Source organism: Seriola dumerili, unplaced genomic scaffold (assembly GCF_002260705.1).
Source record: "Seriola dumerili isolate Sdu_G_001 unplaced genomic scaffold, Sdu_1.0 BDQW01000449.1, whole genome shotgun sequence".
In the NCBI taxonomy this organism is placed as follows: domain Eukaryota; kingdom Metazoa; phylum Chordata; class Actinopteri; order Carangiformes; family Carangidae; genus Seriola; species Seriola dumerili.
In genome coordinates this window covers 1,400-145,578 of record NW_019174704.1, presented here as the reverse complement: position 1 = coordinate 145,578, position 144,179 = coordinate 1,400, and the positions used below count along the sequence as shown (strand labels likewise).

Sequence of the window (144,179 nt, the reverse complement as noted above, 5' to 3'; positions counted from 1 at the left end):
AATGCTTAGAATGCGAGAGGTGGTGAGAGGAAGCGAGGGTCTCTGTAGCCACGCCCCTGACGGCAGGTCACGCTTCAGTGATTGGTGGGTCCCTGGAGGTCGGAGTGCAGTCGGGGTCCTGTCACTCCTCTGAGGAAAGGTCAAAGGTCGACTTCCACCGGAGCTCGCCTTTCCTCCCCTCGCCCGGCAGGGTTCTTCCAGCTCTTCCAGCTTAGACAAGAGCCGTGAAGTTAAACTAAACGTTTTCTTTTTTTTTCTTCTTCTTCAAGGGAATAGAAGACGGCCTTACTGATAAACTGTGAATTTGTCTCAACTTTTTTAAATTTTTTACATGCATGTAGCGTTTCCAGAAATAATACAGAATCTATGAGTCATCCGGTATAAATATCTCATTGTGGTTTGAGTTTAAAGCATCAGATATATGATCTTAATACTTTATCAAAAGAGTGGTTTAAACCCACTTTGTTCCAGAAAAATGGTTTTGACTCTGACTGTTATGATCAAATTATTCAGTTTCAGCACATCTGCTCAGTTGTAGGTGTTTTGTCACTTCCTCAAATGCCGCTGGGGAAAGGTGGAATATTAGTATGTGACAAAATAAACACCTCAGACTTAAACTCTGAAAGTGACGTAATCACAAGAATTCTTTTTCTCTTTTCTATAACCAACACAAGTAGCTTATCTGCAATTTTTGTCTCTTGCATTAAATACTCGAAAATTCCTTGTAGATCACTGATATATTTAGAGGCTTACTGCACCACATTTGTAGATGATGATCTTTCAAACTGCTGAACAGCTAATTTCAACATGTTATTGTGGTCCCATTGAAGAGAAAGGCCTCAGTTATCTAACATCTACTACTGTGAAAATTGGTGACACATACACTCCAGACGAGCACACAATAGACACACAGTTGTGCATCATTCAACTAAATATAGGTTTCTTACTTTTAACCTCCCCCATATTCAGCATCTCTTTTTGATTATTAATTATGCTATTACAGGTCGACATTTTAACCTTTTGGGTTTATTTAATGTATTAATAGGCAGAAACTATCAAGGTAAAAGAATACATCATGGTAGATTCAATGGCTGCAGCTGGCCAAATGTAGTAGTAGTATGTTAAAATGAGAAATAATGGGCTACATTTCAGCTTGGAAATCTTAATGCTTCTGTGTGTATTGACAGCTGTATGACAACATGTTAAAAAAATAGCTGAGCTGGAATCATCCTCCTGTTAATTTTTCTTCCTTAAACATAATGTAGAATACTGTATGCTCTAAATTACAGTGACCCTGTGAATTCACTTTACAAAAGCTAATATCAGTTGAAGTGTACGCCTTCGTACACTTGTGTGTAGGATGTGTGTAGTTCAACAGATGCAAAAATGTAGTTAAAAAGGCAACTGCTGTTTGACAGCAAGATAAAGTGGAAATATTCAAATGAAAGTGTACACCTCAACTGATATGGATTTTTTTTTTTTTTTCTGTGGGCATTTTTTCGCAGCTACAACAAGTTTTTTGGCAGATGGTTCCATCCACAGCAGCACATGGGAGCACAACCCCCACTACCTCACATAACCCCACGTCAAATAACCTGAACTATCCCTTTAAGTTGAACAGAAGAAAACAGAACTAAGTTATAACATTAAGTTTCCAGCGGACATTAAAAACTGATGAACATGCCGGGGCATGTGAGTTTTGAACATTTGTTCATGCCAATTAGAATGTGAAAACTGAAATAATATGTTAGCTCTAGCATCTAACACCATTGGATCGTTAGCTTTGTGATTTTTCGGTTTTCTTTTGTTTTCTATATTTTTTCGTGTTTATTATATCGTGTTTTGTGTCTCTGCAGCTTTTTTTTTTCTTCAAAATGCTGCACTTGTCTTTTCTAATTGGTGAAAAGTTTTTAACTCTTTTGATTGTTTGTCTAATTTCAAGTGTTTTCTTGAGCTAGAGTGAGCTGAGCTGCTGCCATACAATATGACCGTCACTGAAATAAAAACAGAAATATATTAGGTAAAGAGACACATTTAGCACCAATATTGTTTTTAAAGTTCAGAGGCCAGCCTGTCTCGGAGCCAGAAAACACATTGGTGAAATCCACACCAAATCCACAATATGCTTCCTACTTTTAGACTGCCTGTGAACCAGATGTATTTCAGCCAATTTTTTCTGTTTTTTTCATGTATTTATTTCAGCTCTCAATGGCTTAAAAAAGGTGAGAAATAATCATTTTGTCGCGTGAAACAGGCAAAAATAGAGACCAACTGTATTGCAGGCAAGTTATCGGCACCCCAGAAGTCATAATGGCTGCAGCATCATCGGCTCACAGATACTCTGCTGACAAGTTTAAATAAAACCTTCAGAGGAGGGACAGGGGGTCAAGAGGAGAGGAAAGGTAGAGGAGAGAGGAGGAAAGACAAGAGGATCAGGTGAGTGGAAAAAAAGGACGTAAATGAGAGGATGTGACAGGAGGACGGAAGAGGGAGAGGAAAAGGGGGTAGATGAGAGCGGTGAGAAGATCAAAGGAAAGGAGGAAGGAGGAGAGGAAGACGAGGAGGAGATGAGAGGAATATAAAATGATCATGGGGGAGAGGAGGGGAGGGGGACAAGAGGAGATGAGGAAGGAAACATGGAAGGACAGTTGGAGAGGAGACGGTGAGGGATGGACATGAGACAGCCACAGTAACTTCCTGTGAGCCATCAGTCTGGAGAGGAACACGAGGAGGATGAGGTGGGTGGCGGACAAAGGAAAATTAGTTTCATCTTGGGGATCTACCCACGATTTGATTTTCCAATTTGGCCAGATGTGAACTGGTCATATATAAAGAAGCAGGCTGATGAAAAGAGTTTTGGGAACAGGGTTAGACCGACATATTAGACCAATGCTGGACTTTTATCAAATATCTGATGTCAGCCGGTGGATGGAAGCTGACGTGAATTTAAAGAGTCTGAACAAGCTGCTAGCCCAGAAACAGCTCCATTAATATGGTTTTAAAGAGCAAGTGGCTCATGTTGTTTAAAAGGAATTGTTTGACATTTTGAGGAGTAAAATTTCTTGCCAATAATTAACTGAGAAGATCAATACCACTGTTATGTCTGTATGTAAAGTATGACGCTAGAATCTGGAGCTAATCCCTTGAAGCAGGGGGAACAGCTAGCCTGCTCACCAGTTCTTCTAAAGCCCACTCCAGGATGATAGTTACATTTCTGTGAGCAGATTAAGCGAATGGAAGATTAAATAGTGAACTTTAAAGGTGCTGATGGGTTTGGACAGAGCCAGGTTAGCCATTTCCGCCTGCTAGTGTTTATGCTAAGCTAAGATAATCATATCCTGGCTCAATGGTATTGATCTTCTCATCTGACTCTCAGCAAGAAAACAAATGAGCGTATTGCCCAAACCATCAAACTATACATTTTGTTCAGAGGATTTTCAACAATTCCAGATATAAAGCCCTGGGAAAAATACTAGATCTCATCAGTGACAGTGTCTAGCTGAGGAAATAAGGCCCCCTTTAAAAATCTCTTAATAAATATTCCTTTCATTTATCTTAATTCTAATCTTGTGAAGTTTGTTGTCTTTATTTAGTTTGAGTTTATTTTAATTCCCATGTATATAAACTGTAGGATTATCACATTTCAGTGTGTAGTGGTATATGTAAATCAGATTTCGCCCCTGGGAGTCGGTGTGTGTTTTGTGTGCATTTGTGTTCATTTGTGAGAGTAGTGATTGTGCTTCACACGCCTCTGATTAATATAACAAGACCTCCTCCTGAGCTGGGAGGATGTGGCTCAAGAGGGATGCTTTGACTCACTGGCTCTTTTGTTGTGATGGATGATGAGGTGGTCAGTTTCCAAATGCAGGACCAGTCAATACAGGATGTGAATCACGATCCGATTCAATATGAAAAGAAGATAAACAGCGATTTTTCTCTATTAGGTCAAATTTTTTTTTTTTTTTTACATTATACGATTCTGACTCAAAATGAATCATTTCGGCTTCACAAACTGAGTCGTTGGCAGCTACACTTACATCGTGGCAGCCAGCTTCAGTCTACAAAGAAGAAAACTTAACTGCATCAGAGGAGCTGTGTTACTGCGCATTTACCTAAATTAGTTACTTCCAGCTGTCTGCATTGATTTAACTATTACACAGGTAAATGAGACACATGGTAAAAGATTACTGCTGAAGACACCTGATTTCTTGGTTGTGTACTGTATGTGCCTAACTAGGTTCCTAATGAGACTTTAGATGGCGGGAGTATCACTGTAATAGCAGTGCAGAGAGATACATTTCAACCCCTGCTACATATAGCATTTACAAGTAGAATATATACACTGATAAAAGTTTCTCCCATTTGCCCAGTGATTTCTTCATGAAATAGTTTTTTTTTTTTTTTCATTTTAAATTTTTTTTCTGAGGCTACATGACACGAATACTCTCACCACTATGAAACAATTATTCCCCCCCTCTCTTATTTGTCTCTCTGTCTTTTTTTTGTCCACCAAAATGTCTGCATGTTTCTTTAACCGTCTGTTGTGTAAAAGAGGAAGAAGAGGAATCTGCATAATTGACCTGGAAATGTGACATTTCATTCCGGGCCTCACCTTTCCTTTTTCCTCCTTCTCCACCCTCCCTTCATCAACACACCTTCATTTCCTTAATTGAGCCCCACATCCTGCATCTCAGGCAGATTAACCTCGGATTAGCCAGGTAAACACAGCAGTGTGTGTGTGTGTGTGTGCGTGTGTGTGTGTGTGAGTGTTAAACTAGAGGGGGAAGTGGAGTCTTTGATCAGGCTAATGAGCTGCCAGTGCTCCCTCCAGGGCCTGCTGTTTGGCTGGGGGTGTATGGACACCTGAAACAACATGGAGACCACGCATAGCCTCCAGTGGCACACACACACACACACACACACACACACACTCGTCAATGCAGCACACCCGCATCCTGCCACCATTATCGTCTGCCTGCCACCTCCTACCACCCCCTGCTAGCCGTCTCTATCCATGTGTCAGTCACACCCTCACTTCACCTCCAATCTCCTCTGCAGCTCCCACCCGACTAACAGTAGCCTAACCTTTCACAGCGGTCACACCACCCACCTACTGCCTTGCCCCCTACCTATCCTCTATTCTGTCATTCACAGAGTCCTCCACGTCCACTCACCATCCCCCATTCACCTTCATCTACAGTTCTTCCTCTAACAAAGCTTAAAGCCAAGTGTCAAAATGCCTCTCGAGAGCATTTGTCTTTATCTTTCTTTCTTGTTTTTGCAATAAGGGCAGATACATATGTACAAACACATACAGCGACACACAGCTTCTAACACTAGCTTGCTTCCTTCCTGTACTCCAACCGTCACATCCAAATAAAATGAGGCCAAGTGTCCCTTCAAATGTCACCCTTTCATTATTTCCTGCCATTTCAGTCACAGGCCTGAATCTAAAAATCTTTGGCCACACAAAACATTTTTCCCACACTCAGTTGTGATCTCCAAAATTGCTAGTTTCAAAGATGAAAAAAAAAGATACAGTGATACAACAATTCAGCTATTTTTAGTTTTTAAAATAGTTTGTAAATTGATCCACTGTGAAGAGTATTTTTGAAGAACGACAATGTCACGTTGATATAAGGCTAAAACTCAGAGAAAAAAAATGCTTTATTCGCATTTCTGTGAAAATAGCCTACCTTCAGCAGCCTAGTGGCCCTTTTCTACCACTCAATCTTCTCACGAAATCAGGAACCTCTCCTGAGTTTCAACTACAGGAATGCACTGCAGTTCCAGTTTTGTTTCCTGGGCCATAGTTTCTGTTTCCTTCCACCCACACCCCCAAAAAGTCCCCTGACCCATGAAGTATGCATGCACTTTGCATTGCTAACAGCATTGAATAGTCAAACACCAAACTGACAACGGCTAGCAAGTAGCAAGCATTCACTCAGTACAAGCGAGCAGTGGTTGACACTACTATCAATATACTGATAAAGCAGTATTACTGATATCTAATCTATAATTACAACAGACTTCCAGACTAGTGTAGCGTCAGGAGAGATGAGACGTTTGTTCAAACTGGCTCAAAACCTGTTCTGCAATCACTGCTTTTATTGTTCCCCTACCAGGAAGTTTACAGCTCTGCACTCACACACCCACATACATCACACTTCCTCACCCCTGCTGACCCCTCAACCCTGATGTGTGTCACTCAAGGTGGTGACAGTCGGAGATGGCACTGCCGACACGAGGGCACTCAAGCGATAAGCATTTGTCTTTGCCCTCCTGCTTTTTCTCCCCAGTGCCTCTCTCTTCCTCTGAGGCCTTCGCGGCCTGTTGCTATGTGACCCATTGACCCATGACTTGATTGGTCCCTGACAGCCATCAAAGCACTTTTCTTATTCCACAGTGACAGCTACAGGACAATATATGACTTGGATTTAACATACTTAAAATTAAAAAAAAAAAAAAGGGAAGTAGGTTTGAAACAAAGAGCAGCTGGGTGTTCTGATCCCATGTGGGCTGTGCTGCTGTTTTAAAGGTATAACCTAGAATTTATTTGACCATCTAAAATTGGTTTGTACTCGCATTATGCTCTTTCCCATGCCTTTGTAATGTTATATGGCTAGGGAACTTTCTTAACCCATCATAACTCAAATTACAGGTCTATAATGATCAGGGGAGAAACTTAATATTAAGGTTGAAAACTCCTGAGCCTTCAGTCCAACGAGTCACGTGGCTTCTTCAAATAAAGCCACATCTCCTGAATGTACTTTACCTTACTCACCATCCTGTCTTAAGGCTACACTAACTGAGAAGTTCACATTTTCACAGCCCACATCTGTGCAAAAAATGCTTATCTGCATGATTTCAACCCTTCTTGCCACAGATGCGTCTGTGTTATATTTAGCCCTGTGGTGTAGCAACACTTTCAGCTGTCTGCCTGTGACAAAACTGAAAAACAAGTTTCCGAGGGAGATGGAAACATAACACTGATAAGCTGTGTTTGTAGCCAGATTTTCTGATGATACATGGTGTCAGTTCTTAAAAAAAGGTTTTGAGGTTGAAACTTAAAGGTTATCTGAAAATGATCGTGGTCATGTGGTTTGTTGATTTTGTTTTTGTCACACTGACATGACATGAAAAGTGCCATTTGACTCAGCCTTATCTCCAGGAATGACTCATAGATGTACATGTTGAAAACTTAATATTTTGTTCCAAGAGACAAAGAAAAAAACAGTTATGTTTATTTTAAAACCTTTCCTTCACTTCACTCCACCACCTGAATTATTACTCATCTCGCATGGACAGTTCTGGTGTTTTTGCTTGTGTGTGTACATGTGTGTATGAGTGTCTCACTGTGCACTCAGGATGTTTTCACAGCGCTCACTTTTGACGGGGTGATTTACATCCTCTCAGACCTTCTTATTGAAGAGACACACACTGAGACACACGCCAAAGCCACACAAACCCGCACTACACACACCAAAAGGGCGGAAGACATGCTCAGCAAGAAAACAGGTTGATGATCAAACTGGTTTAACAGAGGCCTTGTGATGTTTGTATAGAGATCTTGTCCTAGAAATCTGTTTCACATACTCAACCCTGACAGCACTTCCGCTGAACTCTGAATGTGAGGGTGATGGATATTTCAGAAGTTAGCGGGTCCAGTCAAACAAATGTTCTAGTTTCTTTAAAGGCTGCTTTCCTGGCACAGGATTAAGACTGATTTCTAAAACAATATTTCATCTTAATAGCAAAGTAATACATTAGAAACGCACACCTTGACATATCGTGAGCAGTAAACCTCTGAGCTTTGTTGTTCCAAGAGTGCATCACCAGCAGTGGTATTCACAGCTGCAAAGGTTAAAGCTGAATGTGCTAACCCACTGAGGAAGTTTGGTGTACATTCATTTCCTCCTCCATTTTCATAATTGCTGATACGAAACAATAGGCACAAATTATACAGATGGTAACTAGCTAGTGGGTGTTCCTGAAATTGTATTACAAATACATTCATTTGTTCATGTCACATGAATTTGAATAAGTCGAACTGCTGCATTCTGTTTTAAACCCTTTCAATTTAATTTCAAGCTTTATCAATATGATGATTTTGGAACTGGGAAATGTAATTGGAAAGGTGTCCAAAATCAAAGGACCAATATGAAGATTTTAATAGCAATTAGTGCCATTTTGATTATTACTTAAATTAAAATGCTGCATTTTGTGTTGCGTGCCACTGAATTGGATTTCATCTGCTAGGTAGTTTTACGGTGTCAGTATTCTTCAGACAAAATGCTTTCAGATGATCAAACAGTGACTGCGTGTCTGGAGATGAGAAAGTAAGCAGTTTTTAACTTTTTTCTAAAGCTCTCTGTAGTTGCACTTCCCTACGAATGCCTTCGAGCACACGCCGTCTGAAAATGTGTGTTATCCTCTTTTGAACGATTGTCACGTCTCACCCCTCTCTATGACAGCGGGTTCTTTGCCCTGCCTTCAAGTGCAGACGTCATCATACGACACGTCGAAAAACGAGTTCACTTGAAGCAATCAAGTCACCTTGATCGGTGCCACAAACTCTGGAGGCTGGAACACAATTCTCATATATAAACTAACAGGCCCTAGTCAGCCCAGGCCTTTTAGAATAGAATATAATATACTTGAAAATATTTCCTACTTTTGGGTAAAACTATTTAGTTTCATTCTATGGCAGAATTTGGGCCAAACAAGCAGCTCTATAGCTGTTCAGAGGTATTTGTAAGTTTTGCTATAGCTACATAGCCAATGTTAGCATCATCAGCTGAAAAAAAACATTTAGAGTTCAGCATCAACCTTCATTCCTTTACTTGCCAAGAGCTGTCTCCAGTGGTGGAAAAGCAACGCCAATGTTCCAATGCAAAATTCTTGTTTCTATCCTCTACTGAAGTTAGCTATTACTTTCTAATAGCCACTGGCTGTAGTATTATTTCTCCTCAAAGGCGGCAAATCCTCTACATGTATGGTTAGGATTAATGTTAGATTTACTGTTGATTTTACTCTAAAGAAACAAAAATGTGATGGGACACCAGAGAGGTTCACTTGAGGTGACCAGAGGATCGTATTTGGTGGCATTAGGTCAAACATTAAGGAATAGATGTCTCCTGTTGCATAGAAATGTCCAAAGGGCATGTTTTCAGTCAGAGCATGCCATGCCACTGGTACAGCCTGAAATATAATGCCTCTGCAATTGACCTGCATCGAAGTAAAGGAATATGACTTTCTCCAGCCTTTGTAGAAAACTGGTCTGTCATGACCTACAGTCGCACCAGATTCTACTGTGACATTGTCCACTACTGCTTTTTTAAAAGTGTGTGTCAGAGAAAGAGTTCTCTTTGCATGTACTGTATATCTGTACCGGTGTGTGTTTGCATTCACTTTAGTTCTGCTCTCCAACAGCCTCTCTCTGTGTTACCCCTTTCTCCCCCTGTTGTTCTCCGGCTCAGGTGAAAAGGATCCTGGGAACAGCCAGGTTCCAGCTTCCCAAAAGCCTCTCAGTGCTCACAGCTTACAATGGAACAAAGATTGTCTCAGTGTTGGGATGCTTATGGGAAACCCAACCCAGACTGTAATGGCCACTGTTTGACAACTGGGAACTAACAGGAGGATGGAAGACATGATACATCTACTGTATAAGCCTGCGAGATGATATTTTTTACACCCTAGTGTGTCATACAAACATAGAAAGTCTGGGAACCTACAGTCAAGAACAAATTTAGGACACAAAATATGATACAATGAATTATTACACAACACACTGCTACAAGAATCTGTTGAGCATCCAAAAGAAATTTAGGAGTCACGGTGTCAAACCATTATTTTCTTTTAACAGAAACCCTCCAATATCAAAGATCAAGTAAATCAAGAGAAAACAGATGGTAAAAGTGAACAGGAGCCATGGGTGAAAAAAAAAAAAAAAAAAAAACAGGTGACGAAAGACAGAATGTGCATTATTCACAGGGTGTGACACCACAACAGAGGCTCCAATGGTAAACATGTGTGGTGGTTTGGGGCCTAGTGCCTCCCCCAACTCCAAAACAGCCTGTCTGATTTTGGGTTAGAAGATATGCTTGTCCAGTGCATCTGTAACTGACATGCTCAAGGATTTAAATGTTTATTCAGTTAACTGCAAATGATGTAGTTTGCATTTTGCATTTGTACCAAATGCCAGATTTTGTACTTTTGGCAGCCAATGCTTGTGATTTGTGCTGGTATGCTGTGACGGTCTACTTGTGGAGACTAGAAACAGGCTTGAGATAAATGACAGTGAACATTTATCAAGCTTTAGTTTTAAGCCATGCTAGTAGCATGGCTAATGGAATGGATATGTTGATCTATTGATTAGGTCCCCCGCATTGGTCCGGACTGAAATGACTCAACAACTTTTGGATGGATCGCCATAAACTCTCATTCAGAACTAAGTGTAGTGAATTTGTGATCTGCTGACTTTTCCTCTAGCACCATTGTAACTTTAATGTATTCATTTATCCAGTGCTTTAGCAGACAGTATGTTAGCATGCTAACATACCAATCTATGATGGTTGGCATGGTAAACATTAGACTGTATCTGCTTAGTATCAGCATTTTAGCACTGACGTATGAATTTAGTTACTACTAAACCACTGTACCACGGTACAGTTACCACTGTACCTTAGTAAAGTCTCACAGTGGATTTTTCAGCTGTTTTTATACATTTTCAGTTTGCAAGTACATAAAGCTGAGTGGAAACACTGGAAATTAAAAAAACAAACAACAAAAACAACAAAATATTGCAAAAAAGTTTTTAAGCCTGGTCAAGGTAGAAAAGCTGGTGTGTCAACATAAGCAAAATGCAACAAAGTGCATTGGAAACAGACATGAAGCCTGTACCCTAAACATTCAGAAGAAAACATCAGATCCATGTGGAGCGATAATGATACTGTTAATACGTGAATTCTACAATATTTTTCACTGTTTGAGGAGAGTCCAGGGATATTTTAATTGTGTCTTCCTCCACCCTCTTTTTCTGCAATGGTTTTAATGGCACCTGACTGGAGAGTTAACACCATCAGCTCTTTACCTTGACAAGCCAACTCCTTGGTTAAATTTGCATTACATCTAGATGGAAACCCACCTATAGAGCTGCTAGCATAACTGCAGACTATTTTAACAGTCCAAGGCGCATGGTTTAAAGCGCCACATGTTCACCAAATTTATTGCAATAGTTATTGACACTACACTGGAGAAAAATCTGTATCCAGAGGAATTTATGTCCCGTAATGTTATGTGTCCACAGTTATGACTGAATGTATTTAGTTACCACAAACCCAATGCAAGGGCATTAAATCTGACAGCCTTCCTGGCATGCATGAGGTCTGTCTGTCTGTCTTTCTGTCTGTCCGTCTGCGTGGGTGTGGTCATGCCTGTCTGAAGTTTCTGAGGCTCAGAGTGGAGCATTGTACAAAGTGACAACCCCATCAAAGAGACCGGGCCCTGCATAAAAGGACGTTTTATGACTCTGCCCTTCAAAAGAACAGTTTGAGGAGTTCAAAGCACACACACAGGGAGAGGCAGACTGTGGATGGAAAAGTTCAGTGCAAAACCAAGAGTGAGACAGAGGATGGAAGAGGGAGAGAGGAAAAGGGAGAGAGAGAGAGAGAGAGAGAGAGCGAGACATAAAAGGCAAAGAGAGGAAAACCCTCAAAAGCCATTTCATATCTCTCATCAAAGAGCCACACTAACCTGCCTCACTTTGCATTTCCAGCTCAGCGCTAAATCTTCAACATGAGGTTGTCATTCTCTCCACGGTCGATGCACATCAAGCCCCAGCCGTGGTGTTTGATCGATCTCACCAGTTTGCACGTGTGTTTTTAGGGCACACACCTTCCAGCCACATGCGGGAGATTTCTTCAGAAGACAGGAAATGTCATTTTGTGATTTACACTGAGGTACTGATGGATAGTTAAAATAGGAACAATGGTCAGTGCTGATGGACTGCCCTTTTGTAAACCTATCTGCCATAGTGCAAAGATTTAAAGCCTCAGCCGAACGGTCTGGCACGAAGGCAGACACCTACTGTGTTTCTAATTAATGGGTGTAAATAAAAGCTGTCAAGGTCCATATTCTTTCCAAAATGCTTTCAATCCACCAATAATACATTAATAAAGTCCTAGATATTCTCATATGATAAACGATGAATATATCCTTTAAAATGTGATTCTTTTGTAAGCATCTAGGAAGCTGATTATCTTCAGCGCTGAAGTTATTTTCATGCTAGTAGCAATTATGCAAAAGCAGTTGCTGCATAATCTCATTTTGGAGCAAAAGGCTTCATATTTGTAGGTTTTCTTGTACGTATCTGTGTTTCTATGTCTTTATATTTTTGTATGTTTTTGTTTCCTACAGGCTGTCTGTAGTGTTGTGTGTTTGGCAAGCCAAGTTTCGATAAAACAGGGGAAATTTGCAGCTATACCACACTCTTAATGTGCTGCAGACGAGTGGGTTTATACGTTGCCATTTTTGAAATACAATTGTACTGTACAGGATATATTTGGTATTTGACATTCAACACTTGCAGAAGTTAAATGTCGTTCAATGGTGTTCACCCGGTCTGGAGTTGACAATCTCACACATACTCTCTAAGATAATTTGAAGTATAAACTAATTATTTTATTCACCCAAACCCACATGGACTGACAAGACACTCACTGACATTATATAAGGAGGCAATTGTAAAAAAAAAAAGAAAAAAAAGAAATCGAAACACATGGTAATGTATCCCTATGTTATTGGATATCTCGTGTTAATGGTGAGCCTTTAAAATCTGAGCACACTGAAGCCGAAGTGTGTTTGTTCTCACGGTCAAACACATTTTATCAGCAGAGTGTGAAATACCCAACAAGTCATCCAAATTACATGACTGTAAAGTGTCACCTGACTTTTGGGGAATCCTGCTGAAATGACTGATTGAGGACACTCTCGACATATTTAGGAAAACAGGGCCTACATCACCATCCTCTATTGATCCAAGCAGATAGACAACAACGTCACGCAATGAAAAATCCCGTATGCTGTGAAAAAACATGTTTTTACTTAGTAAGTTGAGAGCTGTTTTTTTTATTGTTTGTTCCGCAGGAGAAATAAGGAATTATCTTTGCATATGGACTGGTTTACATTAGTTGGACTGCAGCTTTTCAAGCATGCCAAGGGGAGCAGGGCCACGGAGGTCTTGAGCACCTGATCCCCTCAGCACATAGCCAACATTTAGCGTCTCTGCACACAAAACATCCAAGCTATCCTCTGCTGACACCAAGCTGTTGTGCATCTTCCATTCATGCATTTGTTCATTTGTTTTTGAGACCACAGTCGCCATGTCTGCTTTCCTCATTAAAACCTTTTTGCGTCCGGCATTAAGTTTGTTTCTGCAAACTGTTGTTTTGCATCTCATGTGGTAGTAAAAGATATGAAATTGATCCAGAGGAAACTGTAGAAAGCGAAACTAATCTAAACAATGAAACAAAGACAGAGAGAGATTGGAGACAGACGGCAGGTAATGACTCATTAATTATGGAGACAAATGTTCCCTTCCTTATTGAACCACAATGTTAAACGCAGATGGCCATCTCTCCCAGACGACGGTAGCAACATTGACTTTACATTGCCATAATGTTTTTAAGACCTACTATCTTAAAGCTCACATCTATGCAGGCAGTTGGTATTTTTTTCATTTTGTGTGTGTGTGTGTGTGTGTTGCACTGGTGGCGGTGATTAGAGGTGGTGGTGTAGGGGGTATGGTGTAGGAGGTGGCAACCCTACCCTCGCCTCCCTCGCTAATCCCCCAATAACAAAGGCCTGCTTCTCTGCTCTGTTGGACTCTGAGCCCTGCCGGACTATGCCTCAGCCTCCAGGCCCAAAAACCTGCTGTTTACAATTTCCCTATTCCTGCTTTAAATGTTGCTTCACTCCAAGAGAGAAAAAAGGGTGGGATGGGAGGTTGAGGGGGTGGAGGGTTAGAGAAATGGAGAGAGAGAGGGGCAGAGAGGCCACAAAGGTGCTGTTTTGTCCGGCGGGAACAAGGGAGCTATTACACGAGAGATGGAGGGAGGAAGGAAGGAAGGAAGGAAGGGAGATCCAGGGATGGGGGGACGGGTGGAAGAGGAGGAGGAGGAGGAGAAGGCCCCGTCGGGGATTAGCTGGCCAGCTGCTCCCTCAGGGACCAGACATGAGAGACACTTTTATTCTGACAGGAAGAGTGACTCCAGGGAGCAGTGAAGAAGAGACAGGAAGAATAAGCGAAGAAGGACAAACATTGAAAAATAGCAGAGGAATAACAGAGGGACAAATGTTAAAAAAAAATGAGAGGCAGAATAAAGGAACTATAGTAAAAGGAAGGGATGAGACATCATTTAAAGAATCTGCTCTGTTAGAAGGCATGGCGAAGCACCACACCTGTACTAATTTTAAGTGACTTTCTGAATGTTTTTTTTTTTTTTCCAGTGACAACCTCATTGACCTTATATTCTACAGCAAATACAAGTCTTAAAGGCCCACTTCTCACATTTCCACAGTGTCACAGGCCCGGAAAAGATGGGTTAAGTAACTACGATTTAAGTTGAAGAAAACTCCAGAACTATGAAAACAAAACGCATTTCAGTATTTATGGGAAAAAAACACCTTTATTGTGTAACCACGTCTTTAAACTTGGGCACAAAAGGTGTGATGGTCAGGCAGAGACACTGTTGTTAAGTTTTTCCTCTATATTCATAGATGAAATGTGGCATTTCACCACTCTTCAAATTGGGCCGCTGTTTGGTTGCGAATGAAGAAATCTAGCTTCCAAAGATGATAACATTCTTAACTCCGGTTACTAGCAGCTAAAAGATGAACTGTATATGTGTTAGCTGACATTACAGGGCTGGGTCACTCCCATGTAATGTGAGTCAGATTGCTTTGAAAGTTTGCTTTGAGCGCAAATTAAATTGTATTTTCCAGATATGGCCCTGACCTCTTTTTTACTCTATTCTTTTGTGAGGAAGAAAATACTGCTTTGATGTGACAGTAAAGTTATATCACATTTTAAATGGCGATATATTGGACCACGTTGATACCATGAAATAATGATTTGGTCAGCCAGGCTGTGTCTGTGCCACTCTTCACTGGATTTTGGGTGTGTTTTTGCTGTTTGCCAGTTGAAGAGAAAGAGATCTAGCTATCTTCTGTTGTTCAGGAGTTTTTCTCTGTGGGCAGACGTCTCCACAAACGTCTTGGAAACAACTTGGAAACGCTAGCTATGACGTAAGTCGTTTTCATGTGGACACAGCCTTTTAAAAGTCAGGCAGCTCAGTGTGGATGTACTGTAGTCTGAGATGACTTTGCGGCTGACACTAAAATGCTGTCACCACTTGCTTGGAGACCAAATGATCAGCCAGACAAAATGATCAGCACCTAGTTACCATATGTTTGCGGGCTTTGCAGTGAGCTCATCCCCTTTGTTCTACTGTTCAGTTCTGTCTGGCAAAACCACCTGCGAGGTGGAGACTTGCAGGACTTCTAACATCTAATGCTGACATTTTAAAAGTGAGATGACTAAAGTATGGTTAGAGTTAGCCAACTAAAACACATGGTTAAAGATGGCAAGGGATTATAGTTAATTGTTCATTGCAGACACAGACTCTGGTCACTTGCACTTCAAATCGTGAATGTGTGGAATCGTCCAACATGGCCATTATTCCTGGGGTGTTGTTTAGCCTGAATCCTTATCGGTGCATCAATGCCACTGCTGATGATAATACCGCCTCGTCTCAAAAAATCTTAACTGTCCCTTTAAAGTATGTTTGCACAGTATGTTTAGTGCAAGGCTTCACCTTTATATGGCATGAGAAATGCATCCCTGTGGACCGCAGACACGGTTAGAGTGTGGTCATGGTTTACGGCCCATAGAGGCTGTACATCTCCTTACAATGAGCCGGGATTGATATCTCCATCAGCTGGATGAGACAGCGGGCAGCTCACATGAAGCCGCCATCCGACAGGAAATATTTTCTTTAAAAAAGCCTGCGTATAGCATTGTCAAAAACTGATCAAAATTTCAAAACCCCTGAAGAAAAACTCACAAGGCCAGAGAGAAGGAGGATGCAGAGAGATTTTTTTTTTCTCCTTCCTTCCTTCTCCTCTGCTTTTCTGTCTTTCTTTCTCCATATGGCAGCCATTTGTCTGGAGGAGGTCTGTCAGACATAAATAATAGGTTATGAAAAAACAGAAGGAGGGAGGGGGACGCTTGCTTTCTTCCTGAGGGACAGGATCTCCAGAGGCCTGGTGTCCTTCACGGCAAAAACGGGGATAGAGCGAGACGGAAGGAGAGAGAAAGAAAGAGATGGACTGAAGGAGAGATTGAAGGAGGGACAGCGAGGAAATACAAACTGCTAGAGAGTGAAGTGGTCAGTGTGTTGTGTGTGGAGAACTCGTGCGTATTGATGAAAATGCATGGCAGTGAGACAGCACCGCTTTTCACGGTCTATCTGAACTCTTCTAGTCTCTCTGGAGCTTTGACCTCCATGACACTTACAGTCACTGCACTAAAACAAGATGAAGTCTGATTAAGTGGCAGATCAGGTCGGCAGGAAGACGACAAGCAAGGAAGGAAGATAAAGTGAAATAAAGACAAAGGGGAGGAGGAGGTTGGTTTATGAAAGGGAGATGGAGTGCAAGGCCTTCTCAAGTTTTGTGCGCGCTGATTTACATCTGAAACCAATTAGTTCCAAACCACGAAGACAACACCAAGCCTAGTTTTTAAAAACATCCTCTCCCTCTGCCCATCTTTGACCCCCCCCACCCCCACCCCACCTCCCCCCTCCCATCCCATCCACTCATGTGTCAGGCTCTGCAGCTTTCTGCTCGGTCTAGACTCCTGTGTGTGCATGCATGCAAGCATGTGTGTGTGTGTGTGTGTGTGTGTGTGTGTGTGTATGTGTGTAAGCGCGTGCACTTAAAGGCATCGTGATTAACATTCGCCCCAATTCGCTGAGGGACACACATTCTAAGCCCTTCCTTCCTGCTCCGAGTGGAATTCTCATTAGCTGATAACTACTTTTCAAGAGACTGCTGCATTCCTCTGCTGGATACCAGGGGCCTTGCAGGACTCCAGAACACACACACACACACACACACACACACACACACACACACACACACACACACACATGCACGCACGCAGGCACACACACATACACACATGCACGCACACAAACACACACACATGCACACTCATGCATGCACAAGCAAAGCCACAGATACAAACAAGCACTGGCACACTGACAGGCAGAGACGCAAATGGATACACTTGTCCAGCTTGTAAATCTGATTTTGAACTTTTCATGGACGTTTTGTGCACTAACAACCCTCATAAACTCCCCAAAAGTTTCCACAAACACCGACAGGTTTAGAGAGGCAATAATAACGTCTGATACTTTCCTGCATAATTCCGCCTCCCTGAGCTATAGAGGAAGAGCGCACACTTCCCTTATTAGATTCTCAACAGAAGTTTATGCTATCTGTTAGCACTGAAACCAAATGCTCCCCCAACATCTCTCACTCACCTCCCAGGACTGTGAGGCTGCCAAGGAGGTGAGTGTGTCTGTTTTTAAGTGGGGGCAGACAGAGGAGAGACAGGGACACCTGGTGCTTAGTTTTCTCATCATCATCATCATCATCACACCCCATTTGGTTTCATCTGAGTTTGAAGTGTTCTAAAAGATATCGACCAAGTTCAAAGGAATCAGGGGCATGAAACCTGTTGATGGTATAAAGTAATGTGGTTATATGCTTTGACATGGAATAGACAAACATATTAGAAGAGATTTGGGGAACCACATTCATGTAAAAAAAAAAAAAAAAAAAGAGGAAGAAAAGTTAGTTAGCCATGTCTTGCCAAAGTGTAAATGTGCAAAATGTGCTCGTTGAGAGATTAGTCAACAAATTACCATCTGTCTCATATACTTCTTGCTCTGCATATGCAAACTCACCTCCTTTGCCTCGCCATCTGCCTTTCTGCTTACAGTAACCTCTGCATGGGTCGTTTTGTTTTACAACATTGGATTCTCCAACAAACCCTCAGATTTCTCTTGTGCTCAAACTGCACCGCACGCTCGATGTTTCACGTCAACACATGGGGCTATTCGTTTATAATGTGGAATGCAAAGTTGCTTGGTTGTTAGAGAGTGAATGGGGGGGGGGTATCTGTAATAATGGAGAAACAGAGACTTATGGGAAAGAGGGTGACAGTGGAGGAGGCGAGCAGGATCTTGTTCCTTCAGACAAATCCAATTCAGAAACGGCATAAATCAACATGGAGGATCATTGTAACACGCTCTTGTACTGTATTTTCGACAGGGTGTAGACTGATGTACTTTGCAGAAATACAGTGGGGGAAACTCAAATACAATACATTTGGTCAGACTGTCTTCCCGAGAAAACTGAAAGCATCAGCCGATAAAAACAACATTTCTCAACGTTCAAGTGAGACAGCCCTCCTGGGGCCGGAGTAATTATGACTCTTGTCCGTCAGCAGCAGAGGAAGGGAGTAGTGCGACGTTTTTATAGAGCCAAAAAGTCTGCATAAAGAGGAGGTCAGAGTGGATGGATGGATCAACAAAAAACAGGGTTTTAACATGGAAGACAGTGGTTTGTTTTCCGTTTCCAACCAACAGTCAGTGTTGGTTTGTTTAAACCGCAACCTTTCCCTAACCTTATGGTTAAGGAAAGGTCCCCTAACCTTAACTGAGTAGTTATTTCAAATCAAACCAAATTGTTTTTGTGCCTCAACCTAACCAAACCTCAACCAAAGCAGTGTAAGATCCGTTAATGGTTTTATTTTTTTTCAAATGTCAGTGTTGCCCTGTTGTGGCCTCAGATTAGAACACGTGTCCTTCAGGATGACACAGACCAGTGAGTGTTTATACTGTATGTCTGTTTGCCTGTGGTAAGAGTTTGCTAGCGTGATAGCATCACAAGTGTGCAAGATACAGTCACAAAACTTTACAGGTGGGTAGCTGAGTTAAAAGATGGGTGTGGTTTGACCCATGATTACTGATTTAACAATGTGGTACTGAGAACTCATGGACTAGTTTTGTCATCTGATTTGTTTCTCTATCATTTTGTCTCCGGTGAATTGAAGACAGGAATATGTATATTTTGCATCTAAAAAGATTATTATATTATATATTCTCTATATATACAGTTCACCTCTGTGACTCCTGTTGTCTACCTGTAGGACTGATGGAGGCCAGTAGCTTTGTAATAGGCCGGTGTTGCCACCCACTTAGCTCTCATTCAGTCATTTGTCTGGCTCCTTCCCCTCTCCAGGAACACTTCCCCTCAGCCTGTAAAATGATCACCGGATGGCTACTTGATTTCCCTCTCTTTTTCTCTGTCTACTCTCCTTTCCTCCCTTCCTCTCATCTCCTCTCCTCTCTTATTTTCACTTTCTCAACCCCCTCTGCTGCTCTCCCGCTCACACCACCCCTTCCCACCCTGACATAACCTCTCTCAGTCCTCCCTCTCCTGTTCTCCTCCTCCATCATATTGCCTTTCTTCCATTGCTCTTTTCCTCCCTAAAATGGATGCTGTTCCCCTGGGAGTGGTCAGCGGAGAGCAGAGGAAGGAGGAGGCACTTACTGTAGAGCCTCTGGTGCCTAAACACTGATGCTCCTGTTAAAGACTGCTGTTAATTCATGGAGGTATTAGGTGATGGCAGTTAAGGATGATGAGAGAGGCGCTGGAATGATTTCCTGTCTCTTATAGAAAAAAAAACTGATTAACAGTTTGTTGTATTCAGCTTCCTGTGAACTCTATATCATGACACAGCAAAACTATGAAAGCTGCATGTTTTGCTTTTTCATATTTAGCTATGCCCTTTCAAAACAAAAACCATTTTCGCATTATTTTCTTTTATTATTATTTTTTTTTATCACAACACTGTTCTTGGTTAAATATGGAGGAGCATCTACTGTTTGTATTACACATATTTGAGTATTTATAGTTAATATACTTGATATTATCTCTATCAGAACTCACTCACTATGTAACATTTACATCATCTCAGTATCTATTGGTGGGATACTTTTCAATGGAAAGGTCATAAAACTGACCATCCATCCATCCATCCATCCATCCATCCATCCATCCATCCATCCATCCATCCATCCATCCATACCAGGTCATCCTGTACATGGTCACGGAGGCCTTGGATGTAGCCCAATGTTCCCAAATAAAACCACCAAGTGATACCTGAAAAATCGCAGTGGTCTGTGACTGGCCCAACTGTAAAGAGTGCAAGAATTTTGGCAGTTCCTCTCATCGGGTAAATCTTGTATGGAAGCTGGATTGTGGTTTTTGCCAACACTCAGGTGGAGGTTTAAGGAAGGAAGTGTGCCTTCCCTAATTTATGCTCTAAACTAAATTACAAGTTTTTTTCCAGTATAAAATTGAGGATTGAGAATGAGATAAAATACTCATAATATATTAAAAGACTCATACATACAACTGCATTCATGTGCGCTCTCCTCTTTCTAATCGGTCCTTTACACTACATTGGTATCCACAGATGTCCATTCATAAATTTTAGGCTGCCCACGGACTCTCGCAGACGTGGGCGGATGACAAAATTTACATCACATGGATCCTTGCAGCTATGCTTAAAGTATCATTTGAGCTTCAGATGCATAAATCTGAAAGTGGAAAATTTTTTTCTTGCAAATTTTCCACATCCAAACACTGAGCTCTTCAAGAAAACTCTCCAGTGGGGATAAATAAATGAAAAAATATTGCAAACAAATCACTATTTTATACTCATTCACTCCACTCGTGTCATTTATCTGACGATAGAAACAGAAAAATACGTCAATGAGAAAAAGTAAAGTATGAGTTTGTCAACTTTTAAACCCTGTAGGTGATGAAGGAGAGAAGGAGGGAACAGAATGTGTTTTTAACCTGCAGAGATGAAAGCCTTGGTGAAAAATTTTACTGAAAAAGGAGAAAGGAGAGTTTTAGCCATTTTCCTACTGCTTAGCCCATCCAAGTTTTCAATCCAAGAAAACAGGCAGTTAATAGCTTTTCACTCAAAACACAACAGGCCTTCTGGCGGCATTATGTTTTAGGATATTCAGGCTACTGTCAGTGGAGAAATTAGTGCCTGTGTTTTCCAGTCAGAGTAACATGATCCAAGAACTGCCCTTTGATTTTGGATTTAATGTTGATTAAAGCTACAAGGCGACTTTCTGCCCCAAACTCCATGCTGACCCTCTGAACATCCAGCCAGCCAGCCAGCTGAGCCTGGTGCCCCTGTTGTTACGTGATCAGACAGGCTCAGGGGCCCCCGGTCGCAGTGGCTGACTCCACTTCTTTTCAATGGCGTCTTCCGCTGTCACAGTCACAGCCATGGCCCTGAATTCCCACGCACACGCGCGCTCGTGGTCCCTATGCATCCACCCGCACGTTCACACACTCACAGAAATCTGGCGGTGGTAGAGGCTGGAGCTGGGGGAATGGGGTGGGGTGGGTGGGGGCGCACATGGGGATAGCCCCGACCGGAGGCACGCTTCTAGACTTGTGGATGAGGCAGAAAAGCCATTATGGATTGTTATGGTTGGCTGATCGCCCCCCTTTCAGCTGTTGAGCTGCACACAAAAGCAGCAGGCAGAAGCTAAAATAATGGATCTCTTTTCCACCCCTCCACCCCCCTTCCCCCCTCCTCTCCGGAGCGTATCTGACTTTATGTGATCACAAATGGATATTGGGAGGTGAAGGTGGAGTATGTTTGCGTTTATGTATGTGCATGTGTGTATGTGTGTTTAAGTGTGTTAGCTGAGATGAGAAGATGAGCGTTCGCTGAATGAGTTCAGAAATATGACATATCCATTGACAAAAACATTGCATGGGAGCTGATGCACTGAAGGCATTAGTGTGATCCTCAGGTGTTACCAGGGAAACAAAGCTATATTTAGGAAAGCACACACACATACACACGCATAAATGCATGCATGAGTGTGGACACAAACTCCCGCGCAAACATGAAAAAAAAAGAAAAAAAAAAGAACCACATCCTATTGAATGAGATGCTGTACTGACCTGCTCGCTTAGGTTAAACTGTGATATGATCGGCAGTGAGAGAGCGCCCATGAAGACAAGCACGGACCAGATCAGCGGATCAGCGGATCAGCGATCAGGCTGAGCGTATGCAAAAAAAAAAACATTTTACTTGCCTGGGTCAGAGAAACATGCAGATTGTGTGATTTATGTGCAAATCCTCAAAATATGTCGTGATATGTTTACGATTTGCCCTTTTACAAGCAACCTGTCCTGCTATTTTGACGATGTTTTCCTTGGCCGCTAACATGGCACAAAGGCAGTAGCACATCGGCTCTTGTTATGTCATCGGGCTTCAGTGACATTGAGGGGAGTTGCAGCCATCCATCCATTAGTCTATAAATAGACCTGGAGCTATTTATAGACCAGTGCCACAGTATGATGCCTGACTGCTGCTTTGATGACATGTCTCAGTCAGTATGAGAGCTGGACAATAGGATTATGTCTCAGTGATGGCCTCTCCTTACCGTGTCCAAGTGGAATAGTGGTTTCTGTTACTTTTTTTTTTTTTTTTTTAATTTACATAAAAATGTTACAGTATATAATTTTAATGTTCGCGTATTTTAATCTCACCCTTGGAAATGAACCTTCAGCAACATCAGAAAAGCCAGAGTAATAGCAGGGTTGAATCCTGAGTTTTCAGTTACTCTGTTTTCTATGTCTTTGATTGTGCATTCAGGTTTGTAAAGTTTTATGATGCTGCTTCTATATTGCAACAGTCAGGCTGACACATGCTGGGATTTCACTTTGTGCAAATTTCTTAAATGTGTTTAAAACACTGAATCACTTATTACCATAAGATACATGAGCTTTCACTTGACTTATTAATTCAAGGGAGACACTAGATGTATTAAAGTATTAAGGGGGCCCACTGAGATTTACATATGTGCAGGGTGCAGATTTTTGTGCTATGCCACTGACCACAGGGATCTGTGGGGTGTTTTTTTCAAAGAGGAGTACATTTTTTATTTCATGTTGTTGGTGAAGAAAAGCCAGTCTGTGGCCACTGTCAGTGCCAAACAAAGGCAACACATGCAGAGGAAAAATTGTTGTGGTTGTTCTTCTGTCTACATGATGTATCCGGTGTGTGTCAGCATCACTTGATGACCTTTAAATTACGTGTGTGTTATACTTTCACAAACATTTACATAACACAAACATCTGCTTACTCACTGAGCTTTGAACCAAAACATTAACCAACATCATTTACTTTTATCAATATAGATCAGATGTTTGCAGTTGGAAAACGCCAATCTGTAGGGGTTGTGATTCAAGTGGGCAATCGAGCGTTGACTAAGCTACCTCTTACAAAAGGAAAAACTCTATTACCCTAGTTTGTTTAATGCTGATATTCACCGACATAAAACTGGCTAGATAGGAGCTGTAAACGTTCCATCCAACATCAAATGTCTGACTCACCTCATTTTTTTTTCCAGGACAGTTTCCTAATAAGAAGAGTCATTTCCTCCTCCTCTTTGAAAAAAAAGTTGAACTTCCTGTAGGCCTAGCTCATGGGTTAAAAAAATACCACATATTGCAATTGAAATAATGACAAAGGCAATGTTATAAGTAAAGTCAAAGATATCTCATAAAATATTAGTAAATGAAAGAGAAAAAAGAGGGGATTCAGTTGCATAGTTATAAATATTTGTTTTTATTGTGAAGAGTTCATTTTTGTAAAGGGAAGGGGTGTTGGAGAATATGAGCTTTACTAGTCAGTCATTGGTCGAGGCAGGTGGATCACAGGGATGCGCAGGTAGAGAGAGTAAAGGAAGTGAGAGTGTGTTTGTTTTGGTCCCCTGACTGACCAAGCTGCAACCCGTTATGTGTGCGAAGTTGGTGCAAATAAGTATGTAGTCTGTGTCGTAGATTATCTACTCGACAGTCTTCCCCAGGACACTTTGTTCTAGATATTTACTTCCGTGAGCAACTTGAGATATGTCTACTCAAAGTTCGGCAGACAGTTGTTTACGCGTGTATAACAGCTTCACGGGTTAATGTTAGCTCGTTAGCCTACTGAGTGTATTCTGTTAGCATAACAAAGTGAATGGACTTTTAGCCACTGCATAGCCAACCCAGCTCGTACCGTAGGCTCTAGCCCAGTGATTCCGACGTGGAAACCTGGAAGATTTGTCGAGATATCAAGTTAACTTTTAACGTTAAGTGGAGTCCGCGGGAGAGACTACGCAATCATTGAATATCTGCCAGTCACCTGGATCTTCACTGGAGAGAAAAAAAAATGGCTGGAAAAAGCTGTAGAGACCACGCCATCTTTGCACACCTGCCGATCATCCGGACCTTCACCGGAGGAAGTGAGACTGGTAAAAGTTGCAGACTGGACTCAGAACTCCAAATTAAGGTGCCACACTTTTGTTTTATTGCTCTTTTGAGTGAAAGGGCCTCTCAGCTCCTGAGCGTCGTATCAGGCCTGCAACAGGGATTCTATTTTATTTTATTTTATTTTATTTTATATTAGAATGGTGAATGTGGGCCTAATGAGTTTTGGTGTTAAACTGATTTAGACAACTGTTAAGTTACTAAAGTGGTAATTTGAAACCGAAATAATTCTAATTTCCTGTTGTTCAAAAAAAGATGTTCAAAAGTAAATGTCATCCATTTCCCTACTGCTAAACTGATTCCAGTGTGATATCTGATTTTCTTTTGGTTAGAAGTATCTAAGCTTAAGAGAATATGAATAGGCCTACAAATTTGTTTAAGAGGTGATAAGTTTATTACAGTATGCCCAACTCAACAGTTTATTTCATTGTGTAGATTTGGTACAAGGGTTAAGTAAACAAACTTAATAATTAGTGTGTTACAGCTCATTAGAGGTGATTAAATGGACTCAAGACACTTTAAAGTGTATATGCAGAAGAAAACAATATAATCTTACCTCATGTATTCCATATTGTAAATTTGTCTAACCGGATTAAAGAACTCAGGGCCATTACCTGATATAGTCATAGGTGGGCCCTGCTTGGTTTTCATGATGATGCTCAACGTCTCTTTAAACGGAAACGTCAGATGTGCTACTGTTGACGACAAGGTTCTTGTGATTGATGTCACTCTATTTACTCTGTGGTTTCATGTACTGCTCTTGCCAAAATCACAGACCTGGGTGGCATCTGAAACTACAGTGTCTGTGTTATGTTGTACTTTCCATTCTGTTGAATTTCTCTTGCACCCACATGGGAGGCAGGCAGACTAAGAAGAAGATAGACTAAAATAAAGACAAATCACAACGGTGGTGGAGAAAAAACAATCGTGTCTGAAGAGAAGTGAACTACATTTAACAGGCAGATTTTCATGTAGGCTACAGTTGACAGAGAACATTTATTGTCTGGGACTGTGGGACTGCATTGGTATTATAGTGTGGACCAGTCTTTTTAGTGCTTTCCTTCCCAGTTTGATAAGAGAGCTGGACTGACTCAGTGTTCAAACAGTTATTTCCTTTCATTGTGTGTGATTCAAACACACTGGCTCTCACACAATTGCCTGTAGGTGATGAATTTTCCAATGAACTTGTGTTTTTATGTCTATTTCCACCCAAATGACGTTAATCAAAGATATTTTTATACTGTTAATGTGTTGTAAACTGAGAGTTAAAAATGGATTCATGCAACAGTTGTTGAGCCTTTTACATTCATAGCAGCACATCTGTAAGCAAGTAGCTTATTCATCGATGTGAAACTATGTTTACAATTTAAATAAAAATAAATGTTGTTCCATTTCCCCCATTTTCCCTTTTTATTTTTCCTCCTCCTATCTCAAAGAAAAACTTTTTTTAAAAGACATTTTACCTGGATGTTCACAGCAACAAAAAAATGCTCAAAGAAAGTTTTTTTCCACAATAAAATAAAATCTGACTTGTCTAAAAAAAAATTCATTATCAGGTTCAAGTGAAAGGGAAGTACTAGAAATCAGACTTTTAAGGACTTGAAAAAATATCTTGTAATCTCGATCTCATTGAGACTTCCTGATTAAATAAAGTATAAATCACAATCTGAGAGTCATGGCAGTTTGGAAATTTAATGCAGTGTTTGTTGATTGTTTGCCAAGCAATGTAATGACGTGCCATACCATCTGGAGGTATGAGATATTCTACATCAAGTGGAACAGTCATATTGTGCTTTATTCCAACGTCACTGAAAGCCCTCATGGATGCATCATCCTTCATTGCGTACTCAATTGTAAACAGATACTTTGAAATAGCTTGAAATAGCTGCAGTTAAGTATCAGCGGTTTGAGCCAGGAAGAGGAGCCAAGTGATGTCAATATTTATGGTTTACTGGTTTTCATAAAGGGTGTTTGTAAGTTTTCTCTGACGCCGAATGTGGTTTCTTGCCAGGAACGGCTGGTGATGATTGTCGCTCGACAGGAGCTTTGGCTATCAGTGTGTTTACAAGACAAGGTTATAATACTCACTCTGAGCAGCGCTACATCTTCAGGGCAGATTGGAGGCTACAGTGAGTCGCTATCAGAAAGAGATGAGATGGGCCAGGGCTAGCTAGTTAGCATGCTAACTTCAGTAGAAGAAAAGAAGTGATAGAGACGAGTTAACACTGATGTTTCTTTCTGCCCCTGGAGAAAACACTTGGCGTGTAAAGGAATGAAGTTTGATGCAGAACTTGACTGATAAGTATGGTCTATGTAGCAATAGCAAAACTTACAAATAGCTAATTTTATGGAATAAGAACAAAATCAATACTAAACAAATGTTGCGATACATGTGAGTGTTGAGAGCATGTGCAAGATTTCAGGTTCATTCTCGGTTTCCAGAAGTTGGTTCCTGTTTGCCTGTCATTAACACCAGTTGCGCTACAGCTCTGTTACGTCTCCATTGTGATACAAGTTTCACAGTCATCAAAGCAGACGGTTCAATACCATCTGCATTTCCAACAGCACTTTTCATCACCAGTGAGAGGAGCTCCAGTGCGAAAAGTAACTGATTCAGTCAGGGACAATGGTGATTCAGTCAGTTCACTTTGATGATATGTTAATATAGATTTGTTTGTACCTGCACGGAACAGTGCTAAGCGGCAGTGAATCGACTCCAGCAGCCACAACGGAGCCAGAATGTGACGCAGCTGTGTCCAGTGGACACTGAGGTTAAGACTGTATGCTGTGCAATAACGTAGTGGTAATTTTCACCTGCATTATACCCCTTATGATGTATGGGATATGGCTCCCAAAATTGTGAGAAAAGGTACACAATTACACAGGAGGGGGAAAAACTCGTCCAGTTCCCACCAGCAGTACCCTGGATTTGCTTTAGTCTAACCATGTTTATTGGATGAAGCAGATAGCTGTCTAAACCCATCTATACCCTCTACAAGGACTGCAGTACAGGACTGCACTTAACATTATGTAACATTATTACATTATGAATGCATTCACTCAAGATATGGGTATCTTCATCTCACTCTCTATAAGTGGAGGTCGGAAGAAAACAGTATCACTGGGGTCCATACTAATCGACTGATGGATGAACAACATCCCCATATGAGCAACATTTCTTCTCCAAGAGGCGAGTTCTGGATCCCAGCGCACTGTCAGTCCTGATAATGAGTGATTCTTGGTCATGTGTGAGTAATAAAACCCAGCACACTGTTTATTTCCTCAACCTGACCTCTTTTCAGAGCATGCATAACTAGGATTATTACACCGACCGCAGTGATTGTTTTTCGGGGTCTCTGTTTTTAATGCATACCATATAAAGCAAGTCTTGTGTTCTCATGTGTTTGTGTGTGATTGACAGTAACAGCTTTCATGTTGCAATTGCGAAAGCGAAAAACAGTCCACTCGTCACATTTTGCTGTGACGCAGAATCACTTGACACATCTGGAAACATCTCACCTCATTTTGCCTCCCTTCTACCGCTTTCTCGCTTTTCTTTTCTCTTGTCTCTCTTGCTGTGTCTTTCCTTCTTGGACTTCATTCTGTCGTTTCTTCTTCTCTTTCTCCCCCTCCCTCCCTCTCTCAGTCTCTTGCCCCTCCGGTCTTCCCATGGGCCCACAGGAGATAATAAGGTGATGTCATACCTCCGTTTCCTGGGGATGTGAGTAACTGTACACTGTGTGCCTTGGGCCATGGCAGGGAGAGAGAGAGACTGTGTGTGTGTGTGTGTGTGTGTGTGTGAGAGAGAGAGAGAGTGAGGAGCTTGTACTTTGTGTTGTGTTTTTGAAAAAGAGAAGAGGAGGAGGAGAGAGCCAGTGGAGGAATGATTGCAAAAGCTGCTTGGACAAGATGTTTTCAAATGATTGCTAAAAGCCTTCTGTGACACACACACACACACACACACACACACACACACACACACACACACAGTAACAACTACTAATATATTCACATAATCATGAATTTGATTGCGACTACATGCACTTTCAAATGTGTGTGTTCATCGCTGTGTAACCCCAGTCTCCTACAGTAAAAACTATGTTAATATACAATGCCTCCCACTTTCTAATTAACATGCTTCATTCAGTATAATCAGGAAACTTGCATTCAAAGTATCCACAAACTATTTCCACCAACAGCATGATAAACTTTTTTTACGGTAACGTAAAGTGCTTAATCACAGTGAACGTGTTTATTTTTTTTAAATCAAGGTTATGCGGCCTAGCTTGATGCACTCAAGTAGACGCTGGTATCTAACTTTTGATAGCCAACTACTGAGAAGCATTGACAAGAAGAAGAACAAACCTAGAGGACAGACATGTTGTGAACATGATCTTGTGAATTTGTTAGTTTTTTGTGTTGATGTGTAGTGGCTGACTAGGGACAGGGATGTTGGGATGAATTTTTTTTGACTGGCTTCTGGGTGGTATCAAATCTGTCTATAAATATACTGTATGCTTTGAAAAATGGTTAAACATGTTAAAGGAGCTATTTCTAAGTTTAACTATTGCTATATAGCCAGAGTTAGCATTAACAGCTGTTTACTTACCAGTCTAGAAGAAACATTGTGAGTTCAGCATCAAACTTCATTCCTTTACTCACCAAGAGCTGGCCAGTGGTGGAAAGCAACGCCTGTGTTAACTCTTGTCTCCATCACTTCATTTCTTCTACCGAGGTTAGCACGCTAACCAGCTTGCCCTGGCCTGTCTCGTCACGTACCGATTGCGACTCACTGTAGCCTCCAATCTGCCCTGAAGATGTAGCGCTGCTGAGAGGATGCATTATAACCTCTTGTCTTGTAAACACAACGATGGCCAAGGCTCTTGTCAAGCAACAATCCCCACCACCAGCTCCTGGCATGCAAACAACATTCAGCAGCAGAGAAAACTGCCCCTATAATTCACCATGTCATTGAATTAACATCAAGTTATCACTAAGCTACATGTATTATTGTTCTGCTTTCAGATGGCACACATGTAAGTGAAACTGAAACTTTGTTTTTCTTCTCTATTTTAAAACTACTATGGGTAACACTTAGCACTGGACCAGCAACATGCAGTTAGGAAACAAGGGACACAATGTACAGTCACTTTTGAAGAAAATAATATAAAGGCAGCTGTGTGTTCTTGACTGCTTCAAATAAAATGCAGCTCGGTCGTGTTCGCTGCTTGCTGTTGGATAGCTGACTAACCCTCCCACTGTTATGTTACAGTAACTGACGCACCATTTCAAGCGAGAAGTTCTTGGCATTCATTTTTAGTAAAATTATACAGACAAAATCTCTGGGAGGGAAGTGAAGAGACCAGGCCAGAACAGAGGGAGTCTGAAAATGACTGAAGGACTGGAAAAAGGAGATTCCACTCTCCTGTTGTCCCTGTAAGACTTGCCTGAGCCTGGGGCAGGTACGCTGGACGGCGACATGAAGCTGTAAAACAACAACAACGCTGAGAGTGTGCTTGAAGCAGTTCCCTTTATAAATCAAACATAAAACCATGCTGGCGCTGCAGCGCATCTGGGCCCTGGAGCAGCACTTTGGACCATGATCACGTGGTCTCGCCTCAAAGGAAAGCAGAGTTGCAGTCAGATTTGCACTTAAAAGGATAAGGTTTTTTTAAGCTCGTACCAGTCATCTTTATTTCTGCTATTGCCTCACATGTTCAGTGGAGATGAGGGATGTATTTGTGTCATTTATTACCAGCTTCCACTATTTGAAAAAAGCACAAAGAGAAAATTGATAGATTCTGAACGTGTGCTCATCAGATTTCCCTCGTTTCTTTGTGTCTTATAGTTGTTTTAATTGTGGTTATCTGTAGAACTACCCCTTTGTAATTGCAGAGATATGTACATATGATAGATAGATGCGCCACATTTAAAAAATGAGTTTCCAACAGGATTTTTTTTTTTTTTTTTTTTTTTTTACCAGCTCATTGAGGAAATATTTTATTTACCGTATCTGCAAAGCTGCAAAAAGTTCATACCAGATCTGCAAAAATATTCAGTGGCAACATATTTCATTTGTTTTGCCTACATTACCAATTGCCCAACTTAAGTTTTTACGGTCATGTTTAGGCGACTCGATGCACTTGGTTAAGGTTATTTGTTTAATTTGTTTTGTTTTTCAATACTTCTCACCACGATATTTCCCTGACCAAACTGAAATCTGAAAGTGCTGATGTACAAAGACAACACCTAAAATGTGATCTTCATTCACAAGGACACACGTAACCCCTCTAGTCTTAATGTGCAATAGCATCATTTGTTCATTTTTTGAACACAACTTTAACTGGTCTATCATCATTTCTCTCTCCGTCCCTCCCTCTTCTGTCCTATTTGCCACCTTTCCATTAGTCCCCACGTCTCCACCCCTCCCTCTCTTCCCCCTCCGTCACCTCCTCACCTACGGAGGTCAACAGACAATGGGCCACTTCAAAAGGCCAATATGCTTTAGACATTCCTTCTGGAGAACTAGAGAACAATTATAGCTACTCCTCTGGTTTGGGTACACACGAAAGAGGATGTTGCTTAAAAACAGAAAGGAAAGGAAGCGGGGACAAAATAAAATGGGGGAGTGAGTAAGATTGAAAAGAAAGAGAGAGGAAGCCACAGCATCCTGCAATGACATGGTCACAGCCACAACTAAACAGTACGAGATTTCTGAGGTGTGTGGAATGTGAGGTATTTGCCATAAATAGACCTCACCCGTTTGTTCAGAAATCTATTTTTCCCTCAGTTGGACAAGTTTTTTTTTTTATTTTCATGTTCTGAATGACAGGAAGGGAAGAGGGAAGAGGAAGAGATAAGAGGTTAAACTTGGACATTTCTTTCCCAGAAAGGCAACTGGGCAGCAGTGCAGAGAAGAGTGGGTGTAATGGCTTACGCATTCACTGCCAGAATAGCCAGAATAAGAATTATTCCATGACGACTTCCAGGGAAATGAAAAGAGGATACTGTAATGCCTTTTGCATCATGTCCTTGACACATTTGCAGTCATGCCTTCCTTTTTTCGTAGGAAGAGTGGTCTTTATGCTCCTGTTTGCACTTAAAAAAAAAAAAAAAAACACATTTAAATGTTGTCTGTGTCACACCACTTTCATTTATTCATAGAAGTAGGAGTGTGAGACTGAATGGAAATTCATTAAAATATTGAAATTATAGTTGCATTTTCAATCAGATTTTGAGCCATGAAGAGATATAAAGATATTAAAATACACAAATATCAAAGTGAACAAGAATGAGAGCCAACAAATAAAAAAACATCTCCATATTTGAATATATTTGTAATCAGACAGGTGCAGCAATTTGAATCTTCCCACGCAATTTCATTTTTCCATTCTCAGCTGAAATCCTGGCCCCATGCTGCTGAGATGATGTCCTTTTTTATTTTCTTATTTGTAACCACCACCATCATCATCATCATCATCATCATCATCATTATCATCATTTATTTCACAGCCAAGAAAAACGGTAGTCTTCTTCCAGTGGACCTCATGTAGTTGTGCCTTAAGTTCTGGTTTTTTATTTCGATTTTATAATGGGATACAAGTTAATAATACTTCAACAATTGAACAGTAGTCCCTTTCCTTCATTCTGAACGTCATCAGGAAGTTGGCGACGTCACAGATACTTTTAAAGACGAACTAATAAAAGGTGTTTTCAGCGGGAGGAACCAGAGGTCAGTTTCCCATAGGATGCTGAGTAATATGGGACTTGTAAAGACATCTGTTGCCAAAGTATCCACAAAGCATTGTAGAAACTGATATCTTGATTTGAATCAGATCAGAGTGTGTTTTAAATAATCTCTGGTGACAGGCTGTAGCATAAATGTCAGTTGTGTAAATTTTCCAGGATGTTAAAAGCATGAAAGGAGAAAAAAGAGGTATGACTTCATCACTAACTATTCCATTCAGGATATTTTTGACCATCACAGGCGTCATCGCTGCAGTTGGTCTGTGTGTGAGAGTGTATTTGTGTATGTGAGACATCACAGCTGAGAAGACATGCCAGTTTCCGGTCTCAACAAGGTGTGTGTGTGTGTGTGTGTGTATTCAACTAAAACAATGGATGACAGCTCTCCCATATTTGCGGAAGCACAAGCAGTGATTTAGAGAGTCACACTCAAAACGTGTGAGACTCTCGGGCGAAGTGTGTGTGTGTCAGAGAGTGTTGAGTGCAGGTGCGACATGGGGAACAATCACCCCATCTCTTATCCTCCATCTCACAGTTTTTAGAACAATTGTAGGATCCGTCAAAAATCTTTGAAAGGCCGAGTCTGACGATGAAGGTCCATCTGGGGACACTTTCCTGTCTCTCAGCAGCCCAACCATTTGCATTCTACTTCTCCAAATAAGAACATCAATTTTGTACAGTTCTATAAAATCCCAGATTACATTCAACAACAACATCTTTTTTTATTCTTTAATGTCTAATATCTGTATTTTTAAAATCCCCATGCAATATCTGCACATGGTAAGATTAGGGAAACCTAACAATCCTGGTTATGGCAAATAAAATATAATCAAGGTATGGTTAGAGCCAAAAACAACTGGTTAAGGTTAGGGAAAGGCCCTGGTTATGGTAAGAAAATGGCAACCATTAATTACAGGTCTGGGACATGAAGCAAACTCCTGTATGACCACATGCTCATCCATCACCTGGGACTTCAGCCCCTTACTTTATACCATAGCATTGGCTCTGGGGATAAATCCTGAGGTGCAAAATCATATGATATTGAAGTATTACTGAGCCACCTCCCACAAAAATGACCTAAAAGCTCACTATATGATTTCTTCATTGGGGTTACGGTTAGTTTGATTAATGTTCACAGAGGTTCATTCAAGTATCAAGGTCCAGCTACACTTGTAGTATTGCAAATAACGAGAACTGATTACGTTCGAGAATTAACATAAGACTCAAGCGGAAAAAAAACTGCTGGTTAAGAGGCTGTGAATGACCCTGCTCACTAGCTAATATATTTAGATGCCTTTGTGCCATTTTGACACATTTTACATTACTTTGCCGCTAATAATATAGTTGTAGTGACTGTTATCCAGAAACTTGTGTCATCGGCCATATAAATATATCTTAACATTTGACGCATTGAAGATTAAGATTCAGGTTAAATGTCGGACAGCTGGGGAGAAAGATGAGGAAAGTCAAATGTTTACTATGACCATTTGCAGCTATGGCAGAAAGCTAGTCAATAAACCTTGCATTGCGTTGGCTCCTTCTTATTCATTCCCTATGTTTTCTGGTTTCTGGCCTGCACATACTCACATACTTAAAAAAAAAAAAAAAAAAAAAAAAAAAGTAAGGCTTTGATCAAATCATTCAGGACAAGTACTAAAAAATTACCCTGACCACATCACTGGCATACCCACTACTTCAGTTACAAGTGCACCACTGCCTGTTAGTAAATGGATAAAAGATCTAATGTGGCTGCTTTGATGAATTCAACCTCAAAGCACATTGCAGACAAGCGTTCAGTCACTTTTGGCTCACTGTTTTTTTTTTGTTTTTTTGTTTTGTTTTGTTTTTTTTCTTCTTCTTTGCTTTGTTATGCCAAAACAGTGCAGCAACTCTCCTCTTACATACTTGCAAGCCGGTCATATGCCACCGTGAAATGGCAGAGAGATGATCTAAATGAGAGCCATATGAAGAAAGTCAAACGTAGAACACCAAAGAGACGCACACATTTCTCTCAGGATTTTTTTTAATTTTTTTTTTTATAGTTATACCTCCTCTTCATATTTTATCAGCAAGGGAACAACTGCGTCTGTACTCAGCTTCTCTTCTGCTCATTTCTGTGGCTCAGTCCTAAAGGGTCCATTGCATTGGTCGACAATTGCCGTTTGCTCTCACCCAGAGGGAAAGTTGCATGTTTGGAGCCCCCTGAGAATGTGTCTATCCAGCACAAATCATCTATTAGGAAAACAGTTGCTGCAGGGCCAACCACAAGCATCCGGGCAAATCTCTGGGTTGTCAAAATGCTCCCTCTTGCTGTCTCTGTCCCCCTATTTTCTCTCCCTCTCACTCTCCCTCTCCCTCTCTCTCTCTCTCTCTCTCTCTCTCTCTCTCCCCCTCCCTGCCTTCCTCCCCCTTGTCTCAGAGAGCAGTAGCAGATGGGGAGACCAGTGTCAGCATTTCCAGTTGGATCAGCTGACGGATATGCATCCCCTGTTTCCGTTCCTGTCTCTCTGTGTGTGTGTGTGTGTGTGTGTGTGCATGCGTGAGTGGTTGCTTGTGTAGGGGAGAAAGGTGAAGGGAATAGCATGCATACAGTAACGTTGACAAAGCATCTCTTGTTTTCATGATGAGGCCACCAGAACAGGATGAGAAGCGATGGAGGAGTGCTGAGGGGCAGAGTAGAGCAACCGCAGGATTTCAGTGACTTCTCTAATCCTAAGAAATGGATCATTATTTGGTAAGATTTAGCCCACTGGATCTCTTATTGGAGATTTTTTATGGCCTGGTATGCTTTAAACAAGCTTTGCACTGTTTGTTGGTACAAATAATGAAGACTGAGTTAAAAAATAAACTTTAAACTTGAACTTTTGTCCGTCTAATGGTGCATTTCCAAAACCTTTCGGAAGTTGTTAAAGTTTCACAACAATGGTTCAGGAGCCACAAATTTGGAAACTTCTCTGATGAAAGTATTGCAAGGAAGAAAGACTTGGAAACAGAAAGAAAATAGCTTAGGAAAATAAGTATTGAAAATATATCCAGGGAGATATGTGAGTGCATTTATAAAATAAAAAAAAAAGAAGTAAAATACTGGAGGATAAGGTGGTAAAAAAAAAAAAATATGGAAGGATACTGGCAGAGAGGAACAAAAAGAGAGGGGTGGAAGGGAGAAAATGATGAGGAGAAAGCAATAAGACAGAGACGGAGGTTAAAGGAGGCTGGAAATTGAGAGACGGGCAGGAAGGGGGAGTGAAGAAAGATGGAATTGAGGAAAGAGAGACGAGTAACAGATGAGAGAATGTGTCCCAGTTCCAGGGTGTGTACACGTTGCTCTCTCTCTCTCTCTCTCTCTCTCTCTCTCTCTCTCTCTCTCTCTCTCTCCCTCGCGCACACCCCCTCGTGTGTGTGTGTGTGTGTGTGTGTGTGTGTGTGTCTGCTAGAGTGGTTTGTGTTGCATGGATCTTGGCTGCTGTCAGGCTAGGGGACTCCCAGAGGAAGCCAGTCCTTGTTCAGTTTACAGTGAATGATTCCCTTCCTGCCCTGTACAGCCCTGCAGGCCAATGGCCAAGCAGGTTTGTGTGTGTGCAAATGTGTATATGTGTGTGTGTGTGTGTATGTGTGTGTGTGTGTGTGTGTATGTGTTGTGCTGGTTCATAGGGTGGCCTGGTGGAAAGAAGGAGAGAGAATGTCCTGTAAATGAGAGGTCACAGGTTGGGTAATAGCCAAATACTCAATGTTTTTCCACCAACAGCCGTGTGTCCAGTCAGTGTCCTCAAGAACTACCTGTTGTTTGTGTGTATGTGTTTGTTCATTTTTCCTATTTTTTCAGACTAAATGCTTTTGGGAAAGAAGACAGATGGTGGTAACAATTAATTGAACTAATTTTATTCAATTACTCTCAAACCTGAGTTTTATTGCTTTTCTGTTTCTTCCAGTGGGTCAAACGTGTTGGTTTGGTGGCCAATGGAGATAGAAGCACCCAGAGTAACCCTAAACCTTTACTTAAGTACATGTATCAATACTGCACTGTAAAAATACTTCATTGCAGGTCCTGCAGTCAAATCTGTACTTGACTACAATGAAAAAGAAATATCATAAAAACATACAGAAACTATCAAAAGCAAAACTCATCATGCAGAATGTCAGTAGTTTAATATCGTAGCCAGTTAAAGTGAAAGTAACGACTTTATATACTGTTTAATCTGTAACAATGCATAATAAAAAAATAAAAAAAGATTATATGTTTGTTTTGAATGCAATAGCAAGGCTTACTATAGCTCTCAAATAAATGCAGTGGAGTAAAAAGTACAACCGAGAATTTAAAATCTTGTTCCTCAGTTGAGAAGGCGAGGATATATTATCAGAAAAACAAACCAGGGGATGGAAAGTAGGATTAATAGTCGGATAATTAGGCTCTGATCTGACATTTACAAAGGGTCATCAGAAAGTAATTTTTAAATGGGAAAATGTAGAACTATTGCTCAATTTGAAATAGTAATTTGTCACACACTTGGTATTTGGAAAAGTAGTAATCCTACTGTTATGTTCCCTGCCAATTCTGTTTAAATCCCACAATAATATGGAACTTATTGGAGCCATGAATCAGCTCCACTCCTCCCAAACATCTTAAACCACGTTCCAGTGTTTTTTCCAGGATCTTTTTCCTGGCAAAGCAGCCTCTGAAACAACGTTTCAGGCGATGTTCTGTTTCAGCCGTTAGACATTAAGCGTGGATTAAACGAAGAATGCCATTGCTTCCAAAAATGTGGTGAAAATACTTCATCGGGGTCAATGGAGTTCTTTCACTGCATTGCGCTGGTATCATCTGTCACAACTTTACGGTCACAGTAAAAAGTCTTCACTCAAACTGGTGCACAAGGCTGGAGGACCAAACCACGCGAAGTGGGCATCTGCCCAGGGGCCCCAGACCACCAGGGGCCCAAACAATCCTGTGTGGCAGTAGCGTGTTGTGATTTGATACTTGTTTGATACTAGTTTTAATACTTTAACATTTAAGTACCTCAAAATACCTCAAAATTGTACTTAAGTAAAGTAGAGAGTAAATGGATTTAATTCAATTATTGTCAATTATTGTGTGTTAGAAATTTGCGCCACTGAAGTACAACATGACGTATGATGGGTCCTCTATTCCTCATCTCGTGGCCTGTGCCCGAAGAGGAACTCTGTGCCAAGATTAAGTTTTAAGACCTCAGTTGTTTGCAAGCAACACCAATGTTAACTCTTGTCTCCATCATGTCTCATGGCAATTTGTCTTAGTATGGGGACAATAACCCAGAGGAACACACTTCATGCATGAAGATCAAAGAAAGAAATGCTGAATATGAGATTACACTGATTTACTGAAAGGAGTGGAACAGAAGCTAGCCTGGACATGACATGACTTTGACTCTCTGTAGGGGCCCAACAACAAATTTATACCCCGGGGCCCACTAAGAGGTTAATCTGGTCATGCCACTGCAAACAGGGTTTTCTTAAAGGATATTAGATTCTTTCACTTGACTGACATCTTCACAGAAAGGATCCTTAAGGATGCATAATACTTTTCAAGTGGTGGACAAATTGTGTTTCAGTATTGAAATAGGATAAGTACAGGAAATTGTCACTGAATTGGTCACACATCTGGCATAGTTTACCTTTCTTTGTTCAGATATTTTCAGATTTTAATCAAAATTTCTTACTGTTACACCATATTTTAATTATGCAAAGATATTGTACTCTTTGACTGCCCAGGTTAAGACAAAATTAAACCATTGTATTTGTTCATTTAAAGATTTATTTTTCTTTAATTGAATGAAAAGCTGGTTGAAAAAAAAAAAAAAAATTACTAAGCAAAGTAAAGATTGAAGTTAACTGATATTTTAAAAATACTGAAAGAAAATTTGAGATTGTGATTTTCCTCTCCCTGAAATAATGTACGTCTTTGGCATTGTTTTTATTTATTTATTCTTTTAACATATTTTAATTTTCATGACATTTACTTCCCTATTCCATACTATAGGATAGCCATGTCTTGTATCACAGGCCATATACAGTACCTACAGCTGGCTAGACACATGCTATTGATGGCAGCTGTGTGGTTTCTTAGATTACCTACTTTACTCATGATTTATTTTTACTGGGATTTGGGGAGACCTAAACATGTAATGATAGTAAACCGGGGCCAAAACACTGAAGCTGTTGATGCCCTTAGTGCCAGCCTGAGTGAAAACACTACTCAACCTAAAGCAATGCTGCCATCTTGTGGCCAAACATTATAATTTGTCACGGTTGTGTCACATGGAGGAATGTGTCTCTGGTAAACACCTGTGAGAGAGTGTTGGTCTGTTATCAGAAACACAGATGTCTACATGCAATGCCAGACACACACACACACACACACACACACACAGAGCTGATTAGCAACAGCCATGTACACATATACAGTAATAAACTTTTATTTAAATGCACAGTTTTTTTGGAAAGAACAATGATTATACGGACAAATCAAACATACAATTTATTTGTTCATGGGTAATAATGCAGATTTTATTTCATACATTTAAATACACTGAATACAATATGTATTACTTTGTGAAAAGTTGATCACATGAACTTTTTGCTTCACCATTATATATTATATATATATATATATATATATATATATGTATAAATTATTTTGAAAATGTCCATTACAATGTCCAGTGAAGTTAATAGCAATAAAAGGTTATAAATAAATATTCACAATAGTAATTTAACCTAGTGAAATGTAACAGTAACATGTGTTCCAACAAAAAGAGAAAGGAAGAGGTTTGCAGAAATCTCTGTTGGACTGTGAGGCCTAGTGAAAGGAAGTTTGTGTAACCTCTGTGGACTAGGACAGGAAAGGTCAATGTTCGGTCCGTCTCTGACTCCTCATAACTAAAGTCAAATAATCCACACTGGAGCATTTGGTGTCACTGTGATGTTAAATCTGCTTTGGTTCCTCCTTTGCTTCAACATACAACTCAATAATAACTTCACTCATAACTCAAACAAAGTTTTCACATTTGACTTGAAAAAGACTGTCAGCTGACCCAGGCTCATAATAACAATATGATTACACATTAAACAGGCTTTAGCAAATTAAAAGTAGTCACTAGTAAAGTTGTCAAATCATCCACCCTACTGACATACTGTTAGGCAACTGGAATAATTATAGTATTCCTCTTATTCCATCTACTGTAGATGTTAAAAACCTTTGTTTGCTTGAATTTGTATTCAAATCCAGATGGTCGGCATTTTTATTTTCTCTTCTTCATTGGTTTTCTTTGTTCCAGACATGATCAATTATGAAACTATGTCTTTGTAAAAGCTGTCCATTGCTGTCTCCCAGCAGTGGTATTTCATACCAGGGTTTGAAGTGAACACTCATTTATGAAGACGGTTATGCACTGATACATTTTCTGTCTGCTGTGAGAGGCTGTACTTGTGCTTATATGCAGAAAGTATTCTGGATCTTACTTCATATCCATGTGATAATCATGTATAAGCTGGTTACATGAGCTGAAATAGCCTGATCACATATTCCCTGCATAAAAAGGGATAAACAAACACTTTGAAACAGAGCTTGAACTAACTGTAAAAAAACAGCATTATGTGTTCGCCTCAGGCTACTCTATTCATTTTAAGTGACCTTTAAATAGGATACTTTGCCCGGCGTAACATTTCACTATTAATGTGCATTTAAAGACTTCAGTGAGCATGTCCATGTTTCCTGGTGCTGTCTTGCTTTACATGTTGCCTGCAGGCCTTGGCAGGAAAAAGATGGCCTTCTGACCCTGGTGGGTGTCTGGTCCTGCTTTGGGTTGGCCGTTCCTCTTCAGGGCAACATACCACTTGTACTTCTGAGAGCAATATGTGTTGTAGTGGTTTTCTTCATACTTCTCCAGGAAGTAACACTCATCATTCAGTGCTTGCTGAGACAAGAAAACGAAAAGAAGGGTGGGGTGGGGGTGAGGGGGTTGTTTTATTGACATCTTCTGATCCTTCCTGTAGATTGATTTTAAAAGTTGTGTTTGTACACACACACACACAGCTACAGAACATTATAGTGCTGAATACTAGAATTAAGAATCTACATGACAAATTTGTGATTCCTTAAAGGTGCATCTGTTTTTTTATGTGTCCTAATGACAAATTATTACTCATAGTGATTTTTATTATACAAAAAAATCCGTCACTCTCTGGTACTGTGATTTTCCAGGGTTTTGCAGTCGTGGAAAATAACCCTAGGCTATTACAAATGTGTAGGAATTATTGAGTTTGAACTCACAGTGACAAAGTAATGCCGTAAGTATTATGTGATCAGATGAAAATAGCTTTGGATAAAAAAAACTTTAGGTAATTAGGTAATGGTTACAAAGAGACATAGGGATTTATTTCATCATGTCTGGCAACCTTAATGCCATGGTTTGATACTATAAGAGTTCAATCTTTTGATCCAAAAAGAGGTTTAACTTCATGGCGGCAGTCAATTCTTTCAAACTACAAAATTGAAACACTCACTGATCCGTAGAGGTGTCCATTTTTGTTCATAGCCAGGTACCTTCCTGTCATCTCACCTTTGATGACCACCACGCCCACACTCACAGCCTTCAGACTGAGGGTGTCTGCAGAACAAAACATATGTCACTGTGTATGGCACTTTGTCCAGTCACTTAAACACATTGTAACCGTCATTGTTCTCCCCAAAATAAATATTTGCCACACATTTTTCAGGGAATATTATCCCTGTTGTCTAAATGTGTACTCAGAATAAGTATTTATGAATACAAACCCCACTGCTTAGTTCAAATACTTTGCTCAAGAGGACTTAAACAGTTCTTAACATTCTTCCATTTTTGCAAGTTTTCTGTTTCCCAAGATACCTTCTAACCAAAACATCTTAAGTTTACTTATTCTCTTTTGTTTGTCATTATTTTAACAACCATGAAGACTTTTAACCATAAATAAAGTTCTTTCTTCTTTCAATTAAATTTTTGAGAGTCAAAATAATGAACAGCAGTTATGATTGAGGATAAATTATGTATACAGAATTTGCTCAGCTTCTTGTTAATCTCTTCTAAGACTCCCCTATAAAGCTTGTATCTTCCATCCTGCCTCTTGACTCTGAAACACAGCAGCCAATCACACATTAGAAAGACAGAAAAAATGATTCCTTCCTCACCGTAGGGGTCGTTGTCCTTCCTCCCACCACTCACGGTTCCATCAGGTAAAATCCTCAGGTGATATCCTCCGTTCCGGCTGTACAGCCTGGTCAGTTTCCGGTGCTCCTGCCTGGACAGATCCAGAGACGCAGGTCCGAATGGCAGCACTGTAATGTCTCCCTCAGACATCCTTCAGAGGCTTTGAGGCTTGGACAGAGCAGAATGATGCGCCTGTGCCTGCAATGACAGAAATCCACCGTGTTCGCTGTTCACATCACCTGGACTGCGTCTGAGACGCGAGAGAACACAGGAAGGGGAGGACAACGCCGCCTTCATGATATAATTACGGGAAAAGCTTCCCTCCCCAGCCTCCCTCAATTAGTTTCCTTTTCTGCCTGTCTCTGCTTTTCTCTGTCACCCTTTTAAGGCATTCTTTTTTCTTTTTCTTTTTTTAGTGGAGTGGTGAAACCATCTGGGGAATCAGATCGGGACAGATGCCAGGCAGAGCGTCCACATGACCAAACTTGTTTTCTGACTGAACATCTCTTAGATTCTTTCCTTGTGAAAATGATTTCCAGATGTCTGTGAATGATGTAACTCTCACCTGAAGTCAGTGCAAGGCCACACCACCAAATAAAACAACGTGTGGACACAGCGAAAGACAGAGAGGATCTGCTGTAATGGTTTTACTCCTTGGTGAAAATGTTGCAAGTGCCAGCGCAAGACCTGCAAAAGCCTAAGAAGTACAGTATATGCAGCAGTTTACCACATGATATCCACAAGAGCCACTTTCCTCATATTGTTTGAGGTGAAGCTGTTTTGTATTAACACCCTTCATTCTGTTGGCTTTAACCCGACTATATTTTGCTGACAGTCAAACAAATCTTCGGCAGGCGGCCCTGGCTTTCTTACCCGTGGACTTTGTGCTTCCTCAAAAGCTCTTCCAAAAAACAAACAAACCCAACGCTAAAGCCACAATGTCAATGTAATGTCTGTATCCTGGAGGGTAGAGATCCCAGAGCAGCAGCAGTAGCTGTCATGAAATTGAAAAGGAGCAGGGAAGCGGTGAAGGACCCCGCCAGAGGTGGTACTCTTACAACTCTGCTCTTTGTTTTTTCTTTTTTTTTTCTCTTTTCATCATATTTAGCCAGAGGTAGAGAATAGCTGCTGTATAGCCAAGCTGGCCCACATCTGGAATGTCTTGGAGAGGCATTAGAAACAGAGGGAGGAAGAGGGGAAAGCGAGAGGGAGAAGGAAAGTGAAAGACAGAGCAGTGCAAAGCCACAAGAGGAATGTTAGGCCTACCCACTCACAGCTTGTTTTCCCAAGAGCAGGACCTGGAGAAGAATGTTGTATTACGGGATATGAGCGGTTAGTTAAAGCCAGAGTGGTCCACGGGGACCTTTGGACAGAGGTGCCGGTGGGAATGACGTCAAAAGTCCGATGACTGAGTCAGAGTGCGGATGTGTGGGAAGAGAGATGAACCTATGTGTGTGTTTGGACATTGTTGATTAATGGGATGCGTCATTAGAGTTAATGGACACTAAACAGACACTTGACTGTCTTTGACCCTAAGATTCATAAACACACACACATGCAAAAGCCAAATTTCTTAAATTAATTCCTCATTAAAAAAAAAAGAAGAAAAAAAGTAAGATCAGTATCAATGTGCATTCCTGATTACTGGCCAACTGGATTCCCGCACAAACAGCAAGGCTCCTCTAATCTAGTCGGTCAGTCACCTACCTGTGAGAAAGTCCTTGGACAGTGCCCCTGTTGAGCCAGCATGTCCTCCTCTTTTCCACTTTTTTTAACTGAGGTTTGGGTGAAACCAGCTTATGGTGCCTTCTGCGCCGCACGTTCTTCCTCTTTTCTCCGCCAGAGAGGTGGTAGGACCTTAGGGACTTAAGTATGTGTGTCTTTATTTGTACTCCATCTACCTCTCTCCTCACCTCACCACCCCTCTAACAACGTCAGAGGACTCATTTTAACAGGCCAACGTCAGGACTAAAATTACCACACTGAAATAGAGAGAGAGAGAGAGAGAGAGAGAGAGAGAGGGACCGAGACAGGGACCGAGACAGGGTGACGCAAGTGTCCGCGCAATGGGACCCGGCCAGAACCTGGAAATGAGCAGGGCTGCCTGTCTGGCTGAGCACTGATACATTCTTATGCTGGTGTCCTCCTGGAGACACTGGTGAGCAACACGATATAAACATTTAAAACAGACACAAAGAGAATGACTTCAGCTCCCAGAATGAATCTTACATAAAGCCAGTGCTGCTGCAATCCAAGCCAGGTCTCTGCGTAGCTGAGAGGTACAGTGGGTCACATTGCAAGATTGCAGGTGTTGCTATTCTTCACATTCCTGCAAACTTGAAATGTTTACTCATCAAAAATAAATACGCATTTGAGTGCAGAAATCCAGGTACAGTCATAAGGAACATGAGGTCAGGGGGAAGATGGTGTTTGATTTCAGTTGAAATTCTTTATAACCAAAAGGCCGCGTCAGTTTTCTCGTTTTAAAATAGGAACTGGATTGCCAGTAAAGTGTCTCTCTGCCTCTCAGATTCCTGCTTTGTAACCAGAACACCGACAGGAGTGAGCAAACAGCAGTGGTGGCACTCTCTCTGGATGGTTGCCGTCTGTAAACATAGTTACCAGACAGGCTTCAGACTTTAGGAACGTGTCGGAATCTGAAGGGTGCGATGGTGGTTTATGAATTTGCAGGACACACCAAATAAGTGAAGGCACTGAGTCGAAATATATATATTTAGATATTTAGATAAGTACTGTTGACTTCTTTCTCAGAATGGCTTCTAAGAACACAGCAATCTCGGCATCTATTTTCACACACTTTCACTTTCTGTCTCACACTTGCATGACAATACACAGCAGTAGTGCGCAGGCCGGGTGAATTATTCACAGTGGTCGGCTCGTCTCTGCCTTGTTCTAATGGATCCTTCAAGCTCTTTTTCTGTATAATTTATCCTCTTGCAGGATATCTGTATTTTAAAATCACACTGCCTTTGTAGGTTTTAATATTCGTGAGACATAAGACTTTTAATGTAGAGAATGTGCAGCGGTGACAAGGCCTCCAAAAAGCGGTCTGACCTACTTTTCTCTCACCTGGTCAGCACTGGGCTACTTGGGTTGTTTGGAAATAGCTGTTTTACCTCAATATACCAGGAGATGGTAGAATAGATCAACTATCTGAATAAAAACTGTCGTGACTGCCTTTGTGATATTACGCTGTATCAAATCTCACCACAAACCCACACAAAAAAGGTGTAAAATACATGTGACACTGTAAGTTGGATAAAGTTCCCATTGCACAATATGTGAAAAAAAGATCTGTTGTTCTTTTGTTAAGGAGCTGTGAGACACCCACTCACTTATCAAACTGAGTTAGAATGTAACACACACACACACACACACACACACACACACACACACACACACACACACACATACACACACACACACAATAATTTGTCTTTCACTTCTTACCAAGATTAATAGATCTTTTTTAACAATAGTGACATAGTATTACCTTTAAAAAAAAAAAAATCATAAATTGAAAGTGTTAGCAAACAGTTGCCTATTGTATTTACATCCAGTGTGTGTGGAGTAACATTAGGATTCATTTTGGGATAGTGTTAGAGTCCACCTGATGAATTAATTTCACTCACCTTTAGGGGAAATATCCGTCTCTTCAACCTCTAAATGCTCCACTGATCTGAGGCTAACTGCAGAGTCTGGTGATAAGACTCTCTCTGGGTTCATCACTATGAATGTGACCCCTTTCACATACACATAGTCCTTTGGTCCATTGTTATTATTGAATTTTTGACTGTAGCAGCTTTAATGATTGTGGCCTATTAAAAAAAAATACAGTCTGGCAACTAATAATCATTTCTGTTTGGGGAGTGTTTGTGTTATCATTGAAGCCCCACATATAATGCTTTCCCAGCGCATTCAGTCATCTTAATTGGGCTGAACCAAGTCAAACTGAGGAGAGGGGTGGCTTAGTGTGTTGTAGTTAATTTATTTGATTGTTTTCTGGTATTTTAAGTTGTTTTGTCTTTGAGGTTTGTTGTATATCAATGATAGTTAACTACACTGTATATTCAAATATTGTAGAGTTGTAAATACTCTGTGGACTATGCATGTGCACCACCTCTGCGGTAAATGCGATGGGTGGACGGTAGGTGTACATATTTTCCACCAACTTTGCTGCTTCCTGCTTTGTAAGTATTTTGGTGATTGCCAACATACAATGACTGTATATTGTGCTCAGAAGTTTGCGTCAGCCACACAGTATCAGTGTCCTGTTTATATCACTGATGCTGATGCGTCAGCCGACTCTGCTTAGATGCTTTGGGCAGAAAGACAGCCTCTGACTCCCCATGGTGGAAAAAAAAGAAAGTAGGCCTATGTCTTCACTGTCCTTCTGTGGGAAGAGAAGGATAGAGAAAGTAATGAAATGTTGGATGGATGTGACAGAGCACTTGAGAAACAACAAGGCACGACAAGATGAGACGACAAGTGGAAGGGAGATTGGTGTGACTGGTTTGTTGTAGCAGTAAAATCTCTCGATCAGACCACCAGCAGTCGCTTTAAAGCTACTGATTTATATTTTAGATTCTTGTCAAGTTACCAAGCTTTTCTAAACACCACTCTGAATTCCAAGTAAATGTGCATAAAACACAGGAACATGCGGGCATATGTTTTTCGTTTTGATGTAATGATGGATACACAAATACTGTAGCTTTGATGGTGGACTGAAACAGGCATAGAAGAAAGCTTGCTCCGGTAAATGTAAGCTTGTTTGTCTAACTATAGGATGACTTAAAGTGAAACTTGAAGGGGATATTGGAGTTGTGAAGAAATGAAGAGCTCTTAGTCAAGCAGTAATCTGTTTCATGTAAACAGGAGATGGAAGTATGCATGCACATATTTTTAGCTGTCCAGTAGATAATTACATTACTGTTTTCTCTGGGAGAGGTTAATGCAATGGATGAAATTAGAGAGCAGCAAGAAAATGTAATTAACAACGTCTTGATGGCACATAAAGCATCCTAGTGCCGGTACTGATTAAAAACGCCATCTTTAAATACATACAGTGATACTGTATGAAAGTACATTGAGTTTACGCCTGCCGTATGAAATGTGCTATATAAATAAAACTGACTTGACTTGACTAATGTGAATGGAATTTTATTTTTCTTTAACCCCTTTGAGGTCATTCTAGAAAAGCAATTTTATTTTTGAAATTATCTGCTGATCAGTCGGCTCACTGCGCCGAAATACTAGCTTCACTATGGACTTGGAGGAGGCAGTCTTTTCAGCATACTGTAAATCAGCTACAGGACATGAGCTCATACAGGGAGTGGTTGTGTGTGATGGCTAAACATGAGTTTGACATGTATTTTGAAGTAAAACAGATTTTCCCTGCACTCACAACATGTTGTTCTGTTTCAGGTAGATGGTTACTCGATGAAACTTTGGGCTTAACCATTTAATTTAGGCTGCTAGTCTTCGATATATTGATATGTTGTAATATTTTAGTGTTATCAATGACTTTGTAAGACTAACAATCACATTTCAACACTGGATTTTGTCATTTAAAATGGAAGCCCATGTTAAAACTCACTGCGCCTAATCATGCAGCAGACTGTGTCGCCCCATATAAATTAATTTACTCTGGTTGCTCAACTAGCCTCCCACAATCTTTGACTTCACACACCAACAACATGCTATGACTTCCTGTACATCTTTGTACACCACGCTGTGGCAGATGGAGAAACGAGTGAGTGGCCAGACGCTGTGCTCCGCTTTGGCAGAGGAAGTAGCATGTCTATATCCGAGCTGTTTTCACACAATAACCACAAACACAAACTGTGCATGAGTCGGTGATATTTGTGCAGTGTTAAGAGAAAACGGAAGTGTCACCATCTTAACAGCATTGACCCCGGAATCACTAAAAACCAATAGAATATACAGTCAGTACTACTTAGGCCTACTGAATCTGTTCCTTTTGTGGTTAATGACTCTCTTGTCATTTTGGATAATTTCACATTTGATGGAAAATAAGATGAGTCTCTCCTATCTGATCAAATAAAAATCTGTGCAGTATCTTGCCAACAGAGGGCGCCAGAGAGTGGAGGAGCCTTTAATCCACGGCAGATAAAGCTCTGCAGAAATTCCCCGCTTTGGCTGAAATGACATCAGCGTCTCCTCCCACCAACCAGGCTGCAGGCGCGCTGCATAAGAAGATTGTCAATGCTAGGGAAGATGCAACACTCTGCACACGCTTGTAGTGTTATACCCATATATATTACAGCTGTGGGCCCTATAGTTACTTACACCTCTTTCATTCTCTTTCATTCACACAAACAGCTGCATACAAATTTGTGACCTAAATACACACATATGCATATATATATATATATATATATATATTATATATAATTAGTATATTACTGTTTAAGCACTCGCTGGTAACATAGCTGGTTCTAGCCCAATTTCCACTACGTTGTTACATTAATTTGCTGTTTCCTTTTTGAGGGGGCTACATCCTCAGCCCATAAAATGACTTAGTGGACTTAAATGTCAGGCTGAATGTAGACTTAAATGAAAATAGTCCAGCCTTTAGGTAACCCAGAAATCCAAAGCAAACTATAAGGTCAAATGTCCAGGATTATCCACAGTATGTTGCTCTCGATTATCCTACATAGTGACAAGCAAATGAAGCATCTGTGACTGACAACATATGCAGACAGTTCAGATCTGGCTAACTTATTAACACGGTGTAGTGGCTCTTTATTGGTCAAGGTCACGTGCATATAGCAGTGGCAGGCGATCGTCTGAATGCAAACACTCGGCCATATTGTTGGTGATATCTCATGAATTTATGCATTGATTAGGGTTGCCTGAAGGCCCCAGGCGTGTTCACAATAGAATCTTGGAGATACTGTGAGCTGCAAAGGACGGATTGTCCTATATATCCAATGGCAGCGTACCATATAAAGGCCTCCATTGTTACATGTCCTACCCGGTTTTTTTTTCCTTGCCACACTTGCGATGTGGCTATAGGGATGCCAATGTCATTCCGTTGGTCAGTTTATCCACGATTTTGGTCCAAAAAGAAAAAATGATATCAAATATGAGATTGATTGGTAACAAATGTTGCGCAGACATTTAATGCTCCCGGCAGGATGAATCCTACTGTCTTTGGTGATCCCCTGTCTTTCCCTGCAGTGCCACTGTGAGACTGGCATTTTTGGTTTTGAGTGAGATATCTTGACATCTATTGGAAGACTTGTTGTCAATCTGCAACAGACACTCAAGGACCCTAATGACTTTGTTGATTCCTCGTCTTTTTGTTGAGTGCCGTCATCATTTCTATCTAGAAAATTCTCAAAAACAATTATCAAAAAATGGGGCAAATGATGAGACAGGCCTTGTTGGGCCTCTTCGGTCCTGAAATGCAAACCTTAAAGGATGCAGGAATCAAGCCCAAACTCTTTGCTGCAACAGAGTGAACCCTCTTCGCTTTTTTTTCTTATCTTTGCTCTAGAGTAGCTCACCGCACACCCGCCCCCGGACGGTCAGCTCTCCAGTCCGCTCACTTCATTGGTCGAGAGAGACGTCCATCAGGGATTATCCGTGTCGGGGTAGGTTGATTACGGTCTGCAGCGCTGGGATGAGCGGGGCCGTGGAGAAAGCAGTGCATTTAAAACCGCCCAGGGAAGACACCGCATTTACGAGCCTATAGTTTTGTTTTTTTTTGCGGACTCCCTCCCTCCCTCCTCGCCCCTGGTTGACTCTGTCCGGTCCAGAATGACTTGGTCGAGAGGAATGCAGCACCGGTTTACCTGAGCAAGTGGACACTTTTTCTCTTAACCCCACCAAACATGCTCTGAGTTTTTTTTAAAATTTTTATTTAATTGGATGCCGTGTCGGACTGCTACTGCTGCTGCCTTTCTGGAAGAAACAGGAGGACTCTTGCTTGTGGCAACTTGAGTGTTTACCTTTAAAAAATATTGAAGAGCAAGGTTATGTAGATCGGCATTTCTCTTGCATACATCTCCGCTCTGTTGTTTACATGTTGTAATTGGATTTTCCATCATTTCCAGCAGCAGCAGCAGCAGTAGTAGTAGCTCAGGTTTTCTCCCTCCTCCTCCTCCTCCTCCTCTTTTTCCTCCTCCTCCTCCTCCTGTTCGGAGCTTTTTGCCGGGTCGTGCAGGTTGTGTCGAAGCCGGCGGTGGTGGAGAAGAAGATGGGACTACCTGCCCTGGAGTTCAGTGACTGCTACCTGGACAGCCCGCAGTTCAGGGAGAGACTCAAGTCTCACGAGCTGGAGCTGGACAAGACCAACAAGTTCATCAAAGAGCTGATTAAAGACGGCAAAGCTCTCATCCAGGCTTTGAAATGTAAGTGGAAGTGTGCGTGTGCGCGCGTGTATGTGAGAGAGAGAACGAAAGAGAAGGAGTAAGGTCTCTAGGTGCACTTACCTCATTGACATTCATCTATACTGTCCATACTGACACACAAAACCTGTTTTGGGGCATGTGCTTTTGACAGAAGGAGTCACAGGAGTCTCTGACCATGCTGAGATGCAGGTTGTGTGTGTGTGTGTGTGTGTGTGTGTGTGTGTGTGTGTGTGTGTGTGTGTGTGTGTGTTGTGTTAATTTCTGATAAGGCCAAAGGCGGGTGATTAGAGTGAGCAGTGTATAGTGTTGCCTGAAGCTGTCAGCACATTTGTTCCCATCAGCTTACAGTGTGTGTGTGTGTGTGTGTGTGTGTGTGTGGTTTGCTGACTTTTGATGAGCTCAAGTTGTTTAATGCTGATAAAGCGTCTGACTACCAGAAGGTCTATGCTGAAAAATAACTGTTGTAAATGACTTCAGGAGGTGACTTGAATGTGTGAAACTTTTCACTTGAATCTCAGAATCAGAATAAACTTTATTGGCTGTATGTATTTTACTTGATTGTTTTCTAGTAGCTCTTAACTTACCTCCACACAGTTCCAAGAATAACATTCAGAGAGAAGAAAACAAGCCTATAACTTGTGCACAACCAAACATAAGTGAAATATACATTCCACACCAGGGTTTGCAGCTTGCTCTCTTTAGGCTCATCATTTACAGACTATGCTCATGGAAATTTTGCGAAAACAAAAGGCCAGTATTAAAATGGTGATCTTGTCAACTGATATCCTACGAAGCTCTAGAGAATACGATGACACTTCCTCCAGTGTGCAGGGCTCCCGGTATCAGGAACTATATTGCGATTTAAATGTTCATTCCTGATCTCGGAAACAGCAGTTTACAAAATGGTTTCACCACAAGGTCCATTTAATAGCTGTGCGGTTCTTGGAGATTGTATCACGCAATCTTTCCCAGCAAAAAAAAAGATTTAGATTTATTAATACTTTTTTTTTTTGTCAGCAAATATCTCTTAGAAGTTGTCATTTCTATGAGATATGCTCAGAAGAAGATGGGATTTGGACCTCCATCTGCTGAGGACGGTTATATTATATGATAAGATTAAAAACAGCTACTGAGTCGACCTTGTGGTGAGATTGTTTGTCAGAAGAAATGACCTAATATTAAATATTATCATCAGCTCGATATTTGATATCAGCTGAATGTGGATATGTTTTTGTTATTATCAGTACCAGGTTAGGAATTATCAGTAGTGCATTTTATGCTGATATGGTCTAAATGCTAGTTCTAATAATTTTATCGTGTTAAGTGTAAAATCTCTTTATGGAATTTGTCTTGACAGATATTGAATTTGTGATAATAGCATTGAAATACACTAAATCTTTTCACTTTTGTGGAAACAAAACTGGCAGCTGTGTTAAATGTGTGTGTACTTTGCGTGGTGCAACGCTGTATATACACCACCCTGATACTGTAGATAGTATTGTGTTTTGGAAGCTAGTGTATTACATGAATATAGGACAAATCCTGCGAAGTCCACGGCAGACCAGCCTGCCAGTTAACCTGAACTTTCTAACCTCCCTTGCGTTATCGTCTGTACCTTTTAAAAACAAACGAGCTCAGTCCTCTGTCACCACAAAGCTCTGTCAGCTGATGTCTAGCTATAAAGACAAGTCTGCTTTTGTCTGTTGGTGAGATCTAGAAATCAAACGGCATGAGCATTTCAGCGAGGTCGGTAGGACAGAGAGACAGAGAGAGAGAGAGAGAGAGAGTCATTTGCTTGTTTTGTGCCATTGTAGCAGGGCGCGGCCTAACAAAGAGCAAATCAGCAAATTTTCCCGGTTAATCTTTTTATGCCTGTACTACACTGTGTCGTTGGCTTTTGCTGGCACACGCGGTGAATCAGTTGCAACAGGTTTTGAAAGGATGTGAGACTGTCCTGGGAAACCTCTGTAGCTCTGTAAGCTGCTAATTGCTGCTGGATGAGGTTCCCCAAAGTCTCCTGACAGCTTTCACATGTGTGTTTGTTGTAATGACTACATGCATGGCACCACAGAAGGAGAAAGTGGAAAATTTACATACACCGTGTGCCATGCTACTCAAAACTTACACTGCTATTGTGGACTTACTAAAGCCTTACATATCTCTGTCTTCTCTGGATTTTAAGTACGGTTCAAAGACGATCTTACGGTTCGCTGATGATATAGACTGCTGAGACACTATAAATATAGCTGTTGCCAGAGATTTTTGTTTTACCCTATACCGGGCATCTGTGCCTTTTAATGTCTCTGGTTGTAATAGGCCATCGCAATGTTGCAAATCAATAAGCAGAACTGCTCTATGTCAATCCGGGATTTACAGTATATTTACATCAGTGCGATAAAGTATGTGGATTTGTCAGGTATTTAACTTATAACTCCAGGTTCCTCTGGTGGTCCGGGGTTCCCCAGGGGCCCTTGAGGGGTTTCCTGGTGGTTCCCAGCAAAAAGGAGAATACTTTATTTGCACTATAATTCCATCCTTAAGTAACACAATGACAGAATGTACGACTATTTTGGTCATGGGTTTCAAACACTTTCTGTAATAAAACATTTAAAATCAAAACGCTCTATCAGTTAGAGGATCCTGGGACAAAATCTTATCTAATTCGGGTCCATGGTGTAATATGTGTCAGTTTAGGAATCTTTGATGTGAAAAAGTTTAAGATCCACTGATTTATACTATCATATCATATATTAATATGCAGTTACCCATATTGACAACCCCTAGACTGTACTGTATATTTCTCTTGGATTCACTCCTGCAGTGTGAAGCCAGCACCATTGTTGCTGATGTTGGTTCCTATAAATAATTGCTGCAGCAGACAACATGGAGTAACATGTAGTGAATTGCACTGCCATATATAGTAATTAGATGACACTAATGCGAGTCTAACAGTAATTTTTTACAAAAAGAATGATTTATCATGAATGAAATCCTATAAATAAATAAAGATACAGATACAACTTTTACTTTGCATAGATAAAAAATCTTTTGTGTATCTTTTGTGAGCCAACATCAGAGGTGAATATTAACTGTGTTACTTTTGCTTGAGTGGAAAAGCCTTGTCACATCTGAACTGGCAATCTGCAACAATCCTGCTTTATTTGATTTTGGTGACATTTGTATTTTTTGCACTAAACAAAAATGATTATCATCATCTCTTCTTCTTTACTTATAAGTATGAGTAAGAAGTTTGTCATTGCTCATTAGTGCAATTTTTCAAACAGAAGATTTCACACATACACCAGCCACTTACAGGCACTCCATTCTGTTTGTGGGTGTCAGACTAGTTTATGTAGCAATTAAACATGTAGACACAGTCAGACACGCACACCCCAACTGTTTCAGTATAGACTTTGAAAACCACAAAGTCACCATTGAATATGTAGCTGTGAGAGAGACACAAACTTAGGTGGCAAACGCATATGCATGCACAGATACACATATACGCATAGATGTGTGTGTCTGTGTGTGAGTGTGTGTGTGTGTGTCTGTGTATGTGTGTATGTATGTGTGTGTTTGCCAGATGTCATTTCAGGGCAGATCTAGCTTGTTATTACAGAGCCTGTAGAAATGTTTGGTTCTCTGCTCCACCTCTAACATGACACGGCACAATCAGCCAAACAAACCCTAATTACAAGCCGTGCATTTACTGCTGCTGTGAGGGAAACAAGACACCGTGTTTAGACAGTTTATATGACACTGACACATGACGGTGCCATATTTTCAGTGGAAAGTGTGGAGTTATTTATTTATTTATTTATTTTTTTAAAAGTTCAAGTCACTTAGCCCAGCGTGACTCCTAACGATGTGTCATCATTCTCGCTATGTAATGTTACAGAGATGTCACAAAGCAATGTTTAAAATTGTCATTCAGGTCTGTTTTGATGTGACTCAAACACCCTCATTGGTTTCCAAAAATGTAATTTAGTAACATAATTCGGTGGATAAGAGATAACTATATATATTAGATGTTTTTCTGACTTTGACAAAGGATATATTCTGGATATTCACTGAATATTTGTAATTTGCGGGAACTTTTTGGACTTGGAAATGTCCAAAAATGTCTAAAAATACCACAGTTAGCTTTCAAACACCCTAAGTAGTTCATCATAAGTCAAAAAGACAAACATAATGTCAGAAGATCTTTTATTCATTCGAATCAATTGAGTAACCCATGACTGCAGTAATGAAACAATGCTATAACCTGTAACTATATATACATTATACTGTATCTGATATCGACTGTATAGTTTGAAGTCCCAGGGCTCAGCTGTCATGGAGTAGTTTTTCACAATGAGGTCATCGTCCGCTGCGCTGACAGTGCTGCTTCCTGGAGTTAGGAATGTTTTAGTCTGACAGTCATCTACTTTACCATTAAGAAATCTAATAATCGCATTGTCATGCACAATTGCACACATATGTGTTACAGTGAAAGCACGACATATCATTCTTGCATACTGATCATTTCCTCTTTCTATTAAATTGTAGTTTTAGGGCTTGGAAACATGAGAAATGAGAGAGCACAGCAGCTGGTTAGTGAAGAGTAGTAGTACATTATATGTAATTTTTACACACTTGTGCATGTACGTTGTGAGTATGGATGTTGTACATTCTTTAACAAGTATTTATTTGGCCTGTGTGTGTGTGTGTCTGTGTGTATCCTGACCTTGAATGAGATGATGCTACCAGATGGAGCATTAACCTGTCAAGAGGACAGATACAAAGACACATGGAGAAAGAAAGAAAAGAAAAAGGGGAAAATACAGACAAAGAAGCAAATAGCGGATGACCCAAAAAAATAATGTCATATAATTAGTCAAAATCAGTAATCATCATCGATTCATGAGTCATTTTTGAAACACTCAAAGCCAAGGAACTGGGATTTATGTAAGATGGAAACGCTTAAGAGAACTTAAGGTTAACTTTTTTTTTTGGAGGATTTTGAATTTATTTGACAGCTGACAGTGTAGAGCGTGATAGAAAATAAGGTCAGAGAGAGAGAGAGAGATTGGGTATGACATGCAAGAGGAGTAACGGGAACTGAAGCATGGACGTTGTGGTTACGTGGTAAGCCTTAACCATTAGGCCACCGGATGAGCTGAAGTTGTTTAAAATAGTCTAGGTTTATTGATAGCTAGAGCCTGAAGAGGAAGTCTGTCTCTGGTTTAGTTTGGACAAAAATGGCTGAACAGTAAAATCTTCGCTGACTATTTTAGCTCTGTGTAATGGTCGTGATGGACGGACCAGATTTAGCCAATAAAACATTGCCTGTAGACATTGGCCCTTTTGGAGTAATAGTCAATGCCTGAACTTTTATAAACATAGCCCCGAAACTAAAATTACTCTGCAAGAACTACAGCTACGTTAAAATGACATGGTAAACCTGAAAATGCTGGCGGGCCTAAAAAGTACAGTGCATATATCAAAGGCTTTGACCCTCAAAACACACACATTGTTCAGGCATGTGTGCTTCCCTGTGCGCGGCCTGTTGCTGGTTAAAAACACCCCTCCGCCCATTAGCGCTGTCTTGATAATGGCTTCGTTTTTAGGCGTTTACCCTGACTTCAAATTGAACCTTTGACTGCCCCTAGCAACCTCACAAACACGCTGCTGGCAAACTGAGAGGCCTGTGTGTAAATGTCCCAGAGAAGAGGTGGGAATTCCCTGTGACGGACCACGCAGTGTTGCAATGCATCCTTCTCTCTCTCTCTCTCTCTCTCTCGCTCTCTTCCTTCCTTCCTTTCCTCTTTACCTTCTGTCTTTGTTTTTCTGCAGCCACCCTCTGTGCTGTTGGGGAGTAATAAGGGAGATAATGGCAGTCATTCAGCGGCTCAACTGTCAACTGTGCTGATAGATGAGGGTCACACACACACACAAATGCACACCACACCATAACTAATTCTCAATTATAGCTGATGGAGGGAGTGAACCGTCTTTTTAAAAGGTCCAGAGCAAAAGGAGAGTAGTTGCCGAGGGGCAAAGAGAAAGAGAAAGAGTGTGTGTGTGTGTGTGTGTGTGTGAAGATGTGGGGGTGGGGGTGGTGTTGTCTTTGACAATTGTGTTTTAAAAGCCGACATGGCCTTATTTTCGACCCGCCTATAGAGCGATCTAGGTTGTGGAGAGAAGAGGAGGGAAGAGGAGGAAATCGGTGGAAGTGGAGAGAGAAGCAAGGCGGGGTGTCACACTCTCTGAAGGCATTCCTCTACATGCATCAAATAGGAAGAAAGATGAGAGAAAGGTGTATGCATGTGTGTTTTAATGCATGCAGCACATTGTCAGCAGCGATGAATACTTTGGGTGTAAACAGGCATCATACATCATGCATGTTTCCCATTATAACAATATATTTCTGCTCATGAGAAGATGGGTGTGTGTGTGTGTGTGTGTGTGTGTGTGTGTGTGTGTGTGTGTGTGTGTGTGTGTGTGTGTGTGTGTGTGTGTGTGTGTGTGTGTGTGTGTGTGTGTGTGTTGCCACTGCAGTACAGCACAATGGGGGTCGGTGGTCTTCCTCTAGCTGTGACGTAGTGTGGAGGAGAAGGAAAATTAGGGCACGACTCAGCCCGGCTCTGGTGCTATTGTTGCTTCGCCTTCATCAGGGCAGGCTGTCTGTCACACACACACACGCACATGCACTGGCCGACTTAAAAAACACAGAAGGAGCACTCACACCCACGGTCAGAATTTTCGTAATATTTGAATATGTTTTTCTCTCTTGTGTAACTGATGATTTGTTGCAAAATACTGGAATTTTTGTAAGAATAAAAACTAGAAGTTTGAGAAGCTTCAACGCATCTTGACATTTTGACACGATATCCTTGAAAGTTTGTTAGATTAAAGTAGAGAAAAAGAAATATAAATACACACGGGTCATTGAAAGTGTTATAGTTAGTTATTTTAAAAATTCTTAGTTGTATCAGCAATTAACCTCGATCCATGGGTCCTTGAATTTCAGGGCATTGGGCCTGGAAAGCCTTTGAACAGTCCTTGAATTTAATATTTAAGAAGGTGTGGAAACCCTGTTTTAAGTGCCGCTACACACTTTTGCTCCTTATACATCAGAACAGTGCTTCAGATTAGAGCTGCAACTAATGATTATAGAAAACACAAATGAAGCAAATCCTTACATTTGCTATTTTGCTTGACTTATTGATAATCAGAATTTCTGTTGATTTTAATTTTGGATCAATCATTTAATTGAGTAATTAATTCTTTCAGTGCTTTCTGTTTGTACTGTATCATCCCATGTGGTCAAAACTGGGTTTTCAGTAGGAAAATGTCAGTAGGTTGTGATTATTATAAAATGTATTAATAGTGCACTTCTGAGCAAACAGATTTGTTGCAGAAATGGTATGTATGAAAACAGGCACATTTCATAACAATAACCACAGAGATGCTACTCCGGCCTTCTGCTTCACGTCATTAGTTGAATCTTTGATGTGGAGTATTGGACCTGGACTCTGGCTGGATTGAGGCTGGTAAATATTTTAGCTTGGGGACTTCAGTTACTCTTCCCGGCAATAAGGCAGTGACTCAGTCCCTGGATACACTGTGGTATTACTTACTTGCGTGTTTTCTCTTAAGACAATATGGGACTTATTTTGCTGGTATGCTACCTCCACTATAGGCCCCAAAGATGCACGCACACGTGGATCTTACAAGATGACGTACTTCCTTTTTTCAGCGCTTTTGCAGCCGTTCAAAAGTGTTAATGTTCACACATGCAACACCTTGGCAGCGAGTGCTTGCCTATAGGCTGCTATTCAGGCAGTCTTCAAATAGTGTGAACTTCATATTAAATGTACAGAGGCAAGAAGATGAATGTAGATATACTGTGAATGAAAAAAAAAAGATTAAGGAAGGCGACAATTTTTTCTTACAGATTTATAGATTTAGATAGAAAAATGTCACAAGAGGAACTGAAAGAGGAACCGCAGAAGAGACATGTTTGTGTTCTCATGGCATAGTTCTAAAAAAAACTAAAGACATAAATTAATTCTGACTCGGTGTCATGTCATTTAGCAGCGTATGAAACTGTAAAGAAGGAAGTGGGATCAGAGCTTATCAATCTCCAACAACCAACTGATGGAAATACTCCGCTGACACTTTTAGTAAGTTAATTGCAGAACCGTGAGTGGTGTCTGTGGTTGTACCTTTGCATGTCAATGCAAGCATATGTGCAAATGACTCATGCTGTATACCTGCATGGCCATGAACGTTGAGTTCTTCTTAAGGAGAACACTATGACAAATTGAATATATCTAGTGCTGTTCATTATTGAAACGCGAGAACCTAGAGTTTCTTGTTAAGTGAAGTTTCTATGGAACAGACCGGCTTAAACCAAAATCCATCTACAGTACAACAGAGGTTCAAGTTGCTGTGTCTCTGCCACGATAAAATTGATACTGATTAAGTTTAATTACCCGAAAATTACGTCTACTCCAATTTCACTTAAGTCCATTTTCACTGTATTTCTACTGGAGGTTTCAAGTTTCTACATCAAGTTAAGTTAAGTTGCATACTGGACCACGATTGGCTTCCTAACTTATGATGTCTCAAAATCATGTCATCTCTTAAACTTGAATACCAGCTTTGCTAAACAAATTGTTTCAATATGTTAATAAGAAGTAAATATTTATAATTGTTTTGTTTTGTTTTTTTGCTTTCTATGGTGCACTTAAATCTAAAGAGCAAGAAAGGAAATGTGTGTAACATAAGGTCACCTTCATCTTTATCCCGACAGCTTGTCTCACCTGATCGTGTGTGCTTTTTGGCCTTTTTAGGCCTGACGTTCTTAAAAGATATGAAGCTCTCTGACCTTAGGATCGGATAATGTCACCCGTTATCCAATGAAAACCAACTCGATTCAAGAATGTTCTTGAATCGAGCTTCGGTTTATTCTTACGATCACAAAACACCGGGAATGGGGCAGGAAAGAGAGGAAGGAGAGTGAACTCTGAGGAATGCTCTTAAACTCACTGCACACAGCTACCTGATCGCTGCCTTTCGGGGCATGAAAGAGACAGCTGCGCTTTTCACAGCTGTTTTTTAAAAAAAAAACCCTGCTTTCACTGCAGGTGGTTATGGGAGCAAATTGTTTAATTAGAATGGTTTTAACAGCAGATGGGAGGGTGGTGTATTACTGTACTTGACATAAACTTAGACACAAATAAGCAGGATTTTACAGCTTGGATTGGCTCAACTTGAGTGATGGCTTTTCCCTTCCACTTACCTCTCTTACCTCCCAGCTCTCCTTCAGCTCTTGAGTTGGTTTTTAATTTGACTGCCAGTAGGCCCCCAGGAAGGGTCAAAGGTTTCATACATACTATGTGCAGGTGTGTGCGTACACATATCCTTCAGTATATCCTTGTCTTTGTGTGTGTGTGTGTGTGTGTGTGTGTGTTTGTGTGTTTGTTTGTTTGCGTGTGTGTGTCTGTGTGTGTGTGTATCGTCTCTTTATATCCGACCTGACAACAAAGGCACTTCTTTTTCTTATTGATTTAGTGGTAATGAGCCTTATTGTCAGCGTCACGCCTGGCAGCTGGAAGTTGTTACCGTCCATAAAGTGTCACAAGATCTGAACGACTTTGTTTGCTGCGTTTTTATGATGGTTGAGGGGGGGAAATATGTTTCAATGCACTAATGCCCATGATTATCCAAACAGGAAGCTACAGGCTGATGTTAGTCATGGAATACGATGGGAATGAAATGCTGATTTTTGCTATCCTACAAAGAGAAGATTTATATAACCCCCCAGCTCCAGGTTATTTTTCACTCCTTATTCACTCGTCAGTCTCAAATTCAAGAAGTGTGTGATAATGAACTAGAAACTCTCAGCCCGCAGTAGAGAAGGCGTGGCTCATAGTTGCTACCCTCTAACACAAAACCGTAGGCCACTGTAGAACTCGCTGCCCAGACTTGCAACAGGTGTCATATGCAGCAGGAAGATTTTTACTCTCCGGTATCTTGAAATGTTACCAAAACACTTAAAGAAGTAGGTGGATTAGCCTGGCAGGTGTGGTTTAAATCAGGCAGAAGTACACATACATTCACACACACATACTCTCCCACACTAACACACACACACGCACACACACATGCTGACACATGCTGTTGATAAAATAGCTGCTTTCCTTTCACATCAAAGCTCTTGAAGTGAGTCAGAGCAAGAGGAGTGGAGCCAGTGTTGCAGTTTCAAAGCTGGCATGGTGTTGGAGTCTACCCTCCTTTCCGGGAACTGTGAGTCTGGAGGTTGTAAGGTGAAGGCAGGTTGTTGTGTCCAGGAGGGACGATACTGTGTTTGACACAGGAGAGAACAATCCCTCTTTGTTGTGTTCTAAAAGCAACTTGGACTTTATTTCCAGCTGGAGGGTTTCAGGGCTTTGGAAGCTCGCTTCTTTGCGGGCACAAGGGAGAAAACAAGTTGAAGTGTCCTGTGGCCACATTATGCTGAGATCAATAGTTGAATGAGTACATTTAGCAAGTATTACACTGAAGCACACATTTGAAGTACTTGCACTTTACTTTAGTATTTTGTTCCGTACATGACACTTTATGCCTCTAATTAAAATTTGCTCTTTTCATATAAAAGATGATGCATTCAACAGTTTTGTGTAATACTACTTCCACATGAATGCACTGGTAAAAATAATCAAATTGTATATAATAGTACAACAATCACAGGGGCCATTTTTTGGCATTGAGTACTTTTTACCTAAAGGTACTATAAGTAAGTTTTTGCTAACCAACGTTAGCATTAACAGCTGTTTACTTATCAGTCTAAGAGACAGCATCAAACTTCATTCCTTTACACTTACACTCTTTATATTCACCAGTAGCTTTTCTCCAGCTTTGGAAAGTAACCCAATGTTAACTCTTTTGTTTCTATTTCTTTCACTTTTTCTCTTCTACTAAAGTTAGCGTGTACTAACCAGCTAGCCCCAGCCCATCCTATCTCAGAATACTCACAATAGAGTTCAATGCCAGGCCCTGGAATCAAAGAGAAGGACCTTTCTCACATACTTACGTGTTACACCAGTGTTCAGCACTATTTTGAATTACAAATATTTGCAATTTTGAAATCCAATATTTTCCTCAAACCTGAATACAACTTACTGTAGCCATAGAAAATAATGTTTTCTCAACTAAAATAACTGTCGCTCCCTTGGGCTTTCTGTCTTAATTGCTGTTAACACTCCTGTTTAGCTGAATGGGTCCAGCTCAGGCATGTTCCTCTGAAGTTGCAGAAGAATTATGGGAAATGTAGGAACTCACTAAATGATGCAGAAGTATACAGAGAAGCTTGACGGCTACACCTAAAAGATAAGCTGCTAAGTAATTTAAGTAAACAAGCTTAAACTTTCCCTTCACCGCACTCAAAAAAAAAGGAGAGAATGTTTGGACAGAGGTCATGTGCTACATTTGATCTCAATGAGTTGTGAGATTGCGGTCAGTGCTTATAACATGCCAAGCTAAGGGGACACGCTAAAACACAGTTCTTCTTTGTTGGGTTCCTCCTTATCAGTATCTCGGTGTTTTTCATTTTGAACTATTTTCCATGAACAACAAGTCTGAGGTTTTCTTTTCTGTGCCTAGCATGAAAAAGGCAAGTTTTGTGTCCATAGAGGAAGACTGCCTAAAAAACTACCACCCATACAATAAACTGTCTGATTGTGTTTCAGACTCCATATCAAGATGGTAACTCTTTGTGGTGTCCCCATGGCAAGGTGAACCCGTGATCTTCCTTTCCATGACTGTCAAGGACAATCAAGAGTTTGTTTCAGGATGAGAAATGATGCGTGTGAAAATATTTCTCACATTTTATGTGGTTTTAGGAGCTTGATGTACGACTGTACCCATCAGGAAGCCTGATGTTCAGTTTTTTAGCATGTTTTTAGGCAACAGGTAATTTGAGAGGCCAGTCTTCTGATCACAATTTAAACCTTATCACTTCAACTTAATGTCCTCAGTATATTTTATGTCCTTTACTGGCACAGATATGACATCCTTCTACCCTTTTGTAACCCTTTTGTACCAGGATGAAATCATATTGCCTGACTAGTTTCCTTCACCGGCCCTCTTCTTTTCTTTTTTTCTTTTTTTACACATAAATGTTTTTGTTAAGGGAAATGACGCGTGGTGTTGAAGAAGGTAATCATCAAGTTGTAAAATGTTATGTCAACTTCCTGCTGTTGACCTTGAATTGATCTTTATCACAGCTTAATTTGCTATCAGGGTACTTTAAACAAGTCCTTAAGGTTCTCATTGTCAGGCTGGTATTGAAGGAGACAGCTGACCTTCCAAGACAATGATTCTGCTTTACCCTTTTCCTCCTCTTCCTCTTGCTTCCCCCTTACTCTTTCCTTTTAGCTGTGGTTGTGCATATTTTATTATAAACACATTAATCTCATCCTCTTTCACCTTCTTATCCCCATCCCCCTGTCCCTCTTCATTTCCTTTTGTCAATCTGACATGGAAATGCCTTCTTTCCTCCGGTCTTGTTCATCCCGCTTCCCCATCTGAAGTAACTCTGTTTCGTGTTAATAAAATAGGATAAGTGCTTGCAGAGAAACCTGACTTGGCCATTATTGGAAATGGCGTGGCGGATGAGTGAAGGAGTGCGTATTAAATGAAATGCAGGAGGCTCTAACTCTCTCCATCACTCCCCATTGTTTCATTTTGTACCACAGTAAGCATGAGCGCTGGCCTGGCCAGGCCTTATAATACCTCTTGCCAGTGGTTGTGTTATATTTATAACAACGAGACATGAGCAAACCCCCACTGTGGTGAAGTAATCATACTGGACATCAGTCTGAAGCAGTTGGTTAGTGTAATGCAGTCTTTCAGTCGGTAGATAGCTTTCTGCTCCTCAGACACACGCTCGAAAGTAAACGGTAGAAGCTGATGTGTGATCACACCCAGCTAGACATTTTCTATTTATGTTATAGTGATATACTGTATTGGACGCGGCGCTGGAGGTGAACATGAGACGGTCCCAAAAAAGGAACGGATGCACTGAATTATTGAACACAATTGCAGTGACCCGAGCTGAGGCGTGCTCGCTGTGTAACCATTGTTGTCCTGTCTAGTGGAGAGTCAGTGGCCTTAGAGATGGAGCTGCAAGCACAAAGGAGAGCAAGCAAAGAAAAGACCGTTTTCAAGGCTCATCACCCATTTCATGGTGACAGAGACACTACGGTTGTCCTGTCCTATCCTACTTCATGTTCATGACAGGGAACAAAGCTTGGAGGTGGTGCAATTTCATGCAAAGTCAGTGGAAGAAGGCAAAGTTTCATGTGTCAGGTTTCAAGTTTCAAGGCAGTAAAATGGGCCCAACTTAACTCATGGTAGTCACAGTGGCAGGTGATGTACATATGTGCTTATTCCAGTTTAAAAATTGAGCCTGTTTTTATTATTTAGCTGCAGGGAAATTAGCTTTTGGTACTATGGACCAAATAAAACATAATTATTGTTGCTGGATAGACAGTAATGTTTAAAAAATGTTTTCTTTTTGTTTTTAGCCTCTTTTGTATCACCTTTTTCTGTTTTGCAGCCTTCACATTTAGTGTTTTTAGGTTCAGTTGCACCGTCCTCACCAGCCCCATTTCCAGAAGCAGTAGCAGGCGGCTGTTACATAAGACGCACTCTGATAAACTTGATGAACATTACCTGCCCAGCACCAGATGGCAGACAGATAAACTGGAGAACACAGTGGAACATCTAGCAACTAAACAGAGATTTCTCACCGGACATGACGGACGCCAAACTAGGGTTTAAGTCCAATTGTCGTTTGTTAGGTAGACAGAACCGCAACTGCAAATGAATACCAGTGTTGCTCCATGTCTGCTTGATTTTGATAGGAACATAATAAGGTGATAAGAGGTTATGGCACTGCATCAGACAACCTTATTAAAACGGCTTTGAATAACTTTTAACAACAATATCCTGTTTTTACATGAGCTGTTTTTTTTTGTTGTTTTTTTAAAACACCAGAACTTTTATGGGACAGGACATACTCCTGCTCTTTCCATCTATAGCGCCGGAGCACTTCAGCAGTGTTTGCTGGGGGAAGGAAGCATGCTACTGTTCAGCTTCCACCACCTAGACTTTCCCAGCTGGTTGAGGGATTTGAACTGGCAGCCCTCCAGTCACAACCTATTATATATGTAACGCAACAGTTTAATACATTAGCTCATTGATATATTGATGCAGTGTGCAGTATGCTTTCACTGTCGGACAGAAACACGTAGTTAAAATTCAATCCGTGTCAGTGTGTTTGAGTGTAAGCGACGCTGCACGTGCAGGGGTGGGCTGAGGGGAAGACTCGTCTCCATCGCTGCCCAGAGCCAACCCAAACAAACCACAGTCCACTGGCATGGAGAGCGAGGGTGTGTGTATGTGTGTGTGTGTATTTAACAGGGTGCGTGTCTGCGTTCAGCTTCCATCCGTTTTGTCCCGCCTGCTCCAAAAATAACCCCCTGCTAAGAATATTTAATCCCCAGGTTACCGCTCTCTTTTCTCTCTGTCTTGTTCTTTATCACACACCCACACATTTCATGTGCATATTGTACATGCACACACACGTACAGGGGTAGCGGGGAGGGGTGAGGGGTTCTCCTGATGTCAAGCCAGCCAAAACTCAGGCTTAGTGGGGGTAGTCTGGTAGGTGTGCGTTTGCTTTATTATCTGTTTTCATGTGTCTGGTGTCATTGTCGGGGGTAAAGTGGTATTGGCTTGGCCTGGTGTCTGGCTCTGGCTTTGGCTCATGGACTGGAGATTACAGAAGGACGGAGGAATCTCAGTGTATTCATTTAGAGTTTTTTTTTTTTGTCCTCCACAGGATTTGAAAAGGAGATTTTTTTTTTATTTGTAGTAACATATTGAATCTTCCTACTCTGCTTTTTGGTCCTGAACACATCATGCAGGGTCAGACTGTGGCGCTGATGGGACTTGGGGTCAGGAGGGCAAGCCAGGATTAATGCTAGAACACCGGGGGGGGGGGGGGGGGGGGGGTTAGGGATTTACTGTATGTCTATCTCTGCTGGAAATTTTCGCAAACACAGACAGTTTGTGGGGAAGCTTGTGGTTGATACTGGTGGCAGAGGGTGGGGCCCTCCTCTGGAGGACCAACTGTGTTTTTGAAGTAGTTTTGTAGTTTAACCACTTCACTCATTTCAGGGTGTAATTTGCTTAATAAAGAAAACACATACTGTCAAATGAAGGGATGTGTACTGCAGTGTGCGTCCCACTGTCCCTCTCATATTAAACTTTGTGTGAACACTTGCAAAGACTTGCACACATTTTTCCATCTCTGTGAGATTTATGGAAGACATGTTCACAAGCCAGCAGGAGATCAGGGATTCTGCAAACTTAGTTGAGGTGGTGATTTGGTGAGGTGGGATAATGCTTAGCACAAGCTCCACTCAAGGCCAGGCCCTCAGCTGGGCGATGTGGACTGGTTGGTGTGGTGCAGTTTCTGCAGTGTTCAAGGTCATCTCTGACTTGTTAGTTGAAGCTGTGATCACAAAGCATCCATTTACTCCAGGCAGTTCTGTTAGACTCTGTACTGTTAACCTGAATCAGGAAGTCAGGAAGGCAGCCACATCAGGATGTCTGGAACAGACAAACGTAGGAGTGTATTTTGTAGTAAATAATTAAATTATTTTTAATCAGCAACTTTCTGTGAGTTTACATTTGTGCATCAGTTTTACAGCACCAGTTTCATGTTGGTGTTATTCAGTGACAGATGAAGCAACGAGTTATTTGGATTTTCACTCATTATGTAAAACAAAGTGACTGAATATCTATTTTCCCTTTCCACAATCTGTTAGGATTACAGAGAACTTACATTACTTTCCATCTTAAACTACTTTCCAGCTAATCTTTATTGTCTTTTAATCTTCAGCTATAAACTCTCCTGACTAGCAAGTTAAAATTGAGGTCAAAGCAGCCTCACTAGTCTAGATAGATAGCTGAGTTTAGTCTCTCTGCTGAGCTGGCTCAGTCTGTCCCCAGCTTTGTGTTTGCCTGAGCGATAATAGCTCATTGAGCTGAATAAGCAGCATCTCCCTTAGTCCCAATAAGCATAAATGATGCAGCAATTGTGCTTTTTTTTTCTGCCTGATCACTAACAGACATTGAATGCTGGAAAATATGCACATTTGTCTTGCTTTAATTTATTATTGTTGTCATTGTTGTTGATGTGTTCTGTGTTTTCTTCTTAGAGACAATAAGACATCAAAGTACACATTCTCTATATTCTTCTGGGACGCAGGGCAGCAGAGGCACAGGGACTTAGAGACTCGGGGACTTTTGGTAGCGTTTGAAACTGAACACTGAAAACGTTCTACTCTTACCCCAGTGGTAGAAGTGGCTGCGCGCACGCTGCTTCCCTGAATGAATTGATCGGGCTGTGTTCAAGAACAGCACTGGCTTTAAAAAGTAAACTTTCAGTGCTTTCCGGATCATTAAGTGAATTTTAGTGACAGTATTTCCATTTGGGGATGAAAAGTGGTCTTCCAGAATATGAAAATATGCAGTACATGCAGTATTTTGCAGCTGTATTTGACGATGAATGGTAATTTCTTTTTAGACTGACAAATTTTCCATTTTCTTTCTTTTTTTCTTTCAAGTCAATCATTTTTCAAAAGTTAGAATGTTTCAGTTCGTTTAAATGTTTTATGCTGGAATTTTCCTTCAATTTTCTCACTGTCAGAGATGTTGTAGTCTCACAGTCTCTTCTGCTGAAAACTGAATTTACTAGTCTGTTTCTCAATGTGATGACAGAGGACTCTCCTCATCCAGAAAGACACTAAAATCTAATTCTGTGTGCACAAAGAAACTTCTTTTCAGCTCTAAAGTTAGACCCTTACATAACCCGAACATAGAAGCTTTCCAATTTGTTTTGTTGCATGTGGCTTCTTTTCTGAGGAGGAAAATGAGGGCACATGCCAGGCAAGGCTGTGATAAAATGTAAATAAGTAGAGTTGGGTGAGTAAACAGCAAAAATTAAAATGAATGGAAGGTGTCATGGCACATTTCTTCAAAAGTTGCATTTAAAGTTGTTTTTATACTAACATTCACTTAAAAACTGCATAATTTAAACATTCTCTTTATGATTTTTAAGATGTTGCAGTCTGTCATATTATGACATGCTGATTTTCATTTGGAAACATCATTTGTGAATGAAATCTAATAATGCACTAAAACTCCTGGCAAAAAACTCCCAAAACAACTAAAAATTTCATCTTTCAAATTGAGGATGACGCATTGAGGAGACGTTCAGTGAAAAGCAAAATCCTGACCGCAGGATCGCCGTAGAGGATCATATGGTGATAAAAGCAAATTTTCTGGCCCAAAACTGAATTACAGAAAAACCACAATAATGTAAAGCTCATTTGTCTCACTGTACGCTGTAGGTCCCACAAAGTTAGTTTCCCATCCACTGTCAGCAGACCATCACACGTTGGACTCTTTATCTGATTTCCAGCTAACCGGAGTTATTCACGTCTCTTTAAGTGGCTATTGATTAGAATGTTCAAAACCAAAACGAATAGCATGTTCAAATGGTAAATTGAGTGGAATTCCCCCTCTCAGCTTTTCTGTAAACCAGCTCTCTGTCTTATTTGTAGGCTGTCCAGTGTCATTCCTGAGATTGACATTGAAGTCCTAAACTGAGATGTTTCCTCCTCTCAGCTTCTATTTAAAACACTGAATTCTCTTCCTGCTGAATGGATTTTGAGATAAATCTTTGTGGTTTCACTGTAATGGGTTACTGCCTCTCTATATGTATTTTATTCATGCAGTTTACAGGACTTTATGTAGGTAATTGAATAAATATGATGGGGGACAGATTGCCCACAACTTCAGAATTTGTGCTTTAGTCGATTTAAGTTTCAGTATTCAACTTTTGCACGTTAACAAATCTGTAAATACCTTGTTAGATTATTAGTATTATTTGTCTGTGATCCTAAATGACAAAGCCTGTCTGTTAGCCTGAAATACACCGTGTCAGCTCCACTATGTGAAATCGTAGTTTCTCATAGTGGTTTGTGGTCTGCAGCAGCATTTCAACATTCAACGACATTCAGAACCATTAAGCAATGAACATGTATTCATGGCTGCTGTGGGACAAATATATAATGTTCCTTAGGATTTGAGTTATTTGACAGAAGGTAAATCCTGGGGAATGTGTTTACGGTCTCTTGATTTGGTTTTTGGACTTTGGTGGACATCTATCGCTACGCTTGTGTTGATGCTAATTTTTCATTCATTGTGATCCACTAGCATTTTGCTATTAAGTGTAATGTGGCACCGCTATCACTGGAAGTTTCATCTCCCCGGCCAAACATTGTATTAGCTTTTTAGTGATGTTAAGTTGACAGTATTTTGGAATATAGCATGTTTTGTGGTAAACTTAATAAGTCAATTGTGGCTAAAATGCTAAATAGTTAGGGTAGCTGTTTCGCTGTCAGCTCATAAAGACAAGGCAGATATTTGCAGGGCATGAACCTGTCCAAACAACATAAAGGATGGGTGGAATTTGTAGTACAATACTTTACTGCCTCAAGGCTAAAAGCTGTACATCATGCCTTCAAATTGGACTTCCACTTTGTTCCTTCCAGCATCTGTGGTAGTGCATTAGGAGGGAGCTATTTCATTTGTTGTCGTTTTCTCTTTTGAACCTCAAACCACATCTTCTTTCTTTTTTTTTTTTGTATCTCTCTCATCTCGGTCTCTGTTTGTGTCACGCTGGTCTCAGAGGACGGACTTAAACTGACAAACCACCGAGCAGCAGCCACTCGGCCGCACGTCCCTCAGGCTGCTGTGGTGCATCCTGACGGAAAGAGAGACATGGAGAGAAAGAGGGAGAGAGCAAGAGAAATGGGGTGGAGGGGGGGAGGGGGGGAGATGGAGTAATGGCTACACTAACAAAAGACTGTGACAGACTCAGAGGACAGAATATGTACTCACTGTCTTATCTGTGCTGTCTGTGCACACTATAATAGCCAATGAACAGAAAACGAGACTGTGTGTGTGTGTGTGTCTGTGTGTGTGTGTGTGGTTGGATGCTAATAAAGCGTATAATGGTGCCTTCAGGCTGCTTTTAGTCTCTTACTGGGAGAAAAGAATGAAGTTTAGAGGAGGGAGAGCTAAGGGTTAGCTTCTGTACATGCTGTAATAAATCAGCTGTATATATGAGACAAGCTCATCAGTGATGCTTTTATTACCATAAATGCAAAGTGCTTTAATCTTTTCTTCTGTAGTTTCAGTGTTTTTTCTCTATTCAGTCCATCAGACTCAGCTTTGTACAACATTTTGTCCTGTGTTTCTTCCTGAATCTTTTCAGTTTTTCTCTTTGTTTTACTGATTATAAATATATTCTACTGTCTTAAAATTGGTCTGTGGATGCTGCCATTCCTCTTGATGAAAGTTTATTTCACCCCAAACCTACCCTAAACATGCCTGCAGATTTATGACTTAAATGTATGGACCATTGTGGTTTTTTGAAAGTGCACCGTTTTGCATTTCCTTGTAAAGTTCCTGTTAACCAGACCATGTGACCAAAAATGAAGCAGGATTACAGCTAATTACTGACTCCTATTAATACTTAACAGTTGCCTTAAGGACACAACAGCTTTAAGAAGTCAGAATATAATCCACTGCTTCATTAAAGGCGCCATTAGAGAACCTTTTGAAGAATGGCTAGGTGAACATGGTCTGAAATTTAAGATTTTGATTGAAGGTGGAGGGATTGTCACTGTGGTTACGGAATTAAAAGGTTACATACAATCATGATAAAGAAAACAGAAACTCTGCAACGTTGTTAAGTAATATTTTGCACCCACTTGCTACCTTTCCTTCTCAATTCAGTGGTCTGACTCTGTGGCCCAGTTAAAGAAACACAGAAAGTGTAAAAACGCGTTGATAGGTATTGAAGGGGTATTGAAGGGTAGCACCGGAGGGTATGAGTTGCGCGTGTTTCAGAGGTGTGAAACTGTGAAGAAAAGAAAGAAATACAGTCTGGTTTTCACTTGGAGAATGTGTATTTGAGTTGATCCTTCTGTGCTTTGACACAGTATCATCCAGCTTTCAGAGATCCACCCATATAAGAATGGGTGGAAATCCTCAAAATTGATGCAGCCGTGGAGCCACATGACAACAGTGACATGTTAAGTGCTATATATGTGTGTGTGTATGTGTGTGTGTGTGTGTGTGTAGAGGGGAAAGCCCAACTTTGCACACTATCTCTTCCCACTCTCCCCTAATCCCCCAAATCTTCTGTCCTCCTTTTGGCCAGATCACAAGTCTTCCCTAAACATTTAAATCCTGCAGGATCAGGTTAACTGTAGGTGTACAGTTGGTGACACTAAGCACTCCTGATACCTGGTCGTGAATTTTCTGTCTTTGGCTGTAAAAAAAAACAACCTATTTTTGTTAATACAGAAAAAGGCAGGTCAGTTTTCATGCATTTACAGCTGTTTTGAAAAGGTCATCCATATTCCTTCTGTAATACATGTCACACCAAATTACATATTTATCCTATTATAAGAACCCTGCCTTTGCTGTCCTTTTTTTTTTACCATAGAAATAACCTGTATACCCTCGCACGTTATAATGTTAATGGAACATTACCTGACCATTATGTTGAGACTTGGCTCTTGGCCTCTCTTTAACCCCACAGCAGCTTGCCCAAGGCTGCAGCAGGTGTCAGTGACAGCTTGCTCACACATGCATGCGTGTGCACAGCAGCATGAGCACATGCGTGCTGAGACACACACACACACACACACACGCTTTCCCCATTAGCTGTGCCTTGTAGCTATGGTCACGCAATATTCAGCACATTTCCCAAATTTGCAAATGGCAAATGACGCCCTGGGTTTTATTCTCGCTTATGTACGGATGCATGTTGGGAAGCGAGTGCGCAAGGGGATAGATTTTAAACGTAGGACTTGGTGAATTAATAGGATTGCCCTGAGAACCTGGTAGCATCCTGGCAGGAAAGGGAGAATGAAGGATTAATGAAGCAAGAAGCAGAGACGGAGACAGAAAGGAGATTACAGCTTGGAGGTGCTCGGCCTGCTCGGGGTTTGGCTCGCCGAAGGTTGAGGTTTCAGTGCTGGTGATGGCGGGGGGTCGGCTGGGGGTTGGGTGTTGATGGGGAATGACATTTGAGGCTCATTCATGGAGCCAAACGAATATTAATTCAAATGCATATTTCTCTGCCTCTGGGGAGAAGGAGAGAGAGGGAGGTAGAATAATCCAGCGCGTCAGAGAGAGAGAGAGAGAGAGAGAAAGAGAGAGAGAGGTTTAAAAAGAGATGTTCAGAGGCAGACTAGTAGGCTAGACTCCATGCCCAGAGACAGATCAAAGTAGAATTTCTTATTCCTTCTCCTGGATTCTGTTTGAAGCTGGATTTCTCAGAATTCCTCCAATACCTTCAGCAAAATTCTCTGCTGCCGCAGCACAAAAAGATAAAAAAAATAAAAGGCAGCGAGATGCGAGGAGGGAGGCAGGGTTGCTAGGCTGGCTGGCGAATGTCAGATGGGATTGAGTACACAAGAAGATGATTTCTCTGTATCTGCTCAGTGGATAACTGGTCCCTGGCTAAGTTAAAGGTTGCCATGTGGTGGCCATACAGACTGTGTGTGTGTTCACTGACTCAGATAAATAAAATGGGATCACACTGCGTTTTTTTTTTTTTTCTTTTTGGTTTTTCTTCGGGGGGGGGGGTTAAGCAAACTACTAAGGTTACATTTCCAGCCCATGTTCCCTTAGTGTGTTGAATCAGATCCAAGATTTTGTATTCTAAGCCTATTAATGTTACATAGAGAAAAAGCTAATAGTAGATATTCTCAGTTTTTATTCTTTTGTTGATCAGTTCATGTTCTATTTAAAATTAGACATTACTGCACTTGAATAAACTGTAAAAGGTCTCTTATGATACAACCCTTAATGGTGAGTATATATTATTTAGAAACAGGCAGTCATATTCTCAAATGTGTCTGTCTGTTGGATAAAGCGATATCATGACATAAACATTTGACATTTGCAGTTAAATTGTTAAAATGAGTTATAAATCTTGAGGAGTCCATGTGATAACTTCTAAGTAAATGTTTTGATGCCGCAGTACGTGACAGTATGTCCTGTGCTGTAATATAACAGAATGTTCCCATGGCAGCATTTTGGGTTCAGTTATTTTGGCTGGAAAACAGTGTGGATAGAGAACCTACTTCCTCTTCCTGTTCTTGTTTGGCACTTCCTGTTTCAAACGACAAAAAAGAAAGTAGGGAGGGTGGCCACTTAAAGCCTGGGAAGACTTTACACATACATTGTTCATACTGTGTCTATGGTGTGTATGAATATTTTGACAGAATATTCATGGCTGACAGAGAAAAAACAATAAATTGATTAATTTTCTGTCGATCGAGCAATCAGTTGACTTATTATTTCAGCTCTAAAAAAAATTTTAACTTCAGGTCCACTCGCTAGCTTTCTCTGGAGCTTTTGGCTGCATCTCATTGTCTTCCTCAGTAAATGGATTTTTCTCAGTTGTCCTGGAAATGGCCCAGTTGCCTAAGTATGAAACCTTTGCCATCACATCTGCTGCTGTAGTGATTGGTTAAAGGCTCAATTCAAAAAAAAAAAAAAGCTAGTAAGTGGACCTTGAGGTAAGTTGTGTCAAAGAGTTTGCAGATTAATTTTCTGTTGATCAAGTAATCGATGAAGTGTGTCCACTCTAAGAAATAATCGCAACTCCAGGTCCACTTACTGGGTTTTTTTTTGGCAGCTTTCAACTACATCTCACAATCTTCCTCAGTAAATGAAAAATTGCTCAGTTGTCATGGAAATGGCTTAGGTGTCAACAATCATGTGACCTACGTGTGGAACTTTGGTCACTCCATCCACTGATGAAGACTGTGAGATATAATTAAAAGCCCAGTTAAAAAACAACAACAGCAACAAAAAAAAGCTACTGTAGTAAAACCTTGCTTTAATATTATTGGTTCTTACACTGATACATTTTGTTCCAACTGCTGTTTCCCTTCTCAGCACATTGATGTAGCCTTACTTATTCACAGTAGCAAACTCAAGTTTTATGAGCACTGGCCACATTGTAAATTCAGTTCACTACCAATTTTCACAATTTTACAAGCCATTATATTTTGGAATATAAAAAAAAAGAACAACAGTAAAACAGGACAGAACTCGAAGTGATCTACCTGCCACGGTCCCAATTTAGCAATAGTCGAAATACAAAGTATTTTCATCCATGAGTCAAAGGTGGGTAATCTCAGTCTCTCATTTTTGCTCCATTTATGACTTTCACTCTTTTTTTTGGGCTTCTCCTATAATCCTTTTTTCCATCTGTCTCACAAGAGTTGATGGAATGAGGTCAGGGAGGATTTTGGCCAATCCTGTTAGAGACTGCTGATTTATTTCCTGGTTAATGTCTCACAGAGACCGTGCTTAAGAGCTGCTGTCCTGTGTCGTCTTAGATGGGGGAGACTGGCATTCGTACAAACATCTTTAGTACAGCCAGCACTGGCACTCGGACAGCTTGTTGGCAGCTAATTCGCTGGCTTTTTATCCAAGCATTCAGTTGGAATTGAAGTTGGCATCCGTAGAAGGCAAGTTGCCACGCTGTAGAACTGGCATCTAACGGATATGCCATTAGCCATGTAATGTGTTTCAGACTGGCATGGCAGACATAATAGTTGTCATAAATTCCACTCATGCAGGACTTGTCTGTATCAAATATATATGACAACAATGTCTCCTGGGTACTTGCTCTGATTTTAGTCACTTGAGGCCTTTATTAAAACTTCATTGACTGATACAGGCGCAAACTGGGAGGTCAGATGGTGTGGTTGTTGTTGTTAAGGTTAAACATAGAGGAACGCTTGTAACACATTCATGTACCCGAGCCACTTTAAGTTCTGAATGACCTGAAATTCCAGGTCAAATCCAGAGGAATAATAAATTGTTGATATACAGATATTTAAAGGCATCAGTAATACAAAGCTGGACTCTTCACCTACCATTAAACTGCTTTACCGTTTTGGTTTACCAACATGAAATGATAAATCATGCAAAATGACACAGGTCCCAGTCAAAAGTGTGAATTTGGAATATTACAGCGAAATAAAGAATATCAGTTTCTGTCCAGATCTCTTTCACTTTGTGATCCAGTGAGTAGCTTCTGATTACCACACTCAAAAAATCAAGCCATTTCAGCTTGCATGCTAGCTTTTTTGAAGTTCACTTTATTGTGTAATTGTGCCACTCAACTTTTGCAGCTTAAAAGGAAGCAGCAGTAAACAATGCCTTGAGTATAACTGATTTCTGGAGGTCACACTTTTGGCTTTCAGAGAGTTGCCGGCAGTGTCTTCGCTGTATGTTTGTGTTGTTGTCTGGAACAGAGGTCACAGGTTTGTGTCGAGCGTAGGGGAGGAAGTGGATGAAGGCTATTTGGAGACTGGCACTAATCTGGTTAGTGTGGTTTCCACCCGCTCTCTTTTTTGCTCCTAACAACACTCTCACCATACTGGTCTGATCTATCATGTGCCCAACAGGCCTTTTTATTCTGCCGACTGCAGCTTAGACGGTTGCATAGTTCAAGTGGAATTGGCTTTCAAAGGATATAAGTGTTTGCTCGTGTTTGTGTAGTAACACTGGTTCATTATTTGAGAGCGCTGCATTATGAAAGTTTTTGGGCAAAGCCGACGGAAAATGTGTGAACAAAGTTGCCTGAGCATTGTTGCTTTAATATGATTTATTAACAACCGTTTGACATAATGATAAAGACTAAATGGTCTTTTTCCATTGTTTGTGTTGGAATGGCATTTAGTTTGTCTTGTACCAGCAATGACCTCAAGTGGGACAACAGAGTCTCCCAGGCAGCTCAGAAAACACTACAACAAGCCACAACTACTCTGTCATCCTCTGGCTCTTGTTTCCTTCTCTGTGTCTCCCACCTTGTTTATGAGAGGCCTGTTTTTCCCCTCCTCCGTCTGCACGTCACTTTGTGTTTGTGTCTGCGTCCGTGGATATACCTCGGTGTGTTTCTATCATCCCGTGTAACTCACTGTCAGCTCTCTGTGAAGGCAAGGTCATATATTCTCTTACTGTTTCCTGTTTTGAAGAGGACGCCTGGGCTCAGAGTTTAGTCATGGTCGTCATATCAGGGAAGGCTATTAGATGGGTTGTTTTTTTTCTGTTTTTGGGGGAGTATTGGTCATCCTTGGGGCAAGTGCAGTTTATCTACCATTCCATTTCTAGGAGTATTTGATAGTAGGTTAGTATATAAAATGTCAGAATAAAGGGCAAAAATGCCCATGAAAATTTTTCATGGCCCAAAGTGACATATTCAGTTTGCTTGGTCCAAAACTCAAAGATATTTAGTTTTACTATCACAAAAGCAGCAAACACACATCTGGAATCAGCAACTGTCAGAAAATCAAGAGTTGCTGCAACTAATGACTATTTTTGTTTTATTTTGTCTATTTTTTTTTTCATTCCCCTGATTATTTTATCCTTATATATTGGTTGAAAATTGTGAAAAATTGCTATCACAAGTACTCGAAAGTACTCGAAGTACTCAAAGCTTGAACCAGTGAATGTTAGAGTCATTTATAGAACAGAAATGCTAACCATTGTGTGTCCACGGGTAATTTTCATGTTTACGGTTGAAACACAAGAGACGTAGTACTTAAAGTGGTGGCTGTGTGCGGCCTAAAATCACAACACAGTGGGTGATAATGTGGTTGCTCATCTTAGAATAAATGGATAATATATACAGTTAATAATCTGAATGTCTGCCTCTTTTTCTAATGGGGTCTATCTCAACATCATGAATAGAGCTGTAAAGTGAATGACACTGGGGACACATGTCTAATTATGGCATATGTGTTTTCCTCACTTCGCAAGAATGTTGTAAAACTGGCCGAAAACTTGGTGTTCTCCTTTTTAAATTACGAGGTCAGTTTTAGCCAGAGCAGGGCATTTCTGGCCTTGTGTCCTCCGCGCGGATTCCAAGTCAGATTGTCCCACATTCCTGCTGTGGATTTTTCCAGCGGCAGCCGGCGGTCCGCAGGATGATTTCACCCCACAGACGCTCTTTAAAAAAAAAAAAAAAAAAAAATGGAGGAAAACCTCCCCGGTTGTCTCTCTGTTCGCTGTGTCAGCAACAGGCGTGGCAGTGCCAAAATGAGAGCGGGAGAGAGAGCGAGAGAGAGGTTGAAAGAGGGTTATACCATAGAGTAAGTGAGGTAGTGAGGTGGGTGGGTGGGGGGGGTTTGAGAGAACATAAAAGTGAGGAACGCTTTCTGGCACTAAACAGAAACAAGAACAGAAAAAATAACTAATGAGGGAAAAGAGACACTGAAAGAGAGGAATAAAGATGAAAGACGAAAGAGGTGGAAATACTGGACCAAACAAACCAGAGACACAGAAACTGAACTTCCTGCTCCTTATGGTGACCTGGCTTCTTTGTGCCTGTTGCTAGGATACGATAGCTATGTGGCCTGGGACAAGAGGAGGGAGAACGTGAAGGCCTCAATGATGTACAGTGTTTCCCTCTTCCTCCTAAAGCTGCACAGATCATTTCCAACTATAAGAGTCAATTATACAGTGAGTGATAAAACTTCACCCGCGGGCGATGGTTTGATGTTTTTCATGTTTGTTAGATCATGACCTATTTAAAACCATGAATTGATCAGAGGCATTCAGTGCAAAAGGCAATCAATCGAAAATGTCAAACATTTACTGGTTCGCTTTCTGAAATATGAGAAGTGAGAACTTCTCTATTTTTATATCATTGTACATGATGTAGAACTTTATTATTTTTGGGTTTTGGACTGTTTGTGGACCAAACAACAAATATGAAGATGTGAAATTATGGAAGGCATTTTTCACCATATTTTTTTTTTTAGACTAAATGATTTATCAGTTAAAAGAAAAAAACAATCAGCCGATAATGTGAAAATAAACACAAGTTGCAGCCCAAATGTACTTGAGATTAGCGATCTATCATCTGATATATTCAACATAAACACATCACACAAACAAACATTTTTGATAAGGATTTGACTGTTGTCTGACACTCCATATAAATCAAACAATTGTTGTGATTATTGGCATTAAAACTAGCATCCAATAGCAAAGTATTTTAGTATATAACCATTAATATGTCAGAGTAAAGTTGAAATTTATTCAAAAGACATTAAACATGGTAAAAAAAAACAGTTATTAAATGAATGTTTGTGTTTGTATGCATGTCTAATTTTTTTAATTAAATCATTTTAAATGATTGATTTTCCCTTTTCTCTCCAGGTTTCTTTCCTTAATATGCCCTCACCCCTCTTTTAAATACCTCTTTTCCTCTTCCTCTACGACTCCTTAAATCTAGCCTGCAACAGCTCACGTTTCCTTCTCTTACAGCTGTTTCTCAGCTCAGTTCCCTCCTTCCTCTCCTCTAAAACTATATGACTTTCTTCCTCTTGCTTCTCCCTGTTTCCTCAGTCTCTTCCTGCCCCCTCTCCACCAGCTTACTCTTAACAGTTCATTCTAGTTGGGACTGTGTGTGTGTGTGTGTGTGTGTGTGTGTGTCATTGTTGGATTCTTTTTTGTTCCCAGGCTTTATTTAGCCATTGTTAATCACTTTGTTGGCCTCTGACCACCATTCACCCAGTTTCTGATGAGCAAAGTACTATTACAGGGCAAAGAAAAGCCACCATAAACCAACACAGTGCTTCATTGACTTTATAATCTCTGAGATTTGGAAGGATTTGAGGAGCTTGTTTCTCTATCATTTTCGCCTTCTTTCTCTTGCTCCTTCCTTAAATTCCTTCCCTGGGATTCCTCCCTGGGATGGGCAGTTTGACACTCATTAAACAGGAATGAAGATGCAAGAGGGGCGTGTGCACTGTCTTTGTGTGTGTGTGTGTGTGTGTGTGTGTGTGTGTGTGTGTGTGTGTGTGTGTGTGTGTGTGTGTTTTTAGATTGTTTAGCTTGATGAAAAATTGGCTGTTCTGTATGTGGGCAATGAATAGATTTTGACTGTTCCCAGCTAATTACGGTGAACTTTTACAATACACACACATATACACACACACACACACAATCTCTCTCACAAACAAACACTTGCCCCCTCAGTCGCTGCACTGACACAATCAGATCTGATGAAAGCCATCTGCTGAGATAGACACTGGGAGAGAGTGTTTCCATTGTGTGTGTGTGCGTGTGTGTGTGTGTGTGTGTGTGTGTGTGTGTGTGTGTGTGTGTGTGTGTGTGTTTGCTTTGTCAACTCCAGTGCTGTGTCATGTGTTGGCCCATGTTTGCTTTTATAAGTGGTTCCAAATGTGGGCAAGTGAGTGCCCCTGTAAGGTCCTCTCTGTGTGTGTGTGTGTGTGTGTGTGTGTGTTTACTGTCATGACTCCCATATGCGAGGGAGTTCCATCACAGCTTAGTGGTGTTTATGGTGCACGGAGCTGCTGCTGGCAAACACACAAAGGTTTTCACTAAATTATCCTCGTAAAATTTGAAAACAAATGTTCGTCATGTGTTCATGAACAGATCCCTGTCCTGGACTGATGCACAGACGTACAGTATTTGTCACCACATTACAGATGTGTTGGGATTTATAAGATTGCATGTTTTGAGTCTTTGAGTCTTATGCGAATTAAAGTTGTAAACTAAAGAATCATAAATCAGGCATCTTGTTTTAACCCTGTTTACAATGACACACACAGTATATTACCTATTATGCTGCACAGTCAGTTTCATTCACTGTTTTAAAATGTGGAATGTGTTTTTAAACCAGTCTCAAACTTTAGTACTATATTGTAGCTTTAATATTACCTCACTTCCTTTTTCATCGCTTTCTGTGGTTGAACGAGTATTGAATATGAAATTGACAGTGAATGGCTGGCATTGCTGGTCGGTGGGGGGTGTGACTGAAGTATTGGACCTCGGGTCTGTGTGTCAGCCTGTAGTAAAACCACCAGCAGGAGTATTTATACAAGTGGCAGCAGTTAGTGTGTGATTGAGAGGTATGTAGAAACTCTGTGTTTGTGTGTGTGTGTGTGTGTGTGTGTGTGTGTGTGTGTGTGTGTGTGTATGTGTTTTAAGTTTTTGTCTGTTGCAACAGCTGTAGTTGATGTGGTAAGTACATTTTGGATTGCCCTGGAGCGCACACACACTGTACATGGTCTCCATGCTAGTAATAGAAAGCGGAGCTATGTGGCCAATAAAATGTTCTGTATCTTAAATCACTTTGAACTTCTGATAGATTTCAGTATTGTGCAAAAAAGATGCCATAAAGTTAAAAGAAAATTTTGCAGAAAAAAAAAATCACATATGTTAGCATATTAGCAGTCCAAAGTTTTTTTTTTTTTTTTTTTTTTTTACAAAAGTCCATAACCTTTTCTTCTTTTGTGAATTGGAAACAGTTGGGCCATTTTTGTTTCATAAATAAGTTTATATAATGTATTCTATACCTGTAAAACATGTGTAGATCAGTCTGGAATAGAATTGAGAGAAGATGAAGTAGAGCCCGACCGATGTTGGACTTTTGGGGCTGATGCCTATACCGATATTAGGGAGTAAAAAAATCTCGATAACGATATATTGGCCGATATATATATATATATATATATATTGGTCGGCCTATAAATTGGTCGGGCTCTAAAATGAAGTAGACCCCTGCACATTATCAGCACAACATTTCAAAGTTATGGGCAAAGATCTCAAATGCTTTAAATTCCGAATGAAGGTCTATGACCAAAATATCTCTTCTATAACAGATATTGTGCTCACAGTGTGTGTGTGACCACCAGTTTATAATAATATATAATATTCAGTTTTCAGAAATGCAATAGATTATTTTCATTCCTTAGTAGACTGACCAGTCAGAGACTCCACTCCACTGTTTCAGCACTATTTCTAGCAGTGTTATTTGGCAAAAATGTTTTTTTTTAAAAAAAGAATCACATTTCAGTCAGTGATTTCAGTCAGCCATTTTGAATTGGATCTAGGAATTTTTTTATATTTGTAGCAATGCTAGTGTCACGGTTCTATGACAGTGTTGGTTGGTTGCTGGACAACTGTAATCCAGACTGGAATATCATAAACTATTAAATGGATGGTTGTGAAATTTTGCACAGACATTCATGGTCTCCATAGGATGTATTCCAGTGACTCTGGCGATCCATGTACGTAGCTTACTAATATAAAGTGACATACAGGATCAGTATTAAGAAGAAAATCAAATTTAGCCCTATATGCAGTATATTCATGTACAGTGCTCTATGTGCATGCATGTGTGTCATGCATGTGTGCAAGGATGTGTGAAGAGTTAGCCACGGCCTGGAGGTTGTCCAGGCAGCTTGGCAGCGGTTTGTCCTGATGACACATTTACTGTACAGGCAGCCAGGTTAGCCTTTAGTTGGTGATGAGATAAAATACAACTCTGAGCTGTTTTCTCTCTCTTTCTCCCCATTTCTCTGCCAGTCTCTCACTGTTTCCTTCTATCTCCAAAATGACGTTAGTGCCGTTTAGTCCAACAGAAACTTAAACAGCGCTGAAATGATCTTGGATACGAATTCCCTTGCGCTATAACAAAACACTTAAATTGACTTTTCTTGCTCTTGCTCAGCTGGAATACATACTGTCATACTATTTTTCAATTGGAACATAAAATTAACAACATCCATGGCACGATGTAGTCCATTGGCTGAAGGCGCTGAATGTGATTCCGCTGCGATTAGTAATCCACCTTTAACCTCCAAACGTTAACCCACTTTTGCACAGCCCTCGGGGACTGTATGACAAGGCAGTAGATAGTATTGACTTAATATTAGTGGACAGTTTTGAGCCTTTTTTCTACTGTTCTCCAGCTGTGTTGGTGGATCGTATTACAGGCGGATGATGGACCTGAAATGTAGGTCTGTAACGGGATCTACGTTCATGGCCAGATTTGACCTTAATCACCCATATCTGCTCCGCTGTGGTCAGAAGAAGAGTGATGAGACGGTTCATGTTGTCCATCAATGTGCTCCGAGCCCGTCTGCTTCCCATAAAGCTGACTAAGCAGAATGGACAGACGAAGGGTGACCTTTGACTCCTGCTTACCCCCAACCTGAACTCACCATGGCAACGCCTGAAAGAAGCCATCTCCACTTCCTCGTCTTCTTTCTCTCTCTCTCATACACACACTTTCCCTTGCTTCTGTGACTTATTGTTGCCATGGAAGAAGTGTTTCCTCCGCGCTAAATGTCAAGGTGACCTTGTGTTCTCTGCCCAACAGCAAAGCCCGGCCATGTACTGTAGGGTCATGCTCAATGTTTGACAATCTTCTCACACGTTGAGTAGTCTTTGTGTTTTTTATTGTTGAGGAAGGAAAGACACTGGACAGATATTATCTTACTTTCCAACTCACACAGCTTCATTGCCACAGCCATGATGTTTGACAATATTAACCTTTCCTGTTCACACATTCCCACTCACACATATACATACATACAGAGCTCGACATACAAGAAAGCAAGCACATTTCGCCAAGGGACAGCCGGGTAGGTGTCAGTTTTTGCAGGCTTGTGCTAAGAGAGGTGAGGGGATTTGGCAGCAGTATGATTTTAACATGGAGTAGCCCATAATTTAGCCCATAATTGAGGTAATCTAGAAACAATGTCGCACCCAGTACATTATGGTCACAATTCTTTAATGATTAGATTCTAATTGAAAATGTTGTATGTGAATTTGTAACTACACATTTACTAATATCAGGTTTTTAAAGGTTTTTAAAAATCTTTAATATGAATATCTGCCTCAAACATCCAGTATCAGTCACTGTCTCCACTGTAGACCTGAATATTAATGAGAGAACTGTATTTGTTTATACAGTGTAATTTCAATTCAAGAATATAGCTGTCAACGTTTCATTGTGACATATTTAAGAAACACGATGGACAGCATAACTTTTCGTAATACTGCTTCAAAAAGGCTGTTAAACAGTCAATATTCTGCCTGAAGGAAATAGTTTTTGTGCATGACATAATACGGTTTTTTTAAAAGTTAAATAACTTTATTATAGTTTCTTCTCACCAACAGGGCTGGCACTCAGCCAACATGAAATATTCTTTTTGCCGGAAGAGCTGTTGCCAGATGTTACATCTATGTAGAGAAAGAGGCCACATGTGGAAGTTTATTGAATTAAAATGCCACATTTTTCTGGTTGGTCAGTATCAACCAAAGCAATGCCATTATTAGAAAAAAAACTTTTTCTAGTATGTACTGTCATGTGATTTTATATTACTTTCACTTCATGATTGAGTCTGTTGAGTCCTCTCCTTGCTTGGCTGCTGGGTCATGTAAAGAATTAGATGGGGAGCCTGAAATCTGTCTTTGTCTCCACAGATGAATAGTATGTGGCGTGTGTGTATGAGTGTGTGTGTGTGTGTGTGTGTGTGTGTGTGTGTGTGTGTGTGTGTGTGTGTGTGTGTGTGTGTGTGTGTGTTTATCCCACTTCATGAATAGAGTTTCTATTCACATGCTTGTGGAACAAAGCTACTGCAGAGTTCAAGCTACTGCTGGATATCCTGTTGATATCACACAGACCCATTCTTTTTGCAGTGTGTGTGTGTGTGTGTTTGTGTGTGTGTGTGTGTGTGTGTGTGTGTGTGATTGTGAGTTTGTGAGTTAATACACATAGCAGGCGTTGTAGAGTGCTGCTGCATGGTTGTGGTTAATTACAGATTCCTTTTGTGTAGCTTACAGTGCTGTGTGTGTGTGTGTGTGTGTGTGTGTGTGTGTGTGTGTGTGTGTGTGTGTATGTGTGCGCTGCCTTTTGTGAGCAGGGTGCCTCATTCCAGCAGTATCCAAACCACTGTCCTTCAAATGTCATTGTTGAGCTCATGTGACTGGCATATTTAGTACTGACAGGGTTGCCACACCAGTATAATCACACATTGCAAGCGAACCCGTTATGTGGAATATCTGTGTGACAAGTCAGAAAGAAGAAGCGTGTTATTTTGCCTCACGCTGACAGCCTTTCACCCACACATGTCCACATGTCATGGCAGTAACCAAGCACCTGCGTTAACCCCATGTTACAGCTGATCATGCGCACATCACTGTTCAGTGGGTTCAATGGACTGTAGTGGACAGGTCATCATTCTTCTTAAATTATCCTCAGACCATCTCTGGACACTTCTTGCATTATGACTGGGAGCATTGTTTTGTTCAGAGTTAGTTACATGATGGTCCAACTAATGATTATTCTCATTATCAGTTTCTGGCAATTATTTTTCAATGCCGTTGTTCCATTGTAATTGAATAATTGTTTCACCTCTAAATAAGCAATTGACATTTTTCCCAAGGAGCACATGTGTTCTATAAAAAATTTAGGAGCGCATAAAGAATTTTAGGGTCGCAATGAGAATTTATCAAATAGTGTGTTTCTCCTTAAGGGGACATGAGGAGACATTTACAAGCAAAATGCCTCATTCCAGCTGTATCCAAAACCACTTGTCCTTCAAATGTCATTGTTGAACTGCAAACAGAGCATGGTACTGTTTAGTACTGACAGGATTGCCGCACCAGCACAATCACACATAACAACCAAACCGTCTGTATGAAATATCTATGTGACGAGCCAGAGAGATTAAACATCTGCTTTGCCTCATGCTGATTCTTTTGAATACAAAAAGTACAAAAAGTGAAATTGTTTCTGCTTCAAACTGCATTTATTCGATAATTATGTAATTATTACTACTGATTCAAACAGTATGAACAGTGTGAACACCTCTATAACAGAGTAGTTCTACTCGGGTCTAAGCGCCAAAAAGAGTGAGCTCAGTCCATTTACACACAAAGGACAGCAGTGGTCCAGCAGTTCTTGTAAGCAGGTGGCCTTGCGTGCTTTGAGCTCAGCCAGCGGTCCACAGCAGGACTGGGATCAAATTGCTCTACCGAAAGGCCCCGCCAAGCTGATCCGCATCAGGTCCTCAGTTGTGGACACTGAGGACTCAGCCTCCTGTTGAATTCTTGATACAGTTTTGGCCCTTTGCGTGATTTTTATTTTTTACATTTTTTTTTTCAATGGACAACATTGGTTTCCACGCTGTCACTGTGTCATCGATGTTGTTTTATAAACCTTTTTGTTGAACATTTTTATGAGTGAAACGCTCGTGACTGTTGAGTCCTGTAAATTGATATAGCTGGTCTACAGTGTGGAAGGATACAATGGATATCTTTTCCATATGTTATGATTTCACTTTAAATCTGCCTATGTGTTGTGCTGCTGAGTCTGAAACTGTGTATCGAATGTTTTTTTACCGCGCAGTGCTAAAAACAAATTGAAGTGAAGTTAAGTGAAATACTTGTGGGAACACATCAACACATTGACCGTGTACTTCAGTTATCTAAACCGGCTTATTCGCAGTGAGCACACCTGAAATGTTGGTATTAATCCCTCATTGAATGTTTACAATAGTGATAATATTTACTGGGCACCTTCATTTTCTCTTCTGACACCTTCAGCTAAACACGGGGGCTTACAACTCTTTTTAGCATGGGTGACGCATTCACACTCCTCCGTTTATTCTTAGGTCTACTGACACAAATTATAGCTGAAATAATACCCATCCAGTAGGAAATGGGAATTATCCGCTAAGTTATGGCATGAATTCATTCATCTCCGGGTTTCCATGGTAATTGAATTCGCCCAGAACAACTACTTGTTCTGTCGTGAATGTGTTTAAGTAGTGGATTTTAATGCAGATACTGTAGTCAAAGTCCCAAATTCATGTGTATTGTTTACGTGGCGCTGTTCGTCTGTGCATTCGCTTGTGTGTGCCTCCATCGGATGGTGTCGTGAGCTCAGGGGGAAGTGAAAGAGAGAAGAATGAGGGGAATTCTGTCAAACAAGTGCGAGAGAAGAGGGGAAGAGGACAGAGAGGCGAGTGTCAACAGGGTCACTTATTTTTAGCTGTCACTGTCCTCCGCTGTCCTTCCTGCCTGGACATGCACACACACACACACACACACACACACACACACACACACACACATACACACACACACACTAAACATCAGTGACAGTAGAGCATCAGCTACAATCATCTGGAAGTCACCAACAATGGGGCTTTTTCCCGCTTCCAGCTGCAAATCTGATATGGCATATTCAAAATATTTCAGAGTTTTTCCCAACCAATGCTTCATTTTTATCACATTGACTACAGACCCACGCAGAGGAACCAATGACATACCCTTGCTGCTGTTGTAGCAGGGTAAAAGTTGTAGCAGCAGGGGCAGCATAACGTGTAATTCAATCCTGTTTGGTGGTTTATTCACATGGATTTCACGCATTTATTGTGCATGTCTAAATGTTGCCAGTGTTCAATAGAAATGCCCATCGTCGTTGGCAGGCCAAGGTCAGATACTGTATTAGTGCTTCTCCTGTAATGCAGATAGTTTCACTTTTACTCACAGAGTGTTTGTGTTGTGTGACACTTGCTACGAAAACCAAGTGCAGTGAAGGTGAATTCAGTTTGCTTTGTTGTGTTGAGTGTCTAGGTTACTCTGAATAATTCACTGACCTCACTGTCAACAGTTTTCTGCTGATGGTAGACATTACTGACAACTTTACACATCAAAGTCTGCGCATGATGCCAAGTAACTTGGCAGTAAGAAGTCCAAACATCTGGAAACCCTCATTTCATAAATCCTAACTATCTGCTTGGCTAAATACCACTAAGTGTAATTTCATTTTTGTTCAGATTAATTGTTACTTCTATTCATCACACACATCGGTTCAATATCTCTTAACCAAGCACTTGAGCTCGTGAATCAGTGCAATGAAACAGCTACCATAAATGGTAAGGCATCACTGCTCCCTACATCTGTAAGCAGACATTTCTTACACAAAAGCCTCTCTGGACAATGTACTTGTTGTGGGATGTAATTTTTTCTATGTTTTGTAGTAATTCATTTGTGTTGGCAAGATTTTGCAGCCAAGCAATGTGGTTTTGATTTGAAAACATGGTTTGAGTGTGTGGCTTGTGTGTGTGTGTGTGTGTGTGTCTATGTGTGTGTACACAGACATATAAAGGTACGTGTGTGCTTGCGTGTGTCTGAGTGCGTCGCTGTTGCCAGCATCTCTCGAGAACATGGTGTTGGGAGTGATATGACATGGCGTGATTTATCTGACACGCATGATGTATTTACATATAGAAGCCAGAAAAAAAAAAACAATCTTATGTTACCTCATCATAGCGTTTGCCAAAATGTACACTGAGACATCCTCCAAGGGCAAGTAAGCTAAACACAATTGCACACTTATGAGCTTTACATCGCTGTTTCGGGGGTGATGCAACCTGAAGTCATTGTTTCCAAAGTAGAATACTGAAGTCATACTTCACAGTCATCAGGGAGCCAACACAAATAGAGAGAACATTGCTCGTGGTATGTAAATACAACATGGACCTTGTCAAATTCGAATTTTTTCGTTAGTAACGCTGTCAAATAACTGGCAGACAATAATACAGTAACAGTAATGGCATGATAATAGTTTCAGCACACACTGCAACAGATGACAATTACTGTATCAAATTATTGCAAGGAACTGAACACATCTGGATGGCCTTTCATATAATATTAGCCACTGTGTTGAATGTGCTGCCTTTATAATGTGACATAACGCCACAAATGAATATAAACCACATTCGGAATGAAGTGCCGTTATAAAATGATCATGAAAGAAAAAAGTCCAACAATGAAGAAGCAATTGACATCATTTACATAATCAGATTTTCACATCTGTCCACAGCTAAAGGTTTTAATGACCAATATATTTGTAACCTATTAGACAAACTAGAAAGTAAGTAGAGCGCTTGCTAGTGTGGAACAACATACACCAGACTTCAGAGGAAAAAATTCTAATTCATAGTAAATGATCCAGATCCATTTTAATGGGGGTTTTTTTCCCCTGGCCCACATCCCAGCCCTCCGCCAAGTTTGGTTAAAATCAGTTCTGTTCTTTTAGTGTAATCCTGCTAACAAACAAGGAACAAGGAAACCAACAAACAAACGGAGATAATTAAAGTGAACGGTCCATCTTGAAGGTAAAATTGTTTCAAGCTTTTGAGTTGGTTAACTTGTTGACATGACAATTTTTGATCACCACACCTGAGTATTTTATTTTTTTTTAGCCATATCAAGTCTTTGTGTTACGTACAGTACAGAGGACGACTCCCTTTCCCCAATCATACAGTAGCGATCCTTCATCTACATAGAAATCTATTGTATTGAGGGTTTTTAAGCATTTTCTTTTCTGAATCAGTGTTAACCTTTGGATGCTCATTTTACTGACGAATACGCTGTGTTGAGTGCTGTACTTTTTTTTTTTAAAAATGCCCCTATAAAATATAATGATCTAACCTAACGTGCCTCTGCCAGCCTTCATTATTGAGGGGTTAGGGAACACTCACACCAGGCGAAATCTATTAAAAATGTTTTTTGTATTGTTTTTACGCTCTGCCTGAGATGTACTTAAGTTTATGACAGTTTGAACGTCATGCTAAATTAAAAATATCTCTTTGATCAAGTTAAAACTTTGACTCTGCTCTTCGACTGTGAACTGAAAATACACACGTGTGCGTTTTTAAGGGGATTTCACATGTACTGCTTTTAGTGAGAACACTTTGTTGCTCTAAATTTTCAAAGTAGAAGTTTAAAAACCCAATGGAAATTCTGTCTCTCTAAGTATATCAAAGATTTATGAAAATGATTTCCTTGTCCTGTAACATGAATTTTCAAAAGGTGTTTTCCAGACATGTGTAATGAGTAACTCCGGTAACGTATTTGCAGAAGTGGGGGAAGTTTAAAAAATTGTAGTCAGTCTTATGTTCACCGCAACCAACTGTTCAACATTTAAGATACTTCCTAGGCTGATGATGAAACATTAAAAAACAGGAAGGAATAAAGTTTTCTGTTAATGGAGACAGTTTGAATTCAGGCCGTTGAAGGTCTATCTAAGACGAACTCACTATTTTGCATGAATGTTCAAAAGTCATACAGGAAGAAATTCATCGCCGACCAATCTCTGCATGCTCAGTCATGCAGCAGCTTTCATGTCTAAATGTTGAAGCTACTATGGAATTTCCTTTTAAAATGAAGATACTGAAACGGGCGCAAGATCCCGGTTCCCCTAAAACACAATACACAAACATTTTCTTTGTTTCTTTTCTATTACTATATCTAACTGTCTTGGATTTGTCTCTTGAAATCTTTTCATCAGGTTTTTAGGCTGATTGTAAAAGTAATAATTCCATTGGCTATTAATACCTGTCCCGAGATATGGGTGTTATCACCGGTGCTTTGTAAATCCATTATGCTGCTCACAGTAGTCTCAGAAATCAATGGCACACGTTTTATGCAAGTGACATATCTCTTCATGAAATGAAGATAGTCTCAGCATCTGCGTCTGATAGTTGTCACTGTTCCTGTATCATCAAAAGGCAAGCTGGAAAATGCACAAAGTGATAAGAGTGATTGATAAGAGGGAGTTAATGACGCGCAGTAACTATTAGAAAACATAAACATAAAAAGATGATATGCAAGAGCGTAAGTGTATCTGAGGCTCTATTCTTTTTTTTTTTGTCTTACGGCCTACAGTTTTCCTACCCCTCAGTCTGTGGGTTGGTTTTGATGTTTATGAAGGTGAGCACGTGGAGTGTGGCTTCATCCAGAGTGAAGAAATGATCTACGACAGGCACGTCTCACTCACAAGGTGCTGAGAGGAACTGTCTGAAGGAAGAGAGGTGGAGGCCAAAAATAAGAGAGGAGAAACTTTTGTGTAGCCCGGTGACGTCAGTGTTGCCATAGCTGGATTTGATTCCCACTGAGGCCACCCATGCTTTAAAAAAAAAAAAAAAAATTATAAATATACTTTATTTTGAAATACCGCGACAATTAAGGAGTGACATAGATGACACGGTGACTGAGAAACCATAAAACATACTAGACAGACAGCTATCATAACACAGGACAGTTACAGGGTGCGTATGAAATAAGATCGAGGGGTGGAGATTTTAGATTGTGTTAGGATAGGGTGGGTGGTTGTGGGTGGTGTGTGTTTGTGCAGCCACCCGTGCTGAAAATTACGCACTTGCGCTACCAGAGAGAACAAATGAAAAACTACAAAAAAAAAAAAAAAGGTCAGTGAACAATGTGTGATAGAGAACAGGAACATCAGCCGCGTCACATCTGAAAAAGTAGATCCTGTCAGTAATGCATTTTTAATATGGTTTACACCCAAGGACTGTTGTCAGTGTAGCCTCCCTTATTTGACAATATGTAATGTTGCTGATTTTGATCGTACAGATGCTGCAGATGTTTAATCTCAAATGTGACAACATTCAAAATTACAGTTCTGGTCTTTTTAAAAAATGTTTTTCCCTCTAACCAAACCATCAGTTTCAATTAATTATAATGTAAGATTTTGCTGTCTTACTGCACCCTGACGTGTCTGCAGAGCTTTCACGTGTTGAGGTTGTTGAGTCACTGTAGTCTCTCATAGATGACTTTGCCAGGTGCTGAGATTTCTGGGTTTTGAAGCTAGGGATGCACACGCAGCAGTTTCAAAGAGGAGGCTGTATTCTGCTTGTTGTAACGGAACCTCCGTGCTGTCTCAAACCTAAACACAACTTCTTTTGCTCAACAGTGAAAAATGGCACCACGAATAAATTGTGCCCATTTACTGTTCGGCTGTGTCACATTTTACATTTATGCAAATCTTTTTGTAACTGAGTTGCTTAGAAGTCGTGTTCTTTTTCGGTCCTTTTTCAATCTAGTGGAAAGAATGGAAGATCCACATTGATTGTATCCTGCTAGATTTTTTTTTTTTTTTTTTTTGCCCTCCAGCTTATTGCTGTAGTTTTCATTTTATTATAGTTTGTCACAACGTGAGAAATGGAGCTGAATTAGTTTTTTTTTTTTTCCTTTACTGGACACTGGCACTGTAAAACCGCAGTTTATCCTTCAAGGTTGGAGTGTGGTCTCATTTTGGTCATACTTTAGTTATTTTGAGGCTACGGAGCCACTGTGACTCACAGCTAACTGACATCCTGCTATGTTTTCATGAGTCAGTCACAAGAGAGAGAGGGGTGTGTGTGTGTGTGTGTCTGTGTGCTAGCGTGTGTGTGTGTGTGTGTGTGTGTCTTGGTGCCAGCGTGTGTGTGTGTGTGTGTGTGTCTCTGGCAGCACATGCAGGAGCTGCTAGGCCTGCGATTCATTTCTGCGACTGGCAAGCTACAGCAGATGACACACATGCACACACACACACACACGCACACACACAGATCTGCATGGAGGACTTGTGGTATTTACATGAACATGGCCAATTACGCTCTGTCTGTCTCCTCTCTCCACACTCACTGTCCTTTCCCTGACTCCCATCTGTCTTTCCATGAGACTCTTGATCTCTCCTCTCCTCTCCGTCTCTTTCTCTGCACCCTTGTCTGGATTTCATTTCATTTCACCCACATTTTTTTAAAAACTTCCACTGAAATACATCTTTGCTCGTGAACGCTTTGTGTAAATTTCTGTCCTCGTCTCTCTGGAATAGTGGGATGTCCCACATCACTCTTATTGTAAGGCATTCTCTGTCTTACTTGAAAAGTAAAATTCCTTTTAATTCATTGTTTCTCATGGCCTGCAAGGTCCTGTTTGCAGTGTGTTGTTCCTCAATTTCAGTAGTTTCTAAGAAAGTTATAAGTGGTTTCTCTCTCTGGGTGTCTTCCCCTGTTTCACGCCGATTCTGTGTATGTGGCTGACCTCGGTCGGCCCGCCCAGCAACAGGAAATTTTGTATCGGAGGTGACCCTGCGTTGAGTTTAAGTGGATGGGAAGCCAAACTCGCTGTGAGTGTCTGTCTCCTAGGAGCTCTTAGCGCCTCATGTATTATTTGAAAGTCATCCATCTGTCCGAGGCTTTTCGCTGCCTCACTTGGCTAATGTGAGTTAAGTTAAATGGAACTTTTTTGTACTTTTCAGCACGCACGTGCACACTCACACTCACACACACACACACACACACACACATGCACACACACAAATCTCCACATAAATGTCAACCTTCATCACTAACGCCACTGGGGATCCATGCACACTATCCGACTGTCTGTGTTTAGGTTTTTCCCACTCACTCTCACTTTCAGTAACTGCGTAAAGAAGAGTAACAAAGAATGGGTTTCTCCTACACCGTAGTAAGAGTATGTAGTAATAGTAAGAATGTGATGTGATGAAGCGCCCTTACAATGAGCTGTTGAATCATGATGATATTTCAGATTAATGCATTTACCATGAAATATGAAACTGCTACCCCTAACAGCTTCTCTTTTTTTTTTTCTCCCCCCCCCCCCCCCCTCCCCCCTCCTCCCTCTTATCTCAGGTCTGTCAACAGCCAAGAGGAAGTTTGCTGACTCTCTCAACGAGTTTAAATTCCAGTGCATCGGAGATGCCGAGACGGATGATGAGATATGCATAGGTGAGCTTGCTGATGTGAAATCCAATACATTCACTGTACCTTCAGAGGAAAGCTTGGAAATAGACGCTTAGACGATGCTTTGCCATTTTTAGTCCCTGAAATAAAACAGTCATATCAGCTCTGATGGAAAGACCAGCTTGTTGATCATACAGTCTCGAACTGTTCCTCTGCTCTAAATCTGTCCTGTGTTGTTTTTAGTGTTAAATCTTGGTCATTGACGAATCCCATCAATTAATTGACAAATTGTAAAAATTGAATGAAAGCGATGTCATTTTTACTGCCAGGCCATTCCCTGACTTTGTTGCCTAAAGAAGAGTAAAGAAAAGGAGAAAGACTCGCTTTACATTTAAATCCTCTTCAGCAGCTAACATACAGTTTAGTGGTAGTAGTGCAGTAGATTATTGTACACTGGCCACAAACTCAAATACCAAATTTGAACACTGTGATCATTCGTCCTGTGATCGAGATTTCGAATCACTATTAATCCGTCTTTTCTCTAAATCACATTATTTCATGCCAGAAGGAATCTTTAAAGCATAATATCATTTATGATGGTCTAAAGTATCTCATTGAACTGAAAATGAACTTTTTGTGGCATTCTGGCAGAACACAGAGAGTGAAGCCGGTCACATTGTGCAGAGGTCTAATCCTCTTCGCGTTCATTTGTCTGTTGTGATCAAAAGATGTGCTGAGAATCAATAAGTGTGTTTCTCCAGCGGCATCAGGAGCATTTGTTACACATATAACATGAGATCTACAGTCCAGTTTACAGTGTAGATTTTCTACTAATTCCCAATAAAAAAAGCGTCATTTACATAAGATCTAGAGTGATGATTGACTCTGCCCTCTCCAACCAGCGCTTGACCCCAACACATATTGACGTACATGAGAATATTGTGTAATGTTGGTGTACACGACAATATCCGTAACGCTTAATTCCGTGATCTCATCCAGGCTTTGTAGTGCTCTCTGTGTGTCCAAACAGACCTGCTGTGAAACACGCAGCGGCCACCACACCCTCTCATGCTGCCTGGCTCCGTCCGTGCAGGCCGCAGCTCCTCACTGGGCCTGACTCACCCTCCACTGTTGTTTAACTGTCTTTAACTATCTTTCCTGAACAGCTTGCTGCTCAGCTGGGCGGCACTGTTGTTTTAAAGGATATTCGCAGCCGTAGTCAGGCCAAAACTCTGTGATACAGTTGTTTCACACCGAGCCGATCGACAGTGATATCAGTTAAAAAAATTACACTTTAAAAAAAAAAAAAAAATAGTGGTTGCTCCCAACCCAATGTCGTAATACTGTAGCCTTAAAATAGCCTCTGTTACTCTCGCCAGTTCAGTATTCCATTGTAATTCGCTCAGTATCACATTTGGATCATTCAGTGGGATTGATTTGGAAACTGTTTGGCTGCATTTTATAGGCTTTATTAAAGGTTGTGTTGTTTTTTTTTTAATACATTCCTTGCATAGTCCTGTGGTCCCTCTCTTTTATAGTTGGTTCTAACTACCAAATCCTGTAGCTTGAAGTCTAATGTTGAGGAGCAGAGTGTGTGTGTGTGTGTGTGTGTGTGTGTGTGTGTGTGTGTGTGTGTGTGTGTGTGTGTGTGTGTGTGTGTGTGTGTGAGAGTGTGTGTTCTGTCATGTAATGATTAAGAAATAAACTTGGGCTGCACTGTATTTGCATGTACATGTGTAATGTTTTTTTTTGTTTGTTTGTTTTACATTCCAGTGCACATGCAGCACATGTTCAATATGTATGTGCACTCACTGAGTCTAAAGAATGAAGTGTGTGTTTGTGTGTGTGAAGTGTTGTACAGGGAGACAGAGGCAGTTGAAGTGGAAAGTCTGGCCCAAAACAATGTGGCTGTGCTTCACTTGCCAGCGAGCGAGGGAACAAGCACTGAGCTGTGCTCTAAACCTCTAAATTGCAGTTTCATTTCCAGTTAATTACTCTGCTGTGTCATGACTTTAGAAAAATTTGTAAGAGGCCCAAGAACAGACACAAAGCACCTTCATCATCGCCACCTTTCGCCAACTTTCTTTAAACACTATGTTTCTGTCTGCCTGTACTTGTGTGTGTCTCACCATCACTGTTTGAAATACTGACTTTTTCTCCCTCTCCCTCTCTCTTTCCAATTGTCTCTTGTCTTCTTATGTCTCTTTCTCTTTTTCCCCCTGTCTGCCAACATATCTGTCCTCAGCCAAGTCTCTTCAGGAGTTTGCAGCGGTCCTGCAGAACCTGGAGGATGAGAGGACACGGATGGTGAGTGATCTGGTTGATGGGAGGGAGTATTGTCGTTACTTTGCAGATACTCTGACACTGAGAGGAGTCACCCCTAAGTCAGTTAGTCAAAATGACTCAGAGGTCAAGTAATTTATTTTTAGCATATGGTAAATAATTTAGTCTTTTCATTATATAATATTAACAGATAGCCTTTAGCTTTGGTTTGCATCGTTATGTTTTTACAGAAAATGATGTAACCGTTTTAATTTCAAAAGATGTCAGTAATTCAGTAATAAACTGTGTCTGTGTCTGTGTGTGTGTGTGTGTGTGTGTGTGTGTGTGTGTGTGTGTGTGTGTGTGTGTGTGTGCGTGTGCGCATGCCCCCAGATCGAGAACGCCAATGACGTGCTGATTATGCCTCTGGAGCGGTTCAGGAAAGAACAGATCAGCGCAGCCAAGGTAAGGGAGAGTGACAGTGCACAGCCACAGGACTGGTGACGGAGCTGAGCCGACTCTCCCCACACGTGCACAGTGCACTGGTATTGATACACGTGTACTGGCAGTGAAAATCACTAAATCAATAAAATCCTTTTAGTGCTTCCGCAGCTGTTACAGGAGCACTGCCTTGCATAACATCCACCCAAAACATAGCGTTAATAACACTATACAGTATTTCTTCAAACTTTAATATTTATTTGTACATTGAACTATCAGGCAGTTTTCAGTTATCAGCAGTTTTACCAAAGCTTGAAATGTGATTCATCAGATTTTGGAACTTTGCTTTATGATGACGACTGTTAAACTTCAGGAACCACCTCAGCTCACTGGAGCTGTTGTAATTGATGTGCGACCTTTGGCACTTTAATGGAGGTGAAATGATTTGCAGTCGCAGCAACATTAGCACCTCCGCATCCCGACCACTCGGAAGACGTTGCCGCGGTTTATCTGATTTTCAAACACCGGAGAGTGTCTTTATTTCTATCTGCTCAGTACGTCTGGACAGGATTAACCACAGTATAATTTGTCGTCACTCTATTCTTATGTAATTTTCCTTGAAAAAGACTTGATCACAGCAGCTCCACAGAAAAATGTGCTCATATGACCTTTTTCAAACTATTGGCACATATAAAATTTCCACTGAGTCTGTCTATTGCAGGATAATTACAGTATTACAGTATCACAGTATTACAGTTATTCCCTGGAGTGTCTGTAGTGATGTTCAATATACAGTAGAGATTTAAATTACATCCTAGTCATTTTATAATACTTCTGAATTTGCAGCTTCGCTATGAGCCACGACTTTAGAATTTGATAGACGAACAAGCCAAATACCAAGTACAAGTATATCAAGTACAATATCTTGGAAACTGAAAGCAATGCCATGATATGGCATTTTGTCCTTTTAAGACCAGCTTGAAATAAAAGGCTATACTATAAACAACATATACATGTGTCGCACCCATACCGAGTGTCTATGTGTCAAGGTCTGTGCCGTCGCTACATGACCTGGATAGGAGATTAGAGGAATACATAATCCCGCCATAAATCACTGCTCACCACTGGGGGGTCTCAGAGGCCAACAGGACTCCCTCACAGCGCAGCCGGTGTTGTTTTAGTGTTTCAGTGAGTATAAATCTTTTGTACTTCCACTGAGTGTACAGGAAGGTATGGAAACGTTGAACATAAAAAAGTAAGCAACTAGGTAAACAGGGACGATGATTACCTTTTTTAATCGCTCTATCTTGGACCAACTCTGTTGAATCACTGTAAAAATATTCAATACTAAATGACTCCATTGGACAGGGCGTCACAGAGAGTCTCACATATGCAGTTTCATTCAGATTCAGTTTTTGTTTTCCGACAAAATAAGTGCTGCAACACTGTTAAATTAAAAGATAAGTACTATACTGTACATTTTCTGGGTAATCCCTTGCCCCGTTTTGTGAATATGCCATGTTTGAGTGTTTGTAATCTCCTTACAGTAGGTCATGGTACACTTACCCTGCGCAGTCATTAGCTATAGGACCTAGATGAGTAGCCACGGCGGGATTCCGCTGATACGTGCGGTATTAAACATGTTATCAGCGCATACCCGGCTAATCCATCCCTTTATAACAGGTCACCGTTTGATTGTGACATGGTGGCCAGATTAAGAAGTGAACGTATAATCTGTACAGTCAGGTCACCATGAGCGATGTACTAATCCCAGTTTAGCCCTAAAAGAACCAACAACATCTTCTTCGCCCAGCGCAGTTTCACCTTGTCCCAAAGGCTCCAGAGCTGGCAGACCTCTAACAACCAGAGGAGTTTTAGGAATTCACACTAATCAAAAGAAGCTTTGCAGATAGAAGGTCTCAAACAAGGGTTATCTTAAAATTCAACATTCACTGTAAGCACAATCGGCACACTTAGAATAAACTCTCTGAGATGATCTAATGCTGCAGTGATTTTTTTTTTTTTTTTGAGGAATTGGTGTTGTGATGTAACTTTCGCTCAGTCGTGAAACATTGTCACATAAATGAACACAGATGTACGAATGTGCAAAAGTAATGATTTTTATCAGTGAAATTCATCTGATCTCTGCTTTCAATTTTCAGGCTTAGAGCGTAGCGTGGTATTTTCATTTGACCATTTAGCTGGTAAAGTTTGTGTGTCTGTAATTTCCCCATGGATTTATGTTACAGTAACAAGTTGTTAAGGTTCAAACATTAAAGGTTGATGGCTGGGTGAGGTCATTCCTGCGTCAGTGTTTTAGTCAGTTTAAACCCCAGCAAGGCACAGTCGGTGCTGCCTCTGTTGAGGACATGGTTAATAATACAGTAGAGTATATTCCTTTGACGGTTAGTGAACCATGGTACTATATATAAAAACAAACACACACACAAAAAAAAAAATGCAATGAAGTGTTTCATGCCATCTGCTGTACGCAGAATCAGGCAGGGGGATGGTGATGTGTTGGTGGGCTTCATGTTTCAGTGGCACTTCCTGGTAATTGTTGACATGACAGTGAAGTGGAGTGTGGAGTCAAACTTGACTGTGGTTGACATGAGTAAGTCTAGGACATGGCGCTGTATCAGAACATTTCATTTACTTTAGCATCAGTCAGTTAACATACTGTGAAGACATTGCCACCTGCTGGCTGAGGATAGAAGTGACTTTAAAGTGACTTTCTTTTTTTTTTTTTAAATCATTGGTGATTGGAGATTTGGTGAAAAAGGGAGCAGTTATTGACATTTATACTGACTGTGTAATTTGTGTCATACATATATATATATATTAATATACGGACACACACACACACACACACAAATCAGACACACATACACCTTTCATAAAAGAGGTCAGACAATCAAGCTTCTTTCAGTTGATTTCTTTTCATGTGTTTTCAGTCAGAATTATGTCATGAAACCCACGACGTGGGAGACACACAGAGAGTTGCAGCAGTTGTCACTTCAGGCATGATTTCCATAGTGAATTGACAAAGTCAAAGAGGCAGCAGACTTTAAACAGAGGCCTTGTTGTTTAGAAGAATGTTCATCATCTCTGATGCGTTCTGCAGCTGCTGTCTGTTCCTCCTCTGGCCCTGAAGGACTCTACTTGTTGTTGAAACTGGCTTGGCAGTGCAACACCTGGGTCATGTGACGGCAAAAGGGGTTGACATCATGGATTTGTCTGAGCGCAGACTGATGAGACATTATTTCCGAATTTTCACTGATCTGGGAATTTTATTTCCTCGGCAAATATCTTCCCAATGAGAGTGGGAAATTACCAGACAGGAAGATTGGTGAAATTGAATTAAATACATGACAGACGAAGACAGATCATCGCCGTTGCAAAGCATTCTCTAAATTCAGTATTTCCTCAGTGCTGCTCACTGATTTGCAGCTTTGCCCACAATAGGGCTTTTTCACAGCAGACATTTTTTTTATTTTTTTTTGCTTATGATAGGAATTCAGCCATCAGTAATTTTATTGTTTCCACTTGCACTTTCATCACATTGCCCATTCCAGCATCAGTAAAATCCAGTAAAATCTAAATGAAAATAAAATGTAATTGATCAACAGATGTTTGGCTCACTGGTTTCAGGCGTTGCAAACTTAGAGCTCTTTGCTTCCCAAAAAACAGATTAAGGGGCTGGACCAGCAATTTATAGCAATGTGGATACTGGTTTAACTGGCAATTCAAACTGTTATTTTCATTATCATCATCATTAAGTGTCAGAAAATCCCATCTTGCACTACTTTTTAGCCATTTTTGAGCTTCTTTCTGAAGTTATGAGTTTTGGATATAGAAATGCAATAACATTAACAGGACGGGGCAGATGTACTGTTAATATTACCCCAGGGCCTCCCTGACACAGGGAGACCCACCCTGATCTGCCCCTCCTCTGTTTATGTGTTCACTTCTCTCCTCTTGTTTCCCCTCACTGTCTCTTTGTACTGGTATCTGTATCTTTTCCTTCCATCAGTTTGAATTAGGTTAGAGTTTAATGATCCTAACGTGACTGATAATTACTGTGCAACTAATAGAACATGTTCGGAGGAGGAACATCTGTTTCCTTTGTTCTTTCCTCTTGGACACTTTTCTGTTTTTCTCTGTATTTTTTTAAATGCAGCGATCTGAAGAAATACACACCCGGCTGTATCTGTCCCCGGTTTATCATCCATCCATCTGTCTGTCTGTCTCTAATGTTAGTGACCTCAGCTCTGATGAAGCAGTCTGTTGTTTTATAAGCAGCTGTGCTCCCCAGATGAACAGATTCAAACTGGACTCCCTGACAAATGGAAAATATCATGCAAAAGCTGAAAGAAAAATGAAGGTTACCTCGCTCTCTGCTCTGTTTTTTTCCAGCTACTACTAGAGGGTTATGGTTGATTGCACATGGCAGTCACTGATCAAATTAGTTCACATTAGATTAGATATTTGGTTTATTAATGTTCCTCAACAAGTCCCACAGGAGTTGAATTCACTGAGATGAAGCTTCTTTTTTTTTTTTTTTTTGATCTCTTACAGGAAGCCAAGAAGAAATATGACAAAGAGACAGAGAAGTATTGTGCAGTGCTGGAGAAGCATCTTAGCCTTTCAGCAAGGAAGAAAGAGTCGCATCTACATGAAGTAAGATGTTGTGTCTGAGTTTACATCTGTCTTCTTTCTCCCTCCCGGGTTGGTCATATGTTTCATATTTTGCCATGAATATCAGTCCCTCAAGTATTCTCACTTTCCTTCCACGTTGCAGGCAGACAACCAGGTCGACAACGTACGGCAGCATTTCTACGAGGTCTCTCTTGAGTACGTCTTCAAGGTGCAGGAGGTCCAAGAGAGGAAGATGTTTGACTTTGTGGAGCCTGTAAGATGACACTTTTTTTTTTTTTTTTTTCATTTCCTTTTTTTGTAAAATGCCTTTTTTTTTTTTTTTTTTTTTTGTGGTCTGTATTACATTCTCTCACTTTGACATATCCACACCCAGCAGCTGCTTTTTTAACATCAGCCTTCTGTTGCTGGCGAACAGCAGTTTGGAGGGTTTGGTGCCTCGCTTGAGGGCACCTCAGTGGTAGCTGCGGCGGAAATAAAGACAATTTGTTGCACACACACACACCACACAAACCTGACTTTTAGCTCTGCAGGAAAATACAAAGTAGGTCTAATTCACTTCTTCTGTTTGAGTTTTGTCTTTTTAAGATATTTAATTTTCTCATTGTCGCTTGGCAACATTGTATTTCATTGTTTTTCAACACATACATAGCTGCAAATTCCCCAACTTCTTGATCTATGAATCTGCTGAATGAAATGTATTGGTTCACTTCTTCTCCTCCTCCTTCTGTTTCTTTCCATCTTCCTCTTCTAAATTTCTCCACTCGACCTTTGACCTCTTGTTCTTCATCTTCCACATCCTTGTCTTTCTCCTCCACCCCACCAACCCACCTGTGTTTTCTCCACTGTGTCCTCCTCCTGCACTTTCTCTCTCCCAGTTCCTCCCAATTCTCAACCTCTTCGTCCTCCTACATGTTCTTATACTTTTCCCTTTTCTCACACATCTGCATTTATTCCCCATCTTCCCCATCTACCTTCTTCTCTTCCTCCTCTTCGTCCTGTTCCCTCACGGCCTTCACCTTCTTGCCATTTTGTTTCCCTCAGCTGTTGGCATTTCTCCAAGGCCTGTTCACCTACTATCACCACGGCTATGAGCTGGCAAAGGACTTCAATCACTTCAAGACTGATCTCACCATCAGCATACAGAATGTAAGGTCACGCACACAAAACACAAGGTCACACCATAACCTTAAGAACAGCACATAAATATACATTTATGCTATTCAAGCAACATGTTTTAGTCCCTACAGATAATGTATTTGTCCATCAATGCACGTTTTTATTAACTTCTAGCTTAGAGGAAGCAGTTTTTGTAGAGTAACAGTGATCTGTACACCTCAAAAGAAGGGTGCTTTGCCTGAAATGTGACCTCCATGTTGAAAGGTGAATGGCCACACAGATTTGAGGTCAGTTGGGTCAGCTTCATTAGTACAGCGGAAACTGTTTTTGAAAGAATGTAGAAAATAATATTGCAGATGTGAAGCAGCTGCAGGCTGACAGGAGTTCAAACCGTCAAAGAGTCATATGGGAATAGTATTTGAGACCAAAAGGGCATACAGGATGTCATTACACAAAAGGAGCTTGTATAGTTACACTGTATTTGTAGGAAAATTAGAAAATAGAAAAATATATATATATTTAGGGTTTATAGCGATGAGCTTTTTTTATATTCTGGTTAGAAACCGGTTAAGTGTCAAGTTCTGCTGTTGTTGGAAGTTGAGCTTTTCGCGGGACCAGAACGTTCGATGAAAGACCTGAGGGCGTGTTTTCCCCTGTGCTTGTGTCCGGACAGACGAGGAACCGTTTTGAGAGCACACGGTCGGAGGTGGAGAGTCTGATGAGGAAGATGAAGGAGAATCCACACGATCACAAGAGTGTCAGTCAGCACACCATGGAAGGATACCTGTTTGTACAGGAGAAGCGTATGTATCAGCCCACTTCTGTGTGTGTGTGTGTGTGTGCGCATGTTACAATGAGGACACAATTCGGCAACAATGTACAGTGTTGCAGAACCATGGAAACATGAATGACTGTGTGAGCGGGTCTGTGTGTATATTTAGGTACAGCACATTCATGTAAGTGGTGTGCTGTTTATCTTTCACACATCACACATTTACACACACACACACACACACACACACACACACACACACACACATACACACACACACACACACACACACACAAACACACACCCACACACGCGCTGCCAGAGCTGCAGAACAAACAAACCGTAATGAACCCACAGCTGATGAAGTCAATTCTGATCTGCTGGAGCCGTGACAGCAGCTCCGAGCAGGTACCATGGTAACATGTCTAGCACGAAAGCAGGCCTCTTTGTTTAACCCTGTTTCCTCCTACTGCCTCTGCTTTCTGACCATTTGACATAACTCTTTTCTCTTTATTCCTTTCTTCTGCTGTTTTTGGTTTAAACCATCTCTCACTGCATTTCTTTCTCTCCTCCCCTCAGGTTCATTTGTATCTACCTGGGTGAAGTACTACTGTACATACCATCGCGAGCCCAAGAGGGTGACCATGGTACTGTTTGACCCTAAATCAGGAGGGAAAATGGTGAGTAGCCCTTTAAAAATACACAGACAAGGTCACAGTGTCACTAAACACCCAGGCTGTCGATCTGCCTGACTTTCTATATCTATATGTTTGAGACTTGCACACAAGTTTGGCACATGTACCCACAGACACCCTCGTGCTCAGACAGAAACACTCACACCTATTTCGGCCTACCATCATGTTGTCTGATTTGCAGTTGGTTCTCACCCAGTTCATCCCACTGGGCCACTCTCCAACACTCATTTACACACTCTGCTCACTGCTGAGCCCTCGCTCTGTGGGTGTATTTTTATTATTCTTAACACATTAAATTCTGTCGTGAGAGATTTCCAGGGCAGCTGCGATTAGGTTTTTTTTTTTTTTTGACAGCAGGAAAGTGTTCCACTGCTATAAAGTGAAGTTTTACGTCAGTGCTTCAGTATGAAATCAAAGGGCATTTTTGAGACACGGTACCATTTTCACACCAGCGCACAGTCATACAGGGAGATACTGGTTTTAGCAGCCAGAGATAACAAATTTCTCCCACAGCAGCAGCCTTAATAGATGAGGGTGCAGTGTTGCCAAACGATATTTGAGTAAGCAGCATGACTTCATCTGCCATCTCTCTTTACTCCACCTACATACTGAACAACGCTGATGCAAGTTCAGGCCTGTTTTCTGACAGTTGTCACAGCATTCTGCGTCGATACAGTAACGAGGGGTTAAAGTAAAAGCAGAAAAACATGAACATCACCGAAAGCTTTCTAACTCCAACACGGTAAGAAAGGTATTAACACAACAAAATAGGTCAGAGGGAACGGAGCAAAAAATAATGGACCCAGAGCAGCTGCAGTGGATTAGACTAAAAGAAAAAGAAGTCAGGGATTATAAAGAGTAAAGATGATGAGGGGGGCTTTAGTGTTTTTATAGGAAGAGAATTGAAACTGCACGAAAATGCTTTGCGTGCATGTTAAATGTGTATGAGGTGGGAGTGTAAGTATGGTGCTTTATCACGTCACAAAATAAAAGTGCGTCCGAGAATTTCCACCCTTTTATGTGAAGGATGAAAATACTGTGTTATATACTGTGTGCTGAGTTGTCAAAAGTGAAGTTCAGAAGTTCAGATCAGCTGTTGCCAACATGCTTTCAGTCTATGGCTTCTTCATCTTACTACAATTGTTTTATACATTGGCTTCTTCTCTCTTCTTAGAATTTTATGAAGTATTTCCTGCTTCACATATAAAACTCAGTAAATACAAACCAGAGGCACTACCTGAATCGTCCATGTGGATGTGTTGAAGTTAACATAACATTACAACACAACTTGATTATACCCCTTTTATATTGCTGCTACAAACATTACTACAATTGACACATAAATAAAGAAAAGATTAAAGTACATCTCTCTTTTGTACCTGAACTTCTGACTGGTTCAGTCTGTTCTGAACCTTTTCTTAGTTCCTATTTATACATATTTTCTTGTTCTCTAGTCCCTGCAGAAATATGCGTCGTTGCCCATCTCGCACTGCAAGTGTTCATCCAAAATTATCTCAATGTGGTTCCAATTGGAAGTGAAGCAAGTTGGAAATACTGTCTGTAGCTTCAGTTGATCTTTTTGTCCTTATTATAACATTATTATTAGAAAAACACAGTTCACTCTAAAAACTTCTGAGTTCTTCGACTAGAAAAACCGTGATTGCCATTTCTAATGTCGTCCATGATGTTCGGGTTCAGGATTCTGTATGTATCAAACTGCTACTAATATACCCTCTTCCTTTTTTCCTCTCTAATTCTTTGTCAGGGAGAAGAAGACAGCTTCATGCTCAAGTCGTGCACCAGGAGGAAGACGGACTCGATAGAAAAGAGGTTCTGTTTCGATGTGGAGGCTGTGGACAGGTCAGTGAGTGTGCGGTTTGACTGCATACGTCTCTTGTTCATATGGACTTGCCACACAATCTTCCTTTGACCCACCTCCAACTGGTTCCTTCTCACGTTTTCTTACTTTATCTCTCATCAAGATGACACATCGTATTGTGTCTTCATCTGCCCAAAGGAGCCACGCTTTCCTGTAGTTTTAAGGATATATAGTAACTTCAAAAATAGGGTATTTAGCACGAATGAATATTTTCCTAGCTTTTGTCACACATATAGTACATTGGATAGTGGTTTTCAGGAGATTTTGTCCTAGCAACCAAACAACTATAATGGCAACAAAGACAAAAGTATGCCAGGAGTTTGTTATAGAAAATCATGGAAGCATCATGGAATTCCACACCAGTGTGAACGCTGTCTTCCTCATGTAACAAATGACAGCAATATTGACTGGCATGAGGTGTTTTACATTGTGTAATTACAGGTAAGATACACATGAGGGTGCTGCTCCGTTGACTTGAACCTGAAGACAGGAGATTGTGGCAGTTTGTCCTCTCAGGCTTGGCCACCTGCGGTGCTCTGCTTCCAACACTCCTCCTCCTCCTCCTCCTCCTCCTCCTCCTCCTCCTCCTCCTCCTCCATCTCCCCCCCCCATCTTTGCCTGCTCTCCCTCAACTTCAACCTCTCCCGATCAAATCAGCTCACCATGTCATCATCTCATCCTTTTGTTTCCTTTTATCCATATTAAGAGTGTGTGTGTGTGTGTGTGTGTGTGTGTGTGTGTGTGTGTGTGTGCGCGCGCGCGTGCATTTGTTGGTGTGTGTTTCTTTGTCCAAGACACTTCCTCTAAAGGCGGGTTAAACACATGTGATCGAGCCATTTATCTGTAAACATTTGTGTTGCTTTGCATGTGTGTGTGTGTACAGAGTGTGACTGTACACATGCATCTGAGTGTGTCCTCTACAAGTGTGGTTGCCTGCTGATGGTATTCCGTGATTGAAAGACACTGTGTAGTCAGGTGTGTGCGGAGGGGGTTGTGGTGCTGTGCCGGTGACGGCTGAAGGTGAGTGTTGTGCCGTCGACAAACCGTACAAGGACCGATTGAAAACCAATAGAAGGACATGACTAATGAGGCTGTGTGTGTATGTATGTGTGTGCGTGTGTGTCTGTGGTTACCTCTATGTGTGTGCACTTGGAAGACTGGATCTTAGTCTCAGTTGCTTACATGAACAAATCCTTATTAGATTCTTTGTGAATTTATAGTTAAAGTTCTTTGTCCTCTTTACATCCTTTTATGGAGAAAAAACTGTTGATCTTTTTTTTTTTTTTTACAGGAAAGTGATACTGTAGTCATACCTCAGGCACCCATAAATGAATATGCTTTGCTCTTGAATAAGTGTGAGATTTGCATGCTGAGTTCCTTTCACACAACTCTGTTCGTCTGAGGAAGGACAACGAGATTTTTAAATGACATCTTTTCTATCAAGTGTGTTTTTACTTTTGATACTGGGCAGATTAAACTCCAGAAGTAGTAGCTCTTTGTTTAAAGTGTGATGTTATGATTACAGCTGAATGTATTTGCATTTTAACGGACAGTGTTTGCCACTGGCCTTGATATTTGATAAGCCTATGTTGCTTTTGTGTGCGTGTGTGTGTGTGCGTGTGTGTGCGTGTGTGTGCGTGTGTGTGCGTGTGTGTGCGTGTGTGTGTGGGTGTGAAGGCCGGGAGTGATCACCATGCAGGCTCTGTCGGAAGAAGACCGCAGGTTGTGGATGGAAGCCATGGATGGGAGAGAACCGGTAGGTTACCACGGTTACCGGTTCGCTCTGATATGACAAAAACAACGAGAGTGAATGACAGAGAGGGAAAACCTGTCTGCTGAACAAAACATTAAAAAGTAATTTTGTAGCATTTGGTCATACCTCAGCAGCTTTCCCTCAGTACATACAGTTTGTCACCTGCTAACATAGAGCAACGGTTTCCAATCAGCGGCTCCTTAAAGGAGTCTCAAGATAAATCTGAGAAGACACAACATGATGAATGGGATTGGGAAAGGAGGATAAACACAACCGTTTTTCCCTAATGTCTTTCTTGTGAAACACTGGGTAATTTAGCTACTTTAAGCCTCTAACAATGAAGCAATCTTAGAGGGTTAGAAGGGAAAATCAATGTCAGGCGGAGCTGCTCACAACCTGTTGACACACACTACACAATCAGCAGTGAGGGGGGTCACAGATAGACATAGTGTCATGTAGAGGAGGAGGAGGAGGATGAGGGTCATAAGCCGAAAAGGTTTTGGAGGCACTCGTATAGAGCCTTTATCCCATAGATAATTTCAGTGTTTATGTTCCTAATTGGACAGTTGACTGACAGCCAGTCTCCCCAACACTGCTTAATCTACAGCTCTTTCACCCTGAGGCTGCAAGTGTATGTTAGAGCTGCTTTCCACCCTCTCATTTACCTGCGTTCATGTCCAGACACCTCCCTCATCCTCATGTCTACGTTCGAACATGCAAAGGTAATCGGTGTCCATAAACCCACCGCAGGCTCGGACAAGCAGCGGCTCCTCCGATGATCCGTAATAAAAGCAAGAGATGCTGATGCTCCTTTTTCAACTCTTCGGATCTTGCCCACCTCGCATTGTTTCTGTGTTCTGTGGGCTGGACTCTCCACCTTTGCACAGATAGTCAATGAAAACTCCCCACTCACCGCAGCCACACAATGCAGCCTTTCAGAAGAACAGGGCGGATCTGAGCGCTAACACACGCAATCGTACACCGTCCACTTCATATCGACTGTAATTTCTGCAGTATGTTATATTCAGTTTACTATTGCTTTCATGTGAAAAACGTGTGGAAGTGGAACAAGCAGCATTTAATAGCAAGCATTCAAAGCCTCATAGGCAGATGTAGAAAAATAGCACAAGCGGCATAAAATGCGTGTATTGTTTTAAGTGTAATGTAATGTATGAGTAATTCCTATCCTGTCTTGTCCTGCCATTAGGCTTAGTTGTAAACACGCTGAAGGAGTTTGTGTGTTTTCTATTTGCAGGTGTACAATCTGAACAAAGACAACCAGGCTGAAGGCAGTAAGTAGCTTTAAGTGAGATTCATTAACTGTTCAGATAAATGTGCAGTATTATTCATCATTTCTATCAGTCTGTCTGTGTTGGCAGCGTTAGGGTTAGATTTATATAAAGAGTATTCTGAATGCTCTGTATGTCTATTTCTTTGTGGCCCAGGGAATAATTCAGTATCTCTAAAAGATGTGTGTGCACATTATTTCAATTTTGTCGTGTTACCATTTTCAAATACATCGTCATCCTGTTATGCGTTCTGTTTTATGTAAATTGAAAATCATTTTTCTTCTGACCGTGACTCATTTCACTGTGATGGCTCACACTCATTCTGCTCGTCTCCCTCTCCCCTCAGTGGCCCAGCTGGATGTCATTGGGTTCAACGTGATGAAAAAATTCATCTATGCTGTGGAGACTCGAGGTACGATGTTAACTCAGACTCTGTGGATTTCTTGCTTCATTAGTTTGATACGCTGTAATGTAGACAGAATCTGTGAGCAGAGGAAGTCAAGAGCAAAGTTTTTCCACCAGAAGCCCAACCTTAAGAAAAGGTCTGATTTTGGAGCACTGTGTCGTAATAAGTACAATATATAAACAAACATAAAATTCAGTCATTCATGTCACGCAAATGTATGTCCCATTAAAGACTCGTGAAGAGGCCAAATTCCATAATTTACTATTTTGCGAGTCTCAAAATAAAATCCTAGGTGTCCCAAAACTCTCCATCTAAATGTGAAATAAAAAAAATCAGAGATGGTTCTTTTTGGTCCTTCAAAGTTCACACAGAATTTACAAAAACATCTTGGCTCCCCCATCTACAACCTGCAACCAGAAATCTGGATGTAATATTTGACAGTGACCTCAAGTGTGAAAAACAAGTTGTTCAGTCATATTTTCATTACAATGAGCAGCATCTCAAAAATCATCTTCTTGCCTCTCTCGACTTGATCTCGAGAAGGGTACATATGCTTTTGTGTCGTCTCGGTTAGATTATTGTACTTTGTTGTATTCACGGTTTAGCCGAAAAAACAAACCCGATGCCTTCAGCACGCACAAAACGCAGCTGCTCGGCTTTCAGCGAATACTAAAACACAAGATCGTCTCACTCCTGTTTGAGCCTCTCTGCACCAGTCAGTTTTTAAGAATTTTAAGACTTTACTGATTACCATTTAAGCAGTTTACGGTTTAGCTCCCACTTATATTAGTGAGTTATTGCTCCCCTACAAGCCAGAGCACTGCCTCGGATCCTCATGCTGGGCCCCTCTGGCTGTTCCTAAGTTCTGATTTAAGACTACAGAGGACTGGTCTTTTGCAGTCAAGGCTCCTCAGCTCTGGAACTTATAAAACATAACTAATCTAAATCCTTCATAACTGAAAAATGGAGTTTATATTAATACCAACCATGAGTTATGTCGACAGAAGTACAGTGCAATGACATGGATTCATTGTCAGATTAAATCATATTTCCATGACTGTAGTGATCTCATTAAGGGAGCATAGGGAGACATAAAGCATGATAGGCTAGCATAAAATCACATCAAATTATATACAGTACACAGTAAACTGAAAAAAAATGTTTATGTAATGCTACCATAGATACAGTATGTATACAGTATATGTTATGTGTGTAGGTACACAGCCACGCAGAGAGCTAAACACACTTCCAATAATGGCTAAAGGATTGCCTTTGAGGTTTCTACTGGAGGCAGATGTGAAATGTATTAGAACAGCAGTGGACAAAATCAGTAGTAGAGAACACTGAGATTCCATAAATAATTGTTTGACAAAAAGATAATTAAGTACGGTAACAAGGGAACTGGACTCACAATATTATCGACTTATTATCCGTCGCATTATTCACATTGAGTTTCGGGAGGATACGAAGCATCACCGGTGAAAGATCAACACAAAGTTCTCATCGGAAGTACGACAAAATAATTCATCAAGTAAATGTAAAAAGGCTAAAATACGCAGTAGTTCTCCCAGTAAGTAACATTATCTGCAGCTAGTCGTTTACAGTGGCTAGCTTGGTTAGCAGTGAGCTGATTATAGAAAAAATTAATTCTACTCAATCACAAAACTGCTGTAATGAAAAAAAAAGAACATAGAGATAATGCCCCAACAGGAGCATGTTGGGAGTGAATAAAAGATGCACATCAGACACAATGTTGACTGTAACAATGTCAGTTAAACAGCTATGGAGATTATAGTATGTACAGTTTGTATTTATTTCTGATAAAAGAGATAATGTATTAAATCACCAGAGTCTTTTAAAGGGTGAATAATTAAATACATAATGCGTGATACAAGCTCACTACCATGTTCCACACAAACAGCTGGTAGAGGGTGGTTTGAAATGACAGGCGTCAAAGGTCGTCTGCAGGATCTGAAGCCTCCGCCTTCTGAGCGTGTTGTCTTCTGATGCATCTAAAATGTCACAGTAATTGTCCACATGGGCGATAACATTACCTTTTCCCCTTCATCGGCTGCACCAAGAAGGGTTCATTACTACACACTCTTGTTTGGCATACACATTTACATTTAAATTGTATGTAATGATGGCCTCGTTTTCTCAGGTGCCCGGATTATTCTTTACATGAGGGGCGTGTATGAAAAGAAAAGTGGCTCCAAAACAATGAGTGTTAATAAATGTAATATTAAGGCAAATGTAAATGCTAAAATGACCCGAATTGTATTAAACTAATTTGGCATTACAGTAAACCTGCTGACCGGTTCTTGGCCCTCATAAAAAGCATCATTTAGATTCTATATAAGTGGATGAATTCACTCTCCTCTCCTCTCCTCTCCTCTCCTCTCCTCTCCTCTCCTGTCCCTCTTCCTTTTCCTCTTCCCCTTAATCTTCCAGGTATTAATGAACAGGGCTTGTACAGAATTGTTGGCGTCAACTCCAGAGTACAAAAACTACTGAGCCAGGCTATGGGTAAAGACGCATGGAACACACACATTTAGGCAAAACTGCAAATAAAATCCGTTTTCTCTTCTTTAATTTTATTATCTTCATTTTCCGTCCATCAGATCCTAAGACATGTGCTGACGTGGAGCTGGAAAACCCAGAGTGGGAAATAAAGACGATCACGAGCGCTATCAAGCATTATCTCAGGTTTGTGTGAAAAGGCTCAAACAAAAGAAAATCCTGTGAAACAGCTGTGCTCTACATAGTTCTGTAGTTCTAAAAACAGCCAAACTGTCATTAAATTGTTTCATTATTCAAATATTAAGTGTTTGAGTGTTAGAGTGTTTGTGCAGTATAAAGCACATCTCTGGTGTGGATTGTTAATTTTCCCATTTATTCCATACAGTATTTAATGTATTTGCTTGTTTTATTTATTTTTTGAAACTTTCATTTACCCATAGAGGAGTTGTTCTCAGCAGAGATGTATTGCTCCAGCAGTGTTGCACTTATGATCAATGTCACAATCACTTCTCTTACCTGCTTGGCCACTGTATAGCAGCTGACATTTAAATTACTTCCTCAAGAGCATCTCAACAGTTGGTAATGAGGGAAGGAGGATTGCGGCAGGCCGGGAACAGGCGGCTCAGTGGAATTGAGAAACGCATGAAGGGAGGAAAGAGGGGAGTGTGGGTGTTCAAGCTGTGCTCAGTCCGCTGTAACTGAATGAATCTACACTACTCACAGGTTCACAAACGTTCACATGTAGACACATTCACGTGCGTATGGTACACACACAGAGCCACTTCTTTGGCACATAAATGGACAGATTGACGTCCGCAAACAGCACACAAACACTCTCACGGCATTAGGACCTCAGGTCACCTGGAGGGAGAAAAAAGTGCTCCTTCAGAACCATTCAGATCGATTCATTTCTGCAAAGCAGCCAAATCCAAACTCTTGTTCCGTCTTCTAACCCGACTTTCTCCACCCTTATGTCTCCGTCTCCTGTGTTTGCAGAGTGCTGCCCGCCCCTCTCATGACATACCAGTACCAGAGGAGCTTCATCAAAGCTGCCAGTGAGTATTCTGCTTTCATGTGTCTTATTTGCCTCTTCAATGTGAGTCTAGTTGGCAGAACACAAGGCGAACTCTCTCCTGCAGTTTGAGGTTTGTTTGATTCCCACTGAGATTACCCACATAAAGACAGGGCAAACAGCTATTCTAATGCCACCTTGGACTGAATAAACAGTCTGTACTAAATAGAAGATCATATGGTTTAATGGTTTATGTATTCTTACAACAAACTGTTAAGCAGCAGAATCCTTGGGTACCTTGTGGTTTGCTGCTGATTTCAGATGAAACCTTCATGGGTCGTGTCATGTTGACATATACACTTTATAAATGGATTAAATATGATTTCTGTAATACTTAAACCAAAGATTCTGTCTCCTCTGTCAGTGAATCTGTTTCAAGACATCTCTTAAGCCTTCCTCCAGCTAAGTTTGGAAAATGAAAGCATCAAATGAATCATCATGTGAATGAGGTCATGACTTGCTGTTAAACCAACTGCCGCTTGCAAATAGACGGTTCACCTGCTGAGATACCAGCAGACCCACTGTACCACTGGGTCTGTTTGGTCTGGCAAACGAGCCCCCCGACTGTGCTTCTTTATGTTGTGCGAGGCGCACAGTTCGTTACCGACCTGCTGTGTCTGTACAGTTTTCATACGATATATAGATTCAAATTCCACATGAAGAGGAAAAGCCTGGGGAGCTGATCTAAAAGTGGCAGCCTAGTAAAAGCTTAGCTTTTTGTGGTTTGCTGGGTCAGAAAGCAGCTGCAGAAATGTTCCCCTTATGTTGCACCAGCACCTGATGGGTGGGGCGTATTGATTCGGGATAAATAATTTCATAATAATTCACATTCAGCTGACTTCAAGATGGATTGCCTAAACTGTCCAACTGCAATAATCTCAGTGTATTAGATTCCTCTCATGTGGCTCCTAGGCAACAAAATAAACTTTTGCAAGCACTAGCTGTTTTTTTTTGTTTTTTTTTGCAGTAAAGACTTTGCATGAATAGTTTTTCTACATCTTGGTGTTGTTGTCTGGCCTGGTTTGATCTACACAGGTTTAGTTGAGTTTTGTCCATGTCTGTGTTGCTACTGTATCTTCTTTTTTTACGAAATGTTTGAAGATTCGGTTTATTCTGACAAGTTCAGGTGCAGTTTAGTTCAATCCAGTCCAGTCTAGTCTGACAGGATGTGTCAGTGACCTGTTTTCTTTGTTTGCCAGTAGCTAAGCCTCTATGAAGGCTGAGCTGACAGGGGAAGGAACTGCAGGAAATGACCGCGTGTCTCTGGCAACACTACCAAGAAAAATGGCTCCATAGTGAGGCCAACTGGACAGAAAAAGGAGAAAATGTGTGTTAGTGTGTGTGTGTGTGTGTGTGTGTGTGTGTTTGTCAGTTAAGAGTGCCAAGGTAGCTGGTTTGATACCAACTTGGACAACCCATGCTATAATGGTTTTGTAATAATCATAAAATATAACACATGCTTGCCAGCCATTTGTGTAATTTTACAAATTTCTATGTCTCATCTCTCCTCAGCTCTGTCCCTCTGTTAAACTTATAATCTCTCTTTTTCCCCCTGCCATTCATCAGTGTCTGTTTATGCGGGTGTCTTTGCATGTCATGAACTTGTGCGAGAATGCATATGTGCAAGAATGCGTGTCTGCGTGTGAGACTGCGCTTTAGTATTTTTTTTAATTTTATTTTACAAGGCAGAATTTTACAGAGGCAGTGAGGTGTTTTGAGGACAGTGTCCTCACTTGAACTCCCTCTTTCAGCTCCTCCTCTCTCTCCTCCTCCTCTCTTTCACGTATCCTTTCCAGCTCCTCCCATCACTCCCCTTAAATATCTCATCTTCCTGCTCCTCCTCCAGTTTCATCTCGGCTTACTCTCTCCCGTCCCGTGCTGCTCTGGTTTTTTTTAAATAGCTGGTTTTAACAGAGAGCAGAGGCGGAGGAAGTAGAAAAAAGGAGGAAATGGAGTGGAAAAACGGGGAGGGTAAGAGAGGGAAAGATGAGAAAGGGTAGTAAGAGGAGGGAGGGAGGCAGGGAAAATGGTGCCACCTGGATTTGAGGCATGTGGCAACAAGAAAACAAACATACAGTAATTACTCTGTCTTAAGTCATTAGTTTTGCTTTCAATATCCCCTCATGAATTAATTTTTTACCTCATACGTCCCCATTGATTCTCTCTCTTTCTTACTCTTATCTCCTATCTAACATTTACACTTATTTTCACATGTAATTGCCTGTAGTCCTTCAACTCGACTTAATCTTGCACTCTGCAAGGTTTCTCGTAAAGACGCTGAACCAAACTTTACTTACCTTCACCCTTTTTTTTTCAGTTTTTGCTTTATCACCTAGCACATTAAAGAAAGAGTTAAAAAGATGAGAGAGGATATTGTGGTGAAAACAAATTGAGCTTAATCAAAAGTTAATATACAGTTTAACAGAGTCTAACCTGAGTGGCACATATTTCACCAGACTTTAAAGGATGCTGCCCTTCTTTTGAAGCAGACGAGTTGTCAAGGGTCGACCTATAATTCCCAATGGAGTGATTTTTTTTTTTGCTGCTTGCTCCATAGATGATACAGATATCACAATCGCAAGTTTAACAGCAGAACTAATTGCACAAGGTGGGACTCAGCACTTTAGTGTGTGAGGTCAAACTTTAAGATGGTGACATGGCCCTCCCGTGTCTCTCCTCTGAAGGAAAAGTGATCAGATGGAAGATTTCAGGATAAATATCCCGCTTGCTCTTCAAAGTGAAGATGGATCAGGAGAGCTCTTTTCAAAATTTTATCCTCTTGCTGTTTTCACTGACGCGAGGTTTATGAAACCGATAATCTGCCAAGAAATCCACTTCATTCAGTGACTGGGTTAGTAATGCGTAACTGAGAAAGTATGTAGGATTTTAAGGCTTTTTTTTTTTTTTTTTTTCTTTTTCTTTTTCATATTGTCTAATAGAGTGCAGACCGTCTGATAGTTTGCAGCGTTATCCCCATTTGTATGATTCACTTTGTTCTGCCTTTCTCTACGATGGCAGGTTTTCAACCTTCCTTTGAGTTTGAACATATGGAACAGGTATAAGGACGTTTGCCTTGACACCGGTTAGTTTCAAGTATACTCTGGCCTTACACAAAGTAGCACAGATGCCCTTCTCACTAATCGTCACCCAGGGTCTCCTACCGGTCGGATACGTGTGGAATATCTCCGCAGACAGGCCTGCAGGCAGCATCCTAATCAGGGGCCTGAACCACCTCAGCCAATGTCTCTGTAACACAAAGAAGCAGTGGTTCGACTGCCAGAGCTTTCAGACGTGTGAATTCTTCACCCTTTTCTTAATGTTACACCCTTTGTAAGGAAACTTTTTTTTTTTTTTGTGTATCTTGTAAACACAATCTCATTCTTTTGGTCGCTATCCAAAGCTGAGGACCTTGGATGAGGGTTGGTATGCAGACAAACCGGTAAATCGAAAGCATCGCCTTCATGCTTAGCTCTGTTTTGACCACAGTCGTCTGCTGCTACACCCACATCGTTGCTGATACTGCAGTGACCTGCCTGTTGGTCTCACGCTCCATCTCGCCTCTTGCTGTGTTTTCTTGTGACGATGACAATTGTTTTCCTTCGTGCATCGCCGCGTTGTCCTTCTTGTAACCTGCTCTGGATCTTCTCTGCTTCCGCTGTAACGACTGACACAACTTTCCAGACAAAGAGGAGAAGCGTTGTCAGCGTCAGTCAGGTGCAAAGGGTCAACGGACATCAACCTCTTAAAACGAAACGTTTACCAGTACATGTACCGTGGCACACAGAACACAGGAGATTGCAAGCAACAGAACATTAAGAGTTCGAAGCTTCGCCAAAAGTAACATCCCTCCACTTAACACCAAACCTGTTGGCGTCGCGCCTATCAATGGGAAACACTGTAGTCAATAATTTAGAGCGCTTTGTGTGCATGAGTGAACGCAGGCAGTGTCATATTGTTTGCGAGCCAGGTGGTGTAATTTCAGCCTGCGCCTAAAACAACGCTCATACAAGAGCTTTCTCATCTGAATAATAATTCTGATCATTTCGGCAAGTGTTGGTTCGGCAGCTCCCAGCGCGTCTTTCAGCTTCACGTGAACAAGAACGCACGAAACAGGGAAGTGGAGATTTTACTTGTCGTCCATGCTTTTGTTCTGGGAAAAAAAATAGAAACGAAGGCAAAGACGGATACATGTTGTTTGTTTATTTCTGACACTCAACCCATAAACTGCGAATGCCTGTGACTGAAATAAATGGCGTGGACAATAAACATTCACCGTGACACCCGTAAAACCAAAATGGAAGGGCCGAAAGATGCCAAAACGCCCTTCAGAGCAGAGGAGTACTGCAAAATTGGGTGATTCCGTCACTACCAGACAGCCCTTCAAGACCACACCAAAAAAAAAGTTGCCTTGTTAAAACTGTAGATGTTTCGTATTTGTACAGTTTGTTCTGTCTTGTGTATCCCGCCCCAATATGAATCCAGGCAGCGTTGAAATATAGGATACACTGCACGCACTGCACAGGCCAGGAGATGTCAAGTATAAATAATGAATGGCAAGAAAGTAGAACAGGTGGTGGTTGCTGGAGTTTGTTGAGGATCAGCTGATGGCCAGCAGATGTGGCGAGCATGCTTCATTTACTATATATGGGTGTGTACGTGTTTGCTTTCCCGACTTTGATTGTAAAAGTATGTACTCCATACATAATCAAAATCCCTTCTCACTTAAGAGATGCACAAATTAAATTTTTGATGAAGTCGGACACAGACTTGTTTTCTCGGTCTTAACTCTGTCAGCAGGAGCTGTAAGAAAGGTGGTATCTTACGCAAATCTACGCTTTTACATCTGAATTCAGGTCAACAGTCAGATGTTTTGTGAAAAAGTTTTGTGTTTTGTAAAACTGGTGACACTCTTAGCCCAATTAACTTCATAACAAGAGAGCTGGCAAAAGTCATTATGGAGCTTTAACCTGGGTTAGGTAGTGCTAAGTGAATATTAACCCAAAGAACAGCTCTGAAATCATCACCAAAAACATGCTTGTATGACAAGGAGGGAGGATGCGCATGAATTCTAATGCGATATTGTTGTGTGCAGTAGTGATGCGCGGATCGGCTCTGATGTCATCCGAATCCTCATGTATGCATGAATAATCCACTCGCCGCCCACCTGAACGAATAATTTTCCACGATTTAAGGCAGGACTGTATTCAGATGCATACACCCCAATAATGAAAGATAAAATAAAAAAAATAAAATAAAAAAAAGAATCTATAGTTCATTTATTTATTTATTTAGTCAAAAGGGCCAAAATTCAAGGTTAAAAAAAGGTTGTCGTCTGTGACGTGTTGGGTGAGGTGGAAGCTGTGATGATAAATGCCTTCTGCTTGTTGTAATCACTTTTGACTCAGCACCAAAGCTACTGACCACAGCGTTACACTGCCTCTCAGACTGTGATTTGTGCATGTTTGTTTTCTTTGGTTTGTGACACCACAGTGGCTGGTGTGTATTAACAGTATTTGCATGTGTGTGTGCCCGTAGTAAATTAAGTCTGGTAAAATAGAACAAATGTTCTTGTTTTTTTCATCACGAATGATTTAAAATGATTTCTTTTGATCATTAGATGAAATTAGATGTGATGTGCAGTTGAGGCATAGTCGTAAAGAAAGCCAAACAATAAAACAAAGACCAGGACCTTGCCAAAGTATGTGACTGGCTGAATTTCTCTCCGTCTGTAATTCTGGTTGTCTGTCAGTCATATCAACTCTTCTGCTTTAAAATTGCTCTTGGATCGAATTAATACATTTTCAATAGTAATAAATTTTGTCTTCTGGAAGCTTGATAATTTTTCATACATTGCACGCACAGCCTGTGGGTGTTTGCACCTCAGTTTTCAGTTGCAGTCTGAAGGAAGAGAAGAGCGTGTGCTTCAGCATAATGTGTGTGAAGCCGTGGACACCGGAGAATGCATTAGAGGGGATGATGCGGGGAAGAATGAATGGAGCTGTTTTCATGCGCTGGTCTGCTGGTCTGTATTTACTATATATATGTATATGTATGTTTTGGTATGTGTATGTTGGAGCTTGTCAGCCCTGTTACTTGGTAAGAACGTGTGTGTGTGTGTGTGTGCGCGTGTGCCTATGCCTGTGTTTAAGATGCTCTGCTAGTTGTGAGAGTATTGCCTGGCGCTGACAGCCAGGCCCCGAGGGTTGATCTAGTGTGAGTCTGCTGTCATCTCTCTATCGACTGGCTTTGCGATCGTGACTTATTATAGTCATTCATCAACAACAGGTCTCTCTGCTTGCCTGTCTGTCCACCCCCCCGCCTGTCTACCTGTTCGTCACCAGGACACAGAGCTTCTCCACTCTGCAGCAGATTTAAACACTCAGTGACTAAGCAAGCCACTTGTTTATTTGTCTCAGACTCCATCACTCTGCCTATCTTTTGTGCGCTATGCATCCCTCTCTGTATCAAAATAAAAACTCCTGAAGTCTATATTAGGAGTGTTTTAAAATGACTTTGTAGTGTTATTCACATCCAAGCACAAAGCTGATGTTATATTTTTCTGACCACAAGAAAGAATGCCTTATTCTGTCTCTGAACCTTCACACTTCCTGTCTATGTTAATCAGCCAAGAGGTCATTGGTTCCCGCTGAAGACTAAAACAGGTCACAAACAAATAGTTTCATTTAAAAAAAAAAAAAAACATTTTCGTTTTTAACAAATTCCATTTAAACAGGTGTGTAAATATTTGTTGGGGACTATTTTCAGTCGTGGATTAATACACATTTAGATCTCTAGTGAGTATTTTTGGGGAGCAGGATGGTCTTTGCGGAACTGACTAAAAATAAAATACAGTGTCCACAGGAATAAGCTCCATCGGGCTTTAGCTACGCTGACAATACACACGTTAGCAGCATCAGCACAGGAGATTTCATGGCAATGAGAAAAATGTAGAATAATACCAACCTTTATACTTTTAGTAATTACTCTAATACATGTACTACAGCTATGGAGATCTCTGCATAATAGATCCACTCAATATGAGAAAATCTGGACGAAGCTGTTTTTTTTTTTACTAGTAGTCCTTGTACACTATTCTTTGCTCATTCTTACAAAGTATGACATATAGTATCTCTCTGCACCAAGGTCTGACAAATGTCTGGCTGTACAATGATAACTTGCTGCAATATATAACATCTTTGTAACAACAAGAATAAAAGCAGAATAAATAGACATTTCAGTTTACCTGTCCATGTATATGTAAAAAAAAAAAATCAACTGTGATTTGCTCAAGTCTTTACTTCTTCAATGACGGTCTCACTTCCTGTCTTTTCTGTCTGTCTCTGACCAGAACTGGACAACCCAGAGGCCAGGGTGACAGAGATTCATGCTCTGGTGCATCGACTACCTGAGAAGAACAGACAGATGCTGGAGCTGCTGATGAAACATCTGGCCAAGTAGGTGGCGATATCACACACACTTGGACACAGATACCATTGTTATTTTTGCTCTATCAAACACTGTGCACTTAGGAGGGTGCATAGTATTCAATTTGAGTTTTTACTATGTAGTGTTTATAGCAGCAATGAATCTCTCCTCTCCTCTCCTCTCCTCTCCTCTCCTCTCACCCTGCTGTAAAATGCTCCTTAGCTTGATTTCTGTTGTTGTCCTTCTGCAGAAAGAATTAGTGCTCCGTGTAATCTCTTGACCACATGCATTAAGGCAGTGTGTACTGGAAATAGAAGCAGCCACTAGATCAAATCTATTTTCTCGACTTTTCCCTTGAAGAGAAAGAGAGGTTAGTGGTGGTCAGGTGCAGGTCTTTGTCTGGAGGCCAGGAAATGTAGGAGCTGCCATGATTACAGGCCTAGTGAGGGAGGACTAGCTTGGTGATTTGCAGGTGAAAAAAGATGTCTTGGGTAAAGCTAGCTGAAAGTCAGTGTTTTTCATTAAGTTAGTTAAGTTACGTGACTATACATCAATCCGATGCAATTTGACCTAGGTTTTTACATATGTTTCTAGATATTCACTGACCTGCAAATCACAAAATCACTGCTTCTCTAGGAGATAATAGGATGCTGCTTACCCTTTGAGCTGATTGGAATTCACTGTTTTGCTCAAGGACCTTTCAGCAGGGCTGATGCTGATGAGCACTCCAGACGATTAGGTTCCAGAAACCTGTTGTAAGGCCACAGGAGCAATCTCTTTTTTCTCACACAGTCCATTCCCTAACAACGGACTCCTCCTTTTCTTTCCCCCGGGGCTTCAAATCCCACCTCTGCCTCTGTTTTTTGGCATCAAAATATTGCACAGAATCAAACAGGTTGACTCTATGTATATTAGATAGCCACAAGCTGCAGCAACCCTTAAGTTTAAAAAAAAAAAAAAAGCAGAGCATGACACTGTTGGCTTATGTGTAATAATTCCTCTAATGCAGCCAACTGGCATTGTGCTTTCACTCTAAACCCACATCTAAGCCCTCTGGCTTTATCAGGCTTTTCTTCAACAGCAGCAGCATGATATAATGTGTGACGAATGGGCTGTCGGCCATGTTTATACAACATGTAGGCGAATACAAATGCAGGTACTTTGAGAACCTTTACCTGGGCTTAGTGGATTACACCTGCCTACGGTCATCATCATCATCATCACTGGATTATAGGTTTGATGACTTGGGGGGGTTGTCTCTCTCTCCAGGGAGACATTGGTAGCATTGCTCTTGGTTGTAAATATAAGGGGTGGCACAGATAGTTGAGTAGTAAATGAAAAAGGAGACCTAGCTGTAAACACACCGCTGATATATTATTAGCTCTGCTACATATGGCAGAGCAACATTAGCATTCTTTTAAAGGCTTGTTTGGGGCGACTCCATTGAGTGTCCAACTCCTCTGATAAATACTTTTGCTGATAAATGCTTGACTGTGTTCACCAGCTAGTTTATTAGCGCTTTTTCCTCCCTGTTGCTTGACAAGAGCAGTGAAACTAATTTCAAACATTAAAGATGCAGCGGGTTTTTGGATTTAATGTGCTGCCACCAACTCTCACTCTCTTTGTCTCTCTCTCTCTCTGTCTCTCTCTCTCTCCGTCTAACCCCCTCAACAGTGTGGCCAGTCACCACCAGCACAACCTTATGACCATCGCTAATCTGGGTGTGGTCTTCGGGCCGACTCTGCTGCGCCCCCAGGAGGAGACGGTGGCAGCCATCATGGACATCAAGTTCCAGAACATAGTCGTGGAGATCCTCATAGAGCACCATGAAAGGGTAAGAGTGTGTGAGTGGGCACGTATACAAATGAATAACACAAACTGTGGCATTTGGTGACGTGGTACCGACTTATATGAATCCCACAGCATTTTCAAGTGGATTAACTTTTGTGTAAATGCGCATTAAACCAACAATTAATGCACCTAATGCTTTATATCTGAACACCTGCTACACACACACATACACACTCTATGTACTGCACCGCATATATGCGCTTTAAAGCCACTTTCCCCCTTTAGATCCAAGCAGCTTATTGGCCAGTCAAGCTGCTTACATATGTCGCCATGGCAACAGATAGATCAGCGTTACTGTTGGAGACTTCAGCGATGCACACACACACACACACACACACACACACACACATAGGAGATGTGTTAGCCCCCTCCATCCTCCAGACTTCCCAGGCAACAGCTGTGTCTGTGCATGTGATAGAACGCTCCTGCATCCTTAAAGAGATCTTGCATGCTCATGTGCTGCAATGAAACATTTGTGTGTTTCATGTGATCCTGCTTTTGAATTTTTATTTTGCTTTCGCTGTAACCAAAACAACAAATCCAGTGTGTCTAAAATGGGATCTCAAGCACTCCAGTCTTTTATTGCTCCTCATTTCCTTCTTGAGTGGAGCCATGGGTGTGAGTCAGAAAAAAAAAAAAAATCAGATGACAGATGATGACGTTTGACGTGAGATGAAATAACGGACTAAATACCAGCAGATTAGCATTAGTTGAGGAAAAAATATCAATTTTGAAAAATGTTGAGATACATAATGAATGAGGGGGGAGAATACTTGGAACACAATACATGTGCATTTTCATCACAGCATGAGATTTTAAGCATTTTTGCCTGATCATGCATCAAAGAGTTGAAATAAATTTTGCCAATGTTGCAATCAGTGCCACCTTACCGCGGACTAAAGCCCCAAATGTCCCCTGTTGTTAAGGCTTTGCAAATGTGATTATTCCCAGTTAAAAGACGTTTTATGCACAGCAGTGAGCAGCTTGGTCTGCAAAGAGCCTGAGCTGCAGAGGTTGCAATTCTGTTGTATAAAACCAGGAATTAATATTAGTATGAATACTGTATCAGCTCACATATTATACCTTCTTGCTTTTCAGAGAGCAAGAAGGCAAGAATTTTTAACTAGGCATTAAGTGACTCATACTGTAGGACAACTGGTGGTTTAGCATGTCAGGTTGCTTTTTTTAGTACTGTTTCTGTATCAAATCACAATCTGGCATATTGTTGGATGGGTGTGCATGTTTTAACGTTTAAGCACAACACTGCGATCACTGTCTTTGCCCTGCATGTGTTAAGATAAGGGAAGCTACACTGCCCTGCAGTTACATATGAGAAAATAAATTGCTTGACATGCTGTACACATGTTGTTTATGTTGTTGTTTTTTTACACTTCATATATTGTTGCTTTATATATGTATATATATGTCTTTGCTACTGTCTGTGTTTGCTCAGATATTCAGGGATGTGCCGAGTTCTGCCGGAGGTTCGACCAACCTGCAGCTCAACCTGTCCAGGAGAAAAAGCACTGAGAACAAAGCCCCGTCCTGCAGCGAGAGGCCTCTCACACTCTTCCACACACCAACACATTCCCAGAAAGGTGAGCTGATCCGCCTATAATTTGTTTTTCTGATTGTTTTCTGCCACTTAGTTTTTCTTATTCCGTTAGAGTTGAGTTAAACCTGCTATGTATTGCCATATGGTCGGCTTAGAGAGAAAAGCAAGTGTCTAGAACCACTTCTTTATGTCGGAAAGAATAAACAACACACTGTCAGTGGTTAGACTGTTAGCTCATGATCAGAGAGAGTTCACTGTGACCAACAGATGGATGGTTTTAGAACAGGAAAAGGCATGTCTGTCCAAAAGTGGCTATTTGCAGAAAAATAGACAGGATTTTTCTCAATCTAAAAAACACCAGGTAGTAAATGTTTCTTTATTCTTGCAGGTGAAAAGAGGAACAGTGTTGTCAACACCACAGTCAGCGAGCTACAGCAGCCGGTTTCCTCCTCTGCCAACTGTAACAGCAGCAGCAGCAGCAGCAGCGGCAGCCAGGGTCGAACCCCGAGACACAGCCTGACCAGCAACGACGGAGAGCAGGACAACCGGCAGATCCGACCCAGCTCACTGTGAGTGGCACAGAGCAGTGATATAAAACTGAAGTTAACCCGTGTAGGTCCTCGCAGTTTTATTCAACAATAGCATCTAATTTTAATGGTTTTCCTTTTTTATCTCCCCAAAAACATCTTCTGAGCTTTCCTTATTTACTGGAAGCAGGAGTGAAAACTGTCTAGGAGGAAACGTAAAAACCTTTGGATGTTTATGGAAATGAAGTCAATGAGAAAAATCAGTTTAAATTGATCATCATCTAGTTAAGAAAAATAAAATAAGAAATCTGTGCGTTTTCAAAGGAAATTCTTAAATAGAAAACGGTGGCCGTCACTTATAGAATGCAGCACAGGGAACTTTGTGCAAAAATAATCAAGACAGAACAGAGACAGAAACAATATTAAGACGTCAAGAAAACAGAAAATGAGCAGAAGCTTTACAGCTTAACAGATGTTTGGGAGTAAGGGGTGAAGGGGGGTTTGGACCCATTTGGATATACAAAGAGACATACTGTATATGCTCACGTGCAAACATAAACTTCAAAGGCACTCGCAAATATGGGTTCAAGAATGTCTAGCACATTTTTTTTTTTTTTACCATGTACGCAGACACTCACAGGCACAGGAATGCTTGAGCACATAACGCACACATCAGCGCACACACGTGCATATGTGGCAGCTCAGAGCTTAAGCAGAAGTAGTCTTGTGACTGTCAGGTTGTCATAGTGAATCCCAAAAGTATCTGGGAAGTATTTTCAGCAAGGAACTGAACTCCCAACTGCCAACTGTAGAAAAGTTGTTTTTACTTCCCCTGGATGCGAATGAAAGCAAGTACACAAAATCCCATATACACACACACACACACACACACACACACACACACATAAATGTATCGGGTAGCAGTTACATAATTTGCATATCTTTGATTTATCTTACACAGTGCGCCCGGTCTTCAGGCTTTCTCAGTGTCTGATCAGCAGTTTACATAACTAACAGGTCTGAACAAGTCCCTCTCCCTGTGTGAAGTACCATGAACACGGGAAAGGCCTATCTTGGTTATTAGGTTATTAAAGGGTGGCAACACACACATCTGCACATTGTGTCATGAGGCAAAGCATGCACAACGTAATGTACACATGCATACGCACACAGTTTCTTAATTTCTCTGTCTGTCAGCATCAGATTTTCTGCTTCCATGTTGTTGTTTCTATGAGCCACTTTTGGCGTTGACACACACCTCGTCGGACCAAGAAAAGCCGGAGTATTCACCACCAATCATCTCATTTACTGAGACAAGCCGAACAGACAAGTACAACCTGTCGCCGGGAGGATGAATGCACGTTACCACTGATTACTTGCCTCCTTCCGGCTTCCCTCTGCCACCTCCACTTTCTTCTCCTTTTCTGTCGCAGATCGTCTTCATGTTCTTTCTTTGATCTCTCATTCGCAGCTTCTGATCATTTTCTCGCCTCTAGATGTGTGTTCTCTGTCACTGTTATTTATTCATTTCCTTTGGATACACCGCTCTGTGTGTCCGTCCACATCTCCTCTCCTCTCCTCTCCGCCACTGATGAGGACGTCAAGTCATTTGTATCAGTCAGATTACAACCTAATATCTCTCTTAACATGTGACTAACGTAGCGAGAACTACTGTCTGTGTTGTGTATTACTGTCCCCTCAGAACAGAATCACAATTAACATAAATACTGTATACAGAGCAATGGAATTATAGGTTCAATATTTTGGAGCCCCTTAAAACAAATGCAGATACTCTCTCTAAATGGAATCTACAATCCTTTATTAACCACAGAGATGAACAGTCTACTGCGTCTTGTCTTGAGTAAGTCCTGCAGTGATACCAGCTGAAATGAAATAAGCTGGTATTTGACTTCGGTCTTCTCCCATATTACTGCTACTGCTGCTGCTGCTGTGTCGTAACTCTGAAAAGTAGGGAAATGTTCATGTAAACCTCTTGACAAGCAGCTTCATCCTCTAAATGTTACAAAAAATGTTTGAAAAGTATGGTCCTTCAAAAATGAGACGCATGAACTGTGCTTCACAAAATGTAAAATCTGAATTTGATGTATAAAAAGGACATTTATTTTACCAGAAGGGCCCGTTCAGATAAAAAAAAAAGTAGTAATACAACTATAACTATCAAGTTGTTAATAATTAGACTCCAATATATTATTTTGTTAATAAATAAATAAATCGCAGCAGAGAGATCAAGGTCGTGAGAGAGATGTTCAAGAGCAGAGAGAGAAAAAAGGAGACAGAAAAGCTCATGGTCATGGCAGGACACCTAATGGTGCATGAAATGATACGTTCACAAGGTTCTGTCCTTAATTTCTGGTTCTCTCCTCTTAAGGTCATGCTTGTATGGAATAGAGTGCTGTCAAGTGGTCTATATACATATGGCTCTTTATGTATGTATTATATGTATGCATGTGTGATCAAAAATTAATATATTCCCCTTCATTAACTCAGCGTCAGCTAATCTAGATTGAAAGCCCTGCGCTCTTTGCACTCGGTTTACGGCTGTGTTTTATTTTTCATGTATGAGAAAAAGTGAGACGTTCGGCAGAGGATTTTATCTTCAAAGACAGATTTGATAACGACAATGAAAACACTACAGATTGGGAGCAGTGGGGAGAGAACGAGTGGTTCCAAAACTATCTGGCTGGAGTAGTCAGTGAAGTGTGAATCTCAGAGGAGCTGCCATGGCCAGGATCGATAGGGTGAGCTTTGCAAAATTGTGGCACGTTGTCCTTTTAGAGCAGCGGTCCTGCATCGAGGGGGTTTTGACTCTGTTTTGACTCTGAAATGAAATGAGAGGACACCAAATTTGTAATTGTCGATTTGATTTCTACGCACAAACATAAGCCAGACTTATCGTTGTACAGAACACAACAACAACAAGAGATGAAACCAAAGGGACTCAAGCTAATGCAACGGCAAAATAATGCACATCTGAGAGTTACCAATGCTGGATGATTTAATTAAGCAAATTTTCCTATGAATAAATAGGTGTTTTGCTCCTCATTTTTCAGTGATTAATAGGTGGTGATGACGCAATGAGAAAAGGCTTCGGATTTGCCATCAAAATACTGAATGATAGGTGTTTTTAAAGAAAAAAAAAGAAAAGAAAGAACTGATTCCATCTCATCAAAAATTTTCACACAGAAAAATCACAACCTGAGAAGTGCCTCTTTAGCTTAAATACATGCAGTCTTTTTGGTGCCAGTATGTTCAGTGAAATGTTCTTGAAAAGGTTGACAATCCTTCAGACAGCTTGAGATAATACATTTTTGCCTCTGTTAGGGCACCAAAACAGAAAATCAGATGAGGAATCATTCCAGCAGATATTTTGTTTGTGCACAATGGCCATGTTGTCCTTGAAACCTGTAACTAAGGGATGAATCTAGGGCAAAGGATGGGATCATGTTGCATTTCATTGATTTGGATGTGGCTCTTTGAATTGCTGCACATTATGTAACTCCCTCTATTTTAAACTTTAAATCTAGCAAAACTAAGAAGAAGACGGGTTAAGGGGGGTTAAAAGGAAAAAGATTTTTTGGGGCCTTCTGGAATCTGTATCTGATTTAAATCTACTCAGAGGTCGGGAGGTGATCTGGACCTGCTGGTCACAGATTACTGGAAACAGATTTAACCACATGTTTACAAGTGCTTTTAAAGACATGCAAACACTACCACGACTAAGGCAAGGTTTTGATTGACAAAAACCACAGCTCTTATTCGTAGCTATAGCTGTGAAAATGAGAGAAAAATGACCACATATCAAATACAGTCAGTATTAGTTATACAAACATATTCTGATAAGGAAATAGAGCCTAAACATTAGTTCTGATGGAGGTTTAAGTTTAAGCATGAATTTAATCGAGGTCAAAAGCCAAAAATTGCAGGTTTTTTTAAAACATTTATATCCTTAGATACTAAACATTTGTTCCCACTACAGTTGTTCTAAAGTGGAAGAAGTGAATCAGCGGCTTTAGTGAAATTATACAGTGGAAACTCATATCAGCTTAAGCAGTGACACTTGATTTGTAAAGTGATAGATTTTGAGTGTTGATGATTACCTGAAGTAATACTTAATCACGACAGCGTTAGTGATTGTGTGAGTGTTGACCAACACAGATGTTCAACAAAGAGTCCTTTGTCTACTTCAGGTTCACCCATGACTACAATGGAAATTCCCTTTTACAACGTTGTAGAGCCACATTAGTCTTGTTATAGTAAAAATGAATGCCAGTGTTTGCGTACTCATATTAACTGTGACCATTTTAAAGGTGCAATACATATGAAAAACAATTGGTGTTGTTAAAAGAAAACTTTGGATCCCAAACTGGGGATGTGAAATTTGAAAAGCATGGGTGTTACCAGCTAGGAAAGATTTAACAATAAGATGCTATTTAATAGCATTATGGGTAATGTGGTATCCAGTGTTTTTGGAGCTTCACTCATACTTCGCCTCTGCTGCTTCGATTTTTGACTATTCTCACAAGTCCCCAAGCGTAATGGAAGTGAATTCTAACTTGCTGATGTGCCCCTCCATAGATCCCAGAGGAAAAAAAAGATTTATTAAAGCCCATTTACAGCATAAAATGCTGCTTAGCCCATGTTTTCTCAGACTTGCAGACTCAGACATGAGCCAAACATAGTTTTCCAAGAAAGGCCAGCCTGCACCCTGATCACAGACAAGAGAGAGGAGCAAAGTCCAGAGGTTAACAGCTCTGTCTTTGAAAGCTCCACACTACCCTGAGGCACATGTTATTTTCAGCTCCGGCACCTTTACTACTGGTCAGGGCTTTTTTGTTTTTTTTTTCTTGTTGTGCATTCTTTTGTGGTTTGTTTTCAGGTGGAAAATTCCTGGAGGTCTTTTCACACTTTTTTAAATTCTTTCACACACAAATCTCATCCCCATGACTCTTTCTAGTAAAGCAGTGGGCTTGATCTCGGACCTGATGTACGTCAAGTGAAAATGGCAAAACTTTCTCTCTTCCTTTTTGTTCCTTTTTCGCATTCAATCCTGCTGTTTGTTTGGCTTTTGAACGAAGGGGGGGGGCAACAGAGAAGTGAAGAGCAAGTCTTGAATGCAGACAGAGTAGAGATAAAGAGATAGACAGAGGGCTGTTACTATCAACACAGAAAAAAATCTCTATTGTGACTATAACGTTTTCTAGGAAACCAAATATTTCCTCCCCTCAGTATAACCCCCATGTACACACACACACACACACACACACACACACACACACTCCCTGTCACACATGCACATGCAGTGCCAGTCACCAAATTACATCTGTGTACTTCTGCTGCCTTTACTGCTTCTTGAAAACTTTTGCTCATTCCCATTTTATTTTTTCCTTTTTTGTTTGCCTTCAGCAGAGTGCTCGCAAAGTACATCTCTCTCTTTCACGCTGGCAGTCGCTCATGAGGGAAGTTTTTAAATGGGTTTTAAAGCTGCAGCCATGACAACAATTGATTTTCTTTTTGTTGTTTTTATTTTTTGACAGACTTTAAATTCAGAGTTTTCTGTGTAGTCTTCCTCTCTTTGACATTTTCTGTCCTCGGCCGTCATCAGCTCTCTGCTGTAAATATCATCTCAATTATGAGTTCCTGTTACACTGACCTAAGATCTCTCGCTGCACCGTCACGAGTGTGGCGGCATGTTTCAACTTGATCTGTTTGGATGATAATGATGATGATAATGAAAACTCCACATAAGCGTTCAGAATAATAATAATAAGCTGATTATTGTTCCAAATGAATGAGTATAAAACAGCTGCTTTCTTACTCTCCCAGCTAATGTTTGCTGCAGTTTGCAAGTCTCGCATAAAAGCCAGTTTTCAAATAGTAGCATTGATAATAGCATAAATAAATAAAGGCCAGTTGTTAATAGAGGCCAGGTACAAAAAAGACCCAAAACAAAACACTGAAGCGGCTGAAATTACTACAATAGGACACACTCACTATTATGCTGCTCTCACTCTCTTTTCTTCAATAGCAAATACCAGTTTCATCCACATCACATTATCTACCCACCAATAACAGGAAGAGAGAAAGACTTTTAATGTGAAAAATCTGCTGGAGCTGTTGAGTTGCATTAACAGTAGGTCAACATCGATCAGGAAGAACGGAAAGGGGAAAAAGGACTGGAGTTCATTTGTGAATGAAAACACTGTGTGTGTGTGTGTGTGTGTGTGTGTGTGTGTGTGTGTGTGTGTGTGTGTGTGTGTGTGTGTGTTTGTGTGTGTGTGTGTCAGACNGGAGCTGTTGAGTTGCATTAACAGTAGGTCAACATCGATCAGGAAGAACGGAAAGGGGAAAAAGGTGTGTGTGTGTGTGTGTGTGTGTGTGTGTGTGTGTGTGTGTGTGTTTGTGTGTGTGTGTGTCAGACGAGAAAGTGAGAGCAGCAGAGTGGTGAGTATGAGATGACTCTGCTGTTGCACTGAAGAGATTAGAGCTGTCGCTGAAACGATCAAGACAACAAGTAAACACTGAGGAAGTTTTAAGGTTGCGCTAACTGAGAAGCAGGGTAGAATAGGAATAAAAGGCCAGATAAAGACCTGATTCTCTCTGCCATTGAGGTGAATTATTTTTTGAGAATGTATGGTAAAGCGTTCAGGTGTAAAGTAAAAAAAGATGACACGTGTCAGCGCTTCATATATACTGTATGTCCTCATTTGTATAGAGAAGTGCAGCGTGCAGGGAGGAAGTAGGACAGTTCATTAACCAACCTAACTAGTCTAATCTCTTCCCTGTCCTTTGTATGACTTCAATCAGCAGCTGCCATTGTGAAAACAAAGAAAATCTAGTGCGCAATGATACCTGCGTGATGTTAGGAGCAATTACAATTAATGAGATGCTCATTCCTGCACTATTCCTGAGAGCTTTTTACACCCTTGTGTTTCTTATGGTGCCTAAACTTGGTATGTGCAAGGTCATGCAGTTTTACTGCTGCAAAGAGCCCTCTAGGCAGTGGATGGTACATTCCGACTCAAAGAAGCTCCACAAGGTCGTAAACTGGCATTTGTCACTGTGAAAACAGATGTGATCAACAGGAGAACTGTCGCGCTGGCAAACATGAAGACAACAACTGTGCTGTGTTGTTGCTGTGCTGTGAACCTTTTTTTTTTTTTCTTTCCTTGGAATTTGTCTCAACTGGTACAGTAAATACAGACACACGCCATATTGGTTACAAACACAATGATTTGTTTCCCCTTCCTTTGAGATTGCTTTCAGTATTAAAGCTGATGTTGACTGTTGCCAATCTGTTAATTTTAGATACATGCTGCTGTTACTGGCAGCCTTCAAATGTGCCTTTGGATTCACTTTTAATGAGATGGACGGGTGTGTGCCTTTGCCTTCGTGTCTGTGCTGCGGTGAGTGTGTGGGTGTGTTATGACAAAGTGAATAAATGGCCTGTCAGGAGGAGAGGAGAGAGACAGGAGATCAGTTTAATTAAATCAGCTGTCAGATATGCTGCAAGTGTTATAGGAAGACTACATTGACCTGAAACCAGCTGATTTGTATCCGTATTTGCTCGTGTACAGCATGGCTGGCAAACAGGAAGGGTAATCTGAGAAAGAGTCAAGTTCACTCTCTTTAAAGCTGGAGAAAGAAAGCACTGATTTATACCGAGTCCCACTCAAGTGAACGGGGGAAGTGGTCTCAGACTTTTGGATTCCGCTGTAGTTAAAAATATATTCATTGTCAGCTGGAAATCGTCTTTTTCCAACGGCTCCACTGGAGAGAGGGAGAGAAGATGAATGGGTTAGAGGGAGGTAAATAGGATGAAAAGAAATTGGAACAGTGGAAGCAGATGAGAGAGAGCACATTGACAAGCAGTGAGTGACAAATGGAGAGAGATGGTGGATCGTTGAGGGCAGTCAGTCAAGCTGACAGTTTAATATATAAATAAGGCACATTACCGCAACCTTTTGCTGTATTTTCTTAAAGCACATTAATCCATTAAGGTGAAAGTCAGACAAGACCTATACAATGATAAAGCCACGTTAATAAAATGTCTTGAATGTGCTTGATTGGGCCTGTTTATGCTGTCATATTTACACTTCATAGTAAATAAGGTCCTGCTAGTTATTTGCACTGCAGCCCATGTAACAATATTGTGACCTCTCAAAAACAAAACAGTTCTTTTCAGTTAAGTTTCACAATGTGTCACTGTATTAAAAGTATTTCTGTTTCCAGTCTGTTTGGATGTCAGTCAGAGCTCCATCTGCGCAACACTCAGTTAAAAATATTAGAATTTGAAAGTCAAGTCAAAGTCAATTTATAAAGTTGATAGTCTTTCCAATATTCACAAAATGCTGTCAACTCAAACATCCATCATTCTACCCATGATTGATCGGGTCATACAATCAAAAGCAGCCATTGAATGGTCCACATGGAGAGACTGTTGTTTTCAAGGTCAAAAATTAAATTTCCACCTTGAATCTATTTCACATCCATTCCTTATGTCTATACGTGATTATGTGATTCCACTGCAGAGTTAAAGCCAATATTGTCTGCAGGAGTGCACTGTTGGAAACCGCGGTTGGACTCCTTATAGCAGGTGCAAAGAAAATAACATTTATTACTTCTTTCTCTTCTTTGTGTTTTTGAATGAGTGGCTTTATTAACTGTGGCTATTTAAGTGACCATCATTATCCCAAATCTCGTCCTAGGATGTAGCAGCGTCACCATGGCAACCATATTTCACGTCATCACAACTGCCTGATATTGGCTGAAAAATGTGGTTATTTTCTTCCTTTGATAATCATGTGTATGCAGAGTATCTATTTATTTATTCAAGTCACAAACCTTAAAACTGATCAAATCAACATTTTTATATTAACAAAGGATTAAATGACTATGTGTAATATGAAATAACTGTATTTTTAACCTGGCTCTGCAGTTCCCCTCAACTCACTGGAGCTTTTTTTAGCATCTTTAAGCTCATTATTTTGGTTTTATGGAGCAAAGCTTTACTCTTTGGTTCAGTCTCTCAGCTCTCATTGTGGTTGTTTCCAGCTGCAACAGATGTGAAAAGCTCTTATAAACTGACTTAATGCTGCCTTTCCAGCACAAACAGCTGCCAAATTTGGCAACTAGCTGGTGGACGCAGTGGAGCATTTAGCCACATATATTAGTCAGGAGTTGGTGGAGAACAAAACAGAGAATAAAAAGGGGTGAATGTTAGATTTGCATCAATGGGATGGTCAGAAACCCAACTGAATGCTAACATTGCTCAATATGTGTTTGTAAATTAGCAACTGATGCTTGAAGAAGAAAACATGTCAGTGTTGTGTTTACAGCTTGTTCTGTGGCAACCAAGTGGCTACTGGATACTTACATCAATTCAAACAAAGTGTTGGACCTTCTTCTGAGGCTTATACAGCATTTAAAGAAGTTTAAAAATATCTGAAATTTATACAAATTCAATTTTGTCATCGATTTGTGCTTTAGGGTACTTTGTGCTCATAGCTAGCATTGAGGTGTGGTTACATACATGCTGTTCTGGTGCTTGAATTGTATAAACCCCTCTGTGACTAGCTTTAGCTTTAGCTTTAATAGCACCTATTAGCTCACTTCTGGCAATAAATTGTCAATGATTATAGGGGCATTGTGGGTATTGTGTATAACTGAATAGGCTGACCAGTGACTTCTACTCAAAGGTCAGATCCCTGTTGATTTTACATCTTAAATCCCCTCAGTGATCAGAAGAAAAATGCTTGAGAAGCAATTTTGAAGCCTTTAGACATCGCAGAGAAATTGGAAGGACTGCAGACAAGATTTCTCATAGAGAATTGTGTGTGTAATTGTCCTCAATTAGAGGTATTTAATATCAGGCAAGTGGCTGCATGAAAAGACGTGCTGTATGTTGAATACTAAACGACGCCTCCCTTGTGTAATCCAGCCTTTTAAGACTTTCTCAGTATTATTTGAGTTCATGTCGGGCAGAACAATGACATAATAGAGAAGCAGAGGCAACAGAAAATATCTCTGAGCCTGAAACACATGTAGTCAGTCATGATGCACAACATCCTGGCTGAGTTTTATCAGTGCTGCAGCGTGAATGCAAAGTGGTGGGCGTTCTTCTTCCTCATGACTCTGTTGCTCTTGTTTATGTCACAATCTTCTGATTTTCTGTCATATTTCTGTATATTTTAATCACTAAAAATACTGTTGTTCATTGCAAAGCTTACAAGCACCATGTTGAATGACCATTTGGAAATTAGATGATATTACTATAGGTACACCCTCCCCCTAAATTGGAAAGAGTCTCACTACAACTATGTGTGATTGCAGTAGATGGATGAGCAAATTCTGAATATTCTTTTTGTCTATAAACATGTTAGTCCTGTTGCTTTGGCATTACATGTCTTTCCCTGTCTACAGACCCGTAAAATACAGCATGTAGTTCATATATTGACCAGGTATCAGAACCAGAGTGGGGCAAAGTGTATACCTGGTGGAGTCATTTGTTTTGACTCACCAAAATGACCATCATGGCTATTAGCCTTCAGCTAAGGAGCACATTAAGACACATCACCCTTTGAGAGCTATTAAGGAGTTAGTTTCTCCTTGCAGCTAAATGTTTTGGGTTCTGTTTTATTTAAACTTTTTTTTTCTACTCTGCAAGCTTAGAGGTCTGTGGGCCTTACATTTGTGCCTTGTGTGCTGGAAAGCTAATGCAAGTAGACATCAGTGAGAAGGGAAAACCGTTTAGTAACATAATCACTCTTGAGGTATAATGTCTAAATGAATATCAGTTTGGTTAAAATAGCTTTCCTTTGTTTTCACAAGTGCTGAACTGTTGAAGTACTTAACATCTTGGTTCATTGATTGGGACCAGTTATTTAATCTTGGTCTTTATTTCATTTTCTGTAGGCTCAACCCAAAGAGTCGTGGCAGCATCCCTATCAGGTAAAAAAAACGTGTTTTTAATTTAAGAGAGTCACATTATTCATAGCTGATAATGTCCAGAACTTTATAGTATGCATGTGTGTTTTTTTCTGTATAATACTGCCAGTGTGTCATTTTGTGTGTATTTGTCCATCAGTGCAACATCCCCCAGCCCCACCTCACCACGGTCACCTTCCTGGCCGATGTTCTCAGCCCCGTCAAGTCCTCAGCCGACATCCTCCGCCTCCAGTGACTCCTCTCCTATCAGGTTGGTCAACATTGTTTGTGTGATGATTAATAATAATAAGAAGAATAAGCTTTATTTGTAAAGTCACAAAGTGCTTCACAAAAGGATAAAACAACAATAACACAGTTAAATAAAATGAATTAAATTTAAATTCACACGGATGAAAGCCTTATTTTTTATTTTTAAAAAAAGTTTTAAGAGGGGATGCAAAAGCAGTGACAAATCTAGCAAATCTTATCTTGGCAGGTAAGTCATTCCAGAGTTTCGGGCTCTGGGAACAACCAGAAGGCCACTATCAGCTGATCTAAAATGGTGCCCAGGCTCATATGGAGTTAGTAAATCCTTGATATACATTTATACAGGGACCTGGTTGCGTTAAGCCTTAAAAGTCAACAATAACATTTTTAAATCAATACCAGAAGGCCAGAATTAGTGCTTTATGATAATATTTTCTTGAACTAGTGATAATCCTAGCAGCAGAAAGTTGGACCAATCGAAGGCAATGTGGGGAAGACTGCGTAATGCCTGTATAGAGGGCATTACCGAAATCTAGCCGTGAAAACATAAACACATGGACAGCACTGTGTAAATCCTAGGAGGATAGGAAAGATTATATTTTTGGAATGAACTTCAATTAGATGAAAAGTCGGAAGAGGTAGGACTGATTGACCCACACTGCTAAATATCTGACTGAAAGAATTTGGTGTGGCAAACGAGAGAATTTCATCGTTAAGTCTGAGGGAGATTTTGGAAAGTCAGGCAATTTAAATCAGAGAGACAGTCGGTAAGTTGGGTTAGGCTACTAGGATGAGTGTACTGTATCTGGACATATAAGTGGTCGTCATTAGCATAACAATGATACTGTACATTATGATTACTAATGATCTGACCTAAGGGCAGCATACAAATGGAAAACAATAACAGACCCAAGATTGACCCTTGAGGAACTCCATGAGTAAAATGGGAAAGATTGGAAGTTTCCAACAACAACAAATAAAGTTCTATTAAAGAGACAGAAGTGTTGTAAATTAAGAGCAGACCCATTTAGACCCTGGTGTGTTTGACTTTGCACAGATGACACAGTGAAATGAGAGGAGAAGAAAGGAAATAAGTGAAAGCACTATATTTGTTTATATCCTGTACAGAGCTGTTGTAGTGCCAGGAATTTGACTCAAGCGCTCATCAAGTACTATTCAGTAAATTACTGAATGCTGTTAGTGATATGCTAATGTGCTATTATTTACTTAAGTAGCTCTCATTAGGAATAGGAAGGTAATTCAAGAAAAGCTTTTTAACCAAGAAGCTGCAGTGTCCTTCAGCAAAGCACTTCCTCCCTACAAGATTCAAGGAGCTATCATGTAGTGGACCGTGACTTCTGACCTTCCCCATGAAAGGAGAGAATTTAAAAGCTGAATTGCTACTCGGGGGATCAATATACCATCTATTTTTACCCAGATTAGGCAGCAGTCATTCTTATATAAGCTTTTCTATTTAAATTGGAATAAAAATGTATCTTATTTGGGTGCAGTCATTTAACTCAGCCTTGGCAGACAAACTGTGTGTCTGTCACTACATTTCAGTGCTTCAAGTTTCAAGCTTCAAGTGTCCTGGTGCTGCCACAGAAGCTGTTAACAGCTGGTAATCCTTACCATTGCTTTGCACCCTCAAAGTCCCAGCCGTTCATCCAACCACTAAACTTTACACGGCAGTTAGCAGGTTCTGTGGCCCAATTCAGTATAAATTATAGGACTTGCAAGAGAAGAAAACTGTAGTTTAAATGTAAATTTTATAGTTATTATGTGTCCAATAAAAAAGAAAACAAAAGCTCGAACATGAAATCCATAACAGTCCAAGAGGATCACGTCATTTAAGTTTGACAAAATCCATTATCGTGTGTGAAGTAGAGCCACTTGGTACTTATAAAACAGTCCATATAAAGTAATGACCTGTCTTTGGCTTCTGTAACTTGAGGTGTTATTTTAGGTGTAGTTTGAGATGTCTAAATGAAGGATTGTTAAACATTTTTCTAACTTTCTTAATCTCTCCAGTATTGCGGGCAGGAAGGCTCGAGCGCTGTATGCCTGCAAGGCGGAGCATGACTCTGAGCTGTCCTTCATCGCTGGAACTGTCTTCGAGAACGGTGAGTCAGGCTCTAGACTTTGCCAGCAGAGAGGAGAAAGGAAAGAATGTGGGTTGGTGTTTGTATAAAAACAAACAATTACTGTCGAAACAAAAAAGAAGTACACCTTGGGAATTTGCTGGACTTAATTTATTTAGCCTCGGTGCCAGATTTCATCGCCAGGGTTGAGTATGTTTGAGTTGTCCAAACGGTCAATGGTTTTGCCCCAAAAAATTATAATTGAAAGGCTTTTAACACCATTTTCCCTTGGCTACCATTTCAATACAGACATTTAATGGTTCCCTGTCATTTCTCCGTAAAGTTTTTCCTTTAGTGTTCATACTAGAGGAACGAGGAAGATGCACTGGAGTTGTATAAAAAAGCTTTTTAATTGGTATCATGCATTTAATTACATGGAGCCTGAATCTGCAGCATGTGATATATTTTTCTGTTTGTTAAGTGTGTTTTTTATCCAGCACTTGTCCTCAAAATAAGCTTGGATATGCACTTGCTTTTATTGCATATTAGAGGTTGGCAAGCAGAATATCAGAGGTTGGCAAGCAGACCGGACTGTAACAGATGCAGTCAAGTGCAATGAATTGCTTTTTGCACGCAGGCAAGAACTTAATATCTTTCAGATGGAGGAGTCATTTGCTTTATACAGGAAAGTGTTGAAAATATTATTTCTATTTTTCAGTGGCTTCCTTTTTTCTTTAACTTTTATTTTCCTTTCCACCTCCCCTCAGTATATGAATCTCATCAGACTGTCTCTGTGGTCCTCTCTTGCCTAATTTCACTTTCTCTAACCGTGAGCTCCCAAAACTGTGAATCATGTTTATCTTTCCACAGTTTTCTTTTGCTCAACTCCTCCAGATGGGCACAAATGTCAGGATAGTAAAACTACTTAAGCAGTGCTTGTGCCGCTAACACTTGTAATCAGGCCAGAATAACAGTTGAACTGAATAACTGTCATGGTACATTGTAAATCCCTGCAGAAAAAATCAGTTTCCTTGAAGGGACACACACACTCACGCTGTCGGTTGGCACATGCCAGTGTCCCAGACTCCCAGACCCTAAATAGAGTTAGCACAGGGTAAAGCCTGTTGAGAGTTATGTAATGCAGAGCAGTGTCACCGGAGCCCTTTGGGTCAAAATGTGACCTTGGGGACACGTAATCCCTACAGTGGCATCTCAACACCCCTGTCTGCTCATGGCTAGCCAAGGACAGAGCATCCCAGCTGTCCCCACAGAGCTTACACTGCAGCCTCATAGTCATAAGAACCTGTTACAGTACAATTTTTTTTTACATTTAGGTCAGGCATATCAATGAAGTTCAGTTCAGTTCAGTTGTTCAGTTCACATTTGGTTTTGTTCTTTGATATGAGGTAGCATGGTTTGTGAATTAGATTCCCTGCGAGGGCAAAATGTGGTGAACACACTATTTACTCCTGCTGAGATGTTCATTTTAATTTCCTGCTGTTTTTGCCAGAGGACCTCTTGTTTAGTGAATCTCTACCACATAACAACATACTTTATGCCACAGCCTTTTTGTTGGATTTCCTTTCATAACCTCAACTTCAGTTCCTGCCACATATTTACATCAAATCTTTGACTCAGCCAACAGAAAACAAACTCGCTGTCACCTCAATTATTTATTGTGTTTAATAATTACTTGATTTTTCTTCTCAAATTAATAATTAGTGCTCACAAATTCACACAATATTGTTAATGTTTTAACATTAAAGCTGTACTAATCAATATTATTTCTTATGTTGGGTTTATAATGGGTCAAATGACAATGTGTGGTATATGTAAACTGAAAGAGGAGGCTCGTAGTGACAAACCCACAGAGGATTATCGCCTACCTCTGCAGGTCCCCTCAGCCGTACTTAACTTTATTATTTTTATTTATCTTTTAGCTCATTGTCTTGGTTTTAAGGCTGGTGCCTTAACTGCTTTGTTTTCTCTCTCACCACAGAAGTAGGCAGCTGTCATATGCTGTGATAAATCCTAATTTTCACTACCTGTTACACCAACAACAACACACAAAGTTGTTTGCTGGCTGGGGAACACAGTGGAGCATTTAGCCGCTAAACAGGCAGATATTTCCTTCAGGAGGAGACCAAAACAAAGCTAATAAGACTTACATTCCTCAGGTGGCCATTATCATGTAGGCGATTATTTCCCAACACGTTTTCCATATCAACTTTATGACGCCATTAATACCAGTTTAAGGAATGTCAAAGATAACATGGCATTGTTAAATTCGTGGCTAATTTAGATTTGATTGTCCACAGCCTGATGCATTTCAGTGTTAGGCTACACAGTTGTTTATGTACCTTTCTGAACAGCCAAAGCTGAGCAGTACAGCTGAAACAACATTCGAAAGCAGCTATTGTATAAACAGAGTGTTTAGGTTAAAAGGATAATAATGATCGTCTGACAATTTTAATATACACCCCTTAATACCAAACCAAGCCTGCTTTTAATATATGCCCATAATCATTATGCTGTTTTTTTTTGTTTTTTTTAAACCTGTTACAAAATATAATTTAGGTACTTAGGTTGTTCTCACCGTCATTTACATCTGGTGAAAACAGTAGGAAACACTCCTTTCTGGAGTTTCTGGAGTCCTTCATCCTTGCACATATTTCATGCTGACTTATTAGCAGCTATTAATGTTCGCAGTTATTATTTACCCCCACTCTTTCTCTCTCTCACTATCTGCACATGTCCTGTTCAAGTGCTTCATATTTATGGACATTGTTGCCTCTATCTTGAGCTTTTTAGACAAATTCAATGTTTCCACCTCTCTCTTTTCAGTTCATGCCTCCAGGGAGCCGGGCTGGCTGGAAGGGACTCTGGACGGTCGAACAGGACTGATACCAGAAAACTATGTGGAGTTTTTATAGTCCAGGGCTGAGAAAAAGACCTGAACTGGACGATACTGGACTAGCGATGACCAAACTGGACTGGAGGGGGACTAGATTTGTCTGCACAAGACTGAACAGAATCTGTTAGACCTTATACTATACTGGACTGGACTTGTCTAGGACTAGAACTGAAACTGGACCAAGCAGAATCATATCAAACGGATATGATGCAGAAATGAAGAGGAGCAGAGCGGACTTGGGGAGAGACCCATGAATTGCACTGGAAAAAAAGGAGAAAAAAAAAAAACTTATGAATCCTTGTGTGGTTCAGGCTGTTATTGGATTAGTGTGGATGGTTTCCCAAGTCCTGGTGAAGATGATGTGGTAATGAACCTGGAATGTGAGTGTGTGTGTAAGAGAAGAAAGAAAAGCTTGTGTGTGTGGGATCACTTGTATAAATGAGTTGATATTTCTGAGCTGTGAGGCTTGTGATTTTTCAGCCATTGCTTCATTATTTTGAACTGCACTGCCCCACTGCTTCAGCATCTCCTCAGCTAGAAATAGAAAGCTCTGTGGAGATGAAGGGGATGATGACAGTGAACATAATAAAAAAGCAAGTGGCCTCTAAGTTTGGACTTGCTAGTTCACCACCTCTGTGCAGCGTTTGCATGATTGCTTATCCCATTGGGGAGAGAGTGGAGCTTTTAAACCAGATTTAAATGATTGGGTTTGGCTGAATGGCTCCAAATGTGTTTATGAGCACTTTCTGTGTCAGTCCAGTAATTCCCCAGGACAAGACTCAACCTGGCTAATGTTCCACAGCTCCAGTTTAACAGGAGCCCCAAGGCAGATCAGCACAGGAGAAGGTCGCCTGGAAAGCTTTTTGCCAAAAGGTCAGCATCGGGTTTCTCCTTTTTTTATAACGCCTCTCCCTGCAGAGCCCTCAAAAAATATGTGAAAAATTTCAGCTCTACAAGCTGATGAGAGGTTTACAATGCATCATAGGAGTAACAACTGATTCCTGCTGGTTAAAACAAGCCCAGCGGTGAGGCGTCACTCTGCTTCCACAGCTCAGATGTCTTTTGATTGTTGGATAATAACTGGACCCTGTATTGTATATAGTGTCGAGTATTTTTTTGCACTATTTCAGTCCATTTGGGGAATTCTCATGAAACAGGATGTTGTGTTTTCCACATCACAGAGCGCTGGTGTTCCAAACCATCAATGTTCCTCTTCAACCTCACTTCAGAAGTACATATGATTGAGCATATATAGTTATTTTAAGTCAGGGTGTTGTTCTTCTTGTTGTAGCCATCATATGGATTCAATCAGCTCCTTTACAGTAGATGCTTTAATCTTCAAAAGCAGTGGAGTAAGCAAACAGCTGAAGTCATTTGGAAGTCAAGTTAACTTTTGTGTTGTTATTACGCACAACATAAGGATCTTTTTTTCTGTTATTATGTAGAATCACAATGTAACAGTGTGAAGTGGATAGACATTTACAGACAAGACATTAATTCATAAGAAAATGAAATGCAGATATGGTTTTTTTTCAGAGAAGCTCAGACATAATTTTTCAGAACTGTTCATATACATATGTGAAAGCTGGTCTGCTTTGGGGCTCCAATGAATGTCCTCACTTCATGAGTCAAAGCTCAACTTTTTCCTTGAACCACTTTGGTGAAAGTCTGTATTAACTCTTCTAGGGAAAAAAAAAAGGTTTTCGTTGAAATTTTTTCTTTTAGGACAGAATATTGAAAGAATATTATAGCATTTTAACAGGAAAATCAAATGGGAGAGAAAAAAATGTGAAACGAGACTACTTTGTTCATATCTAAACTTCTTATTTATGAGACTTTCTTAAAGGCGCAATCCTGAACTGTATTCTTTTTTGAAGTGTTTATTGACATTGTAAATAAATACACAACATTTGATAAGGTATAATTTTTTTAAGTATGAAATTTTATATTTTGTATTTTTAGCATACTAACTTAATTCCTTCTTTGTTGCCCAGATTTTTGTATCATTTAATTCTATCTACAGCCTTAAATATTCCTTCAGATGTTTTGGTGAATTGATAAGCATGTGCAGAATTAAAGATAAATGTTGACTGGCTGCAGCTTTGATTGTTTTTTCTGATTTATTGCCTGGCCTGAATATTTATACTGTGGCAGTATTCACACATGTTGCAGTACTTACTTGGTATTTGATGACATAACAGCAGTGTTTTAAGGTGTCGCACCAGCATCTACAAAAGTGAAATTTTGGACCAAAATCAAGTAATTTTTACAGAAACAATGAATGGATTAGCTCATGGCTGAATGCCATTGACCAATTTTAACCCATCTTAATAATAATATAATGATAATGATAATGGTGACCTAAACTTTCAAGCAATTGCACAACCTGAAAATAATCACACAGGCTATTGTGCCTGTGTCGGACGCGCCACAGTTGTGGTTCCACTGTGAGTAGAACTTTGTTAGTCTAAAATTGATTTTAAACCACAAGAAGCATGAAGACCACAGATGTGTCATTTTATTCCTTTGTTCACAAACTAAACAAATGATAATGATGATGATAACATGTCATTTACTCACTTAGACTTGGTGAATGTAATTTTGAGCTTTGAACAAAACCATGCTAGTTGTTTCCCCCCTGCCTTAATTCCTTCATTCTAACCTAAGCTAATTGCCCACCAATTAGCTTGGGCGCTCCAAGCTTAACACACAGGCTTAACACACAGGCACTCATATGTCCATGTGTTAAGCTTGGAACTGGGAGGCAATTACTTTGTCTGTGTGTTAATGATATAACATCCAGATAGCTGAAAACTCCGCATCTGCCCACAAACCAGCAAGTTACCAACAAGGACCGGACCCGTTCTTGTGTCCAAACTTCAGTAGCCAGGAAAAATCAGTCAGTTAAGTCAAAGCAGATGCAATCTGGAATTGACAGAGTCAGCGTGCGGATTTTCTCCTCTGGAAGAACAGGAGCAGATAAACTGCAGATCAATGCGAATATTTGGATCTTAAAAGCTCACAAAGATAAGTCACACAATGTGGTCAAACCAAGGGCGAAGGTTTGGTCTCAACATTGGAAGGTACACAATAACCCCGCCTCCCGTCCAAAAGAAAGGAATTGACTTTTTAATGCTGTCAACCAAACAGTGTGTTAATATATGAATTTACATTCAGAAATGACCTAACGTAAATGTAATATATGTACATGTGTTGAATGTCCATATATGAAATATATGTACATATGAAGTAAAATCATATATGTACGTACAGTATAGCATATGAAGATATATATATATATTAGATATGAAACCTGAAATTGGAACAATATTATGTTGACATATATGTCTAGCTGCATGTATTTTAGTATGTGTCTTTTTATTATAGGTTTATACTATAGATATTGTATATGTTACATGAATAAATATCAATCCCAAAGTATGTGTTCATTGTATAAGTAAATATAAAAGGGACAAGTATGTCATAGATTAATCATAAGTCATAGTATATTAAGGTATAAAAGTTCATAATGTAGTAATGCATAAAAATGTCTTGAACGTCAAAGTATATTAAGGCATAAAAACCTAAAAAAACGTCACGGCATAATCAGCCATAAGACGTCATAGTATTGTGAGGCATAAATCGTCATAGAATATTAAGGCATAAAAAGTTCAATAACAAGTCATTGTATAGTACAGCATAAAAAGTTCAAAAAACGTCATTGTATAGTGAGGCATGAAATGTTATAGTATGGCATAAGATGTCAGTATAGTAAGGCATAAAAAGTTCAAAAGAGGTGATAGTATAGTATGGCATAAAAAGTCATAGTACAGTAAGGCATAAAAAGTTCAAAAAACATCATAATATAATAAGTCATAAAACTTCATATTATGGTAAGGCATAAAAATTTCAAGAAATGTCATAGGATAATAAGGCATGAAACGGCATAGTATAGTAGGGCATAAAATGTCATGCTGTAGTAAGGCATGTAAAGTAAAAAAAAAACGTCATAGTATAATAAGGCATAAAACATCATAGTATAGTAAGGCATGAATAATTCAAAAAACGTCATGGTATGGTGAGGCATAAAACGTCATAGTATGGTATGGCATAAAAAGCTCAAAATAATGTGATTGTATAGTGAGGCATAAAACGTCACAGTATAGTAAAGGATAAAAATTTTAATAAACCTCATACAATAATGAGACTTAAAAAGTTAAAAAATCGTCACAGTATTGTAAGGCATAAAAAGTTCAAAAAACGTAATAGTATAATAAGTCCTAAAACGTCATAGTATAGTATGGCATAAAATATCATAGTATAGTAAGACATAAAACGTCATAGTATAGTAATGCATAAAACATCATAGTATAGTAATGCATAAAATGTCATAGTATAGTAAGGCATAAAAAGTTAAAAAACGTCATAGCATAGTAAAGCATAAAAGGTTCAAAGAACGTCATAGTATAATAAGACATAAAACATCATGGTATAATGAGGCATAAGACGTCATCGTATGTAAGGCATAAAAAGCTCAAAAACATCATAGTAATTGAAAGCATAAATAGTTCAAAAAACATCATAGTATAATTAGACATAAAAAGTTGAAAAATCGTCATAGTATATTAAGGCATAAAAAGTTCAAAAAACGTCTTAGTATAATAAGGCATGAAACTTCATAGTATAATAAGGCATAAAAAATTCAAAAAACATCATAGTATAATAAGGTATAAAAGGTGATAGTATAGTAAGTCATAAAATGTCATAATATAGTAAGGCATAAAAAGTTCCAAAAACATCATAGTATAATAAGGCATAAAACATCATAGTATAGTATGGCATAAAATGTCATGATAAAGTAAGGCATAAAAAGTTGATAAAACTTCATACTATAGTATGGTATAGAATGTCATACTATAGGGAGGCTTTAAAAGTTGATAAAACGTCAGAGTATAATGATGCATTAAAGGTCAAAGTATAGTAAGGCATAAAAAGTTCAAAAAACGTCATAGTATATTATTGCATAAAAGGTCATAGTATAGTAAGGCATAAAAAGTTCAAAAATCGTCATAGTATAATAAGGCATAAAAAATTCAAAAAACATCATAGTATAATAAGGTATAAAAGGTGATAGTATAGTAAGGCATAAAACGTCATACTATAGTAAGGCATAAAAATTTCAAAAATCGTCATAGTATAGTAAGGCATAAAACGTCATACTATAGTAAGGCATAAAAATTTCAAAAAACGTCATAGTATAGTATGGCATAAAACTTTGATAAAACGTCATAGTATAGTATGGCATAAAATTTCATACTATAGTAAGGCAATAAAAGTAAAAAGAAACGTCATAGTATAGTAAGGAATAAAAAGTTCAAAAATGGTCATAGTATAGTAAGGCATAAAACTTCATAGTATAGCAAGGCATAAAAAATTCAAAAACATCATAGTATAGTAAGGCATGAAAAGTTGAAAAAACATCATAGTATAGTATGGCATAAAATGTCATAGTATAGTAAGGCAAAAAAAGTCTATAAATGGACACAGTATAATAAGGCATAAAAAGTTAAAAAAAAACGTCATAGTAAAATAAGGCTAAAAACATCGTATTATTGTCAGGTATAAAGCGTTCCAAAAAGGTCATTGTATAATAAGGCATAAAACGTCATAGTATAGTATGGCATAAAATGTCATAATATAGTGAGGCATAAAGCGTTGATAAAACGTCATAGTATAGTATGGCATAAAATGTCATAATATAGTGAGGCATAAAACGTTGATAAAACGTCATAATATAGTATGGCATAAAAAGTCATACTATAGTAAGGCAGTAAAAGTTAAAAAAAACGTCATAGTATAGTAAGGCATAAAAAGTTCAAAAATCGTCATAGTATAGTGAGGCATAAAGGGTTGAAAAAACATCATAGTATAGTAAGGCATGAAAAGTTCAAAAATCGTCATAGTATAGTGAGGCATAAAGGGTTGAAAAAACATCATAGTATAGTAAGGCATAAAAAGTTCAAAAATCGTCATAGTATAGTGAGGCATAAAACGTTGAAAAAATATCACGGTATAGTAAGGCATAAAAAATTCAAAAATGTCATAGTATAATATGGCATAAAAAGTTCAAAAAAATTTCAGTGTATCATGAGGCATAAAACGTCATAGTATAGTATGGCATAAACGTCATAGTATAGTAAGGCATAAAAAGTTCAAAAATCGTCATAGTATAGTGAGGCATAAAACGTTGAAAAAATATCACGGTATAGTAAGGCATAAAAAATTCAAAAATGTCATAGTATAATATGGCATAAAAAGTTCAAAAAAATTTCAGTGTATCA

General features: G+C 40.4%; 2 protein-coding genes across 6 annotated transcripts; one reads left to right on the top strand and one right to left on the bottom strand.

The window, feature by feature from the left end:
* Positions 1–38,911: 38,911 nt before the first annotated feature.
* On the bottom strand, positions 38,912–42,770 carry LOC111234449 (putative fibroblast growth factor 1). 5 transcript variants are annotated; one of them, XM_022762550.1, is made up of 4 exons: positions 42,720–42,770; positions 41,435–41,651; positions 40,774–40,877; positions 38,912–40,184 (listed from the first exon to the last, which is right to left on the bottom strand). In XM_022762550.1, the coding sequence occupies exons 2-4, from the start codon at positions 41,601–41,603 to the stop codon at positions 39,999–40,001; spliced, it is 459 nt and encodes a 152-aa protein (XP_022618271.1). In that variant the 5' UTR covers positions 41,604–41,651; positions 42,720–42,770; the 3' UTR covers positions 38,912–39,998. The 5 variants fall into 5 exon arrangements, with proteins under 5 accessions (XP_022618271.1, XP_022618270.1, XP_022618273.1 ...); XM_022762549.1 differs by having other exon boundaries at positions 42,728–42,764; XM_022762552.1 differs by having other exon boundaries at positions 42,724–42,740.
* A 6,928-nt stretch (positions 42,771–49,698) lies between these two features.
* Positions 49,699–139,927, top strand: arhgap26 (Rho GTPase activating protein 26). The gene is made up of 24 exons (XM_022762367.1): positions 49,699–49,852; positions 91,360–91,455; positions 93,656–93,717; positions 94,066–94,137; positions 98,692–98,793; positions 98,915–99,025; positions 99,814–99,918; positions 100,562–100,691; positions 101,240–101,340; positions 103,121–103,215; positions 104,912–104,990; positions 106,243–106,279; positions 106,623–106,688; positions 109,134–109,208; positions 109,304–109,388; positions 110,199–110,257; positions 117,623–117,728; positions 119,374–119,533; positions 121,004–121,148; positions 121,494–121,674; positions 132,565–132,600; positions 132,737–132,847; positions 134,875–134,966; positions 137,769–139,927. Exons 1-24 carry the CDS (start codon positions 49,699–49,701, stop codon positions 137,855–137,857), a joined length of 2,349 nt encoding a protein of 782 aa, XP_022618088.1. The 3' UTR covers positions 137,858–139,927.
* Positions 139,928–144,179: the final 4,252 nt, after the last annotated feature.

Coding starts and splice junctions, on each gene's coding strand:
- arhgap26 (XM_022762367.1), top strand. CDS start 49,699: ATGGGACTACCTGCCCTGGAGTTCAGTGACTGCTACCTGGACAGCCCG. Junction 106,280..106,622: donor AGACAACCAGGCTGAAGGCA/GTAAGTAGCTTT, acceptor CTCTCCCCTCAG/TGGCCCAGCTGGATGTCATT. Junction 109,389..110,198: donor GCTATCAAGCATTATCTCAG/GTTTGTGTGAAA, acceptor CTGTGTTTGCAG/AGTGCTGCCCGCCCCTCTCA.
- LOC111234449 (XM_022762550.1), bottom strand. CDS start 41,603: ATGTCTGAGGGAGACATTACAGTGCTGCCATTCGGACCTGCGTCTCTG. Junction 40,878..41,434: donor GAAGGACAACGACCCCTACG/GTGAGGAAGGAA, acceptor TTTGTTCTGCAG/ACACCCTCAGTCTGAAGGCT. Junction 40,185..40,773: donor ATGGACACCTCTACGGATCA/GTGAGTGTTTCA, acceptor TTCTTGTCTCAG/CAAGCACTGAATGATGAGTG.